Here is a 144,179-nt window from a genome sequence, read left to right as displayed (position 1 = left end):
ATGGTATAAAAAATACTAACTTGTCCTGGTTCGAGAGTTATTTGACTAATAGGAAGCAGTATATAGTTTATGATGAAGGAAAAACTAATTATGAGACAATTACATGTGGTGTTCCTCAAGGATCAATTTTAGGGCCACTTCTATTTCTTGTTTATATAAACAATTTAAATAAATTTTCTAACATTTTAAATACAATTTTATTTGCAGATGATACCAGCTTGTTTTATTCCAATAAAGAGATCAATATATTATTCCAAACATTAAACAAAGAACTAGACAAACTAACCCAATGGTTTAAATCAAACAAGTTATCTTTAAATATTACTAAAACAAAATACACTTTATTCCATCGCCTACATAAAAAATCAGATATCCCCTTAGAACTTCCGGACCTTTTTATTGACAATCAATTAATAAAGAGAGAGCAATCAATAAAGTTTTTAGGCGTGTTTCTAGACGAAAATGTAACCTGGAGGGAACATATAGGTGTAGTTGAAGATAAAATATCAAAAAATTTAGGTATAATGTACAAAGCAAAGCAGTTATTACATCGATCTTGTTTAAAAAACATTTACTTTTCTTTTATTCATTGCTACTTAAGTTATGCGAACATTGCTTGGTGTAGCACTAACACGACGAAAATAAAAAAATTGCTCAGCAAACAAAAACAGGCTATAAGGATAATTTCAAACGTAGATCGCTTCTCACACACACAAACACTATTTAATGAACTCAATATCCTAAATGTATATAAACTAAATCTCTATCAAGTTCTTATTTTCATGTTCAAACTTGATAAAAATATATTACCAATCTTATTTTATTCAATTTTTGAAAAAATAAATCACATACGCCCTACTAGATTTTCAAAATAGAACTACATTCAATCCAAAACTTATTATTCCGCTACTAAATTCTCTATTGTAAACCGAGGACCAAAGTTGTGGAACATAATATTAAATAATGAAATGAAAACTAATTATTCTCTAAACCAATTCAAAACAAAACTTAAGCAATTACTTTTGAAAACTGAAAATGAATTAAATTTTTTCTAATAAAACTTCTTTATATTAGAAATCAAAAATAATAGTTAATTAATTAATTACTTTAGATTATTAATACATAATCAATTGTACATATATTTTTACCATTTTAAATGATAATCTTCTTTTTGAGAAATTTATTTTTTATTTTTGCGTTATTTATTAATCTTTTACTTTTATTTTATACTGTTTATTTGCTTTTACTTAATTGGCAATGAAAAGTATTATAAATATAATTAAATAAGTTAAACTATAAAATGCTCTACCAATAAAATGTTTTTATATAAAATCATATCTTCTTATTTTTCAAACCAATTCTTAAATGTTATTTTTGTCATTTTATATTTTAATAAATTTTGTTTCTTTTATTTTACAAAGCAATTGTTATATCTTATTTTTTGAAAAACTATAAATTTTAACGATTTTTTATGCGATATATTTAAATTTTCTTTTATAATATATATCAGAGATATTTACATTGAAACTATATTTTATTGTCAAACTATATTTTGTCTAGTAATGACGCATTTTTTGGGGCTTAATGATAAGACTAAATTTGTCTTCTTCTAGCCCCGGTCATGTAATTATTTTTTTATAAGTTACGACTGTAAATTTTTTTATCGGCAAAGTGTAAATAAAAAATATAAAAAAAAGTTAAAAATAGATTTGAACATGTATATGTTTTCAGCAAAATTGTTTGAAAAAATCGTTTTTGACTTTAATTTTTTATTTTTTCTAACATTTTAATTATTTAATAATTTTTAAAAATATGTTTGCTAATTTGTTTACTTATAAATACTATAAATAAATATAACCAACGAAGTTGTGATACACATTAGTGTATAATCTAACAAAAGTAGATGCCAGACTACAACAGCTTTTCACAGTTTTGTATATATTTATTGTATATATTTATTGTATATATTTATTGTATATATTTATTGTATATATTTATTGTATATATTTATTGTATATATTTATTGTATATATTTATTGTATATAAGTTTTTTGCTTTCATAACTATTACTTATTAATGGTTTCATTTGACAACAATTCTATTTATGAAAAAATTTTGTTGACCGTTTGATTTTATGGATTATTTTTTATATATAATTTCTTGTTGTCTTTTGTAATAAAATTTTCTATAAATATTGGAACATTATATCAATTTATTACATCCAAGTCTTTAATAACCTTATCTGTATGTAGTCGTATCTCATCACCTCACCGTAATGTTGACACAAAAGTGCTAAATATTAAGTAAATGGTTCATCTAAATCTGGTAAGTTTACACTTAATCAAATAAGTTATTCATATTTCTGCTTTCAGTGTTTAAGTGTTTAAAAAGTTTTTTTTCCCTTATTTTTACTATCACTAATGACTAGATTTCATGCGTTCCACAAAATAGTTTCTGTGTATAAAAATATTTAGATTGAGAGGTATTTAATTTTTTTATTTTTTTAATTTCTTTTAATTAATTTTTATTTATTCAAAATAAGTTTTACTATAAAAGAATAATTAAAATTCATAATATACAAGCAACAAGAATTACAAATTTTGTTAACTCCTAAAATCAGAACTCAGATACTCGCTGAAGATCCTTAGACTTTGTTATCGAGGACCGCCTTAACAGATTTTAAATAAAAAGAAATTGTTTAACAATACATATGCATTTATTCACCCATAAACACATATATAATTTACTCACATATAAACATACAAAAATATAAATATATATAAATACACATACACACACGTATACATAAATTTTCTAAATTTGCACAATTGTATTATTTAACTAAATTTGATGAATTTTTTTTCCAGTGTAGTTTATAATTTTCCTAAAATTTTAATTCCTCAACGTCTTATATCAGACACAGGTAGTAAATTAAATCATTCTCTGTTCTCTTGCTGACAAGTATGGATTGCAGTTAGATAAACAGATTTCATCTGAATATTGCCATTAAGGAAAAACTTTAAATTCCAGTTTCAATTTAAATATTTTAAATGTATGTTAAAAATGTTAAATGTTATATGAGGAGCCCATTTGCAAAACACGCTAAGTCCAAGTAAACTCATTTTGAGAAAACAATGAAAAACTAATCTTAGTTGTGCAACAATAGAAATTGATATTTTCTTTGTCCATTTTTTGAACCTAAATTTTTTTTATTGGTTTAAATGTTTAAGATTTTAATGGTTTAAATCTTTAACTTTAAATTGTAATCATACTGTGACAACATTATAAAGTCATTTATTTATAATAAAATGATAAATTAATTTTTCACAGCGTGTTAGATACTTTATTTAAACTGAATGAGGATTTAGTGCCTTGCACTTTATAAGATCTACCAAAACCTCTTCCTCTATAATAAACCCTTTGTCTTGAATTATATAGACTCTCTCTCGCAGATTTGATGTAATCTTTTTAATTACCACTTGGATAGGAATTTCTTTACCATTCCTTTCTCTAAGAAAAATATGCAACATTTTTCTTTCAACTAGTTGATTCATTATTTGGGCAACAGTCTGATGTAATTTTCGCACCATTTTTTTAACTTGACCCAAAACGTTTTTAAAAGGAAAAGCTTATAGATGATCAAGACTCTCCACAAAGTTAGCACAATCATCAGCTAAATGAATCATGCTATGAACATTGTATGTTACAAAGATCTCCCCATACAAAATTTGTATTCTCTAACAAACCATTTTAACAATTATTTAGCATATGCCACAAACAATTCATTTTTAACCTTTTTATCAAAAAGCAGTATGTGCATAGCAATTGAAAAAGAAATAAACACGTCCCAGTAAACATTGAACGGTTGGTAAGTAGTTGACCCGATCCTAATAACCAACTATTAGCTACAGTTGGACCAACAGTCGGTTATTTAGTTGGTACCGTGAAAAAAACGTAACGCTTTTACCAACACTTAGCCAACTGTTTTATAAACTGTTGGTACCATTAACGGCCTAACATTAATTAAACAGTTGGTGCCATTAACGGCCCAACTATATGACTTTTTTCGCGATTTTTAAAAATTGCATTTGCACTTAAATTGAAAGTGCAAATATTATATATATTTACAACTATCTTTACAACTTGGCGTGATGGTAAATAATAAGTTGCATATTTGAAATCAAAATGAGAAATACTACACAAAAAAAAACTGTTTTCTCGGCACCAGAAAATTTTTTGTTTGTTTGTTGACCTGTGTAATAATACAGTAATAATCATTGTAATAATAAAAGTAGTAATAACAATAACAACTACAATTATAATAGTAACGGTAGAAATTTACAACAGTAACAATAATAAAAAAATAGCAGTAAGCAACCCCTAATACGAGTTATGACTAATTAAGTCATTAATAACAAAAACATATTAATAACTTGATAAATTATCTAAAAAACTAAATACAAATTTATCTATATATAATATTTTAACTTTGACTCCCAATCAGCAATATCATTGCTTATAGTTAACAAGATAAAGACCGCATTAACATCAGTTAAGTTATTTTTAAAATCTGTTGCAACACAGGTAACAGAAAAAGCTAATCTAGTAAAGCCTGCAAATACCTAAAAAAAGAAATGAAAAAAAAATTACAATTTTTAATATCAAAAGTATTATTTGCATTTTATTGTTAGTAGAATTAAGATAATAAAAAAACAGAAAATATAAAGAATAAAAAATATCTATAACAGCCTAGGTCTATCAACACAAAACACAGTAACAATAGCGCATAGCATAAAATATTTGTAAGCACACATTACTGTGTCTCCAGAGTAATTAAAAAAGAAAAGATTATAAAAAGGCTAGACACCTCAATGTAGTAACACTGGCAAATAACACCAGAACCTAATAAGATATTTTATTAACTAAAATACTTGGACTAAAAAGATTTTATTTATTACAATACTTGAACAATCGAGGTAAATAGTTAAACTATTTGAACAATTATACTATAAAATAGCAAGCAACTCGTAAAATATTTCTAATAAATTGTCATTATCAGTTGTGGTATTAAGAAATACGTAAGAGCTCAGTTGTTCCATAAGTTTTACTAATTCTCCCTCTCATCTCAGAGAGAGGGAGAGAAAAAAAGTGTTTCTAAAGCAGCATGTTAAAAAAAGGAAAAAAACACGCAATAAATAGTAACAACTGGTTTTATTGTGTTACCAGTTAACAAAATTATTTTAACCTTGATTTAATCTCCAGCATTTTTTAATTAAGCTCCAGCTTCTCTCTAACTGTTGACTAATGATTAATAGAGTAAATTTCACATAATATTAAATTTACAATATTGAAACCATGTTTCAACAGTAAGCAAACAAATCAAGTTATAAAAAAGGCAACTAAAAAAAAAAGTTATGTTTGAAATTATAAAAAATTTAAAATCATTTAAATTTAAACTGTTATTAATTGTTTCTATAAATAGAAAAATTCATACTTTGCTTTGTTTTAAATTGTCTAATGTAAAATCAAATTAACAGACATTAACACTGCTTGTCACTGAATTCTGGCAAGTTTTCTGCTCACTGAGCATCATTTCTTACATTTCAACAACGATTAATTTCATCTATCTCTTACACTTGACAACAACTATTTTCAAGTTACCTATTAGCATTTACATTAATAACTTCTTTGAGTCTAATATTATCCACTACAATTTAACTGTTATCATTAAACATATTACCAGTAATACTACTATTTTTACAACTGAATAATAAAAAAATGTGAAAGAAATTTAAAAATTGTGATCTTTTCTAATCAAATACTATATTTAAACTTAAGATTTTTTAAAAAAAAGGGTCCTCGTAGTCTCATATTTCTGGACTGCAAACTATAGATCTAATTATGCCTACTTCTGTGTCTGATTTGCTGCCTAATAAATTTCGCTGAGGAGATACACATCTCCTTACCCCTCCCCTTCGGACGCCTCTGCCTAATATTATCATAATCTGGGTTAATATTATCATAGTCTGGCCATACGTATTAAATCCCTAAACACGTATATATTAAATTTAGGCCCAGTTTGAAAAAAATGGACTTTATTTCTAATATTACTAATAATATTTTTGAATGCTTAGTTTTTGATGGCTTCATAAGATAGCTTTATATTTTAGTTTTGAATATATTTGACCACTAACGATATTTATATATTTCTAATATTACTAATAATATTTTTGAATGCTTAGTTTTTGATGGCTTCATAAGATAGCTTTATATTTTAGTTTTGAATATATTTGACCACTAACGATATTTATATTTTTGTCAAGTCAAGAGTTTTTATCTTGTAACTTTATTTTATTGTATTTAACGTTCTAGCGGTTCTCGATGACAAGACCTAGTAGTCTTCTGCGAGTCTCCGCGTTCTTTATATTAAAAAAAATATATATATTTTAGTATTTATATAATATATTTTAAGGACTTATTTTAACATGTAACACGAGTTTTATTCAGATTGTAATAAAAAGAACAAAAAAAAAAAAAAAAAATATCAAAACTCCAAATTTTATATTTTTCAGAATTGAAGCTGTAGAAGAGTGAGCTAAATAAAATTAATGAACGGACAAAATTTCATTTGGACGTCCATAGGACGTCAAATAAGGTCTATTGTGGATCTCTGAACGGACTGTTTTGAACGTCCTCGGGCGTATTTTGGAGGTCCAAATAGCATCCAATTAGATTCCTTTTGACGTGCTAAGTGGTATTTTAGAAGTCCAAATAGAATCGAAATGGATATCTTTGGACGTCTAAAATATTTTGGACTCAAATTTGACTTTGAAAAAATGAAAAAACGACTTGTAAAAAATTGTAATTGTAAACAAAAAAATAATCGGGTAGTGAAAAAGAGTAATAAGTGTTTATCAAAAAACGTATTTAAATGTGTTGTTTCCTCTAAAAAACGTATTTAAATGTGTTGTTTCCTCTAAAAAACGTATTTAAATGTGTTGTTTCCTCTAAAAAACGTATTTAAATGTGTTGTTTCCTCTAAAAAACGTATTTAAATGTGTTGTTTCCTCTAAAAAACGTATTTAAATGTGTTGTTTCCTCTAAAAAACGTATTTAAATGTGTTGTTTCCTCTAAAAAACGTATAAATGTGTTGTTTCCTCTAAAAAACGTATAAATGTGTTGTTTCCTCTAAAAAACGTAGTATATAAATGTGTTGTTTCCTCTAAAATGTACTTAATAAAAAATATGTAGGCCTAACAGAAGGTGAATAGAAAATAACGTTTTGCTAATCATAAGTAATCCTCTAAAATTAAAGTATTGAACAGACACCATGCTGTTAAATGGCATATGGGAGATGAAAGATAAAAATATTGATGATTTTATACTGAAATGGTATATCACTTAAAACAGCACTTGTATATAACAATATTTCTAAAAAATTACTTGGGTGTAGAAAATGTTAAAATTGAAAGAGCACATAGAGCTGGTAAAAAAGGCGTAAAAGAGAACAGAACAATTGTTCTGAAATTATTGGACTTTAAAGATAAGGAGGAAATTTTAAGAAATGCCTCAAAGTTAAATGGAAAAAATATATTTATTAACGAAGATTACTCCATGGAGACGAATAACATAAGAAAGGAATTGTGTGAAAAAATGAAAATTGAAAGAAAATTTGCATATAGCTTGTCGTATGATATTTACATTTTTATTGATAATATATCAATTACGAAGCCCTTTAAAATGAATCCGAAAACGTTTGAATACGAAAACATTTCAGATAAAGTTTTTAAAATAAATGATCAAAACACTTTTGATAAACATGGCCTTGACAAAAACTTTATTGATAACTTTCATTAATGAATATGGAAACACCTTACATGTTTCCAGATGAAATAAATAAGTATTTAAAAGATGTTAAACCTTATGAGAGCCTTACTCTTGTTCATCTTAATATTAGAAGTGCTAAAGCAAATTTTGAAAACTTTAAAATATTCTTAGAGGAAAACAATTTTATTTTTAATATTATTTGTTTAAGCGAAACATGGTTAACTGATGACAATTTTAACGAAAGCACGCTTTTTCAATTAAATAACTATGAAGGAGTGCATTTGCCTAGGAAATCGAAAAAAAGAGGCGGAGGTGTTATAATTTACATCAAAAAAAGTTTGCGGTATAAATTACGAAACGACCAATGCATATCTGATTACGACAGGGAATTTGTTTCTATTGAAATCATTAACAATGACTCTAAAAATACATTAATGTCATGCTGTTATAACCGCCACAAACATCAACAGAAATATTCTAAAATCATCTTCAAAATATTATTTTGAAAAGCTTCCAACAAAAAAAAAGTTTATTTATCCTAGGCGATTTTAATCTTAATGCTCTAAATTATGAAACTAATAAAGAAACACAAAGTTTTTACAATAATTTATTTAGATTTGGTTCAGTTCCTCTTATAAATAAACCAACGCGAAATACAAAAAATTTGGCAACACTAATAGATAATATACTAACAAATTCTTTATTTCAAATCTCCTTAAAGAAAGGAGTAATTAAGACATCTATATCGGATCACTTTCCGATATTTATTTCAATAAGTACCTAAAATTACCCATAATTAAAATAAATAAATAAAAAGAATCACAAGGCGGCATTTTTCTTTGGATAACCAGGTCAACTTTAAAAGTGAGTTAAAAGTGAGAAATGTTACCAATTTAATGTATAATACGTTTATAAATATTTTTTTATTTCTTAATGATAAACACTTCCCCAAAGTAGTAAAAACAATTAAATTTAAAGACATAAACTCACCTTGGTTGAGTAAAGGTCTTAAAAAATCATCTAAGCGGAAACAACGATTATATATAAAGTACTTTAAAAAAAAATGCAATGAAACAAAATCGGAATACAAGATTTATTGAAGTCTCTTTGAGAAAATTAAAAAAACCGATAAAACTAGTTATTTTAATAAACTACTTAAAAAGTTGCAAACAGATTCTAGGAAAATATGGCAATTGTTAAATGAAATTATTGGTAAACCAAAAATTAATAAACCGTGCTTTGCTAAAACTATAAATCAACAACAAAACAATTGATAATGAAAACGTCATTGCAAATGAGTTTAACTTCTTTGTTAATATAGGATCTAAACTTGCATCCCAAATTCCAAGAGTAAATAAATTTTTTGATAAATATTTAGATCGTAATAAAAATGAATTGAATAACGAAAAACTAACCATGTTAGAATTTGACAATGCTTTTAAAAGCCTAAAAAGAAACAAAGCAACCGGAATCGACGACATTTATTATTATTATTTTTTTATTATTATTTATTTATTTTGCCGTTGATAAATATTACAAAAAAGAAATTACAATAAAAGAAAAATCCTGGCCGGAGCAAGAAGAAGACAGGTTGTCTTATCACCGAGCCCTGTCACAAAAATTTACATGCACAATAAATGATAAAAGACAAAAAGACATTATAAATACAAAAATAAAAACAAATCAAATACTTCAGCAATAAAATAATTTGTTGCTAACAATCTTCCAGCAGAATAATTTTAAAAATAAAAAAGTAAAAACGACAGAAAATCATGAAAGTTATAAAAACACAAAAAAAAAATGCGTTGTTTAATTATAAAAAAAAAAAAAAAGCAATGTATGTAAACATAAGTATTTGGGCTGATTATTTAATATCATCAAAAATATGAACGAAAAAGACAATTTTATTTTCGTTATCTTTTATACTAATGGTTAGAAACCATTTTAATAAAAGCTAAAGAAAGTGATAAAGATTTAATTTATTTTCAAGCGATTCAGTCCAAACCTTTAAATTGTTTTCAAAAAAGGTATTTGAAATCTAATATATCGAATTCCATGTTCAGTAAATACCGTTTTGAATCATCCTTAAAACTTTGCAATGTGCAGTTTAAAACGAAGATTTGTTTTTTACTAAAGATTGGAAGAAATTTTTTCCAAACTAAAGGTCCCCGATATTGAATTTGGTACGAACTTAATTTAAGTTAATTTACTGAAAATTTGGTTGGATATTTATGGGAGATTTCATTAAAGTAGGATTGAAATGTTGCTGGAGAAAACCCAAGTTTTGCTTTAAACATAAAAAACATTACTTGATGAATATTAAGCTTATAAATATTTAAAGCTCCAAGCTGACGTAAGAGAGGTTTGCATTGTGTTTTTCTATTTGCCCCAAATACTATCCTGCAAGCATGTTTTTGTTTACTATAAATTTTTTTGAGTTTAGTGTGATTAGTGCTACTCCAGGAAATGTTACAGTATGAAAGATAACTGTGTATAAACGAAAAATATAAATTTTTTAAAGACTCGTTGTTAAGAAAAGGTTTTGTTCGGTATAACATGGCAATATTTACATCAATATCAACATTATAATTAACTGCCAAAACGAGCTTAAAGTTCCTTTATTTAAAATATTTAAACACTCCTTAAAGGAAGGTATTTTTCCTGAAAAACTAAAAACTGCGAAAGTAAAACCTATTTTTAAATCAGGAGATACAAGTGAAATAGGCAATTACAGACCAATGTCAAAATACTTTCTACATTCTCTAAGATACTTAAGAGAATTATGCACAATAGAGTGTATACTTTTTTTAAAGAAAATATTTTTATTTATTCCAAGCAATTCGGTTTTCAAAAAAACACATCAACTGAACACGCAATCTTTCACCTAGTTGATGAAATAAAAAAATTTTTTACAAACGGAGAAGCTACATTAAGTATATTCATAGATCTCTTTAAGGCTTTTGATACAGTCAACGATCTCTATCGGGCATCAAAAAGAATTTCAACACTAATGTTTGCTGATGATAGCAACTTTTTTATCTCCAGAAAAATTATAAACGAACTGTGCGTAGAAATGAATCAAGAATTGGAAAAAGTTTCTGGATGGTTTAGGGCTAATAAACTTTCTATTAACTCTAGTAAAACGAAGCTTTTTTTATTTCATCCTTCTTATAAAAAAGTCGAATCTTCTCTTCCAAAACTGTTTATTGAAAATAGAGAAATAAGTAGGGATAATGTTACTAAATTTTTATAATTTTTTTGTTTTTATTAGCGAAAATCTAAATTGGAATAAGCGTATCGCCTACTTAGGTAGTAAAATATCTAAAAGTATCGGAATAATCAAGCGGCTTTTTCAACAAATGGCGATCACGCCGTTTTTTGAAAGAAGCATGCTATACGAGTAATTAATTTTAAGAATAAAAAAGAATACACAAAGCCTCTTTTTGAACAGATGTCTTTACTAACATTGTTTAAACTAAATATATATATAGTGTTCTAAGTCTTAGGTATAACATGCAAAAAACTCCTTCAATTTTCTATAGTCTTTATAAACAAAAGCCAGAGTATAAATACCTGTTGCGCACAAAAAGTACCTTTTTAGAGCTATCATGCAAAACTAAGCTTGAGCAATTTAAAACTACTTATCATGCACCTCATTTATGGAATAAGTTTTTATTACTTAATCAAAATATTATTGACTTTAAGAACTTAAATGACTTTAAAAAAACTATTAAAAAGAGTATTTTAAAGTATAAAAATTTACTTACTGATTTTTTCTAAATTTGTTCACTGTTAGCTTCTTATATAAACTCTTATTTTTTAATATACTTAAATATATTACTCAAAAATTTATTAACATTACTTTTTCTTAATATTACACACTACCTTTTCTTAATATTACCACGTTTATTGCGTTAGCAATAAACGTGGTAATATTAAGAAAAAGTAACGATATATGTTTGTATAATTGTTATCTTACATTTTAATTCAATTATAATGTAACAATTAAACGTAAAATTTTGTAAATAATTTTATTTATATATATATATATATATATATATATATATATATATATATATATATATATATATATATATATATATATATATATATATATATATATATATATATATATATATACAGTATCGGACAAAACGAGTGCAACCAAATAATGCTAATTTAGTTTCTTTATATAAAAGTGCTGCATTTTTTCAATTTAGAGAAATAACTATGTAACTGTTTAGAGACAAAGTTCTTCAAGTTTTATTAATCACAAAATTCATTATTTGTACACGAAAATTAATAAATTAATCAAAAGTATTACAAAAAGTTGATTTCCTTCTGGACAAAACAAGTGCAACTCGACATAATGTTGACCGAGCTGTATTTCGCTATCAATATTTCGTGGCGAATCCTTTGTTGTCGATCACAGCCTTGCATCTTCGAGGCATAGATTCAATCAGGTGATCAATTAAACTTTGTGGAATCGCTGCCCAGGCCTTTTGGATTTGTTCAAACAGTTGATCATTATTACGAAAACCTTCACGATTAATTCTGCGGTTGACGATCTCCCACAGGTTCTCGATAGGATTGAGATCCGGAGATTGAGGCGCCCAATCCATCACCGATAGGTGGTTGTCTTGAAACCACTGCTTGACTACTTTTGCAGTGTGTTTCGGATCGTTGTCTTGCTGAAAAACCCATTTTATTGACATATTCCATACAACATGAGGTAACATAACATCTTTCAGGATATTTTTATACATAAAACGGTCCATTATTCCATCGTTTTGATGTATTGGACCTAGACCGTTAGCAGAAAAACACCCTCAGACCATTACATTGCCTCCACCATGCTTCACGGTCTTATGGCAGTAAAGTAAATCGAGGCGTTTTCCGGCCGGTCGACGTACACGGCAAATGCCATTGCTCCTAATGATGTTGAACTTCGAATCATCACTTAACAGGACAGTTCGCTATTTCTGCACATTCCAGTCAATATGAGATGTAGCAAACAGGAGTCTTTTCTTCTGGTTTTTTAGTTAAATCAGCGGTTTCTTTGCAGTGCGTCGAGAAAACAATCCGGCTTCAACAGCACGTCGTCTGATTGTTCGGTCCGATACAGGCAGCTCTAATTGCTTTTGTATCTCGACTAATGATATCCAGGGATCCTTCTTGACGGATCTGACGATCATATATCCCTCTCTAGAAGTGGTGGACCGCGGTCTTCCACCTTTTTTATCTGCTGCCAACTTCCCCGAAGAACGATATTTGGAACATAGTCTTGATACGGTCCATTTTTTCACGCGATATTTATCACAAATACTTTTTGTGACATTCCACTTACGTAATCGCCAATAATTTTCTTTCTTAGTTCCAATCCAAGACTGTCGGGAGCCATTTTTGCACTTGAAGTCATAAAAATAATAAAAATAAATAATCACGCTTCTCAAGGCTTACCGTGTTACATTTACCTTGTGATGATACAATAATGCTCTGTGAACACAACGTCTTGGTTGGATGTGGACTGTATTGATGTAATGAAACACTTGTTGTATTTCACTTCTTGTATTGATGTTCTTCGATAAAACACTTTGATAAAACTTACTTCGATAAACTGTCTTGATAATACTGACTGATTGACTTCCATATACTGACTGAATTACATGTCGATTTACATGTCTCTTGTATTGTAAAATGAACCTGTGTGAACTTGTTCTGGAAGATTCTAGATGCTTCTTTTTGATGCTTCTGGAAGCTTCTGGATGCGTCTGGATGCTTCTGAATGCTTCTGGATATTTCTGGATGCTACTGGATGCTTCCAGATGCTTCTTCTGAAAACTTCTGGAAACTTCTGGATACTTCCTTTAATTATTAAAAAATTTCCGTGACGTTGATACGGACCAGACAAGAAAATGAAACAAACCAAAAAAGTTGCACTTGTTTTGTCCGCTGTAAAATGGCACTTGTCAACGAAATTCTGCCTGTGTGCTGTCACCTGTCATCTGATTGCTCATGTCATGGCATGCTATGACTCCAAACTCCTGAACTGTTTGCTGTGGTTGTATAGTTCGTTTCGTTTTTAAGACATGTAAAATTAGGAACACTTTTTAGCATTGTTCGATGTTGATTGCAAATGTTTTGTCCAATACTGTATATATGTATATAAATATATAAATATATATATATATATATATATATATATATATATATATATATATATATATATATATATATATATATATATATATATATATATATATATATATATATATATATATATATATATATATATACATATATATATATATATACATATATATATATGCATATATATATATAAATATATATATATGTATATATATTTATATATATATATATATATGTATATAAATATATATATATACATATACATATATATATATATATATACATATATATATATATATATATATATATATATATATATATATATATATATAAATATATGTATATATATATATATATAATTTGTTATAATTATAGTTATGATAATATAGTTATAATAATTATATAAATACATTCTCTCCTGAAATAAATCAGAAACAGAAAAAAGAAATGTATTTTGACAGTTTTCGTAGCTGTGAAGTGTATTTATAAAGTTTAAAAATGATTCATTAGTAGTTCACTCATTAGTAAATAGACATAAATATTGCCAAATTTTTTTTATAAATATTTAATTCTATAAAACTTTTACCACATATTTACGAAATGATAATGGTAATATTTTTTTTAATTTCAAGTTTGCTTTCAAGACTGGCCTGCACCGAACTACAAAAGTCAACTGAATTTATTTTTGAAAAAATAAATTTTCAAGAAAGGATTTGTTTCAAGTTTGTTTCTTGCATTTCATTTAAGTCATACATCAGATTTGAAGTATAACTTGAATTTTCAAATTTACTTCTAGAATAAGGAAAAGTATTTTGCTTTCTCTAGATAAGCTATTTTAGTATAACTTAGTATAGTTTGAGCTGAAGTTCGCTCTTTGCATTTGGTCAAAATAAATATCAGATTTTAAGAATGACTTCATATTCGCTTCTTGAATTCTACCCTCATAGTTTTTTACTGTATATCTTTTTATGTCAATGACTATGCAACTAAATTTAAAATCAAATGGATTTTCATGCTCCAAAATCATAGACTGTGAATAAGATAGCTGGTATATAATAACTTACCAATGTTTTAAAAACAAATTTTAAATTATTTGTTAGGAAACCTAAAGCAACTTTTTTTAAGTTAACAAATAGAGTAAAATTGAATCAGAGTTAAAGATATATACAAAGGCTTAAATGATATTTTTTAATACTAAAAAAAAAACGCTAGCATTTTTTTTTAACAAATTGGTACGTAAAAGAATCATAAAAAAAAAAAATTAATGACATTTTTTGTTTTGCAAATCCTACAAATTGATTGCCATATAATTTACATTTAGTGTCTGATCATTTCATTTTAAATTTGTTAGACACTGCTTTGTAACAAAGCAGTGTCTAACAAATTTAAAATGAAATGACACTAAATGTAAATTATATGGCAATCAATTTGTAGGATTTGCAAAACAAAAAATGTCATTAATTTTTTTTTTTTATGATTCTTTTACGTACCAATTTGTTAAAAAAAAATGCTAACGTTTTTTTTTTAGTATTAAAAAATATCATTTACATTCTTTTCAAAAACTTCTTCCTAAATACTGTTAATTTTAAATTTTTAACTTTTTAGAGGTTTAAAGCATATAGTCGATTCCTCACAAAGATGTATGCAGATTTTATATAGGAACTTATAGTGGTAACTGAAGGCATTAAAAACATTAACAAATTTTCAAATTTGAAAAGTTAAGTAAAATCTTGGATAGATCTGAAGAAAAATAGATTAACCTGTAGCTAAAAATAAACTTAATTTTTTATTTGTTAAACTTATAACCAAACAAACAATAAATAAATAAAGTGTAACCTTGAATTATACTGCAACTATTATTTTACAAAATTTAAAATTAAATAGCTCTCGTTTTGTTAGCCAGAGTATAACTACCACTTGCACAACTACTTGTACAACTTAAATTCAAATTATCTTAATATTTGAAGAAGTAAAGTTGTGTTTATACCAATGCTTTTAATAACTCGTCGTCTCCGTCTGTTTGTTTTCCTGTGAGCATCAAATCTTGCAATCAGTTATTGAGTCACTTCCAGACGATAGATTTTCTCTAAATTTTACATACAATCTCTTGCTTAATGACAATACAATATTCAGTATTTAGTTTTGAAATTAGTCAATTATTTAGTTAATTTTAATTAGGTTTATGATTTTTCTGGCTTAATGGTAAATTTAAAACGTAATGAAATCAATGATAAAAATTGATAAAAAGTATCATAGTTTTAGTGTTGTAAAAATAAATTTAATACAACTTTTCAGTGAATGGAGCAAGTATTGTTTTGCCTAAGTTTCTATCTACACGCTATCGCTCAATGGTTCGTATTGGAATACAGTGCTTATGATAAATAGTTAAAGTGCGGCACGGATTTAATACAGTGTATTTCATAGAACTTATAAAATGCCAAATTAAAACATTTTCGCTTCCTTCATTTATTGACTTAAATTGTCCTAAATCGTAAAGTATATCGGTACTGAAAACTTTTTTCATATGAAAAGCAAAAGCATCGTGGGAGCCAATATAGGAAGAATTAACGTTGCACGTTCCGTGTTTTGTAGCATCGCAAGATTTATTATTTGAAACCAAGTGGCCAGTTAATGCATACATAATATTAGATTTTTGAAGATGCTGAATAATGTTAACCAGCCTGGTCCGAGATATATGTCCATGTGCATAACAATTATCGTTTTATTAAATAAATATTTTTTAGCATAATCAAAAGACGATCTAACAGTTGGATCCATGCGCGTAAGATGCAAAACAAGTTTGCTTGAATTGCTTAATGGCAAATTTAACAAATATTGTGCTATTTCAACATGATAAATTAAAACGTGCACATTTTTAATCAAGTTGTTATTCAAGTTGTTTTGCAAACAATTGTCAATTTCTTGCTGCTTTTCATCTAATTGAACTTTGGTTGGTTTATTATTTACTTTATAACGTAAATTATTGACGTAAAAGCTGTTTGAGAGCAGCGTAAAATAAGTCACAACGTCAAATCCATCCTCTGTTTTTGTTGTTGACTGAAAGTTACCATACCATTCTTTTGAAAACTGTGCGTCATTTGTTACAAAAAATTTTTCTCTTCCGTAAAATTTTACAGAACAAGAAGTAACATCTGCTTTTGGTTTTAGGTTGTTTAGGTTTTCATGCAACATATTATGGTACCATACATTTATCAAAAAAAAAGGCGAAGACAAGCATGTTAATAACAAAAAACTTTTTTGTCATTTTTATTTACTAAATAAACAAATATATGTTTATATATCTATATATATATATATATATATATATATATATATATATATATATATATATATATATATATATATATATATATATATATATATATATATATATATATACATATATATATATATATATACATATATATATATATATATACATATATATATATATATATATATATATATATATATATATATATGTATATATATATATATATATTTAGATATATATATATATATATATATATATATATATATATATATATATATATATATATATATATATATATATATATATATATATATATATATATATATATATATATATATATATATATACGTCGTTCAGAAAAATTTAACAAAAAAAAAAAAATCGGCAAAAAAGACAACAAAAATGCAAACAAGAAAACAACTAATTTTGAACTTTATTTTTCTGTAGATTATATAAGATTAAAAGCAGTTTAATGATTTTAATGCACAACTGTTGTGTGATAATTAATAAAATAGGCTGGACACAGAGTTTGTACTTCTGGCCACTTCAATCTCTCTAGATGTTTGTCTTTTAGAAATTTCTTTCACTGGAAAATATCCTCTGGCTATACTTTCCACTATAGTTATCATAAAATTTATTTTTGACATTGGCTTATGTTCGTTTGTATTGAGTTAATACAACAAATAGCTATTTAAAGTTGCCCTACCAAATAGAGAAAAAGCAATTTTGGTTGTCCACTTTATTGTTTTACGATCAGACAAGTATACATAGAGCTGTGCATTAAGCCACTACCAAGTTAAAGTCAACACTCGACACACTTAAGGAAATGTACTATTTATATTCAATAAAATTATTTGCAATTTAAAAAATTTCGAAATTTAGTCATTTTTTTGGGAAAAACAAAACAAATTACATTTTCATGGTTTCATTTAAGTATTGCGAAGTAGAACAGAACGTCGCTTAAAATGTTATTTCGCGTCATAAATTACCATAATAACAATAAGTTCGCCATTTTCATATGAATTTCCATTTTTTCTGTTGGGAAAATGATACTTTTGTAATGTTTTATAATATAAAATAATAAATAAATTCTAATACGGATAAAGTGTTTATATAAGCCACATATTTTGCTTCTGTATATGGTATTTTCACATAATATTATCTTATATAAAATGTTTATAAAAATCTTTTTAAGACTGAATTTAAATATTAAAAATGAATGCAAAATGTGGATCTGCAGAACTTACAAGAAAAAGAACGCATAATATTATAACAAGACATGAAATGAAAGGTATACTGAACAACCAAACGAACTACCTGTTAGTGACCTTCAAATATATAAACAGATTATTCAATATGCTTATAAGGTCGAAAATGAAATGTTACAACTAAAAAAATTGATTCTCCTGCCATGGTTTTAAAAGTAAGTGAAGAAGTTTTGAAAATTTGGAAAAAAGTGAATCCAAATCTTCCACTAATGAAGGAGAAACCTCTGAGAAGTAAGTCACAAAGAACATTTCAAAAAGTAATTGCAGCTGAACGATCGAAAGCTTCAAAACATAAAAATAGTATTTGTTGGTTGGAAAATAACCTTTTAAAGTTATTTGATATAACAACATGCAGATGAGAACTTCTTTTTTTAAATTGTGGTGAGAGGTTTGAAGTTATATTTTTAAAAAACCACAAAATTAAATAATATGTTTGTTCAAACAAATTTGTGACTTAACTGCCAACAAATTTTACAGCTGTACAGTTTTTTATTTTCTTAAATTATGGCATTATATTTTATTATACATATTACCCTTTAGAAATGTTCGATGCAAGGGTTGCTCTAACAAGCACTATGTATGTCTCTGTGAAGAAAGCAAACAGGTTACATTTACTTTTTACTTTTTTGTAAAATTATTTTTTTTTATTATTTTAAATACTTCGATAAGCTATAAAATGACGTTTTTTAATTTAAGGTTCCAGTTCTAGAACGAGAGCATTGAAAGGATCAGAAAGTTAAGCAAGGGCTCTTTGGAACCTGGCAGATTGGCCAAATTGATAAGAAAGAGACAGTCAAGATCGCAAGAAAAAGAAGTAAGGAGAAAATTAATTTAACAAGTGATACGACTCTTCATTCAGATAATGATTGTATCAGTGAAACTTTTGATGTGGAAATAGATAACAATGATGGTTATAAAAATCAGAATTATGAATATTTTACAGAACCACTGTGGAAAAAAATTTACACAGATTTAATTAACTAATTGCTAAAGCTGCTATCAGGTTCGAAGTTAGCGACGCTGCAACAACTGCCATAGCAACTGCTACCTTGATAGACTATCAAATAATAACTCAGAATGACAAATCAAAAATTATTACTGAAAAAAAGATATTTGACACTAAAAAGCGTGTTTCAACCATGATTAGTGAAAACACAGTTCAGAAGTTTTTAATTTGAAAGTCATTGGAGTAGATAGTAAAAAAGACAAAAATACATTGGCATATATTAGGATATATCATTATGCAGAACCTATTAATAATAGAACAGTAAAGGATGAACATCACTCAATTTTTACTGCAGAAGATGAACCTTTTTCTAAGAAATATTTAACTCATATTGAAATAAAAAATGGAACAGGAATTACAATGGCAACCGCGACACTAAAAATACTCGGAAAATACAACAGCGTTAGTAGTTCGGACGTCATTGTTCTTGATAATAACTCTGCTAATACTGGTGCAGATAATGGCTTAGTAGTGACATTAGAACGGTTTTTAAACCGACGAATCCATTGAATAGGATGTGGCCTTCACCAAAATGAGTTTCCACTTCGCCATGTCATAGCTAAAGTAGATGGTAAAAGTAATGATCCAAAGAAATATAATGGCCCTATTGGTCAAAAAGTATCTGCAGGTTGTTTGCATGATTTACCAATAGTTGATTTTGTTCAAATTCATTCAGAGATTGATTCCTACGTAAACTCTAATATTTTATCTGATCTTAGTACAGATCAAAGTAAACTTTACGAATACTGTATTGGATTATCTAAAGGCTTTATATCAAAATATTCAATGAAAAAACCAAGACCTGTTTACCATACCAGATGATTAACTCTAGCTTTAAGAACAATGATGGTTTATGCAAGAGTAAAGAACCCTACAGATGAGTTATGTACAACTATAAACTATGTAGTCCAAGTATATTGCCCCATGTGGTTTGCCAATGAAAAGTCTGGTCTTTATAAAGATGCTCCAAGACTTCGTCATAAGACAAATATTGCTGTCTTCAAGAAAACAATTTATATTCTATGTTGCAAGATGATGAAAAAGATATAAGGGCTCAAGCTATTAAACAAGTTTTGCTCATAAGGCGATCAAGAGAAGTAAATCCTGAAGTCAAACCAAAAATCAAAGCGAAATTAGTTATGCCTATTAACTTTAACGCTGATACATGGAGTAGTTTAGTTGATATTTCTTTAATTGAGGTTGAACCTCCAACTTCTATCCTAATTTCATCATTTGAATTAGGGAATGCTTTGCAAACTTCTAAAAAACCTCTTCTTACAGATTTACCCAACAATTCACAGTCAGTGGAAAGGTCCGTGAGGCTTGTGTCAGAGGCATCAAAAATTGTTTATGGTCAAGTAAAGAGACATAATTTTATTCTAACTAAAAATCAAAGCGGAGCAGAAAATATTATATAATAATAATTCATCTAAAACTGATTACTTTACACCTTTTTCTTGAGAAAATGTTTTTTTTTAATTTGGTTCACATACCTAAGTCCTTAACTTGACTACTGTTAAGAATAATTTTTTTTTAAATGGCAAATCTCTCTTAACTCTTAACTTCGAAATCACCCTTGTGCATAAAAACAAGTTGAACGCGGTAATTTCAGAAATAAACCGGGGCTAAGGCAGCCAAAAACAAAAATTGAATGAAAAAATAAAGTTTTAAAAAAGTTGGGGGGAGAAGGGGAACTATTGCACCTCAGCCCCCTGTTCCTATCCGAGTGTTGAAGATTATGTGGTAAATATTCATTCCATAATATTCAAATATTCTAATGGAAAGAATATTTGTATCAAAGTTTGTACTAAAGTTTAATATATATTGAGAATGCCATAAAAATGAATAATTCATTAAAAATAAGAAAATACTTAAAAACTTTAAAACCATTTCCCAAAATTGCCCTTAATCCAATCGGTCTGAAATTTTCAGGATTGTCTTAGAATAATATATACAACAAATTCCAAAGTGATCTGAGAAAAAAAAGTATATTGTTATATGGTTTTATTGTAAAGAGCAATAAAATTTGGTTTCATAACTATACTTCCTCTTCTGTTATGCATTTCAGTAAAACCTGCTTTGGCAACAGTAGATAGTAATATAGGTCTATTTTTACCATCTTGGTATGCCACACACAACAAAGGACCTTTTATGGGCAAACCTCCTCGTTTTTTAATTTTAATTTAATGCAGATTTCTGGTAGGCCTTTCCTGTTCACTTTCACTGTGCCTGTTGCAGTGGTCTGATGAGCATATAAATCTAATAACAGTTGAGGAGAAGTATAATAATTGTCAATACCGAAGTGATGACCTTGATGGAGGAAATCAGTTTGGCGCAAAAGACGATAAACTAAACTACAACTCATACCATAGGCAATAGCTGCTATATCTTGGTCTTTGCCTCCCTTTTAAATGTCGAATTGACATAAATAACCATTAGTATTGTCTGAATCACACCATAGCTTAATCCCAAATCTAGAATGACGTTTGTTTGGCATATATTGACGCAGATGTGGTGGTATTTTAGAAGTCCAATTAGCATGGAATTAGATATCTTTGGACGTCTAAAGAATTTCAGACTAAAATTTGACTTTGAAAAAATAGAGTTACAAAGAAAGTGAGCAAAAGTTGCACAAAAAATATAATAGAATTATAAAAGAACATAATGAGACTTTGTTAAACAAAAATATATATATAGATATATATATATATATATATATATATATATATATATATATATATATATATATATATATATATATATATATATATATATATATATATATATATATATATATATATATATATATATATGTATGTATGTATAAATACATATTTAGATAGTTTTAATGATATAGCTAATAATAACAATAATAACAAGTAAACAAAAACAATAAGAATAAAATTAATAATATTAACAAAAAGAGGATTAATAACAATAGCAATAATATTGATAATATTAGAAAACTAGTTACTAAACCTCCACACCAATAGTTACTAAAATTAAAATTAAAACAAAAAACAAACATGTTAAAACTGCTAAAAAGTAACGTATTCTTGCAAATTAATTTATGAAAGGAAAAAATGCCGAAATAAATATTATTCGAAATACAAAAACAAATAAAAAATACTCAACCTGAAAAGTTCAGACGACACTATATATATAAGCGGGTAAAAAAGAGAAAAAAGAAATTTTTTTTTGTTAGTTTTGTTTTTGTTTACATTTGCTGTCGTAGTAATTAAACTACTTTCACAAACACAAACAAGGTTTCTGAAAGAAGATCGTACTGATCATAAATTCGTATCAGAACCTTTTACAAGACTGTGTATATATACTACATCAAAACATAATCAACAAAATAAATTGTAATTAACAATTAATTTTCTAAAGAAAATTTAAAATTACAATTAAAAAAACCTGACCACATCATCCATAAAGAAAATTAAACTTTTCAGTTTATTTTGAAAATGGGAAAAGTAAAATGCATGTCGAAATTGGACAAAACAATTTTATTCCAAAGATAGGGTGAACGATATGCATACAAAACTGATTAAACTTGGTTCGACAAAAGGTCTCATCTATAAAATTATTGTTTCTAAGTGTATATTTATTTATTGGTTTCAAACAAAAGAGATCTTTGAAAACGGGTAAAGATATGTCATTTTTCCAGATGAATATAAAGCAAAAAATATCAAAAAACATTAGACTCATAAATATTGAGAACTTTCATTTCAATAAAAAGTGTTATAAAATGGGTCTATCGATTTGCAAAATTTATTAAACGGATCGCATGTTTCCGACGGCTTAAAAGGCATTTTAACGCTTCCCCATGCAACATTAGCATAATTTACATATATATTAGCATAATTAGCATATTTAAATAACTATGAATTTAAGAGCAGTAAAGTTGAATTTGACTTTTTTTACATAAATATGTTTTGATTTTATATAAAAGTCCAATATTTATAGAAATTTTTGTACCAATTTAGTCGATATGCGTTTTCCATGTAATGTTTTTATCAAATAAAAACACCTAAGAACTTTGTTACATTATGCCTTTTTATTTCAACATCATCAATAGAAAGTTTAGGCACACTTCGGGGTAAATAAGCTTTTTTAGAGACTGGGTGGAAAAGAACCCAATTTGTTTTTTTAATGTTAAGAGTTAGTTTGTTGCATTTTAACCATTTGGATACACTTTTAAGTTCATCATTCATAGTATAGAAGAGTTTGTAAATGTTATTATTGGAAAAAAATTAAGTTAGTGTCATAAGCAAATATGATACTCATTAAATTTGAGACTTTATGCAGATCGTTTATATAAATCAAGAACAATAGTGGTCCCAAAATGGAATCTTGCGGAATGCCTCATGAAATATTCAGAAATTTATTTGGATGATCATCATTGCTGAAAACAAATTGTTCAGGGTTAGATAGATAACTTTTGAACCATTATATAACTTTGCAATTTATTTTATAATATTTTAGTTTTTGTAGTAAAATGTCATGATTGACGGTATCGAATGCTTTCGAAAGGTCGATGATAACACCTAATGTATATTTAGACTTTTCAAAAGAATTAGAGATTTCACGTATAATGTGGATAACTGAATGTTTTGTGGAATTATTTTTTTCAAATCGTAATTGATAGTTGTATAAAAAATTATTAGAATGAAGATAATTGTATAATCTATTGTACATAATACGTTTTAGTATTTTTGAAAATGTGGAGAGGACTGAGATAGGGCGATAATTACTGATATTTGTTTAATCACCTTCTTTTAAAATTGGAGTAACTTTAGCAATTTTTAGTTGTTCAGGAAAAACTCCTTGGCGTATTGATGCTCCATAGACCTTCAATAGGATATCTTTTAAGAATTCAAAACATTCTATGACTATATTACCGTTTATGTCATCTGCTCCGGCTGGTTTATTTCTTTAAAGAGTTTTGAAAGCTTTTTTAAACTCTTGAAAAGATAGTTCAGAATATATTTCGTCGGAACTTGAGCAATTATCCACTTGTACTAAAAAATTTCTAAATGTAGCATTTATATAAGTAATCTTGTTTGCTAGTTTGGAACTAATGTCAAGAATTTATCAAATTCATGAGCTATAACTCTTGATCGCATATATGTTTGTTATCAACTATAATCGTTTGGTGGACCGCTGTCTGTTCATTAAAAATGGTAGCATTAAATAAAGTACATTTTTTTCTATCTTTTGGTATATTGTTTTTATATATTTGGCATTGAAAATGAGCGACAGTGAAGAAAGTTGTATGGATGACGAGAGTAGTACCAGCGAAGAATTTTAAGTTCCAGCAACGATAGTTTATTTGATAAAGGCACGATAACTTTAATTTAAAAATTGTATATAATATTATTTAATACAAAAACCACCAAGTACGATAATTTGGAGTTTTATATTTTAATTTTTATGAAGACTTCAGTTCTGATCAATCTTTTAGAGATTAAAGCTTTCGTTTGAGTTGTAACTACATGGGTCTCATCAAAAAAGCAAACCTTAAACTGTTCTAGGATAAGTCATCCCCCTGCATTTACTCTCTGTTTTGTTACCCACTTCAAAAGTGACCGGTTTCAACTTTTGCTTATATTTCTTCATTTTACAGACATCCATGTGCTAAATCAACAACCACTCAATAAAATTTTTAAAGTTCAGTTTTTAGTAAAACATTTTCACAACAAATGTCTTTATAATTATCCACAAAGAGACATTTCTATAAATGAGGGTATGGTTGGCTACTAAGCACGTCGAAAGGCATCTAATTGGATGCTATTTGGACCTCTAAAATACGTCCGAGGATGTCTAAAACAGTCCGTTCAGAAATTCACAAAAAGCCTTTTTGACGTCCTACGGACGTCTAAATGAAATTTTGTCCGTTCATTAATTTTATTCAGCTCACTCTCATACAGCTTCAATTCTGAAAACTAAAATAGATGGAGTTTTGATATAATAAATAAAGTCCATTTTTTTCACTCAGGGCCTAAATTTAATATATACGAGTTTAGGAATTCAATTCGCGTTGCAACCCACATTAAGATAATATTTGTTTTAGGAAATCAAAAATAAACAGTTCCACCTAAAAGCAAAGTAAAGAAACTTTGCTATTAAATTTAATTAAATAAAATTTAATTAAATTTAATAGCAAAGTTAAAAAAAATTCACAATAAAAGGTTATATTAAAATAATTGTTATTAATATTTGAAGGTCATACATAAAAAAACTGAATTAAATGAAAAACAAACAATTACAGGGTGGATGCTCGAAATCCCGACAATTTTAAATTTGCCGGCATTTTTTTGTTTTTAAATTCTATGTTGCGAAACTCAAACATTAATCAAAACAAACATTGTACTCTCGGGAAAAAAAATAAAAATTGCAAATTTAGCAGTGGTTGAGTCCCTCCGCGCCGGCACTCTGTCCCAGAGATTATAAAATGGTTTGGCTTCCCAAAAAGCACAGTTTATATTGCAAAGAGGTTTAATGATGTTGCAGAGTCTGTAGAACGAAAAGAAAAAACTGCTCACAAACCAATCAGGAAAAAAAGCCTTCATCAGCAGAGTACAGAAGTCGATCAACAAAAACCGCAGCACCTCCATCAGGAAACTGAGCAAAGATATGAATGTGTCTCATTACACCATAAGAAGAGTGATCTGTGATGACCTTAAGTACAAGTCTTATGTCCTGAAAGTCAGGCAGATGCTGTCTGCTTCAATGAAGGAGAAGAGAGTGGCTAAGTGTTCCGTTCTTTTAGCATCAATAAAACATGAAGCTGCCGGTAAACTTCGTTTTTTCAGCGATGAGAAAATTTTTACTGTGGATGCCAAAGTAAACAGAAGAAATAACAGATGGTTGGCTCAAGACCCAGAAGATGTCCCAGTGAATGGTCAGACAAAATTTCCAGCCTCTGTCCATCTCTTTATGTCTGTTTCCAGCAAAGGCCATGTCATGCCACCACACTTCTTCCTAAAGGGCCAAAATTTCAACAAAGAAGTCTACTTGGACCTTCTGATTAAGGTGGTGAAACCTTGGATGGACAAGTGTTCCAATGGTAGGCCATATGTGTTTTAGCAAGACTCAGCTCCTGCTCATACCTCCAATTTGGTACAGGTTTGGCTTAAAGAGAATCTCCCTATGTTCTGGTTGAAGCACTTTTGGCCTCCAAACTCACCAGATCTCAATTCACTGGACTATTATGTATGGGGCACTTTGGAACGTGAGACAAATAAATCAAGTCACAACACTGTTGAATCTCTGAAGCGAGCAATTAAAACTGCAGCTGCCAACATGTTGGCCAATGAGGTGGAGCACGCCTGCTTCAGGTTCAGGAAGCGTATTGAGCAAGTCATTGAAGCTAAAGGCATCTGGATTGAGTGAAATGAAAGCTCTTATATGTGTACATTACTGTTTAAAATTTCAGAAATACAGCTTTGAAACTAATACTTTTACAGTCAACTCTCGATATCTCGAATACTTGATATCTCGAACTTTTTTAGCGGTCCCATGGACACTAGTACTAGTACTAGTTTGGACAACGTACTAGTTTAGGCTAAAATCCTCTCGATATCTCGAACCTTATTATCTCGAACTTTTTGGTATCTCAAACAATATTTTCGGTCCACAATGCAATTTTCTCTTGTTATCTCGAACTTTTCAACATTTTTTTTTTCAAAAATGTTTTAATAAAATTAAATTTTTTTAAATTCCAATTTTCGAAAAAAAAAAAATTTTAATTCGATTTTTAAATTCGATTTTTTTTAAGAATCGAATTTCTGAAAAGTTTTCCTTTAATATATAATTTATTCTTTTTGTCAAACGCAGCAACATGCCGCTCGTTAAACGAAAACTCACGAACAAATCTATAATAGAAAAATGCAAGGCATTAAAAGACCTAGAGACTGGGATGTCTAACAAAGAGGTTGCCAAAAATTATTGAGTCCCAAAGAACACATTATCAACCTGGATTAAAAATAAAACCAAGTTATTAACCTCACTGGAAAAAAATGGCACAAAATCTAAACGGAAGAAACTTCGTAGTGGTAATTTCAAAAATGTAGACAAGGCCATATACACGTGGTTCGTTGCAAAAAGAAGTCAACAAGTACCAATTGATGGTACCATACTAAAAGAAAAGGCACTAAAATTCGCAGAAGCATTAGGAGAGTTGGATTTTAAAGCATCTGATTGTTGGTTTCATAATTGGAAAAAAAGGTCAGTTAAATTTTGTCAGATCTTGTTCAATTTTAATATAAACAAATAACATGTATCTGTTTATATTTAATTTATTTAGTTTTTTAAACGTGTAATTAAAATTTAATTATTCTGTTCCTATTTTTAGGAACGGCATCAGCTTTAAAATAATCTCAGGCGAAAGTGCCGCCGTGACGAATAATATGACTGCTTCGTGGAATGAAACTACACTTCCAACATTGCTTTTGAATAACAAGCTTAAAAACATTTTCAATGCCGATGAGTTTGGACTATTTTACCAGTGCCTACCAAACAAAACATACCATAGCAGCAGGGAGTGCAACGGGAGAAAAATTACCTATGTTTGTTATTGGAAAATCTAAAAACCCACGGTGTTTTAAGCACATTAAACAACTTCCTTGCACATATAAAAATCAGCTAAAAAGTTGGATGACCGGAGACCTTTTTACAGAATGGGTAATGAAACTTGACTCATTTTTTCGTGCTCAAGACAGGAAAGTAGCACTCCTGGTGGATAACTGTTCTGCCCACCCACACATTGAAAGGCTAAGCAACATCAATCTAATATTTTTCCCCCCTAACAACACATCTGCCCTTCAGCCCATGGATCAAGGCGTAATACGAAGTCTTAAAGCTCATTATCGTCACAAAATTGTGCGTTTGTGTATCAAGGCTGTCGATAATAACGAACCCATGCCAAAAATTTCTATACTTCAAGCAATGAAAGATCTTGTTTCTTCGTGGAATGCTGTGTCGAAGGAGACTGTCATCAACTGCTTTAAAAAAGCTGGTATCAGCAAAACAAACAAGAGTATTGAAGAAGCTGATGATGATCATTCTTTTAAATTTTTGACAGAAGAACTTAACCGTTTGCGAGAGTTAGATCCTCGTGCCGTCCAAGAAGATCTCTCAGCGGAATCTTACATTGGTTTAGATTGCGATGTAGTAACCACCGGTTCACTTGCTACTGATGCTGAAATCATTGCTCAGATTTTAGACCCTAATTTTGAAAACGACGATAATGAAGTTGAAGATAGCGTTGACGAAGCTATTGACGTCGAAGCCCCGCCACGCCCATCTGATATTCAATTAGAAATTGTTTTTGAAACAATTCAAAATGCTTCGCTATACAGCTCAAAATACGGAAATGAAATACAATCCCTAGCACTAAAACTTGAGGGTTTAATGAAGATGGAAAAGATGGATAATTTAAAGCAATATCAGATAACAGATTTTTTCCAAAAGTTGTAGTTTTTGTTGTTAATGATTTTTGTCAGAAAAATAACTTGTTTTAATGAAAGTCGGGCAATTTTATTTATTTTCAACCCTTTTCTTGATATCTCGAACTCTCGATATCTCGAACTTTTTTTCCGGTCCCCTTAGTGTTCGAGATATCGAGAGTCGACTGTATTGTAATTTTTATTTTGTGTCAAAAAAGTTCGGATTTCGAGCATCCACCCTGTAACTGCTGGATCTAACAAACATGATAATTTGGCTGTTTTTTACAATTTCAGACGCTGTTCTAATTTTGAGCTACAAGCTAATTTAAGCTTTTTTATCACAGGTAAATCGTTAGAAAATACCTGGAGGAGTGATGCAACTTTATGCTTGACCAATGGCAAAATAGAGAGAGAGTTAGCCCCACTCACAACTTCTGTCAAGTTTTGAAATGGTTTAAAGAACTTTACAAGTTTGCTTAATAATTTTAGATCAAATTCATCTAGACACAATTCTCTTTTTCCAATTTTTTTTTAAAGTTTTTTTACACCATTATATAACTGTTCAATAGACTCTGTCATAAAAAGTGCACTGTTCCGTCGACTACATACTTGGAGTTTTAAACTTTTATGCTGTTTAGATTTGTATTTTGAGTTCTCTTCAAATAGATATCATTTTTTCATATTCATCCTCACTATCTACAATAACCGGATTGTCATTTGGGTTTAATTGATTCTCATTCGATATTAGTTTAATTGGGAATTGTTCATCAAGATTAACAAGTTCTTTTATTTCAGCAATTTTTCGTAATTTATTATAAACATCCACATCATCATTTGTACACAAAAATTCGTTAATTAGAACAGTAGATTTGAAGCTCAAACATATAACAATATTTCGACATTTCTTAAGCAATTTTAAGACTTCGGGACATTTGTTAAGACCATCAGAAACCAGAAGTAAATTCAGCACATAAGCTAAGCAATGTTGTGGCTCTTCACAACCCAGTAGACTAGAAGTCTTCATCATATTTGCAGCACCATCGTGAACATTATGCAAATGTAACTCTCCATACTGCTTGCTAAACATATCTTTAATAACATTCTTCATAAAATCTGCAATATTTTCTGCTGTGTGGTTTTCCAGTGGTGTACAAGCTAAAGTAAAAATTTTTCTATCCAATTCACTGGTTATTACTGAACACTTTACACCTATATATGACAGTTTTTCGTATTTATCTGCCATCAAAGAGTAAAGAAACAGCAATGAAATATTTTAAAACATCTTTGACACTGCTTTTGACAGCTTTGAACATATCAATTAAAGCCCCGCATGCCAAAGATGAGCGTGATGGAGTGACTATACCTAAATTTTTTTCAAAAAAATTTATAAAACCAGTTCTTTCAACAAGATTAAAAGATAGCAAATCGGTACAAAACCAAAGTGCAATGTCACGAGTAATATCAAATTTTGCTTTCGATGATGAACCGCTAACGCTGCAACAATTTTTTACAATATTTTTTTTTCAGTAGATACTTTATCAATAATAATTTTGTGTACCAAAAACAAAGGATTTTTCATGTTTCCACTTGATGTAGAACGTTTTACTGAATGAATTTTCGACAAATGGGCTGGCTTTTTATCATCTAATTTGACTTTTTCAATTTCCAAACATGGTTTTCAATAATAATTGCTTTCATCGAGATTTTGACCATTTTCAGCTATTAATTCTTCATAATAATTCCAAACAAGTGAAGCACATTTTTTTTAAAGGTGCTGCACAATCTTATCTTCAAATATTTTATTGATGAGTTTTCATTTGGTTCGCGACATGATGTATTATTTATTGATCTTTTCATATTAAATCTCTACCAAAAAGTAAATGTACCTGGAAGAAAAGGAAATTTCTTTTATATGCAGTTTGCTCCTAATGCGACGGCAAATAAGAAATATTTGTTATCAAATTATAAACCGAATCAAACCATGGAAGTAAAAATTATTATATTGCCATGGTCAAACGAAAAATAAGCGCAAAAATGAAGTAAGCACAACAAAATTCATAAAAATCGGAGAAAAAAAAAAGAATTGAGCGTAACATTATAGTTTTAAAAAACAAAAACTGATCAGCTGTATTTTAGCAGCGGCTACATTTTGAATAAAGTAGCGGCTATTAGTGGCTATTAATTAAAAACTGGCGGTAGTTGGATATTAACTAAATTGGCGGCAGCGGATCAATAGAGGCGGCGGCTACTAAGTCTAGTTGCAGTTCAAAAACATAAAAAAAAAGCTAGTAATACAGATATCGAGAGGTCAATAAAGCGATGGTTGATGCAAGCTCCTGTCAGAAAAGCTGGTCGTGCAAAACGTGCCTTTAAAGTGTAAGCTAAAAATGCTTGATGGTTTTTTTAGTTGTTTTAACTTTTCTTTGTTATTTTATATATATTTCTTGAAGAATAATGTTTTTATTGTTACAATGTTTTTATTGTATTAGTCAAGCATTACAGAGTATTGGATTTTATAGTTTCTACTCATTTTTACAGTTTATTTTATTTTTATATTTTATTCCTCCGTTTACTTCAAAAATTTTTATCTATTTTGGTTACAATTTTATACTTATTTTACGAGTTTGTTCTGACAATTATTTTGTGTGACTGGGTTTAAATCATATGTAGATTAAACATTGCCTTTTGTTTTTGGAAATAAGTGTAGAATCATAATTGTTCCCATTTTTAATATTTGTTCAGTTTAAATTAAATATTTTTACATACATAAAAAGTGACTTGATTGAGTTAATTGTTAGAATAAGAAAGAATATGATGTTAGCTTAACAATGTAATCAAGAACAAAAAACAAAAACTTAACAGTGTAATCAAGAACAAAAAATACTAACAATTCAAAAATAAAAAATTAAGATAATACAGTATAGTAAGTGAGTTTTTTAATCTATTGATAAGTTATAATAAATAAATATATTGCTACTTTATAATATAAGTTTATGCTTTAATATCTATTTATTGTTAGAAATTAGGTGCAAAACTGTTTAAGCGCCTTTTAAATCACCTGGCACATTATTAAGAAGAAAAGATTGCAGTAAAATTGGAAGTCGAGTAGTATTAAGCGATAGCATATGAAGATATTAAATAGTAACGATGATCTTTCGTTATAATTTTGCTTTATTCCTTTGCAAAGTAAACGTGTTTAATGTATAGACATCTTTTATTGAAATACAGAATATTTATAATTACATTTGTGCAGCCCATAATGTGTTTATAAATTTAAGATAATTGGAATATATTTTTATACTTTCTATATGTAGTATTTCATTGAGAGTATTTTTTGAAACAACAGGATTATTTAATGTTATGATAGAGTTAATGAGTTTTGATGTATTAGATATAAATAGATATATTTTGATGTATTAGATAAGATATTCTTTTTCTATATTATCCATAGAAATTTCATTGATATATTTCTAAAATTTTTATTTGTAGTATTTCATTGAGGGTATTTTTTTAAACAACACAAATATCTAATGTTATCATGGAGTTGATAAGTTGTGAAATATTGAATAAACAAGGTAAGATTTTTCTTTTATAAGGTAGCCCAAGAAACTTAATATATTTTTAGAATTTTAATATGTAGTATTTCATTAAGAGTATTTTTTAAAAACAATACAATTATCTAATTTAATTATAGAGTCAATGAGCTGTGATTTATTGGATTAACAACGTATGATATTTTTTTTATATTGCATCCTAAGAAATTTCATTGATATATAAATTGATATGAAAAATACACGAAAACAACAAAAAACTCATCAAGTGTATATTATATATATTAGGGTAGGCCAATAACAAATTTTTCCAAAATTTCACCTGTCTTCAAAGAAACACGATCCTTTACACATAAGAATGTAAATTATATAAGAAAAAATTATATAAAAACATCATTAGGTCCTGCCGAATTTGATTTGACTATTTTCATTTTAAACCTAAAATACGTCAAAATTGAAACTTTGTAGAAAAGACTTTCCACTTAGTGGAACAATAATAGTCTTTACTTCTATAAAATTTATTTGTTTAAAAGAATATTTTTTTGATTAAAATTAGTAACTGTCTTCTAATGCAGGATATTTCATCCTATAAAAAACGTATTATAGAAGCAGTTTTTTGTACTGCGCCAAATAAGCAAATAACCGCCTCTTATTTATATTGCCAACAATAATTCTGTGATTATCGATCACGTTAAAAATATCGTTTCATACAGCTTTATTCTTAAGAATAGAAATATTTTAATCATTAAAAACATTATTACAATCTGTTTTAAATGTTTTATTTGTGTTGATTTTTTTTTCTAATTTATTAACTAATTTCTGGTATAACTTTTTAAGTATTAAGAGGTAATCGGAACACAACTTGATTCTACTCTCAGCCGCATCGTTAGTTACCTTTAAGGTTTTGACAAATAGCTTCATCTTTAAATAGTTAGTATTCTCGTCCTATTCCGATAAAGGAGTTTTGAGCCACTTTCTGTCATCTTTCAAGATGTGAAAAATCAGCCAAGACTTTTTTTCCAATATAAGAAAATATTTCAGAACATTTTTTAACTAATAGAAGAGTTGGTTTACCGCAATTGATACTAAGTGGTTTTCCATATCCTAACATTTTCTTGTAATTGTTTTTTTATCATTTAGAGAAAAGTTATTTGGAAATAAATTTAATACAGCCAGATGTTTGATAAGATAACAAGAGCGTTTGTTTAAAACTTGTTGGGCTTATTTAGCGGCCACACAGAAGTTTGGTATACTTTTAAGAGTTTCTAGGTTGTTAAATAACTCTACATCATTAACTGATGCATGACTAGCTTTTAATGCTTCTAACCAAACTATAATGTAAACGGCTAAGCTGAAAGTCAAAAATAAATTTAAGTAGCTTAAATTAGATTTCATTAGTTTATCTTTAAAGATTACACTCTTTGGTGCGTACAGTAAATGCGCCATCCATCTGACATGATGACTAGCACCACATGTTTTCCATTTCTTAGGTTCCTCTCCACCTAATAGAAAAAATTACTAATTCTGCAGCTTCTTTATAATCATCTCGTGCGTTATGCTTAGATTGTTACTTTCTCTAAAAAATTGCAAATTTCGTTTGCTTTTATTTTTAAGAAGGTCCTATTAGAAATTTTTAGAGGAATTGTTTTTAAGTTTAGCCATTCCTTTTTTAAAAATTTTGAACTCTATATTAACATCTCCTTTGTTATAAAACTGTTGTCTCCTTTTGAAATAAAGCTTTCCAAAATGACCCAGGATTTAGTTTTAAATCGTGATGGCGACATGCAAGCCAGAGAAGCGTTTTCTCATAGATTTGGTTTCCGCAAGAAGAGTTGCTGTTCCATTTTTTACTACAGTATTACAAGCCTTTCTATCAAAAACCTGGGCAACAATATTTTTTTTAAGATCCCATTCTTTTAAATCTTTTATATTTCCTCTACAGATAGAAATTCCTGTACCAGACTGAATAGGTTTAATAGACAAAATTTTACCCTTTAGGCAGTTTGGAAAACCACTTACTAAAACTGCTTCATGAGTTTCCTATTCCAGTGAAAAGTTAAATAATCTAATTTAACTTTTGTTTTAAACTCTGAAATTATACTTATTGACATAATTTGCTTTTCTTGCTTACGTGCTCTTCTAATTGCATTTATTGAAATGTTCACTTCTTTAGCTTAAACACCACCTAAAAACAAATTTTAGTGTTTCATATGTATATAAAAAATAAAAGCAATTTAAAAACAAAAAAAACAAAAACCTAAAACCAGAAATATTCATCATTAGAATCAACTCAACTGAGGAATGGTTTGTTGCTGGGTTTAGACGGCTCAGACCCTCTTGACCCAGCAACAAACCATTCTTCAGTTAAGTCACTTTTGTTATCAATCTTAAAATCAGTTTCATTCTTAAATTTTCATTCTTAAATATAAAATGTATGCTTACGTAAACGTAAGCAACGGCTAAACGCCGTTTGGCGTTTAGCCGTTGCTTTGCCATTCCCTTTTGTCAAACGGCTGCCATGCATGGACCATGTCTTAAATGGTGAGCAAGACTTGGATTGGAACATGCTTGTTGATCGATGCACAGTGAATCAGAAAGATGAAAAAACGGCAAAAATTATATAACTATCATATATAATTATGTGATACATCAATATTATCGTATTTTTGGGTCAAAAAATTTAAATTTTCCATTAAAAATAATTTTTACCTATGACGCGTTAGACGCGCGCATACGCGTGTAACTGTCTTTTACGCGCGTAAAATATAACCTAAATAAAAATATCGAGTTTCTTGATCCAAAATACCATATAAAAGAAAACCACATATTTTTTAATCTAAATATTTCTTGTGCCTAAGGCTCGTACTACTTACGCGTATACGCGTTAGAGACTTTTACGCGCACAATGACTGACTTAATTTAAAAAAATTAAATTCCTCAAACCAAAACATTTATTAATTAAAAAAAAAAACTGGTTCGTAAAATATTTTCATATTATATAATATTAAAGTATATTAAAAACAAAATAAATATTTATCTTATCTAATTTTTATTTCAAGAAAACAAAAAAAGAAAACCTAATACTAATAAAAAGGCTTTATTTCATTATTACAGCATTAACAAAGATAAAACTTCAGGGGTAAGTGTTTTTCCATTTTCAACCTTGTATTTTTTAAAACAAGTGTTTGATATTACAGGATCACTTTTAATCAACAAGTATTGGTACTGGTTTTTCATAACATTCTTTCTAGATATCTTGGCTATATGGTTTAATCTAGCTTTGCGAATTTCTTTATTTAGAGCCTCTTGTGACTCTTCAGAGAAGTAACCAATTGGCATTTCTAATGCCTCAGATATCTGCACACCATGTTCCAAGAGTTTATGAACAGTTGGGGGAATCACATACCAGCAATAGTTTTTGAGTATAAGAGCTGTAGTTTCATAGCAATACTGGCCAAAACTTTCAGAGTTTAACTCATAACAGGAGCATACTGCTATTAGGATTGTCCTCAATCTAATAATTACATCTACTGCCACTCTTGTTATATCAGCAAAAGTTTCAGCATTTTCAAATGCTCTTCTGGCAGTGTTTCCATCGTTAGTGTTGCCAAAACTTTGTTTGGGCATATCAACTATAAGACTTAGCTCTTCTCTAAACCTCAGTTGAATGTTCGTTTTTTTACTTTTTACTAATGCTTTTTCAGCAGGAGATTTGGCATAGTATTTTTTAATGTCTAATCTATATCCTAAATGTAAAATATATTCAAAACATCTGAGCCAGCAATGCAGAGTAGAAAGACCCAAAGATAAAGTTTTTTTATTAATTGGTTTAGATCTGATCAATGCTGGGTTATTAAGTTCACTGGGCTTAGCTCCGCAAACATTACATGATTGCGAGGACAGAGTGTTAGTGAGGGCATTAACCACTTTACCATCAAACATGGTTAAATCTAGTTTGAACTTAAATGTGATAGTCGTATCCGGTTTGCCTTCCTCTACTTCTAACTTTACTTCAAACTTGACTAGTCTATTTATTTCTGCTTTTAAAAGTTCATATTCATTTCTTATCAATTCTTCCGTTTCTTTTTGATATTGGAGATGGAGGGGTCTACAGTTATGTGTACAAGAGGGCTTTTTATTTAACCATACATTTTTGTTCATGATGGTTAATTTAAGTGGAACAACAGCTGTCTGGAAAAATATTGGTGAAGCCCAAGTTCATTAACTTGGGCTTCACCAATATTTGTATCAGTGTATTTTTGTTTCTAGACACTTTGACTGGAGGCACCATCAAAACCACCTTTAAAATGAAGTAGATCTTTAAACCTCCCCCCAATTTCAGAAAACATTCTCATTGAGTCTTGGCATTCCGTAAAAGTTAATATCCTTGTCAGAGTATGATTAAACATACCCTGTAGAAAAGTTAAAGCAGATGTTTCTGTCACAATTAAACTCTCAGGATAACATTTGTGTCTCTCATTCTTAATTTCATGAAGTGAAGGATAAATATCTGCATTATGTATTATCTATGAATTTCTGATAATTTGATACTGTTCATCAGAAAGGTCACACTGAATTTTTAAGCTCAAGGCATCTTCGGTTTTCATTTTTATCGGAAAATTTATCTTTTTGATTTTATCTTTTTCAGAGTTTGTAGCACTTTTCACAAGATCAACGAAATCTTTTTTGCTAGGATCTCTAGTGGCTTTTTTTATTGAAGCTAATGCCAATGCTTCAGCAGGATATTCAGCCAATTTGGCAACCTTAAACAAGATAATATTTAATATTTAAGCTTGTAAACTATTTTTTTAACTGGGTTGAATTTAATTTATTTTTTAATACCTTAGATCTTCTGCTTCTATCACCTAAATCTTCCCAGTTCTTTCGCTCGTGTTCTAAAAGTCTAGAGAAGGTTCTTGCATACTTCCGCAACTTTGATCGGAATTTACATTTAAATATTATTAGAGTTTTCTTTAGATTTATCATTTCAGGTTTTTCAATACTTTCATAGTATAGACCCTCCAGTCTACAAAAATCACGTAGAAGAGCCTCGAGTAAGTTATCATGATTAATTCCTAACTCTTGAATTATAGGAACTAAATGTATTCTTTTCATGTTGAATGTAAGCAATGAACTATTTTAAGTTATTTTATACACAAGTTTTAATTTTAAAACGTGCACTATGCCATCAAACGTTGCATATATTGGTTTTTGAGGTTTGATAATTAGCACCGTCTGCATGAGCATGAGTTTTTTTACTAATAGGAACTAAATGTATAATTTGTGTAATGAATGAAAGCAATGAACTAATATTCGCTACTTTATACGGCAAGTTTTAATTAATAACGAAAAAAAACACACAAAAAAACCGAAGTATTTAAAAGGTCTTATTTTAATTGGGGCAAGTTTGGGCAAATGATTTTTATTTTTTCTGCTTTCATATATACCTAGTAATGCGAAAATATTAAAACTACCATGGAATCTAGTGGAATCGTTTAATTTTTAAACTACACTCATAACTTAACTAGTTTAAAAAATCAATTTATGACACATTTTTGAGACCTCAGTAATGAAAAACTAAAAACAAAATTTATTGTCAAAAGTGTTGTTAGTAGTTGCCAAACATCTTAAACATATGACTTCAAATTAAATTTTGAACTGTTTTTACCCATGTCAATCTTAAAAGAGTGACACAAAAGCTAGATTTTTTTGAACGAGTTTTCCGATAAATAAAATAAAATAAATAAGTCTCGAAAAAAGGCGTATAAATTGGTAAAATCTTGAAAATTATTCACAAAAAAGTTAATTATTGACTTTTAGTGGTATTTAGTAACATTATAATTAAATTAATTAATTTCCAGCAATACTTTTTTTATGAGGGGTTTTTGCCGTTTTTTATGGATTTTGACTCGCTGTGCGATAGTGGGCCAGTAATGACGCCGATGGCAAGCCATGCATGGGCCAAGCATGGCGAGTTTGCTGGGTAGTTGTAAAACTCTAAACTTTCTTTTAAGCTTATTCTTTGGTAGTTTTAATATTTTTTAAGTTTTAAATAAAATAAATTCAATAAAAACAATTTAATTTAAATATAAAATTTTAATTTTATTTATGTTCTTAATAAAAACACTCTTTTTAAATTCCCCTTATTGGTTTTGAAAAAGTTAAGGTCGACGCGTGGCAAGTTTAAATCATCAGCTTGCTTTTTTTTAACTTTTTTATTATTTAAATGGCAATAAAAAATAGTTTTATAGTTAATATCATAGTTTGCTGTATTCTAAATATATTTACATATTACGTACCCCTTTTCTTTAAGCACACTAAACTTATTTGTAGAAAACTTGAAAAGTAAAACCGTAAACCTTGAAAAAACTTTACTTTTTCTACATATTAAAATTTACATGAGTTAGATACTTGCATAGACTTTCGTTCAAATTTTTTTATAAAAAAGGGTTGAAAGACTCTTTCTCGTTATTTTCTCGGACTCAATGGCCGCCGCGGGTTTCGTGCAAACATGCACAAATGACCATTAATACTATTAAGTTCAGTAGTAATATATAGTGATTTGAATGTATTTGTTTATTTTTAAATCATGCGGATGACTATATGGTGTAATCAGTAAACTTATTTAGTTAAAAAGTTATAAAAACAATCAAAATTTAATTTTTCAAATCCTTTTTTGTTCAAGGCATTCATAATATATGAATACGTTTGTATCCGTAACCATAATAAAAAACTGTCAAAAAGTTATAAATATTACTAGCATTTAGTTGTTGATTTAATAGCCTCGTCGTAAGTGGCATATTTTGTGCATTTTTTCCGATCGCGTATGATTAGCTTATCGTACAAAATGTATGCAAAGTTCCCGCTTTGGCGTGCAACTTTATTCAACAGAATAAGTATGATTAAAATTTACATTAAAAAAGTATGCTGATGATTTGTTATACACAATCTGGTTTCCTGATGGCAAAATTTTATTTTACGCTCATCTAGAGATAAAAATGTTGTGTAAATCAATATATATATAACTCAAAAGATCAATCAAAAAAATTTACGGGCTAAAATTTGCTTGCAGACTTTGCTTGAAGGATCACGTGAACATTTAGAAACGCGTTTAGAAAAGTCTAGAAACTACTTCAAAACAACGCATGCAACGATGAAAAAAAAAACGTTTGAACATTTTTATATAAGGATACGTCCATAAATTACGTCACGCTTTAGGGAGGCAGGGAAAGTTGGCGATTTTATGACGATTTGTTACGAGTGGAATGGAGGGGTCTCGATTTTGTGGCGCATTTTTTTTTTTTTTTTTTGAATCTATAGCAGACTTTTTTTTATTTAAAAGAATTTCTGACCAAAACAAAAACCTTAGTTGATGTATCTACATTTTGTAAGTAAAATCAACTACGCCAAGATATTACTTAGTGGATGTGAACACTCCGTTAATGGAGTAGTTACAGCCTGTTAACGAACTTTTACGGCTGTAAAAGTCCAAGGGCAGTGGACGTTCTGCATTTTGACTATAAATAGTAACAACTTTATTTTTTTGTGCATAAATGTGTGTAGCAGCAAAGGAATAACCTTTGTGTATTAGTTAAAAAGATAAATAATAATATCTTTGATATCTAGAGGCGAACCTGGAACTTTCGGTTAATTAACCTCCTGCCGGCCACGCTAACGTTGCAAGTTGAAAGAAAGTTATATTCATAAAATTATATTTTTGCATGTATAATATATTTTAATGTATTAAATTGTTATATATATTACATATATATAATATTTTGCATACATTAATTATCGGAAGAATTGATTCTAAAATTTGGTTTCATAATTAGAATAGCGATGTTAATTTATACAATTTTACACGGAACTATTGGAGTGAAAAAAAAAAACATTAAACAGATTGAAAAGTAATAATTAATCAACGCAAAGAAGCTCAGAAAATTATAGACATTATTAAATTTAAATCGTTTTGTATTTTGTAAAATTTGGTACCCATCTCCCCGCCTTATAATTTGTTAATTTTATATTATATAATAATTTGTTATTTAATAAAAATTTTGCACCCCTCCCCATCTCTTAAAACATAAATAAACTTTTGAAGGAGAAGGGTACCAAGTTGTTGCATAATATTAGAGAGAGGGGGGGGGGGTCAATATAGTGGTACGGATGCGTTACGAGGAGGAGAAAGGAGGAAAGGGTCAAAAAGTGTCTAAAACTGCTCGATGTAATTTATGGACGCCCCTAAACAGACAAAAAACTTAAGTATTATTAGTTGCTTCAAGTTAGATCTTCAAATATAATATATAATCGATATAGCTCTCGAATCGATATATATGTTTTTTCCAATACTTTTGTTTTCAATTTTATTATTATCTTAATATTGATACAGTAATTTAATTGTAATGTCGTTTCATTTTTGTTTTTTAAGTAGTTTTAATTAGTTACTAGGCTTTCCTTGAAAAAGCGCGTTCTCAAAATTCACACATTCATTTATCAAGCAAGTTAAAACGTTTTACTTTTTGGAATTTATTTATAATTTATTAGTTAAGAAATATTAGGTAAATTATTATGACATTATTAAGATCGTATTACAAACGAGGTAAGTAGAGAAAACAGTTTAGAAAGTTATAAATTTCATTTTTATTAGTTGAAAAGTAGAAAGGATCACCCCTTATAATTTTTTAAATCGTTTATATTTTGTTTGTTTCAGCTTTTCTTTTAGTTTTATTTAATTTTTTTTTTTAATTAGATTTGTTTTTATTGAGCTTGTATTTTATTTTTTAGAACGAAATTACGGGTATGGGTAAGGCCTAATTATTTTTTATGAACTTTTTTGCACTAAAAGAGTTAATAAAACTATATCATATAATTGCTTATTACTACTTTTAAATTTATTTATTTTGAAAAAAAAGTTTTAAGAAGTCCTATATTAATATAATTCATATATACATCAAATACTATCATTTCATACCTTGCTTATTATATTATGTTGATTATTATTTGATTGACGATGCTGTCATGCTATTACCTTTTTTTATTCTTTTTTAAAAAATTTATAAAAATAAATTAAAATTTGGAGCCAACACTAACATATTTTTTGTAAAGGCTAAATATTGTTATGAGAATCGCTGTTTTTTATTTGTTTTTTTGATGTTTATTAGATGTTATTATATCAATATCGTTCTATATTTTTGATAATTATCTTTAGATCATTTTAAAATCGATTTTATTTTTTATATTTTAGTCATATTTTAGGACTTTAATAAATCTTTTACTTTAAAAATTGTTACCTTTAAAGTTTTTCATAAAATTGGTATAACTGCATATATTAGTTTTTGATCGTAATGGTAAACCAGTTAAATTTCAGAGGTTTACATATTATATAAGTAATTGCATTTGAATATTTTTTAAACTAAATATATTGCTTTACATTTTTTCATAAATATATTGCTTTACATTTTTTCATAATTATATTGCTTTACATTTTTTCATAAATATATTGCTTTACGTTTTTTCATAAATATATTGCTAAATAGTTTTATTGAAATGTTTCATTGATAAAAAACAAAATAAAATTCAAAAATGTGCTTTTTTTATATTATTAAAATTACCATTACCATTTGTTATCAGAATTGTAGGCTTTTGTTATTTTTAATTTTATTTGGATTGATTATTATCGTTTGTTTTTTGTTTGTTTTAATTGTTTTCTAATCTCTTTACCGGTATGTTCTTAGAAATATGTTTTTTTATAATTTTAAAAGAGTATAATTAATTTAATTTAAACTTTTAGTTAATTATTTGATTTAGTTTTTTTTTTTTTTTTACTTTTTAAATAACAGTAATTTATAATAGTAACTTGATTTTTCCTTTTGTTCACTTTAGAGTAGTAATTAGTAACTTTAAAGAAAATATTAAATTCCTAAGTTTCTTTTATATTCATTTGTGACTACAGTAGTAATACTGCTAGTAATATGTTTCAAAAATAGTGAAAACGAAATGGATGATATTATGCTCGCAGAAGTCAATAGTGTAAATGCTAAGAGGCGGCTTGAAAATAATCGTTGTCAAAATGAAAAAAATAGAGCTAGGCGAGATAAAATTAATCGCCAAAATGAAAGAAATGTTGCTCAGTGAGCAGAAATTAATTTGAACCCTAATGAGAATATTATAGGAAATGGTGCAAGACAACGAGGAATGCATTTTATAGTAAGAATGTATTTTATAGTAAGAATTTTATAGTAATGCATTTTATAGTAACTACAGATAATTGTTTTTTAGTAGAAATGAACCTTATCTGTCAACATTGCGGTGCTAAAAAATATTCTAATAAAAGTCATTTTCTATGTTACCATAATTAAAAGATAGTTTTCACTCACCATTTCCATAACTTTCACCATTTCCGCAAATTTTACAAGTCTTATTTACAGGGATTTAAAAAAATCATAATTCCAACATGAATTTTCTAAAATATATTAAAAGTTAAAATGTCTGTCTTTCTTTTGCTTCTATTACAGCTGATGTGGTTCAACCTATGAATTGTGGGCTACCATGTTATAGAATATGTGATCAAAATTTTTATTGTGTAGGTAATCTTAGGCTAGACCAAGATGTTCCCCCAATATATTTTCAGCTGTATATCTATGACCTACTTTCAACAGTAAATTTTAGAATGCAACAACATGGCAATGATCTTTGCTTACGTGATTTTATGTTTTATTTGTAAACTATAGAAATTGAACATAACCCATTTCCTCTTGCATTTAAAAACATGAATGATGTAGAAGATTAAAAGATTTAGCAGCTAAAGCAGCTATAGAATGTTGTTCAGTCTTAATTGTAAAAACGTCTTTACCTAAAGAGCAAGATAGAGGTTGCCGTAATCTCCATAATAAGGTCGCAGTTGTATTTGTTAATAAAAATGGTGCTCCACCTACTTCCAGGCAAGTTTTTATTTACTCCAGAGGTCATCCTCGTAAAACTATATCAAGTATGTCTGCCAACTATGATCCTAGATGGTTTGTCCTCTATTTTGCCCGAGAGGTGATGCTGGTTGGCATTATCAGTTGGTTCACAACCCTGTACATGCTACATTTGTTAGAAATCATGTTATATTTTCTCACCATTACAAATATAGACTTTCAGATTGACAATTTTTTCTTCACTCTTTTATGGCAAAAAACTGTTTCAGCCATATGCTGTTGATGCACATGTCAAAATATAAGTCCAGCATCGTGCTTTCATCAGAAATAAGCATAACAAACTGAGAAGCGAGCAGTATGATGCCTAACATGAACAAATAAACAACTTTGAAAATGATCATAATGTTATACCAAGACATGTTGTAGTTTTTTCAACTTTTAACAGTAAATTTTAGAATGTAACAACAGGGCAATGATTTTTGCTTACGTGATTTAATGTTTTATTTGTAAACTATAGTAATTGAATCTAACCAAAACTTTGAATATGCTATTGCTATAATTAAAAAATATGGAAAGCCTATCGTTTTATTATTCTCACTTGCAACCCAAAATAGCTCAAAATTTATATCTCGGTCAGACACCAAATAATAGACCTGACTTGGTTACTCGAGTATGTAAACTCAATTTAAATAGACTTCTCAATGACAATTTTAAGCACAGTATATTAGGGAAAGTTGTAACGCATGTACATTTTATTGATTTTCAAAAGCATGGTTTGCCACATGTTCATATTTTACTTCACCTTGCAAATGATGACTAGCTTTAAACAGCACAGGATATCAATAATTTATTATCTGCAGAATTTCCAGAGCGGTGGTAACTTTAAAAGGATTTTAAATAGTTTAAAGGGATTTTAAATAGTTTAAAGGATTTTGAATAATTTAAAAAGATTTTAAAGTTCTGGAATGTTTTTTAAAACATTGTCGTTGTCTTTAAAGTAGAACAATAACTTTTTATAATCTTATACAATAAGCCCAAGAACTTAGGTCCTACTTTGAATTATATTGTAAACAATGAAGAGAAGTTTTTTAAAACTCTTAGTAAGACTTAGTAAGAATTTTATCAATTTATATCAAGTAATTTTAATTAAGATATAATTTCTTTAGCTAATCAAGAAAGAACAAATGAAGGTATTAGTTACATTAGTTAGTTAAATGTGACATTTAGTTTGCATTTAGTAGATATTTTAACGTTTATACCTTAAAGTGTTTTTGTTGTTTAGACACAAAAAGAAGAATGAAATAAGTCAGTGTTTTTGCTATTAGATATTTGTCTATAGGAATTTGTTTATTTGTACTGTAGCTGGAATTTTAAAACTTCAAGAACTTAAGTTTTTTATTTTTTCTTCTAGGAGAGTTGGAAAAAAAACTATGTATAAATTATATGATTGGTAATGTTAATTACATGAAGCATTTATATTCAGATTTAATGTTTATTTTAGTTTATAGTTTTAATTTATAGTTTCAGTTTTAGCTTACTTTGTTGTTTTTTTACTTTATGAATAGAATGAGGGAAATAGTTAATATATATGTCTGGTAGAAGCATAATGGGTAAGACTGCATTTTATATTTTATATATTTTGCATGAAGAAATATGTGCAATAGGTGGAAGAGTAATTTAATAAACATGACATGTTTTTTAACTATTAGTGTTATACTTTGTATTTTTATTAAAATAAAATTTTTTTTCATGTTTAATCCTTTTTAATTTATTATTTATTAATTTAGATTTTAAAAAGTTTCAAGTATGTATTTTTATTATATTTTTAGATTTTATTTTATAAAATTATTTTATATTTTAATAATATTCTTCTATTTGTATTTGTATTCTTTCATTCTTGTAATATTAAATTCTTCATTTTGTATTGATCAGTAACATTTGACAGCTATGGGGCTTATCGCTCCCAACACCTGGCACCTCTCTTGAAGAGTTTCTCTAATACGTGGTGTAGCAATGGTGATATGGATGAGCCATTTTTCAATTGGAGGGCTCATCCATACCGGGATGTTGGGAGATACCGAAAAAAAAAACAGCAGCTTAGAGGCTGTAAATGACTTCCACTAGTGAAGATATTTATGACTTTTTTAATGCCGCTTTTTCTTTGGTGTTTTTTTTTTAATTTGTTGTTTTTTGTTTAGTTTTTTAACTTTTTATTTTTTTTATTTTTGATATATATTTAATAAAATACATATTATGCTGTATATTTGATTTGTTTTAGTCTTTTTTAATTAAAATTTCAACTATTTATTCACCAATTGACCTAAACTTCAAAATATATTTAAATTGATTTATTATCCAATTATCATAATATTATGATGATGCATTCAATTGGTAAAATAACTAATTGGTAGTTTCATTTATTGAACTCACTGCTATAAAAATTTACTAAAAGCGAAGACAATATATATAATATAGACAATATATAGCCATATAAATATTTGATTCTCTCACTTTGATTCTTTATCTTAAATGCTTATGGTTTTGCTCCTTGAAGCATTTTATATTTTGCCATTAAATTAATAATATTTTAAATCCATTGTTATTAAATTGCTATTAAATTAATAATGTTTTAAATCCATTAAAGTTAACTAAAGTTTACTAAAAGCCAATGTGAAATAACGTCATTGAACAATACCGACAAGAACTGCTGCATCACAACAGCAATTGTAGTATCACAACAGGTTACCAAAAGTAGTTAAATTGTATTCCAGTCATATTTTTTTTCTTGTCTTGTATATTTACTTTTTTGTTACAATTTTTATATTAAATTTGCCATATGACGTATTCGAGCAATATAAAAGATCAAAGTTTACATATTTTTCTTAATTAGTAATACACATGTTTGATTGTATATTAAAATTTTTTGTTGAAAACATATTAGTCATTAAATTCTTAGTTATTTATAATAAACATAGTTATTTTTAATAATCTTATTTAGTTGTGTGCATTTAACGCTTTTAAAATATCAATTTTAGTTTTTAAAAAAAAATTAATCATGGGGAACACCAAAAAATTAATCATGCTATATAGGAGTAACTCAAGTTATCTTTATATTAATTTTAATAATTAATTAAAGTTTATGTTTTTATAAAAAATATTACAAGTTAGTTGATATTTTCGTCAATTTAAAACTAAATGAAGCGTATTATTTTTTGTCAGTAACTAAAAACATATTGTGTTGACCTTTGGGAATGTCAAGGTAAATGGTTCTACCAAAACTGATATGACCTAGGTCAGTTTTAAATGATTTAAATAATTTTAGGTATTAACTGGTAACTTATTTTATAACATCTTCATACTTTCAATGTTGATTTTACAGAGGCTTTAATACCTTCAACTCAAAGACATATTTCTAAATGGGAATAAGTTAGGGTGTCGTAACTTTAATGTGAACTGTAGAAAACAGCTTGCTTACATTTGTCTCACGCATTAATGAAAGTTTCACTGGGACTCCTAACCAATTTAGATTTAATAAAAACCATAGCACTTTTATGCCAATTCTTATTTAAAAAAAAATTTTGAATTTTTACCTATCACATGGCTCAAATATGCATATGGCATTTATTGACATTAGCCTTTGATACAGTTCGCTTTAATACACTATTTACGAAACTGTCTAAAATTTTGAAGGGGTAAACAGATTCTATCTGTTGACAAACCTCGCACCCCTTCTTCATCTATTAGACTGGCGCAGATGTATTTTTAATACATTGTTTCCAGTTTAGGATGTTGAATACTGGATCTTTTTGACTCAATACATGGGTTTTGCTTGTGTCTCTGTTATTATGACTAGGCAACTCATTCTATTATCTCCTATTGAGTGTACAGCTCTAAAACTCAGTTTTATGGTTCTGAGGCCGGCTAGTAGTCAGGTTTCTTGAACTCTGGGGTAGCTCTTAGAGAGGCTGATTCCATCAACAGCAGAAAAATATCAAATTATTAACAGTCCCATGCTACACATGGATGGTGTCCCTGTTTGTACTTTTAGTGTGCATTGCCAAGACCACATATGGAGCCCTTTTTTACAGCTTAGGGTTTGTTAATAGGAATGAAGCAACTATGTCTTGAGTGAAGTTCTTTAACAAATTTAAAAATGAATAAAGTACCAAAAACTAAAAAACACAAAAAACCATCATAACCATCAAGTTCTCTAAACCTATCATTCACTAATATTCGTGGTATTCGATGTAACTTTTCTTCTGTTGAGTCTTATTTGCTGCAAAGTTCACCAGACCTACTTGCTCTTTGTGAGACTAATTTGAGTTCAGCTGTCTCATCTTGCAATCTTAGTGTTGATGGTTATCTTCCTTTAATTCGTAAAGACTCCAATAGTCACATGCTTTGCCTGGGCATTTACATTCGTAAAAATTCGACCATTTGTTGTGAAACTTGGTTTGAATCCACAGACTATTATTTCATGTGCTTTCGTTTAGCACCACTTTACTCTGTTGCCTTTCTCTTTGATCTATATCGCTCTCCTTCATCTCAAGACTGAACTCTTTTTGATGTTATTACTGATTATATTGACCAAGCCCTCTCTCTTTTTCCATCAGCTAATATAGTTGTTGTCGGTGACCTTAATGCTCACCACTCTGAATGGCTTGGCTCTAGTGTCAGTGATTCTGCAGACATTAAAGCCCACAAATTTTGCCTTTCTCAATCCCTAACTCAAATAGTTAACTTTCCAAACTTTCCAGACAACCCGAATCATTTACCTTTTATACTCGACTTATGTCTTGTTTCTGATCCCAGTCAGTGCTCAGTTTCTCAAGATTCACCCTTAGATGCTCCTGATCACAGTTTGATCTCTCTAAAACTAATATTTTATTCTTCTGAAATCATCACCTGAATTCACCTATCATTTTACCTCTTACAATTACCTTAATGTTGACTGAGACTCTTTCCCTGATTTCTTCGTGATGGCCCTTGGGTAAAAATCTTTTGTCTTCCTGTCGACAAATGTGCTTTTTAAATAACTTTGTTGATTCAGGCTGGCATGGAATCTTTTGTTCCCTCTTCACAATTCCAGGTCAAGCCTCACTCTCCTCCATGGTTTTCTTCACACTGTGCTGCTGCGATTGCCAATCGAAACCGTTACTTCCATATTCATCAGCAAAATAATTCTCCAGAAAACAGACGTCTGTTTATTACTGCAAGAAACCATTGTAAAAAGGTTTTGTCTAACGCCAAAGCCCGCTATTCTCAGGTCATAAAATCTTGTATCACATATCAAAAATTAAACTCTCGTGACCTCTGAAGAATCTTTAACAGTATTAATAATAAGGGCAAATCTTTAATTCCACCTCTCTTGTACGGTTCAGAATTTGTCACCTCACCTAAAGACAAAGCTGAATTGTTTGCTAAAAACTTTTCATCAGTATCATCTCTTGATTCCACTAGTTGCGTTCTACATGATATTGCCAATAAACAGGTTGATCCATTGCTTGACATTCGTATCACTCCATCTTCTGTATCTAAATTGATTTCCTGCCTAGATTCTTCTACAGCTTGTGGCCCGGACAACGTACCTGTTATTGTCTTGCCGAAGTGTTCTCCGGAGCTATCGTCTATACTCTCAAAACTATTCAACAAGTGCTTATCAAAGTCTTGTTTTCCAGCCTGCTGGAAAGCGGCATCTGTTATCCCTATCTTCAAAAATTCTGGAAAGCGATCTGATTTGTCTAACTACCGTCCCATTAGTCTTCTTTCTATCATAAGCAAGGTTTTTGAATCTTTAATTAACAAACACCTAATTTCTCATCTTGAATCTAATAACTTACTTTCTGACCATCAATATGGATTTCGATCTTCTCGTTCTACAGCTGATTTGCTAACAGTAATAACTGACAGGTTTTATCGTGCATTAGATAAAGGTGGAGAGGTTAAGGCCATCGCTCTTGACATTTCAAAAGCTTTTGATAAAGTTTGGCATGCTGGTCTTCTCCATAAGCTTTCTTCTTATGGTGTATCTTGAAACACATTAAAGATTATTGAATCCTTCTTTTCCAATCGTAGTATAAAAATTGTCCTCGATGGACAGCACTCTTCTTCTTATTCTTTAACTTCATGGGTTAATTAAAGATTATTGAATGAATAAATAAAGATTATTGAATCCTTCCTTTCCAATCGTAGTATAAAAATTGTCCTCGATGGACAGCACTCTTCTACTTATTTTTTAACTTCAGGGGTTCCTTAAGGTTCTATCCTTGGCCCTATACTCTTTTTAATTTACATTAACGATCTTTCAGATATTCTCATATCTAAGATGGCATTGTTTGCTGATGATACTACCATTTATTCTTGTCGAGATAAGAAACCAGCACTCTCTGTTTACTTAGAGGGGGCATTTGAGCTTGAAAAGGATCTCACTTATGCTACAGCATGGGGCTCACAATGGCTGGTGAACATAAATACAGATAAAACTCTTTTTTTTTCAGCCAATCGTTTTCGCCATAATTTAGATATTCCTATATTTATGAACGGTGATGTACTTGATTAGTCATCTACTCTTCATCATCTCGGATTAACTCTTACTTTCAATTTTTCTTGGAAACCGTATATTAAATCAGTTGCAAAATCAGCATCTGCTAAGGTTGCATTTCTTTATCGAGCACGACACTTTCTTATTTTCTGTCCTTGTATAAAATACTGTTGCCATATCTGGGGCGGATCTTCTAATGGTGCGCTTTCTCTTTTAGACAAGATGCAAAAACGCATTGAAAACATAGTTGGACTGGCTCTTGCTGCCAATCTCCAACCATTATCATATCATCGTAATGTTGCTCCTCTTTCTCTTTTCTACAAATACTATAATGGGCACTGCTCTAAATAGCTAGCGTCTCTTGTTCCATCTACTAAAATTCATTATCGTGTAACTCGTTATTTAATTAAGTCTCATCCTTTTTTTGTGACTGCTCCAAAAACGCTTATTCGTCTAATTTTTTTCCTCGGACATCAGCTCTTTGGAATTCGCTTCCTTCATCTTGCTTTCCTAATTCATATAATTTGCTATCCTTTAAGTCGTCTGTAAATCGTTATCTTGCTCTACAATCTTCATCTTTTCTCTTCCAGTAATTTCTAACTTTAATTAGTGGTTGCTTGCAGCCTTGTTGGAAGGGAAGATGTTTAAAAAAAAAATATCTATGTATATATATATATTAGGGTGTTTCATATTTTATCAATTTTTGAAATTAAACTCGCGAATCGATTTATAAATTGACCATTTCTATGAAAATAAGTTTGAACAAAAAAAAGTATGTTTGTACAATTTTTAGGGTCCCCGCCAGTTCGATTTTGGGCAAAAATGTTGGGTGTTTTAAACGTCTGGCGGGGACCTTAAAATTTATCCTATAAAATTTTTTATTCTTTTAAATAATATATGTTGGATTGGATATTAATTACATAAAAGGAGCATGTTAAAAAAATTAAGATACGCCTCCGAGTTATTAATATTTACAAAAACCTATTTTATAACTCGGTGGCGTATTTTATAACTCCGAGGCGTATTTTATAACTCGGAGGCGTATCTTAATTTTTTCAACATGCTCCTTTTATGTAATTAATATCCAATCCAACATATATTATTTAAAAGAATAAAAAATTTTATAGGATAAATTTTAAGGTCCCCGCCAGGCGTTTAAAACACCCAACATTTTTGCCCAAAATCGAACTGGCGGGGACCCTAAAAATTGTACAAACATACTTTTTTTTGTTCAAACTTATTTTCATAGAAATGGTCAATTTATAAATCGATTCGCGAGTTTAATTTCAAAAATTGATAAAATATGAAACACCCTAATATATATATATATATATATGAGGGGGCCAATGGGGAAATCGCCCCGGGCGCAAAGGTTTAATAGGGCGCAAAACTATCAAATTATGTTTACTTTTTCTGTTTAAAAAACAAAATAATATATGGTTTGAAGTTTTTAACAGAAAAAAAAAGAATTATGTCATAAATTTAAAAAATATTATGTTCATATGTAAGTAGGGTCGTTTCCACACTTACCGTGAGTTTTACAAAAGTTATTGTAACATATTAGATTACTTAAAAAGTAGAAATGCATTGGAAATGAATTTTTGCAGCCGTCAATGTAATACGATAAGGGTTAGTTTAAAATTATTCTCACTCTGAAATTTAAATCAATAATGTACTTACTTTGAACAATCTTTTAAAGCGCAGTTTTCCATACTTATCGTAAGTGTTTCACACTTATCGTATATATTGTCGACACTTATCGTATATCTTAAAATCTACTTTAGTGTCTGGTTTAAAACGCATTCGCGGTTTCAAATGAAAATTTAATGCATTGGTAACATTTTATAGAACGTTTTTAGGTATAAAATTAAAAAATAAGACTATTAAATAAATTTAATGTTTATTATCAAATAAACACTAATTATATAGTAATAAAAACATTATTATAAATAAAAGTACAGATTTTAAAGCATTTCCATTACTTTAGTATACTTATCCTTTAAGTTCTTAAACTGGAACGGATAGAGTTTCATCATAACTATCTAAGTCTTATTTTATAATTATTATCAACATTTAAATGGAACTCGTTCTCTGACTCTTTTGCAACTTTTTTATTTTTAATTTTCATGTTTTCTCTTTCTTTTTTAGTTTTTTCATTTAATAACTTTTTCTCCATAGCCAATTATTTCTTTCTTAATCTTTCTTCCACTACTTTTCACTTTTTATCTGCAGCTAATTGTTTCTTTTTTAATTTTTCATCCTTAATTTTTGACTTTTCTTGCAATTTTGTCTTCTGAATTAGCTGCCACGCTTCAGATGTTACAACCGATGGTAAACGTTCTACTTTGCGCTTGGACTGGTTGTTTTGGCCATATTAAAACACTGTCGATTGGATTTATTATTTCTGCTGCTATTTTTAAACTGAAACAAGCTGGTTTTGGTTCTATAACAGCTGCATTATTGCAATCACGCGTTTCCATATCAGCTATACCTTTCTCATTTTCTAAATTATCAGTTGTTGATAGATTTTTATTACCCTGTTGTATTTCATCAGGTAAAATTATGGTCTTATATGTTTCAGATAAGGCTCTTTTCCAAAAATGATACAACTGGAGGTATTCGAGATCAACTTTCCAACCTAAATGTTTGTCAGCCAATTTAAACTGCTCTAAAATACTAAAATCAATGCACTTTTCATTAAAGGTTATGGGAGAGTAAGCTGATAAAGTCACACTTGAATGGTTTTCTTCTAAATAAGAAGCCGGAGCAACAGTTGACTAATTTTTGAACAACTTTTTTGTAGTGAACACTATCAGCATCAAACGGTTTTTTTAAAAGTGGTTTTAAAAATTCCGGTATTTTTAAAACCACTTTTAAAATTATTTGCCATAGAAGGATCGATTATAAAAGAATTTAATGCTTCTGGTACATTTTCATTGTTTATTTCTTATCCTTCATGGTCGAAGCACCAATGTTGGCAAAACGATTTCCACTTTGCTTTCATTGGGCCAAAAACTGCCACATCGAGCGGCTGCAAAATAAGTGTTGCATTTGGGAACAAAGCAACAAGAATTATTCCAATTTTAGAGCAAAACTCACTAAGTTTGATAGAAAAATGTGACACATGACCATCAAAAAAAATTATAACTGGTAAAGGAATTTCTTCTTTTATCAAAAATGGATGAAAAACGTTTGTTATATACTCAAAAAAACATTCTGCGGTCATCCAACCATTTTCACTTTTTCCAATACCCCATCCTGATGGAGCAGCATTTATAATTCTATTTGGAAGACGAACATATAGATAGACAAAATTGTTAATGATGGAAAAAAAGTTCCGCTGGCATTTACTGCAAATAAAGTAGTGATGCTTTTTTTATTACTTCGAGCTTTTTCTTCATATGTATTTTTTCCTCGTTCACCAATTAATAAATTAGTTTTTGGTGACAACTGAAAACCACTCTCATCCATATTGAAAACGCGCATCGAATCATTTAAATATTGAGTGTTTTCTCCTAAAAGCTTCGGAATTTCAGTAAACCAGTTTCTTATGGCTTTTTCAGTTACTCCTCCTCTAGCTCGGTTCAAGTATTCACCTCGTTTTTGAGATAGCTGTTTGTGGCGGCGAAGAAATGCATAAAACCAACCTTTTGCAGGACGATTGTTAGTAAATTTTTTTTTATATTGTTGGAATTCAAATATTTTTGCACAGTATCTAATAGCTGTACTACAGACATGGCAAATCCCATTCTGGTGCATGTTAGTAACCACTCGACTAACTTGTTTTCAATTTGTTCATCTAGAAGTGATTCATACCCGCAGAGTTATATTTTCAAAGAAGTTCTTCCGGATATTTTATCACGAAGCGTCTGATAAGGAATTCCAAACGTCTTGCTCGCTTTGTACATAACCATACCTTTTTAACAGCATTAATAGCATCACATAATCGACTATCTGTATATTGAAGCCTTCGTTTTGAACTACAAAGTTTTGTCTTATATTTTTTTCGTGCCATTGTAAAATAATCTAAGTAAAATATTATTTATTTTTATAGTAAAAAAGAAACAAATTGATTACTTATTGGACATACGATATGTATGGAATGACATTTTTTTTAGTTCATACTTATCGTACATTCAAAAATACTACATTGATACTATAATGATGAGTTGTTTTAATAATAGTAATAATAATTCATGTTTTATTTACCTGGTTAAGTCAATTTAGAAATAAAATTTTATGTTATCTTCATAAATTTCCTTGTTTTATTTGAAACGCTTCTAACAGCTGGTACTTAAAAAAAAGGTATTTTCATATGCTGACGTAATAAACCCACTGAGTTCATTTAAGTAACTATGTATTGCGGTTTCTATGTATTGTAATAGAAGTGCATGACAATGTTGTTGATACACAAAATATATAAATAAAAAAATAATTACTACTTTTTGCAAAATTTATGTTAGTATTTAAAACCTACGATAAGTGTCGACTCACGGTAGGTGTGGAAACGACCCTATATAAAACAATAATTGTTGTTCGAATTTTAAAAACATTTTTAGATATACTTTTTTTTCTCTACAAAAGGACGAAACTGCAACCATAGTCATAAGAATACAAAGTCTAAAAGCGCGGACCACTTCAATTGTTTTATGGTTTTAACGACCCAATAATACGCGAAATAATACGCTATTATTTTGATGGCACTCCCAATATATCCCACATTTACCAGTTGTCTCATGTTATCAGATATGTACATATTGAGATTAGAGTCTTTTATTGATTTCATTGAGTTAAGTTGGAAAAAAGCAGAAGCGATTACAACTCAAATTTTCAATACGTTAGTAGCAATTACACTAGAAATAGGAAACTGTTGTGTTCAAAGCTATGAAACTGCAGCTCAATTGCTGGACATTTAAGTGGGGTCCAAAAACAAATTCTGGAAATCAATGCTAAAGCTCATTTTATAGTATGCAATAACCATTCACTAAATCTTGCTGGTGTGCATTCAGTAGGTAGTAGTGGTACACAGTTGATAACTTTCTTCGGCACAGTGGAAAAAATTTACACCTTTTTAGCTTCAACTCATAAATGGAATATTTTGAAGAGTCATGTGCCAAATAATGTAAAACGCTCTTGCGAGACCAGGCGGAGTTCCAGACATGACGTGGTTCATGCTCTTGGATCACATCTAGATGATATAATAGCAAAAGTTTCTACAAATAAAAGAACTTTCTGTAGATCAATGTACCGTAAAAATGGAAACGTTAGCGATGTTTCTAGGCAAAGAACGAGATACAGTTGTGAAGGAAGCAAGTATTTATGCTTTGAAGATATGCCAAATATACAATATCACAACAGAAAAAAGAGTTTACTGACAAAAGAAAATGTCGGATGAACAAACCAGAGATGCTGGCTTAAATCTTGTTGAAGAAGTTAGGCGAGAACAGTACGAAGCTGTGGATAGGCTACGAACAGAAATCGTGAACCGCTCAACTAAGTTGCAAAAACTAAAGAAAAATTTTTCTTTATTAAAAGCTGCAATAGGGCTGAGTGGGGACAAAACAATGAATTCATCAAACGCTAGATTGAGCATATGGGCAAAATTTTCAATGAGATGAATCCATCGGAAATGTTAATTGAAGTGAATCGTATTCGACGTTATATGACAATGTTCCATATAAACACCAAGATAGATCCGCAAGACCTATCAACGCTCAATAACGAGAAAAGAATGCTAATCTAGTTTGGCCATTTTATCTAGAGTACATAAAATGTCTTCAAAAGTTAACTTTGATAAAATTATTGATAATTTTGCATTATTAAAAGCTAGAGAAGGGAAAATGCGTTAACTCTTAGTCACTTTAGCTGTGCCCCACAACCTTAATAGGCGTACGTCTTAACATAATTTTTTCATTACGCAGGTCAATGACTATCTTGCAAGCATGATTGGTTAGTATAATCATTTGTTAAATTGTCTAGTAGGTAACTCAACATTTGAAAGTACCGCATAATTCTCAGTATTACCCGACACATAAAAGGGCATTTGCCCCACTACTTCCTACAAGTGTCACAAATTTGTTACCCTACGAAATTAAAGAACAAACTCATGTTTGAACGATTTAAAAATTAATATTAGAAGCGGTGAACGCACGCTACTTTGTGCATAAAGTTTGATTGAGCGTCTGCCTTTTTCTGCAAACATTTTATATATAAAAAGGATCGCTTAAAACGAGCAATCAACCACAAAAACACTATGTGATTGGTCAGCGCACACGCACACTTTAGAAATTGCTTAAAACAAAGGAAAAACTTATTTTCCGCTCACAAATTTAACACAATAATACTCAGTTGTATACGGTACCATTATTTTAACCAAAACTATTTTTAGAAAAAAGTATAACTTAATACCTTTAATTAGTAAGCTCATTTCGATTACTATTAAAATCTGACTAAATTTACTCAATTTAAACTCATAATACACTAATTTTAAAACGAGTCATTATAACTAGCTGTCATGACCCGTACGATACGAGTCGTGGTGTGTCTGTTCCACAACCGACTATTTCTAAGGGATCGTTCATAATTTGCGTAACGCAAAGTTTCACAATAAACAAAGCAGAAAAAGATCAAAAGTTTTTCCTCGTCTTAATTTAAATAAAAAATCAAAATACTCATTTTTTAATGGGAATCGCCGCGCAAGACTTTATATATCATACTTCTGTTTTCAAAATATATTTTTCATTGCGTAATTTAAGGACGATCCCTAAACTTGTTCTTAATTTGGTCTCTACACTTCAATTTATTATAGTAAACGGCAAAATAAATTGATTAAAAGTTCTTGCCTTTTGATTAATAATTAATATACTATTCTTTAGAAATGTACTTATTTACTTCAATATTTTTTATATAATAGTAGTTTTATATAATAGTATCTTTAACATATAAGACAGTTGTGCGTGACATTTCTTCATGTGGCTTCGGAAACTTAGGCTATAATAATATTTTACCCTCTCATTAAGATTTATTTAAAAAGCAAATTTGGACATTGAATAACGAGCCAAAGAGACCTTCTTATTTTAAATAAGTAAGCTTTATCTATTTGATATTTTTTATAAAAGTTTTCTGTAAAAAAAACTCTTAACAAATTCATTCAACTAAGCTGTTTTACTGCCGAGTTAGACAAATAAATTATTAAACCTGTTGTTTGTGCCAAAAATCGATACTTAATGCAAATGGAAACTTCGAGTACAAAAGGTGATAAAAGTATATATGGTTTCTATTCACATATAAAAAATAACGAACATTTAAAAAACAAAGCGAAAATGGCCGATATATCAATTCAAAACAATAATTCCAAAGATAAAATATATAGAAATTTACTTGGGAAATAAAAAAGACATTTTTCTTGAGATAAAATAAAAATAAACTTTGATAAAAATTACAAAAAAATATTCAACATAAAAAAGTATCAAAAATACTTATAAAAACAATTAAAATTGAAACATTGTTTCATTATTATATAGCTTTTAGTAAATGGTATGAAGATTATCAAACTTCGCTTTAGCTTTTTGAGTACAAATCAACGTTCAGAACATTTCTTAAATTTTGCTATGTAGGAACATTCGAAAATCAGTCATAAGAGAAGGAATTCGACATAAAAATGGAACAAAATTATTAATTGAATACACTTTGATTTGTTATGTACTATTTATTTGAAAACCTAAAAACGTGACTAATCATATAACAAATAAGAAACTTACTTTGTGAGGCTGTTTTCCTTTTGAGAAAATTTAAGGATTTATTATTGCAAGTTTGGATTAACAACTCTTTTTAAAAAAGAAAGGCTAAAAACAAATGAAAAATAAAAATTTGCATTAACTCATTTATACAACCATCATTACCAGATTGCTCCATTCTGAATGACACTGCTGAATTAGGATCATATATATTAAACTGACAACATGTGGGTAGAAAACCTTCTTAAAGCCTTAAATTTCCAACACGATGCAAAATTTGCCTATATACCTTTAAACATAAAGGGCTGTTTTTTGAGGGAGGACCTATTTGAAAAGGAAGCAAAAAATATATATATAATATATATATATATATTATATATATATATATATATATATATATATATATATATATATATATATATATATATATATATATATATATATATATATATATGTATATATATATATATATATATATATATATATATATATATATATATATATTAGGTAACCAAAAAAGTTCGTGCGGTTTTTGGTAATTGAATTGTTTTTAGCATTTTTCACAATACCCACATCGCACAAGGCAAGTAGCTTTGTTGCGTAATAGAACGCGTGTGTCACGCGCAGTTGCTGCATATATAGTGTAGGCTTGTAACGAGCTTACAGGAAAGGTTTTGTGTAAAGAAAGGATGGCAACCCAACCAACGATTATTCGATCTTGCTTACTTTACGAGTTCAAACTTGGAAGGAATGCAACACAAGCGGCCAAAAACATCTGCACAGCATTTGGAGAAGGTACAGTAAGTGAACGCACAGCACAGAAGTGGTTTCAGCGATTCTCTTCGGGAGATGAGTCCATCGAAGACCTGCCGCGTTCTGGACGCCCATTGTTGGTTGATGAGGATGAACTGAAGGACGCTGTCGAGTCTGACTCCAGCCAAACTTGCCAAGAACTTGCAGTGAGGTTTGCTGTGAGTGTTGAAACCATCCGCCTGCATCTGCATGCGATTGGGAAAGCGTGGAAGCTGAGTCGGTGGGTTCCGCACAAATTGTCGATCGACAACAAGAAGCAACGGCTTACGATCTGCACATCACTCTTATCATGCCACAATGTTGAGCCTTTTCTTGATTGTTTATTGACATGCGACGAAAAATGGATTGTGTACAACAATACCAAGCGTTGCTACCATTGGTTGTCCCCCGATGACCCCATCCCAAAGACACCCAAGCCCAATCTCCACGAGCGGAAGGTTTTGCTCTGCATTTGGTGGACTACAGCTGGTGTGGTGCATTACGAGCTGCTCCCAACAGGCCAAACCATTACTGGACTGGTCTACTCAGCACAGCTGCAACGAGTTCACGACCTGTTGCTTGTAAAGCAGCCTGCACTGGTGCACAGGAGAGGAGTTCTGCTTCTCCACGACAACGCGAGACCGCACACCGCTCGCGTGACTCAGGACAAGCTCCAAAGCCTTGGTTGGGAGAGTTTGCCTCATCCACCATACTCGCCAGACCTCTCCCCTACTGATTTCCATTTTTTCCTTTCCCTGGGAAATCATTTAAAAGGACAGCAGTTCCGAGACCAGGACGAGGTTGAAATGGAGTTGAAAGCTTTTATAGACTCAAAGGACCGAGAATTTTTTAGAAGTGGAATAAATAAGCTTGTTTTACGTTGGGAAAAGGTTTTAGATGCTAATGGTGACTATTTTGATGAATAAATGTACTTACTTTTGTCGTTTTGTGTGTTTTTATTATATACGGAAAAACCACACGAACTTTTTTGGTTACCTGATATATATATATATAATATATATATATATATATATATATATATATATATATATATATATATATATATATATATATATATATATATATATATATATATATAAATTCCTCAAAATTTAATGAGAGTTAAAAAAATCTTTTGTTATAACACTTTGTTTACATACCTTTATAATAAAAACAATAAATTTAAGTTAAACATATTTAGTGAAGGAAAATAGAAGCTTTTAAATGTTTAAATGAAGAGAAGCTGTTATTAAAATGCAAGCCCGTTTTTTAACAAAATTTATTTATTAACGAAAGCATAAATTGTTAACAAAAAAAAAAAGAGTATATATCTTTGAAACAATTTTTTTTTTTAATTAACAAAAAGTGTTATGTTTTGTCAACAAAAAAGAACAGGGTATATATATTTTCAACAAAATTTACTTAAAAAATAACTGTATATAAATATTTAATGAAGCATATATCTTTTCAATAAGGTTTACCAAAAATTATAAATATTAAAAAAATGGCAATTGATCACTTCTTCTTACAGCGAGAAGATTTATAATCTAAATTTAAGAACAAAAAATCAAAATGCTATTTTAAGAATTACTTTATATTTTTACAAAAATATATTTTTTAGGTATCTTCTTTTAATTTGGCGCCCATTGGATATCTGCCGCCCAGAACACAATGTCCATTTTGCCCCTCCCCCTTCTTCTCAGCGACCCTGCATACAAGAAAACATAAATAATTAAACCAGGAGTTTTAAATTTTACTCAAGTGCTGTTAGACTCTTTTTCAGTCAAACTGTTGAATTTGGGACCAAATTTTGCACCTTCCTAAAAGAAAGTAACTTTTATGAAATATTCAACCCCGATTGAGTCGTTTGCTTTGTATTTGGAAAAACAGAATAAAAATGCTGACACAGAAAATAAAAGTCAAAATATAAGTAACATTCTTTTTATTTAGAGTTGGTTGAATGAAATTCAAGTCTCCTTTGATTTGATAGCTTTGTACCCCAATTAATTCTTAATTGACAGAGCAATTCCTGTGATTATTGACAGACTTAACAATAATATAGATGATCTTACAAAGAAAAACTAGAATAACTATTACTGTTATTCACCAAGTAATTGAACTCTGCCTAAGCCAATGCTACTTTTTGTATAAAAATGTTATTAGAATTATACCGATTTCTGGCCCTATTGGACTATGAGTAGCATAAGTGAGATCTTTTTCAAGCTCAAATGCCCCCTCTAAGCAATCAGAGAATGTTGGTTTCTTATCTTGACAAGAATAAATGGTAGTATCATCAGCAAACAATGCCATCTTGAATCATCAGATTCAAGATGGCATTGTTTGCTGATGGCATCATTGATGCCATCAGAAAACAATGCCATCTGGAAGATCGTTAATGTAAATTAAAAAGAGTATAGGGCTAAGGATAGAACCTTAAGGAACCCCTGAAGTTAAAGAATAAGAAGAAGAGTGCTGTCCATCGAGGACAATTTTTATACTACGATTGGAAAAGAAGGATTCAATAATCTTTAATGTGTTTCAAGATACACCATAAGAAGAAAGCTTATGGAGAAGACCAGCATGCCAAACTTTATCAAAAGCTTTTGAAATGTCAAGAGCGATGGCCTTAACCTCTCCACCTTTATCTAATGCACGATAAAACCTGTCAGTTATTACTGTTAGCAAATCAGCTGTAGAACGAGAAGATCGAAATCCATATTGATGGTCAGAAAGTAAGTTATTAGATTCAAGATGAGAAATTAGGTGTTTGTTAATTAAAGATTCAAAAACCTTGCTTATGATAGAAAGAAGACTAATGGGACGGTAGTTAGACAAATCAGATCGCTTTCCAGAATTTTTGAAGATAGGGATAACAGATGCCGCTTTCCAGCAGGCTGGAAAACAAGACTCTGATAAGCACTTGTTGAATAGTTTTGAGAGTATAGACGATAGCTCCGGAGAACACTTCGGCAAGACAATAACAGGTACGTTGTCCGGGCCACAAGCTGTAGAAGAATCTAGGCAGGAAATCACTTTAGATACAGAAGATGGAGTGATACGAATGTCAAGCAATGGATCAACCTGTTTATTGGCAATATCATGTAGAACGCAACTAGTGGAATCAAGAGATGATACTGATGAAAAGTTTTTAGCAAAAAATTCAGCTTTGTCTTTAGGTGAGGTGACAAATTCTGAACCGTACAAGAGAGGTGGAATTAAAGATTTGCCCTTATTATTAATACTGTTAAAGATTCTTCAGAGGTCACGAGAGTTTAATTTTTGATATGTGATACAAGATTTTATGACCTGAGAATAGCGGGCTTTGGCGTTAGACAAAACCTTTTTACAATGGTTTCTTGCAGTAATAAACAGACGTCTGTTTTCTGGAGAATTATTTTGCTGATGAATATGGAAGTAACGGTTTCGATTGGCAATCGCAGCAGCACAGTGTGAGGAAAACCATGGAGGAGAGTGAGGCTTGACCTGGAATTGTGAAGAGGGAACAAAAGATTCCATGCCAGCCTGAATCAACAAAGTTATTTAAAAAGCACATTTGTCGACAGGAAGACAAAAGATTTTTACCCAAGGGCCATCACGAAGAAATCAGGGAAAGAGTCTCAGTCAACATTAAGGTAATTGTAAGAGGTAAAATGATAGGTGAATTCAGGTGATGATTTCAGAAGAATAAAATATTAGTTTTAGAAAGATCAAACTGTGATCAGGAGCATCTAAGGGTGAATCTTGAGAAACTGAGCACTGACTGGGATCAGAAACAAGACATAAGTCGAGTATAAAAGGTAAATGATTCGGGTTGTCTGGAAAGCGAATTGGAAGGAACTATGTGACTTCATATGTGGTCTTGGCAATGCACACTAAAAGTACAAACAGGGACACCATCTATTAGAGCTGTACACTCATTAGGAAATAATATAATGAGTTGCCTAGTCATAAAAACAGAGACACAAGCAAAACCCATGCATTGAGTCAAAAAGATCCAGCATTCAACATCCTAAACTGGAAACAATGTATTAAAAATACATCTGCGCCAGTCTAATAGATGAAAAAGGGGTGCGAGGCTGGTCAACAGATAGAATCTGTTTACCGTTTGAGTCTTTGCCTAAGAGGCCTTCTACAAGACCGTAGTCGAATGCATTTAACATCTGCCCCAGATGAGTATTTTTATCCAAACACCATCTCTAGCCTTTACTCAACAAAGAGCCCCAAGACAAGGGGTGTTTTAGTTCGGAGTTGGCATCTCCTAGCCTTTGCCTAAAAAGGCGTATCCTACAAGGCAGCAGGACATGAAGCAGATTGTACTGGGTTACATGATACCAGTAGCAGGATAACCTAACCTGACCTGACCTGAGATATAGTCCAGTTACGTTTGTAAACGCATTTATACGCGTAAACTGCGTATGAGTTACGTTCGTAAACGCGTAAGTTGTGTATTAAATGCGTGCGTAAAGCAGTTATTTGCATATATAGCATTTACGTTTACGCAAGTAAACGCAATAAATTGCGTCAAACGCGTTTGAATTATTGTGTGAATTTTCACTTTGGAACGCAAACGTAAAAAGCAGGTTTTTTGCGTTCCTATGTATGATGCACCCAATCTTTATTTTCAAGAGACATGTTTGTACAAACCTGTAATAATAAAAAGATAATATTTTTTCTTGATAATCACTATTACAATGCTTTTATTACTATTCTATCAAAATCTATAGAAGAATATAGACAGCTATATTTTATAATATAATTAAAAACAACAAGAAGAAATAAGGAAAAGTAAGAAAAAAACTATTTTATTTTTGCCAACAAAATCACATTCAACTTAATTTTTAAAAGAAAAAAAAAATTATTGTCTAATTCTACAATTGATTTAATTATATGAAAAGAAAACAAACACTTGCCCTACAAATATTGTACAAACTTTCAAAACCTCTAGGTTCTTTTAACACCTACTGCATAATGTCTCATAAAATATACAGTAGTGGCCAAAAAATTCAGGCAGGCTACGTTTTTTAATTTTTTTTAACTTATTGTTTATTTATGGCGTTATTACCTTGGATACAAATAATATTTTTATTGTATTTTGATTTTTGAAGAAATTTCGATTTATTTTACATCGTCAGGTTGTCATAGTTGTGATATTGTGGGTAGAAAGCGTGATATTAATTAACTTTGTTAAAGGTAAAATAAATGCACTATTTTCGGAGGGCTATTCTCAAAGTAGTATGGCAAAACACTTAAAAATATCAAGATGTGCCATGCAAAATGCTTTACCTGTGCAAGACTATTCGAACCGCAAAAGTTGTGGTTGAAAACGTGTGAGTACATCACGAGAAAACCGTTTTTTAAAAAATGTTGTTAAAAGTGAGCCCCACACAACATCTGCAAAGTTTTCACATCATCTATGGAAAGGGGTTATTAGTTCGAGAACAATTAGAAGAAGGTTGTGTTATGACTTTGGTCTAGTTGCAAGAAGACCAGATAAAAAACCTTTATTAACTCCATCTCAATTACAAGCTATGATTAAATTTTGTAAGAGTTTAAAAGACAAGACACCGGAATAGTGGGAACGCGTAATGTTTACAGACGAAAGTATGTTTCAACAAATTAGAAGCACGGGCTATAATTATGTTAGAAAACCTGTGGCAGAACGCCTGAATCCAAAGTATACCATAAAAACAGTAAAACATCCTCCTTCAGTCATGGTATGGGGAGCAATCACAGCGCAAGGCTGATTCGGGTTGCACATCTTTAAAAAAGGTGAAAAAGTCAATGCACAAAAGTATCTAAGTGTTAATAACTTCCATATGAAACTGCATATGGAAATTACTAAAACCAGCATTTTCCAGCAAGATTCAGCACCTTGTCATACAGCTAAAACAGTTAAAGAGTGGTTTACTAATAATAAAATTGAATTATTGTCTAAGTGGCCTTTAAGTTCACCCAATCTTAATGTTATCGAGAACTGCTGGAATATAATGAAGCAGAAAGTTGCAGCACATCAGCCAAATTGGCTACTACTGTATTTACGAAAATCTACTTTCATCTAAAGGATCTTTAAGATTTTTTTTTAAAAATAAGAAAATTAGGAGCTATGTAATTAGTGATGTACAGGAATTCCAGCCGGTACATCACTAATTATATGGTAATTAGTGATAGGTAAACCTAGGTAAAAAATAGAAACCTATACTGCAGAGCAATGAAGAACTATATTACCTATAGTTCTTCATTGCTCTGCAGGATAATGATTTTTTGATTTATTTACACAACCTGTGTCACATGTAATAAAATTTAAAAAAAAATATTTTAATTCCAACCAGAAGCAAATTGATCTAAACGACACGAATTCCGGACAGAATTCCGGTACATCTCTACAAGTAATGTTCCATTTTTAAATAGCTGCTGACAAAGTAATAGCAATGCAAACACTATATGTAAATAAAATCTTTATTAAAATTAAAAAAACATATAAGTAGTAAACAATTGTAGTACAGAATGAATAAAATATATTAAGCAAAATAAGAAATAATTTCAAAAATCAACAATTAAATAAATGTACTGAAATAAAAAAAAACTGTGATACACAAAGTTGTTATACATAATAGTATACATAAGTGCCACAGTTATAACTATCTGTCAACAGTTATAACTATCTGTCAACAATTATAACTATCTTTCTGTAAACAATGACTTGAGGCTGAAATCAGTTTTGGATTTAAAATATTAAATTTTTGTTTAAAAAGGTCATTAGCAACTAAAATGCATTTATTGTGTGATAAATTGTTAGGCATATTATTTCAATAGAATAGATCAAGTACAGTTACCTCTTCTGTTTTTACTTTTAAAAAATAAAAAAATAAGCAATATATGTTTTTCTTCTTGTATCTTGTTTATTACAAATTAAATAAATATGTTGCTGAGACAGTTTCAAAGCTTTTTCCTCTTTTTTGGTTTTGCACAGGATATTGATACGTTTTGCTTCTTTTTTTTCTTTTTCTTTTTTCTTGTTTTCATTTTTGCAAAATCTTTTTCTTATGTTCCCAGAAAGAATGATCATAACTTGTCGGTGGTGGGTTTTAGGGAGTAGGTGGGGGGGGGGGGGGGGTGTGTCAGAAATATTCTTTGGTAAATTGACTATTATACGGGATTAGACTATAATGCTGACGAATGAAATTGACAAATATACGTAATTATACGTATGTGAACTAATGAAGTTAGGAGATTTATATTCATACGGTTACATAAAACCGTTCATTGTTGTTAAAAAAACTTGAGGATTTCTTTCATCAATAATTGTCTCCAAGATCTTATAAACTTCTTCTTGTAAATGAGCTGGACCAGTTTGGCATAGTAAACCTGTTGAGTTTACACGCACGTTTTATATGCCATTTATATAGTAAGTGACGCACATCTCCAAAAGCATTCTAGCCTGACAAATCATTATCTGTCATTAACTTTCACAAAGAAAATTTTTATTTTTCTACTAAAAATGGTGTTATGGTTTTTTCGTTGGCATGATTAAAAATAAAATAGCCCCTCTTAAAATCATATGGAACAAGAAAAGTTACAAGGGGAAATGCGTAATGATTGTTGCATTGTGTTCAGTCTATACAAACAATTTGTGAGGCATGCTTTTAAACATTGACAGTTGATCTTTTTTTGTATATCAATAACAAAGAAATCCTTATTAAAATCAATGTTGTCACACACTTTAGGACCAATAATAGTTTGCTATCCTTGTGGCTTAAAAGTCAGAACGCTATTAAACTCTTCAGATTTCAACTATTGAACAAGTAAAAAAGTTAAAGTGCTATTGTCAGGATAAAGTCGGCATTCTTTTTTTTACTGTCCTGTTTATATCGGAAATATTCTTTTTGGTAAGAAGATGAGACTTAGTGAGAAAATCATCTCCTTTATTTCTATTTTGTTTGTCTCCAAAAACTTCCCTAAGATTTTGATATTTACAGACACACCAATTGATAATTTTGCAGAAATATCTTTCTTAACATTGCCTGAAATAAACTGGTACATGGTATTTTAATACCAATAGTATTAGTATGAGTTTTGATATAATGCACATATAATGCTTACCTGGTAGAACAAATAGCACCCGATGTAACACTACCTCTGTAGTACCTGTTTTGGTTTTTCGTGATGGTTTACTAGCAGAGCGATGTGATTTTGAATGACCATCAATTTGAAAAATAAAATAACTTGTTTTTACTTCTTTATCACTGTTATTTCCAGTAAAAAAAAATGCCTATTTGTTTACTGAAAGCATAATTACTAACTTCCTCTTTTTCCTTCCATGCTGTGAATTCACATTGTGATGAAAAATTAAGAAATTCTTTGTAAATTATACCTTTATGACAATCCTCTGTGTTTGATTAGTTTAATTTTTTGAAAAGAAAAATTGAGCGCAGCTTTGATAACAACATGGAGTTCTTTTATCCTTGGATTGTTTATTTCTAAAAAAAAGTTTTATGTACCAGTAAATTATGTCTTTTCATGTTACCTTTTCTTGTAAATGACAAGTAGAACACGTAGAACTAAGAAAAAAATTTTAATTAGGTCTTTATATTTTAAAAGTTTTTCACTTTAAAATGTATTTGTATAAATAAAGTATTTTACCCAGGTAGTTTCATGTGCAGGACTAAATTTCACTTAAATAAGTTGGAGAATTGAATGACGAAAATGCTTACAATTAATAAAATTTAAATTAATATTATCTTTAAAAAAACCCTTGATAACCACAACTTTAAAAAAATTAGGAGAACCATTGAGTTAATACATGCATTTTATATAAATTTTCTATCCAACTCTTGTTTATAACTACTTTAAGATGCTAGGGGAGGTGAAGGAGGAAATATAAAGGAAAAAACTACTCTTGCAAAACTTTCAAGTTAAACAATAAACTTAACAAAAGTTTATTTTTCTGTTCTAAAAAATAAACTTTAAAAATAAAATTAAAAAAAATTAAATAAATAAAGAGGTTTAGGCAATCAAATAAAACTTGACAAAAGAAAGACTTACTTTCATAACAAACACTTTGTAAAGGGGAGAATAACTCTAACCAAAACATCTTCAAAAAAAGGATCACTTTATTGGTAAAATGACTTTTTTACCTATTTATCTTTAAAAGAAAGAGACTTTGTATCATTTGAAAAACTTTTTAATAGTTTGTTTTTTAAAAGGAAAGACTTGCTCCCATCATTAATATTGCATTAGGATTGAAAAACTAAAAGGAGAAAAAAATATTAAAAGGAGAACTACTCTGACCAAAAACATCTTTAAAAAACGGGTTTACTTTAGAATGACTCTTAATACTTATCATTAAAAAGAGGAGACTTCCTCTTATTTGAAAAAACTGTTTTCTTTTGTTTTTTGTAGAAAAAAGGGATTTACTCCTTCAAATAAAACTTGACAAAAGATAGACTTACTCCCACAACGAACATTTTTCAAAAAAGGAAACGCTACTCTACTCTAGGGTAAGTTCTACTCTAACCAAAGGGGAAACTCTACTCTAACCAAAAATGTTTCCAAAAAAAGATTCATTTTACTAATAAAACAACTCTTCTTAATAATTTATCTTTAAATGAGGGAGACTTACTCTCATCTGAAAAAACTTTTTTTTCAGACAAAAGCAAGTGAAAAAAAAAAGAAAAAAAGAAAAGAGATTTAGTCATTTCAACAAAACTTGACAAAAAAAAGGCCAACTCTCACAACAAACACTATGTAAAGGGAAAGAAGCCAAAAGCATCTTCAATAAAAGGATAACATTTTTGGTAAAATGACTCTTATTAATATTTTTCTTCAAAAGGAGGAGACTTCTTCTCATGTGAATAACTATTTTTAACAAAAAAAAAAGATTTACTCCTGCAATAAAACTTGACAAAAGCAAGACTAACTCTCAAAGCAAACACTTTGCAAAAAAGAAGAATTAGTCTAACCAAAAAACTTTTAAAAAAGGGTCTTTTTATCGATAAAATGACTCTTATTAATTATTTATTTTTAAAAACGGAAGACTTCCTATAATCTGAAAAAAACTTTTAGATAATTTGTTTTAAAAAGGGAGACTTACTCCCGTTATTATTACTGTGATATGAATAAAAGACTAAAAACCTACCTCCAAAAATAAATTTTCTGTTCTGCGGCAAAAACAGATAATAATTTAACAATGAGTCTTGTGATAATGACTGTAATAACTACACTATAAAAAAATTGCTCGATATTAATGCTCCTTCTAGAAAAATAACTAAAATGGATATAAAATTCAAAACAAAACCATGGCTCTCTGATGATCTAAAACTCTCTATTAAATACAAAAACAAGCTTTTTAAAAAATAAGTGCAATCAAAGGATTCTGATAATAAAATTGTATTTTATAATGATTACAAAAAGTTCCGTAACACACTTCAATTAAGAATTAAAGAAAGTAAAAAAAGTTACTTTAACAACAATTTAAAAAAATATATACTTAATATGAAAGCAACATGGAAAGCTATTGCTAATATTATCAATCTTAAGTCTACTTCACAAGTTTTATTAACCATAACTCTCCAAAACAACAAAACCCTAACTAATCCATTGACATCTGTAATGCTTTTAACAAGCATTTTTCCACCTTTGGCTGAGACATTCAATCAAACTTTTATCTATTTTCCTTTATCTGAGAATCACTTTCTGATTACCTCTCAAACCCTTCACCGAATTCCTTTTTTATTAAACCTACAGATAGTAGTAAAATAATAAAGGTTATTGAATCTCTAGATACACGTAAGTCATCTGTTTCTAATAGTATTCCAATAAATATCTTTAAACTACTTAGAAATGAAATTTCAATTATTTTGTCAAATATTTTCAATATTTCTTTCTCTAAGGGAGTCTTTCCTGATATTTTAAAGACTGCTAAAATTGTTCCTATTTTTAAAAAATATTTAAAGTTATTCGTATCTACCTATAGATCACTATCACTGCTCTCAAATATTGATAAAATTTTAAAAAGGTTTATGCCTAATTGAGTGTACAATATCCTTAACAACTCTAACATTCTGTGTGATTTACAATTTGGTTTCAGAACAAATTATTCTACATCATTTGCCTTATTAAGTATGAATGAAAATATTAGAAGTGCTTCAGATAAAGGATTGTTTGTTTGTGATATCTTTATAGACCTTCAAGAAGCTTTGGTGGATAAAATTTTTGTGGATATTAAGATTTTATTAAAAAAACTAGCTAACTATGGTATAAGAGGAGTTTCAAATTCCTATTCGAATCTCTCCTTACAAATAGAAAACAGTTTGTGTCTATCAACAGATTGAACTCTAATTTTTGTGATGTCACTGTTGGTGCGCCTCAAGGTTTCTTGATGGGTCCATTTTTTTTTTAATCTATATATATGGTTTACCCAAAGCCATAAAACTTTGTAGAGTTCAACGCTTTGCTGATGACACAAATTTTCTCTATCTTAAGTCAATCAATAAAATTAAAAAATATGTCAACTATGATCTAAAAAAGCTCATCAACTGGTCAAATGCCAAAAAAAACTTCTTTAAATACAAGTAAAAATGTGTTGATTATTTTCAAACCAAGGTTAAAAATTCCTCATCAATAATTTAAAATAAAACTGAGCGCTAAAAAACTTTTCTGTCTAAAATGTGCTAACTACCTCGGAATAAAGATTGATGAAAGTTTAACCTGGAATGATCATATTAGTTATTTAACAGTAAAACTAAATAGATCCAAAGCAATTCTGTCTAAACTTAGACATCTTGTTGAAAAAAAAAAATTAAAATACCTTTTCCCCTATTTAGTTTATACCTCACTTATGATTATTTATTTTGGGGACAAAGCTCTTCTATCAAAAAACGTCTTTCTGTTCAGAAAAAAGTTATACGAATAATAAATTTTTACCACACAATAAGTTCATTCAAGAAACTCCAATTAATAAATTTTTCTAACTACTCATAAAAACTGTCTTTTTATTCATAGTTGTATTAATAATAAGATGCCCTCTCTCTTTACAGAATGGTTTACTCCATTAATACATGCTCATACCCATTCCACTAGGATGTCTCAAAGAGGCGGATTGAGTGTTCAAGCTTTTGATACAAAATTTTATGGTAGACTTTCTTTAAAAACGCCGCAATTAGTGACTGGAATTTCTCACAAAGTAAGCTAAATACTCTTCCTTTCTGTGAACTAAATGAAAAAAGTGTAAATGAGAAACCTAAACTGTTCTTCTTAATCTCACTTAATTAAAGACAATAGTTTTCCATTAATGTTATAGCGATATATTCATATATATATATATATATATACATTCTATTCTATTTTTTATTTGGGATTGTTTTTCATTTATTCTTTTTTATTTTATTTTTATTTATTTTTTGAAACTTGTTTATTTTCTTGTCCTTGTTCTTTATGAATTAAAATGATCCATAAGTGGTGCGATGGTAAAAAAAGCATACTTGATTTGTTGATTAATTTATCAATTTATACTACAAATTCTAATTTACGATTTCCAATTTCGCAAAACGGTCAATCACGTTTTCAACATTTACTGGAATTTCTGTGTGCACTTAAAGTCCAAGTAAGGCCAATCCGAATAGTCTGTTTTCTGTCACTCGTGTTCTCAGCCAATTTTTAATTTTTTGCAAGGTTGAGAAGCTACGTTCAGCACTGGTGAAACTTACAGGACATGAATTGATAATTTGAAACAACTTGTGAGTGATTGGATATTGCACCTAGTCACACAAATCAAAAATAACAGAAAGATCAGTTTGTAGTAATGTGATTTCTCTCTCATCTTTCATCCTTATACATTTGCAATGCCAGAGTTCAACTTCCGATATAAATTCAGGTGCAGGTAATTTTAATTACTCCAAGTCCAAGAAAGATGCCATAGACATTACTGATTGCAGAAAGATTTTCAGCACTGTCTTTATGATTCAGTGTAATAATATTTTTTGGCATCAAAGCATAGTTTTGAAGACTTGGTAAATTTTCATTATAAAAACGTGTATTTATGTCCAATATCAACGCATTAAGTAGAGGGATGTAAGTTGATTGCATGTAGTATTCCTCCATTGTATCTCATGGTATATTTCACGACATGTCTATCGTTGTACTATTCTTTGTAGGTAAAACTATCATCTTTTTCAACTATTGTTTTTTCTGCGGCTCTAAAAATTTATTAAACATTGCAGTTTTCTCTTTTATGTTTTAAAACAATTAACTGGTCTTTAATGCAATTTTTTGCTAAATCTAAACTTTTTTTTGACACAACTGACTGAGCCCATTTGTTAAGGAAAACACATGTACTACACAGCCTAAAAACACAACAAAATCACTTTCTCTAATTGATAATAATAAAATTCTTGCTTTTGAAGAAGATTTTCTGTCATTCTATATATTTTATTTTTTATTTAAATTAGACTCTGCGATTGAAAGTTTTTGATCTTTTTTGTTTTGTTTATTGTGAAATTTTGCGTTACGTAACTTATGGACGATCCCTTTGCAGAAGCATTGAAAAAAGCAACAATTACTAACCCCTAAAAAATTTCTTATTGCTTGTACGTTTGAACTCTTGAATAAAGTTAAATTTATAGCATGATTATAACATAGTCACCAAACAGCATATGACGCAATTTGTTGAATTTCAACTACCGCCCCTATTCGCAATAACAACTTAACACAACAACTATCTGTTGCCACATCTATTTATTTTTCTAAAGAAAGGTTTAACTTTTTCTTCAACAGGTTTATAACCAATTGACCAATAACTTGGCCGTTAAGAATAGATTTATTTTAAATGGATGTATTGGTTTTAGTTTGATGATTTTGATCATGCAAATCAACAAATCCAAAAAAACTTTTCGAACTGATCCATCAGGTTTCAAATAACGTAAAAATTTTATCATTTGTGACTAATGTGATGTATCCGTTGTTTCGTCAAATATAATAGCATAATAATTTGAATCTCTTACACGACGCACAATTTGTTTACTTACTTCTTCTCCACAGCATTCAATTAAAGCATTTTGTGTACTTTTGATAATGTATGTTGCAAAAGCTCTAGCTATTTTCAAATGATTTTCTAAATTTAAATTGCCACATTTTACTCTAAATTTTAGTCATTATCTATGTCTAATAAGCTGCCATCATCTCTGTGGCCTCTACAATGAATATTTTGCCTTCCTTAAAATATAATTTTTTAACAATAGGTGTCAATCGTTGACGATTTTCTAAAACCTGTTGAAGTCGTTGAGTGTTTACTTTGTTTGCAATATTCATTACTATTTTATTATAGCTTTTTAAAAAACCCCTTTCTGCTTCAACAACTTCCTTGTGATATGTTGCTTTTACGTAACTTGTTAGATCTCCGTCCTTACCAAACAATTCAGCAATGGTTACTGGTTAATGGTTAATGGTTTACACCTGCAATGGTTAACTAGCTTCTGAAGTGAATCCTGCAGTCCGGTGGATGAAAGTAATTCACAATATTTTGAGTATAGTCCCTTTTTCCTATCTAAATATACTAACCACTTGTATTTTTCCAGATGAGAATGATTGAGATATAGCTTTTCTCGATTATTTTTCTTATTGAGAACTGAATGCGGCATTTTGTAGTCAGTTAATGGTTTCCAATTTTATCAGGTTTTTATAGCCATATCATCGATAGTTGTACTGACAAAGTTTCCAATGTCATTAATAAACCTAGCATTTGATATCCGCCTTAAAGATGTTGGCCTAATTTTAGTGGTTGCAAGTTCTGGTTGAGGCTCACTTAAAATCTGTTCATTTCTAAAACAGGCATAACTGTGTCAAGTGAGATATCATTCCTTTAATGCCTTTCTCCGTTTATGTCTTTGTCGTGTAGTTTTGACTTCTCCTGTTTAACATATTGAATAGTATGTAAAACAGGAGTAAAATACATCCTACTACTGTCTTTTAGAATTCCTCCTAGGCAAAGACTTAAGGGGTAAACAGATTCTATTTGTTTACCAGCCTCGCACCCAAGTTCTTTAAAAAATTTAAAAATGAATAAAGTACCAAAAACTCTAAAACACAAAAAACCATTGTCATCACCAAGTTCTCTAAACCTATCATTCACTAATATTTGTGGTCATTGAACAAACTTTTCTTCTGTTGAGTCTTATCTCTTGCAAAGTTCACTAGACCTATTTGCTCTTTGTGATACTAATTTGAGTTCAGCTGTCTCATCTTAAAATCACAGTGCTGGTTTCTATCTTCATTTAATTCTTAAAGACTCCAACGAATAACGATGCCCAGACCAATCATGTGACATGCTTGGCCTGGGCATCTGCATTCGTAAGAATTCACCTATTTGTCTAAAAACTAGGTTTGAGTGCAACGACTATTCTCTTATGTGCTTTCGTTTAGCACCACTTCAATATGTCTCTTTTCTCTTTGTTCTATATCGCTCTACTTCATCTCAAGACTGCACTCTTTTTGGTGTAATTTCTGAACATATTGACCAAGCCTTCTCTCCTTATCCATCAGCCAATATAATTATTGTTTATGACTTTAATGGCTCGGTTCTAGTGTCAGTGACTCTGCAGGCATTAAAGCCCACAAATTTTGCCTTTCTTAATCCTTACCTTAAATAGTAAACTTTCCAACTCGCTTTCCAGACAACCCGAATCATTTACCTTTTCTACTCAACTTATATCTTGTTTCTGATCCTAGTCAGTGCTCAGTTTCTCCACATTCACCTTTAGGTGATTCTGATCATGGTTTGATTTCTCTAAAACTGTTATCTGATTCTTTTTCTTAATCAGAATCCCTCTATAATTGTAACTCTTATAACTACCTAAAAGCGGAGTGGGACTCTTTCCGTGATTTTCTTTGTGATGGCCCTTGGGTTCGAAATCTTTCGTCATCCTGCTAACAAATGTGCTTCTTACTTAACTTCTTGGATTCATGCTGGCATAGAATCTTTTATTCCCTCTCGACAATTCCAGATCAAGCCTTACTCTTCTCTATGGTTTTCCTCACATTGTGCTGCTACAATTTCTAATCGAAACCGTTACTTCCATATCTATCAGCAAAAAAATTCTCCTGCTATTCTCAGGTCATGAAATCTTGTATTTCATCATATAAATTAGACTCTAGTGACTTCTAGAGAATCTTAAATAGTATCCATAATAAGGGCAAACCTGTTATTCCATCTCTTTTGTATGGTTCAGAGTTTGTCACCTCACCAAAAGACAAAGCTTGTTCGCTAAGAACTTTTCATCAATATCATTTCTTGATTCCACTAGTTGCGTTCTAACTGATATAGCTGTCAAACAGGTTGATCCATTGCTTGACATTCGTATCACTCCAGCTTCTGTATCAAAAGTGATTTCCTGCTTAGACTCTTCTACAGCTTGGGGTTTGGATAACATACCTGTTGTAGTCTTGCAGAAGTGCTCTCCGGAGCTGTCATTTATACTTTCAAAACTATTTAAATGTTGCTTATCAGAGTCTTGTTTTCCAACATGCTGGAAAGCGGCATCTGTTATCCCTATTTCCAAAAATTTTGGAGGGCAATCTGATTCGTCTAACTACCGTCCCATTAGTCTTTTTCCTATCATACGCAAGATTTTTGAATCTTTAATTAACAGACTTAATCTCTCATCTTGAATCTAATAAGTTCAACAGCTGATATGCTAACGGTGATAAGCGATATGTTTATCGTGCATTAGATAAAGGGGGAGAGGTTAAGGCCATCGCTCTTGACATTTCTAAAGCTTTTGGGATACTTTTGTTTGGGATACCGGTCTTCTCCATAAGCTTTCTTCGTACGGTGTACCTGGTAACACCTTAAAGATTATTGAATCCTTCCTTTTTTATTGTAGTATGAATGTTGTCCTCAATGGATAGCAATCTTTTTTCATATTGTGTAACTACAGAGGTTTCTCAAGGTTCAATCCTAAGCCTTATACTCTTTTTAATCTACATTAACGATCTTTTAGATATTCTCACATCTAAGATGGCATTGCTCGCTGATGATACACCATTTATTCTTGTCATGATAAGAAGGCAACACTCTCTAATTGCTTTGAGGGGGTATTTGAGCTTGAAAATGATCTTACTTCTGATTCAGCATGGGACTCACAGTGGCTGGTGAACATTAATTCAGATAAAACTCATTTTTTTTCAGCCAGTCGTTATCGCAATAATTTAGATCTTTCTATATTTACGAACGGTAATGTACTCGATGAGTCATCTACCTTTTATCTTTTAGGATTAACTTTTTCTTCTGATCTTTACTGGAGACCAAATCAGTTGCAAAATTAGCATTTGCTAAGGTTGCATCTCTTTATCGAGTTCAACACTTTTTTACTCCGGATTTTAATCTTTATCTCTATTAATCTCAAATTCGGTCTTGTATGGAATACTGTTGCCATATCTGGGGCGGATCTTCTAATGAAGCCCTTTCTCTTTTAGACAAGATGCAAAAACGCTTTGTAAACATAGTTGGACCTGCTCTTGCAGCCAACCTCCAACCATTATTACATCGTTGTAATGTTGCTTCTCTTTTTCTTTTCTACAAATACTATAATGGGCACTGCCCAAAAAACCTAGCGTCTCCTGCGCCATCTTCTAAAATTTATTCTCGTGTTACTCGTCATTCAATAAAGTCTCATCCTTTTTCTGTCACTGTTCCTAAATGATCCAAAAACTCTTATTCTCTAGCTTTTTTCCTCGAACATCAGTTCTTTAGAATTTGCTTCCTTCATCTTGTTTTCCTGGTTTATATACTTTGCAATCTTTTAAGTCGTCTGTCAATCGTTATCTTGCTCTACAATCTTCTTCTTTTCTCTTTCAGTAATTTCCAACTCTTATAGTTTTGCTTGCAGCCTTGTTGGAGGCAAAAATGTTTAAAAAATTTTTTTTCGGGTGGTGGTGTTGATGCTGTTTTGAGTTCATTCGTTCTTTTAGTATCCCTAATAGTAGCAGTATAACTAGTTGAAGGTATTTCAACAAAGTTTTCTTTCTTCGATGCTATAGAGAATGAATTTAAACTATTCTGCAACCGAAAAGGATTGGTTTTTTTCATTGCGTCTTGAAAAAATATTTATTATCGCAACAACCTATAATTTTTTTTATTATAAACAGATGTTAAACTAATATTACAAAATTGTTTAAAACTGCTGATTTTGAAAGTAATTTTTTTTACTATTTAGTTTAAGTGTTGTTTAAGTCAATAAGATTTGATCAAAAATTTACTTAATCATTCAATATACTCAAATTAATTGCTGTTACCTGTCAATAAGATTTGATCAAAAATTTACTTAATCATTCAATATACTCAAATTAATTGCTGTTACCTGTTGAATAAAAAACACTGGTTTCTATTAAAACAACTATTACATTTATTTAACAGGTTTGTATTAGGGTTATTATTCTTTAAAAATTATAAAAATTAATAAGATTAATTGAGATAAATGTAGGGATAATTATTTAAAATAATTTTAGAGAACAAGGCAGAAAAAAGCTGAAAAACATTAAAAAAATAGTATTTTGCGAAACCAAAAACCTTGATGAATGTTTCTACATTTCGGCTATTTCTAACGTTCAGTTTATTATGTTACTTTGAATATATTTGAAGCAAGCATTACTAATATCAAATTAATAATAAAATATTAAATTGCGTTACCTTGTTTAAAGTAGTTTGTTTAGAATTAAAATAAACTACTTTAAACAATGTAAGTAAAGTAATATTTAAACAAAAATTATATAAAAAAGATTTCATGGGGTTGTTGAAAAGTTGCCCTCCTTTATTTGATGGTCTGGATCCGCCCCTGTACCAAGCTTGTTACAGATTTCTACTTTAATTTTTTAAACTTGATACCTCAATTATTAATTCACATATACGGACGTATGGTGACAAGTTTCATGCGGGTAAAAATAATGTTTACGTCGGGAGTTTACGGCTAATGTTTATGTCAGGTAATGTTTACATCGGCTAATGTTTACGTCGGGAGTTCTCCCCTACGGAAAATTCAACTTAACCTAATATCAATAAACAGAAAATTGAAATGAAACTGCATTCAGTTAGTAAATTATTTTTTTAAAAAAGCTATAATTCTAATAGAAAGCACCAGTCAAATGGAATAATTTTAGGCCAGTTACAACTTTTATGGTTTAGGTTATAAATATTTTATAGAACAGTAATGGATGATATATTACTGGAAGACGAATTTCAAATACATTTAAAATGCAATAGCATATACTCTGTTCAGTTAATGCGGCAAAACATTAATTTTTACAAAAAAGACTCTAAGCAGTCTTTCAAAGAATTTAGATCAATTTTGTTGAAGAATGTTATTGGCTGTATTGTTTTTGAAAGTTGTGATAAAAATCCAATCCCTTGTCTAAAAATTACTTCCATGGTAAAAAACAAGAAAAGAGTGCGTATAAAGCAAAGTGTAGCTTTTTGTGTTGGCGATAATGATAAGGGAGACAAGAAAATATTTGATGTATGGATGCGCACAATACTTTGGTTACTTGAGGATCCTAGTATAGATAGTGAACATTTGAAGGGTAACTCATTTGTTTTTTATTTTATTAATGATTTTCAACAAAATCAAATCAATCATTTATATTTTGTAAAAGTCATTTTAAGGGTGTTTACAAAGTAGTGATGCTACTAATCTTAAGTAAACACTTAAAAAATAGATATTTTTACATATAATTAATAATAACAATAATAATAATAATAACAATAACAACAACAATAATAATAATGATAATAATAACAACAACAACAACAACAACAATAGTATATATATATATATATATATATATATATATATATATATATATATATATATATATATATATATATATATATATATATATATATATGTATATATATATATATATATATATATATATATATATATATATATATATATATATATATATATATATATATATATATATATATTGTAATTGAGTTTCATCTTTTGTTTTAATTTTTGTGTAATCTGAAACAAGTTTCACCCTTCTTTGGCTGTGTTATTTCATGTGCTACCTGATGTTTGGTTATTACTGTGCTCCATATGCCTGAGCATTGTCCTTCATACATTTCCAATTTATTCTTAGCACTTCAAATAAGAATCCTTTGTTTTCCAAAAATCAAAAGTTGTAGAAGATTCATCTCTTCATTTTCTGTTACATAAAATTGATATCGAAGTAGATTTTAATAGAGTACAGTGCTTTTGCTATCTATCATACTTTGTGCAGAATACTAGAAGTACGAAGAGTTATTCCACTTTGACCTGGAGGAGTTTTTCCAAAAACTATTATCGACAGTTGCAAAAATTCTATGAAATCATTGCATGATTGTTTATAGCAAATCCTACTGTTGATGGTACAAGCGAACCATATACTTTGAGATCTGCATCAGTAAAGACCCATGAATTGAAGTTAAGTTTACTCCACTGATCAAGAAATCGTTAAAGTTCTTCTAGACTAATAGACAGCTCAAAAAAAGTTTTGTAAACATGGGATAAAATCACTTCATAAACACAGTGTCAAAAGGCGGTTTATAATAAAGACTTCCCAATAAATTTTTCCAGAAAGGTACCAGCACCTGAATGTACATCTGTGTTGCTTGAAGTATCATCAAAATAGAATACCACAATTTTATTATATTAAACATTCCAATATTTTAAAGCTTGTTCAGTTGCATAACTTATTAGTTTGCCAGTGCCTTTATCTAAGGCAGGCACAAAGAAGGAAGAGGGGTCACCCCCCAATCACCCCCCACCCTCCCCCCACCTCCAAATCAATGATTTTTTTGTTCATTTTGTCGGCAAATGTAGATCCTTTAGATAAGTAATGTTATAAAATGTTGACTAGGTAGTGGTTGGGACTGACAACAGTTTTTTGACATCATAACCAGCCACTAATATGTCCATTTGATCCACTTCATCTCTGTTATTCAAATCAGGTAACAGTTTTCTAATTGTACAGTTAATCGAACCTGTGTGCAGTGGTGCAAAACCTCAAAACATTGTCCATAATTCAAAATTTTTCAAAACATAAAATTAATTTTTTTATTTGTCCCAAGACTTGCGCTTTCTTTTGGTATTATTTTTATAAAAAAAAAATTGGTAAGACTCGTCTTCTAGATGGCAATTTGTGCCCTGTATTCACAACTGTAGCTTAACCAATACTTCATTTTGATTAAAATGAAGTATGGTGTCTTATTATTAAAAACGTGTTTTCATTCAAGAGAATGATTTCATTTGTAATTTCAGAATGAAGCAATTATTTCAGCAGTAGTGTAATACTGATGCAATAACTTAACTGGATGGTAAAATATTGCACTGGGTGTTCTAAATGCCAGTTATATTTTAAACTTTTTTTTTATTTAAGCCAACCAATTATATTTTAAACTTATTAATTTTTAAATAAAAATAAAAATGTGTATCATGCATTGTGGCTCATAAAATTAACAAATAACAAATTATTGATAACATTCTGAAATTAATTAGTAAAATAGAAGATATAAATGATAAAAGACGCACACACTCACACACACTCACACACACACACACACACACACACACACACACACACACACACACACACACACACACACACACACGCACACACATATATATATATATATATATATATATATATATATATATATATATATATATATATATATATATATATATATATATATATATATATATATATTAGGGTGGTTCTTAAAACAATATTTTTTTTAAATGTCTGATGGCACCCCCTAAATGTGTTCTATGTAATAAATTAATACTACATTTAAAAAATTTTTGAATAAAAAAATTTTTAGGCTTTTTTCAATACCCATAAACATTAGACGGGTCCTTAATATTTTGAAAAAGAAAGTTCTTTAAAAGCATATCATGTTGGGTCTCAAAAGCAGGAAATTTTTGTAAAACATCCAATATATACATATATATATATATATATATATATATATATATATATATATATATATATATATATATATATATATATATATATATATATATATATATATATATATATATATATACAGGGGTGAATCTAGGGTACAGCATATTAGGTGAAAGAGAGAAATATTATATTACAATTAAAATGTATTTTACTTTACATTTCTTCAATCATTCTGCATAAAAAATTGTGCACATGATTAGGAAGGAACCTTAACGTGGTTCATGTGCTTTAAACAAATGCTTTCTAGACAGACTCTTTCCATCTTTATGCTGTGGAGGTGGAGCATTAGCTTATGTTCTGAACTTAGTTATACTCAATGAATAGAAATTTCCAAATTTATTCCTGAAACCCTTATTCGCTGTACTATTTGTGCTCAGAGAGTAGTAATATTCAGGTTATAAGAATCATTTTAAAATTAATTTTGAATATTAAGATTGTTTTGTTTACTTTTAGTAGTGTACACTGTGGATTTTAGGAATGACATATATATATAATTTCAATTTAAATTTATGGATATTTTTTGTATAAAAGATAGTGACCCAAATTTAGAAAAAATTCTTAACAAACAAAAAAAAAATTTGACTTATTCATAAAACTCTAGTGTCAAAATAAACAGGCAGGATATAATGAGTCATAATAAAAGAACATATAACAAGTTCCTAAAATTATCGAAAAAAATGTGCTTCAAAAGTGTATAATAGTGGGTCTCAAATGAAGCATAATCATATGAAAATTTCAAAAGTGATAATTATATTATAAAAAACTCCTTTGTAAAAAAAACTTATTAAGATCTACTTTTCTTTTTTTAGTTAATAAACTTCATATTTTATGCTGTTAAGTCTAATATTTGTTATTATATAAATTTTTTTTTTTTTTTCTATAATTTTAGGAACTTGTTATATGTTCAAAGGTCTTGGGGGACTGCTAAAAATATAATTATTGTTTTATTATTTTATAGAACACATTAAGGGGGTGACAGCATATATTTTTTAAATATGTTGTTTTTTGAGACACCCATATATATATACATATATATATATACATATATATATATATATATATATATATATATATATATATATATATATATATATATATATATATATATATATATATATATATATATATATATATATATATATACACACATATTCAGAAAATTGAGGATCTTTTTTCTTTTATGGCAAATATCGTGTTTTTTTTTCATGGAGAAATGCCTACATACGGCAAATTTCCTTACAAAAAAGTGCCAACGCGGGGTTACCGCTGCCCAAATTATTTTCCAAGAATTGCCCTTTTTTATATTGCTTCATATAGTGTATTTTGAAAAGTTTTTGAGATTATCAAATTGATTTAAGTCAAACTCGAACTCAACACTCTTCTTCGTTTGCAGTAATTTCTGGATACCTCAAGATTCTATTGTCAGCTCAAGGTTCTATTGTCGCCTGTTTTGTTTCTTATCAACTAGTGATGTACCGATTAATCGGCATCGGCTTAATTGGCTACTTTTTGCACAATCGATATCGGCATCGGCCTCATACTGCATTATGATAATAATTAAATAATATATAAACAAAACTTTATGCATTACTTAGAATTTTTTTGATAAATTTTTATTTTGACTTTGTTTACAGACAATATTATCTATTCTTAAGATGATGTTTATAAGCTTTAATTTAGCTGCTGAATGTACTTATATTTTTACTACCATTTGTGTTATTTTTAGAATAATTTTATTTTGTGTTGTTCTATTGTTATACTTAAAAGTAACCTATTTAAGCATTGTTATCTATATGTATTCAAGTGTAGCCTACTATATTTCTATATTTTTATTTGTTATTTTTGTATTATTTTAATTTACATCCCCAAGGCCACTGCAATCAAGGAGGCTACTTTAGATATGGTTACAACACTCTCTCAACTTTATACTTCCAAAACACAAACCTTGACAAACAAGGCCGCTGCGCCGAGAAACAAGTTTAGCGCGGTACTACCAGGGACATCGTGGGGATCGAACATCACAAAATAAAATAATTATAAAAACAACTTATCTAAAAATAGTTTAGATACCTAAACAACATATGATTATTGTTTAAATATCTAAATTACTAATAAACTAATAAAAAGTTCTAAGCAAACTATTTATGATAGTACCATTTTTTTTTTTAATTGAAATAAAAAGCGTTCCTCAAATCGTATTTATTTTTTGAAAGTTTTCTTTTCATAGTAAAAAAAACTGAAAAATGTTTATTTTTATAACTGAGTTTTTCTAATATCTTTTAAAATAATGGTTCAACTCTAATTTGAGTATAAGTATTTGTTTACCAGTACTGATTCCATGAAAAAGATTACACGATTTAAAGTTGTATGGTTTTACATTTTCAAAATTTTAATAATTAGTTAATTTATTGGTATCGGCATCGGTATCCGCCTTTTTCCATCCATCGGCATCAGCCAAAAAAGTGCAATCGGTACATCACTATTATCTACATTAATGATCTTCCTGACAACCTTACATCTAAAGTAGCTCTTTTTGCTGATGAATTTTATACTTCTGTTTTGACAAAAAGTCTTCTCTTTTCCATTGCTGGAAAAGAGAAGACTTTTTGTCAAAAGTCTTCTTTTTGTCAATATATATACATATATATATATATATATATATATATATATATATATATATATATATATATATATATATATATATATATATATATATATATATATATATACATATATATATATTTATATATATGTATATATATGTGTATATATATATACACATATATATACATATATATAAATATTTATATGTATATATACACATATTCTTTTTTTCTAGTAACTCTTAACTTAATAGTGGTTGCTTGCAGCCTTATTGGGAGTGAATCAGAGTATATATATATATATATATATATATATATATATATATATATATATATATATATATATATATATATATATATATATATATATATATATATATTCATATATTCATATATACATATATATATATATATATATTTGAAAGATGACATCTTGTATGAGGGTATATTATATATTATTTTAAAACATCAAGAAATACAGTTTCTCTCAATACAAATAATATTATTATTTAAGAAATTTTGGCTGGGTTATGGATACCAGCATCATCAGCTTGTAAAATATTACAATAATTTTTAATTGTTATAATTTATATAAAATTGTTACTATTGACGTCAGCGGTTGAATGGCTTCTTTTGATTTTTAAATTTTAAAAATGGCGTCCAAAACATAATTTTGACATATTGGCCTTCATCAAGGTTAATTCCGCCATTTCGCAAAGAGCACATGTTGTTTTGTATTTCTAGTGCCTCTCTAATTTTTTTTTCAATCTTTTTATTTTCTACCTTTAACGTTCTTGTTTTTTCCCAAATAATATTTTCTTTGCAAAAGGTTTTATGAAATGCTAATGCAGATTGATTAGGTTTGTTTTCATTAATGCTCTTCTGATGTTGATGCATCCGCGTACTTACCTGCATTTTTGTTTCACCAATGTAAACTTTGGAGCAGTTTCATTTTATTATATAGGTTCTAGGTTGGCTGTTACATGGTAGTTTTGTTTTGTTTTTTGAAGTTAATAAAGATCTTAAATTTGGATTTGATTTAAACCGTTTTGCTTGTTTGTTTGATGTTCCTAACATCAAACAAGCAAAACAGTTCCAAGATATTTTAAATCAACAACATCCTGCAATACAATACACAATTGAAGTTGAAAACGAAACGCCATTTTTAAAATTTAAAAATCAAAAGAAGCCATTTAACCGCTGACGTCAATAGTAACAATTTTATATAAACTATAACGATTTAAAATTATTGTAATATTTTACAAGCTGATGATGCTGGTATCCATAACCCAGCGAAAATTTCTTATATAATAATATTATTTGTATTGAGAGAAACTGTTTAAAATAATATATATATATATATATATATATATATATATATATATATATATATATATATATATATATATATATATATATAACTCTTATATGTTGTAAAAATTAAAATTAAAAGTAAAAATTAAAATGCAAGACTGGAATTTATTTTTTATTAATTGATAGACTGTCTGCCCGAACCAAACCCTCAGTCCATGTAACAGCACTCTGTTGCAAGTCAGGCTATTTGTCAGTAATATATATATATATCAGGCTTGGTCGGGAAAGGCGTGCGATCGCACTCTGATCTTGACCACGCATACAATATTTAGTTGCGACAACTTGCCCACGGCTTCATAGATGTTTTGAGAACATTTCAAAAAATAATCAAGCGCAAAAAAGTTCAACTGGACCGATGAGAGACAATTACAAAAATTAAAAGCTGCCTGATTAAATTGTTATAAAATAAGTTTAGAATAATTAATAAACTTCGTCTTTTATAATTAAGCGACACTCTTTTATATAAAGTAAAAACTTACTATTAATAATTGTTTAATAAAGAAACAATTGTTATTCAATTTATCAAAGAGTTTAGTATAATTTCTTTTATTTGAGTACTTCTGATTTATTTCAACAAGATTCTAATAAACAAACGTTTGTTGATTTATTTAATAAATAAAAAAGTCAATCTTTTTTTAACCATTTCGCGCTTTACGTAGTTCGCCTGAGTTTTGTTTTTACAAATTACATACGATTCTTTGTAGTACGACGAACAAAAGAAACAATTAAATCATTCAGTTACTATGACAATGTTAGAACGTTGTTTTTAGCAGTATCTTTAAAAATGTTAAAAACAATTCCGCAATGTGCTAGACCCCTGAATTAGCGGTCTATAATGATCAGTATCCAAAAAAATTACATTCCAAATGAATTATTTTATTTTTTTTTATTTTACTAACCAAAACCAAATTTTAAATACGTCAAACTATCTGAAAGCATTTTTTTATGATTAAACTCAAAAGGTAAAAATAAATTACGAGGAGGAAGCGGAACTGCTTTACCACTGATTATGAATAGTGAGTGGGCTTTTTTTTTATTTTTCATTTTAATAAGTATTTAAAACAGAAATAAGTAAATTTAAGTTTAAGTATAACAAATTTGTAAGAATGACATCTGAAGCAAAAAAAATTCAAGATAGTAAACCAATATCTAAGAACTTAAAAACTTTTCTTTCGTGGGGGAAAGAATCAGTTATTGGATACACGGAAGAAAATGGCTTAGTTGTCAAAATATGGTGTAAGATTTGTGCTAGGAACAAAACTGAAATTTTAACGGATGCTTTAGTTAAAGGAGTATCAAATCATTCTTTGAAAGCGTTTACGGAGGGAACTTGTGTGGTGACAAAGTATCAGGTAAAATTAAAATAATTAGCTTGTTCTTAATTTGTGACTCCAGGAATTAATTTAAACATAATTTTTCTACCATTATATAACTTATAACTGTAGTTATTTTATAATTTACTATATTACTAAGTGAATAAATTTTTTAGAAAATTGCTTTATTTGAACCGTGATTTTTTCTTTGATAATAATAAAGGTTGATCGCCATCTTAGAGGGCAAAGCCATAGATTAGCGGTGCTGATTGATAATGGTAACTCAGAAGATCCTGGAAGTAGTTGTATTGCTAACCTCGATATGGAAAACTTGTTAACTATTACACAAGACAACCGCGAAGCGTTATTAAAGATGATTAGAACAGCCTATGAAATGGCTCTAAAAGCAAGCATGCCACATAGCCATTTCAAGACACTGATCAAATGCCAAAGACTTAATGGTGCACTCCTTTTACAAGGAAAAGACAACAATAAAGCAGGTTATTGATTTTTAGGTTCAGTTTCTTTTTCGTAATTTAATAAAATAATTCAAATGAAAAAATCAAATTAAAGTTACGTTACTATTATAATGAAAGTTTAATTTATTTTTTTTTTTAAGATTTTACATTCGAATGGTCTTATCCTTTTGATTTATCCATTTTATTTTTTAATTTGAAAAATATTAGTTTTATTATTATTTTTTTATTTTATTGTTTTTAATTTCTTTTTTAGCACGTGAATATATCTCATGCATTGCCAGTGCCATTAAAGAAAAAGTTGCTAAAATTGTCAATGAAACAAACTTTTTCTCCATTCTTTCCGATGGTTCTCAGGCTAGAAAAACAAAGGATGAAAAAGAGTTGATTCTTGTGCGCGTTGAACGCGAAGGGACCCCTGCCTGTTTTGTAGTTTCTTTACTTGATATGAACAGTTTGGGTGGTATGAATGCCAATACCATTAAAAAGGCTATTGATAGCATTTTTATTGAAACCGGTAGTGTTCCTTTAACTGCGTCAGCTTACAAATACAAACTTGTAAGCGCTACGGCCGACGGAGCTTGCGTTAATTTTGGAATTTATAATGGCGTGTTAACACAATTAAAAAAAGATAGAATGTGGCTGATAAAAATTCACTGCGTAAACCATCGTTTAGAATTAGCAATAAAAGATGCTGTGAAAGATATTTCCCAGTATAAAGAGTGTGAACGTTTTTACATTTCCATATTTAATTTATTTCGCAATTCTGGAAAGCTAAAATGCGCAGTTAAAAAAGCTGCTGAGGCTTTGAACATTACATATTACACGTTGCCTAAAATATTTGGAACGCGCTTTATAAGTCACAGGAGACGCGGCTTTACAAAACTTTTACATAATTGGCCTTCGCTTATTGTGGGTTTCGATAATACTCTTGCTGATCGCGACACTAAAGCAGATATGCGTGCTAAACTTTCTGGATTGTCCAAACGGTTGCATGACTACAGACTATTATGTATGGTTTGTAGTTATTTGGACATCTTAGAAAAGTTATCACCATTATCATTGGTTTTTGAAAAACAAATGTTAATGGTGAATGAGTTAAAACCAGCGGTGGATATAACAAAGGCTAGCTTAGCGGAATTAAGCCATGAAGATATTGATAATATTATTGATTCATATTTACTCAAGTTTAAAATCAATGAAAAAGATGGTTCAACCAATCTTCTTTCTTCGTATTTCAAAGAAGGTAACGAATTGAAAAAATCAAACCCTGAGTTTGTTGAGATTGAACTCAACAATATGGCTAATCTTAACTTTGAATGTATTCATTCTGCCATTAAAGTAAGAAAATTAGCAATTGAAATCATTCTGCCATTAATAAACGATAGATTTAGTTCGCTGTTAAATCCCATATTCGAATCAATGGATTGGTTAGATCCGCAAGTATGGACAGCAGACAGCATGTATGGTGATGCCAGCATATCTTTATTGCTAAACGAATTTTTTTACCCTCTAGAAAAATTAGGAATGGATTTTAAAATGGTTCTTTCGGAATGGAGAGCTGCAAAACTATTAATAAATGCGCAGTACACCACTGCACTCACACCATTGCAAATATGGCAGAATATTTTTCTTTATTATAAAATTAAGTTTCCAAACTTGAGTCTTTTAGTTGAACTTCTGATGTGTATTGCTGGTTCTAATTCAGCTGTCGAACGCGTTTTCAGTATTTTGACTGTGATTTTGACTGATAGGCGTTTAAAGATGAACCACTCAACAATGGAAGACTCAATAATCATAGCAGGGAATGACACGAACTTCACTCAACAAGAACGCGATGATATTTTAAGTCGTGCTGTGGATATTTTCTTAGATAAGCGAAGAGTTTTTTTCCTTGATTCAGCTAATGCTAGTATTGCCACTGATTATAGTAGCGAAGAAAGCTGCACCAGTGAAGATATAAGTTCTATATCTGAATCGGACGGATAAAAAATTTGTAATATAAATTTTATCCCACATAATTTTATATTTATGTACATTACTTAAGAGTCCTGAAGGACGAAAATATATTTAGCATTATATATATGATATCTTTGATTGTCATATTCTTGTTATACGATTGCATAAATAAGTTGAATTTAATAAAAAGGCAGCGTATAAGCTAATATATGTATATATTATATGCTGTATATATAAAACTTTTTAATAATATAGATCAAAATATGTTATTAAAAAGTTTATACTCTGCCATTTTATTAAATCTTTTAAACATCTGTGTGTGTGTGGCTCCAACAATAAGTCAACGTATTAAAACAAAACAAATTTATATTAGCGAATCTTTTTAAAGCATTCCTCAATATAAAATCATTTAATTAGTAAAGATTAAAGTTATGAATTTAATTTTTTTGCGTGTATTTTTAAAACTTATTGTTATGCGGACAAACATGGAAACATACTTGAATGTTCTCAAAACATCTATGAAGATGTCATAGTAACTGAATGATTTAATTGTTTCTTTTGTTCGTCGTACTACAAAGAATCGTATGTAATTTGTAAAAACAAAACTCAGGCGAACTACGTAAAGCGCGAAATGGTTAAAAAAAGATTGACTTTTTTATTTATTAAATAAATCAACAAACGTTTGTTTATTAGAATCTTGTTGAAATAAATCAGAAGTACTCAAATAAAAGAAATTATACTAAACTCTTTGATAAATTGAATAACAATTGTTTCTTTATTAAACAATTATTAATAGTAAGTTTTTACTTTATATAAAAGAGTGTCGCTTAATTATAAAAGACGAAGTTTATTAATTATTCTAAACTTATTTTATAACAATTTAATCAGGCAGCTTTTAATTTTTGTAATTGTCTCTCATCGGTCCAGTTGAACTTTTTTGCGCTTGATTATTTTTTGAAATGTTCTCAAAACATCTATGAAGCCGTGGGCAAGTTGTCGCAACTAAATATTGTATGCGTGGTCAAGATCAGAGTGCGATCGCACGCCTTTCCCGACCAAGCCTGATATATATATATATATATATATATATATATATATATATATATATATATATATATATATATATATATATATATATATATATATATACATATATATATATATATTGTTAAATACCAGATAAAGTCGGCAGTCCTTAAATTGCTTCTTAAAGCCGACACTTTTTTGTTTTGTTTTTATAATTTATTTGTATGATTTGTACAAGTTATATCACACAATAGATTTTTACAAGTCTATATTATAAAATTAATCAAGCGTAACTTGTTTATTTTAACTTTGAATGAAAACTGTCAACTTTAATTTTATAGCATCAAACTTTAAATCATTAAAAACCTAAGTTAAGTTGACTTCCGCATAAATTATATCAACGTTAAGTATAGAAAAGTGTTTATGTTATTAAACGTTGATATAAATAAAATAATACATAACATTTAAATCTTTTAAGATTAAATAAGTAAATATTGTTTTGTTTAAGATAAAAAAACTAAAATATACACATAAAAACTCGCTAAAAATGCAAAATAAGAGTCCTCATAACCATTATATATTCTAACTTGATAAATATATATGCTTTTAAAAATATATGCTTTTAGACTTTAATTCTTTAGTTTGTGAGAAGTATTTATTAGTTTAATATAATCCAACCTATTTTATAACTCCTAACTGGTGGTTAGAAAGTTTTTCCGTATTTTGATGACACAAAAAAAAAATTAAAATGCAAGACTGGAATTTTTTTTTTTATGTACCACGTCCCTGGTAGTACCGCGCTCAACTCGTTTCTCCGCGCAGCAGCCTTGTTCGTCAAGATTCGTGTTTCGGAGTTACAGAGTTGAGAGAGGGTTATACATAAAATAAGTAACTTCCTCATCTGTAGTGGCCTTCTTGGCCTGAGAAGGTGAGCAAAATATAAATATATATATATATATATATATATATATATATATATATATATATATATATATATATATATATATATATATATATATATATATATATATATATATATATATATATGTATATATATCTTTATATACATATATATATATATATATATATTTGTATATATATATATATATATATTTGTATATATATATATATATATATATATATATATATATATATATATATATATATATATATATATACAAATATATATATATATATATACATACATATATTATTTATGTTTAGAAATTTTTTTTAGCAAAAACAGAATGTCCATTAAAAAAAAAATATCTAATTGTCATTAACCCCAAAAGTGGGCAAGGAAAAAGTGAAAAAATATTCATTCAACAAGTTGAACCAATTCTCAAAGATGCACATGTTGTATATGAAACATTGATTACAGGTTAAACTTTATGCTAAATCTATTTATGTATATGCTTTTTTGAATTCATTTTTTATTGAATTATAAAATAACTAAAATATAGAATTATAGTTAAATATGTATCATGACTAAATATTTACTTTATATTTTTAATGTGCAAATTTAATTTATTCATTTTCTTAATAAAATAATTTAATAGAAAAGCTTTACTTATTTTAATAACTTTTTATAATATTAATTCATTAATAATATAAAAATTGATTTTTTTTTGTCTACTCACATTTATTGACTGAATTCTTAATAAATTTACAAAATATGTCAAAGAAATTTTGCGTTCGTTTGACAGACAAAATAGACAGTTGTGAAAATCTTAACCATCTTTTATTCCATCTATTATTCTTGGTAATCTTATTCTAGACTTCTAGCAAATTTAAAAAAAAAAATACTTGTCTTTAAGTATGAACTATCAAGTTTTCTTATTAAATCAATGTCTGGGTGATCTAACCTGGAGATCTAATCTGGAGTCTATTAAAATTAACCATGTATGCTATTGTTTTTTATTTCATATTCACTAAAGGTTGCTGAAGTTTGATATATCTCTCTACTGGGGCTCTTTGTTTTTTCTCTTATTCAAGTCACCAAAAATTAGCAGATAGGTACTTCCTACATATTTCCCATAGAAAAGTTGAAAAATACAGAAAACAAATTTAGGAATAGTAATAACTTTAAGAGTGTACTCTGCTATTGTTTACTATTGGTTGCTATTGGTTGCTATTGGTTGCTATTGGTTGCTATTGGTCTGCTATTGGTTGTTTCGTGACAAGCAGCAAATATTTGATCTACCTTGGTAATGTATCCTTGCAGATTCAGAATTACTTCATCTGATATACTATTTTTGAAGCTTGCTGACTGAACAACAGTATATCATTAATATCATCCAAATCAGATGTGTATAGCTGAATGCTATACTTTCTACAGAAACAGTTATTTTAAAATCTTCATCAATCTGTTTCTATCAATCAAAATTAAAAACAACCCTTCAGAATATTCATAATTGCTTGACTGAAGTTTTTTGCCTGAAAATATTTTAGTGTTTCATAATAACTTGAGGCACTTAGAGAATGAGGAAAAATATAGACATTTTAATATTTATTTTTAAATTAATATTTTCAGGTTCCCCAAAAAAAAGTATATTTTTTGCTAAAACCTTGTTCTAATTGCTCTCATTTTCTTTTCAACTTCAAATTTCAAATGTTCAAGAACAAAGGAATGCAAATGTGAAAAATTGCTACATAAGGTGCAATTTTGTTGACATCTTCTGTTTTTCATTGTTCAACTTTCTCCTTTATGGAAACATCAATAAGCAGCATAATGAGTTTTGAGTTCAAATATCGCTCAAACCCTATAAGCATTGTCAGTTAGTTTGCAAATGGGGAACCGACTCATTAAATGCTAATCCCCATGTGCTTATCTTATATATAATGAGAGAATTGAAATCTGTATTAATAGTCAGAAAGTAAATAGAGTCAATATACAATAGTGTTAAAGTAAGTTACTCAGTTATTCAGACTCAATAGTTTAAGAAGTTTTTTATATGTAAATTAAAAGACTTTATAATTGCAAGATTGATTGGACTATATTTAAAAAGTCAGAATGATCTCCACAGTTTAATTAGTAAAGAATGCTGCTGGCAGAAAAACAAGATTTAGTTTAGCACTTGCCTGAGTATTTTTTTAGAAAAATATAAAGAACATTAAAGACAAAAATGTTTTTATTGGTTTATAAGACTGTGACAAAAAAGTTTTTATTGATTTATAAGATTTATGAAAAAGTTGTCAGAACTACAAGCTTGAAAGGAGTTAAAGTGAGAAATTTAGTAACAAAGGCTAATCGGCTAATTGAGGCCAGAATCATTAAGAAATCTAACAATGGCTTAACCTGTTTATTTGTGATGCCGAGAAAAATGTGATCATTAGATTTAAGCACGTTTCAGAAAGAACAAAAAGAAAATTAGCCCAAGGTAGAGAAACAAATGACATCAGCCCTAAGAATGTTACTAAGATTGAAAGAAATCCTAATCCGCCTTAGGTTAGTTATAAGAAATCAAATGTTGAGGATGAATGAAATAAAGATTTAAGAAGCATTAGTGAGGTTGTAACACCTGTAACACCACTAACTGTCTTAAGTATTAGAAACTTCATAAAAATATCAGGAACTATATAAAATATAAAGAAATATATAAAATATCAAGAACCTATTCACAGGGAGATTGGAAATAAAAGAATTAAGGAGATGCTTTGACCTATATTGAAAGTTGCACTAAGTAAATACTTTAGAAAATTTTTATTAACAAACCTTGTTCACCCCCCCCCCCTCTCCTCCTCTTTCCTTGCAAAGGATGTATTATTGAGTTCTAAATTTAAAAGAGTGAAATATTTAAAGATAAAATATATATTTATCTTGTTTCAGTGTAGATATTTTTTTGAAAGATTTACATGTCCTCTAGTTTTGAATTATAATTGATAAAATTGTTGATCACTGGAATGTGACCAGTCTATACTTTAAAATTACTGTAAATAAGTTGCAGCACTGCTAAAATAAGAACATTAGGATTTTTTTAATTAAGTTTATTTCAAACTTGTATATACAACAATAATAAATGCACTTTAGTAAACTTTATGAAGATCTTCTAGAGCACAAATGAAGTTTAGTTCTTGTTGTTATCCAGTGTTTTCTCTCTAAAGTCTGGGATAATTACAACTTAAATTCTTTATTATCTTTAGAGCTAGTAGCTGGAGCTCCAAATAACTTTAGTAACTGTCAGATCCGTAACTAAATAACATACAAGAAATAAAATTACAATTAAATGTTTACTAGTGTACAAAAAAATACAACAATTATTAAATTCCTTTAGAGATATCATGCTTGGTCCTATTATTTTAACTGATAATATCTGTGTAAAAAGATATTTTTAAAAATGACATTAATGGTAACTTTAAAAAACCTGAAATTATATTATAAAATTCATAGCAATACCTGAAATTATTTTTGATAACTGTTGAGAGAAAGAAATCTTGTTAATTAGTTTATTTATTTATTTTTAACAGCTGCACACATCCTGTAAATAACATAACCATTACTAATAACAACCACATAGCACTTATTTTGTTGTTAACCAAATAAGTGAACCGACAACAACTTGTTTGACTTCAAATAAGTTGATTTTTAAAATTAAAACTCAGTTTTGTTGTATAAGTAATAAAAATTATTACCTGTAAAACAAAAAAAAGTAATAAAAGTTGTAAGTGCACAAAGTCCATTCAGAATATTGTCCTGACAGAATATCACTATATCTTGTTCAACTATATCGATATATTGAACAGATCATTATTTCTCAAAAACCTTATCAATCATAGAAACAAGACATTTCATACTAACTCCAGTTAACTTCAGATCTTTAAGAATCTGGCAAGTTACTCCAGTTACAGTTAATTCCAGTTCCTTAAGAATCTGGAAAAAAAGTTGCTGTTGTACACTATAACTTAAAAAGACTTCTTTGAAATTTTTTCAGATAATTAAAAAAAAGTGTCACTTATTTTTTTCTAAGTTTTCTTCATAGAAACATCTTGATCTTCAGCATAACACCTGTACTATCATTACTTGTGGCGTTTAGATACATTAATAGAATTGGCACAGCATCATGCAAAACTGACCTTAGCTGAGGAACAGTCTGGGAGCATTATAGTTCTTCTTTAAGAATACCATTATGTTGGTCAGACAGAAATAAAATTGAACACATAATTCATTGGTTCACGTCATGCCATGGGCATGACGTGAACCAATTCAAAAAGCAATTTTTTTCTGAGTATTCGTTTTATTAGCCCAGAAAAACATGTTTGCATGCAGTAAATTTAAGGGGCTTAACTTTTGCCCTTGTGACCAAGTTTGATATAAAAATAAATTTTCTATTCAGCTTTGGAACTCTTGGCTCAATTTTTTGAAACTTTCCACTGTAAAAGCAATGGGTTTTTTCATTAATTTAGTTTTTTGATTTGTAGACTACTAAACAATCTTCATTTATGTCAGTGACAAAATATAAGTTGGAAAAAAAAAAATTTTTTGGTTGATTGAAAGTTTGGAAAATATGTTTTTTTTTTAATTTTTGTTGTTATTAGTTTTTAATGCTTAAAATAATTTAAATAATTTTATAGAATATGCAGGTCATTGCAGAAATTTTGCTTCCACATATGATTATACAAAGTATGATGCAATAGTCATTTGTTCAGGTGATGGATTGCTACATGAGGTATGAAATAAAAAAATTTAGTATAGCTGTATAATTAATATATATTTGTCAAATTCGCTATATTATTTATTATCTTATATATATAGCATTTTTTTTCATTTGTTTCAATTTATATATACATATATATATATATATATATATATATATATATATATATATATATATATATATATATATATATATATATATATATATATACATATATATATATATATATATATATGTATATATACATATATATATATATATATATATATATATATATATATATATATATATATATATATATATATATATATATATATATATATATCACCACCACTTATTTGGCCCCTGTAAAGTGTTATAAAAACTAAAATAACTCAAACTTTCAATTGTTTTAAATTTATGAAATTCATGAGTTAAAATCAATTTCAACTAATTAACAATATTAAAACAAGTCATGTGACTAATATATAATTTTTATCATATTGAACACATAAAAACAGGAATATTTAAAATGGATATTTCGGATCACTTTCCAATTTTTATTATTTCAAATAAATTCAATAAATCTTATTCTCACAAAAGGAAAGTAACAAAACGACTAATAAACAATACTTCAATTCATAAGACACTTTTATATATATAAGGTAATAAGATTTCTTGGAGAGGTAATAAGACACTTTTATAAGACAGTGACAGCGATGTTGTTGGGACTATATTAAAAGTAATCAGATTTAAGCAATGAGTTAGAAGAAAAGATCTTTGCTAATAAGTTTTTTATTATTTCTTGGAAAGGTAATAAGATCAGACCAATTTATGACAGATAAAATATTAGACTTGTCTTTTTTAATAACACTGTTAAAGATTTCCCTAAAGTGGAAATGACCTAACTTCTAAGAATAAGGAGAATTAGTGAGTTTATTTGTGAAGATGAATTTATGAGTTTATTTGTGAGGAATTAAATAGTTATGATGAGAAATAGTAAATATGAATAATAAAAAAAATTAAAATATAAAACTTGAATTCTTTTCATGATATTATATCATTTGAAAAATGGGACAAAACTCCATTAAATTTAAATGCTGATGAAGCCTATGATATCTTCTTAGCTAAGTTTCTTAAATATTATAATAAAGCATTTCCCAAAGTTGCAAAATTATTCAAAGAAAAATGCCTTTTAAGCCCTTGGATAACAAAGTGAATTGTTGAATCTTAAAATAAAACAGCAATTATATTGCAAATATCTTAAAAAAAGAAAATGAAACTAACTATAAAAATTATAAACGCTTATTTGAGTTAGTTTTGAGACGTTCAAAAACTAATTACTATTCAGACCAAATAATAAAAAATAATGGCGCAAAACACATGGCGCATTATTAAGGAAGTAATTGGCAAGAAAAATTTAGACAGAAATGCTCTGCCAAAAAATCTCAAATTCAATAATAAATTAGTTGTTGATAAATCTATGGTAGCAGAAACACTTAATAACTTTTTTGTTAATGTTGGTAAAAGTTTAGCCGCTAAAATTGAACCATCTAAAATAAGCTTTAAATCATACTTGACATCGAATAATGCTATTATGCCTAATCATGAACTTATGAAGGAAGAATTATTGAATTCAGTATCCATGTTAAAACCAAACAAAAGTTCAGGTTTAGATGATGTCAACGGTAATGTCGTTATTAATTCACTAAAATATATAACAATACCACTTTTACATATTTTTAATTTATCTTTAAAACATGGAGTTTTTCCTGAAAAACTGAAAAGTGCACCAATATTTAAAACAGGTGATCCTTCTGATGTTTCCAACAACAAACCGATCTCAATTCTTAATTGTTTTTCCAAGATTTTGGAGCATGTAATGTATAATAGACTTTATTCCTTCTTAAATGTAAATAATATTCTTTACAATAAACAATTTGGTTTTAAATCCGGTCATTCAACCGATTGTGCAATAATTAATCTTGTACGAGAAATAATTAAAGCTTTTGATGAACAAAAATTTACTTTAGGTGTCTTTATTGATCTAAGCAAAGCATTTGATACCGTAGATCATAATATTCTTTTATATAAACTTAAAAATTATGGTATCATAAGTTCTAACTTATATTGGTTTAAGAGTTATTTGAAGAATAGAAATCAATGCATTTTATATGATGGCGAAAAAACAGATTTAATGAAAATTAATTTTAGAGTCCCCCAAGGATCAATTCTATGACCGCTTTCATTTCTCATTTACATAAATGACTTGAGTAAATTTTCCAATATCTTAAACTCAATTTTATTTGCTGACGATACTAATGTATTTTGTTCTAATAAAGATATTAATATTTTATTTGCAAAAATGAACAAAGAGCTTGCGAAACTAAGCGAATGGTTTATATTGAATAAATTGTCCATAAATATTAAAAAAACAAAATATACTTTCTCCCATCGTCTTCATGATAAAGACAATGTTCCCTTAAAACTTCCTAAGTTTTTTATTAATAACTCTTATGTCAAAAGAGAGCGTTTTTTGTTGTTTCTAGGTGCAGTTTTTGATGAAAATGTAATGTGGAAAGGGCACATAGGTATAATTCATAATAAAATCTCAAAAAATATAGGCCTCTTATATAAAGCCAAACAGTTGTTAAACCAAACTTGTTTGAAATTTATTTATTTTTCTTTTATTCATTGCTAACTAAATTACGCTAACGTTGCTCGGTGCAGCACTAATATATCTAAAAATAAAAAGCTTTTAATTAAACAAAAACACTTCTCGCACACTAAATTTCTTTTTAATAAATTTAAAATACTCAACATATTTCAACTTAATTTATATCATATTCTTATATTTATGTTCAAAGTAGATAATAAAATGGCACCCATTTTATTTAATTCATTTTTTGAAAAAATAAATCATACCCAACAAGATTTTCAAATAACAGTTATATTCAACCAAAAGCATATTATTCTGCTACTAAGTTCTTGATTGCAATCAGAGGACCAAATTTATGGAACACATTATTGAATAATAAGTTAAAAAAGTTCCTTTCCTGGATCAATTTAAAAATAAAATAAAAAATAAACTTTTGATAATTGACAACGAACTAGACTTCTTTTGGAACTTTTAAATAGGAGTAATCACTCGTTTTATTTACTTGTTATTTACTTTTTTTTTAATCTTATTTATTTTTGATTTTAATCTGAATTTACCTTTCTTTGATTTTCATGTTTTATCTTATTTTTAATTATTTTTAAGTTCGAAATCTTAATAAATAAAAGTTTGAAAAAAAATAAAATTATATATATATAAAAAGTATTTTTTATATTTGCATTTATATATGTATTTTATGCATATATTACATTGTGATAATGGTAATAATTTTTTTTTTTTGTTATTTTTATTCTTGTTTTGAAGGGGCTTGGCGATAAGACTGAATTTGTCTTCTTCTTGCCCCAGTCATGTATATACATTTTGTAAAAGTCTAATTTTGTAAAAAAAAATTCTTAATGGCAAAATACATACAAACACATTTTAGAGCACTAATGTAACGGGGCTCGGTGATAAGAGCAAATTGCATGAAATTTGAAATTTGTTGATGAATATAAATTTAGATAAAAATAGTAAAGAAAATATTTTATAAACTTGTTGCTCCCACGTTAAGGGCTAGCTGAGTCTAAAAGTTTTTCTAAAGGGTTTTTTTGTTCCCATGCTCCAATCATCATAATTCAATGCAAAACATTCTCATTTGTAATACATTATTTCCAGTTTAGAATGTTGAATGCTGGATCTTTCTGACTCAATGTATGGGTTTTGCTTGAGTCTCTGTTTTTATGACTAGGCAACTCATTTTATTATCTCCTAATGAGAGTACAGCTCTAAAACTCAGTTTTATGGTTCTGAGGCTGGCCAGTCAGGTTTCTCGAACTCTGTGGTAGCTCTCAGAAAGGCTGATTCCATCACCAGCTGTAAAATATCTGAGTACTAACAATGCCATGTTGTGCATGGATGGTGTCCCTGTTTGTACTTTTAGTGTGCCTTGTAAAGGCCACATTTGGAGCCCTTTGTTATGGCTTAAGGTTTATTAAAAGTAATGAGACTATTAAATACTGTACTGAGTACTATCTGTGCTTTGAGTAAAATCAATAACAAATTTAAAAATGACTAAATTACCAAAACTATAAAACACAAAAAACCGTCGCCATCACCAAGTTCTCTAAATCTATCATTCGCTAATATTCGTGGTCTTTTAAGTAACTTTTCTTCTGTTGAGTCTTTATTTCTTATTTCTGATCAAGTTGAACAAGTACTCTTTCTTTATCCTTTAGTCAATATTGTTGTTGTTATAACTTTGATGCTCATCACACTAAATGGCTTATCTCTAGTGTCAGTCACTCTGCAGGCGTTTAAGGCCCACAACTTTTGCATATCTCAATCTTTAACACAAATAGTCAACTTTTCAACTTGTTTTCCAGACAATCCGAATCATTTATTCAATTTTTCCAGCTATTTGTTATTGCAATAATTTAGATCTTCCTATATTTATGAATGGTAATGTACTTATTGAGTCATCTACCCTTTATCTTCTAAGATTCACTCTTACTTCTGATCTTTCTTGGAAATCATATATCAAAATGATTGTAAAATCACTTTGATATATGATTGCCCGGTAGGACAACCAGACAGTTTGTTACTTATTAAAGTGTGTTTATTAATAAAACTATATTTTGATTTTTAAAGGCTTTATTCCTTGCAATTATTTAAAAGAAAACTTTAAAAAGCATTTAAAGTACTATGCACTTTGTTTTACAATGGGTACACTACAGTGCGTTATATAAGTTTACCAATAGTAATAAAAAGAAGCCTACACTCAATTTTTAAATTGCATGTTGAAATATTAAAGTTTTTCGTAAGTGCGACTGTACTGTTTCTTTAATCATTGTTGTTGCATTTTGAAGCATGCTTCTTCTCAATTTAAAATGATTTTTAAATTTACATTTTCTTTCATTTCCAAATACTATTGTATTATTTTTTAAACCTTACAGTTGCATTTTAAATCATGTGAATGGGCAGTTAAATCATTGATAACACTGGATCTCTTTTGTTTTTCATTAGTAAAACAATTTTTTTTTAACTTTGTCAAACAAAATTAACAAAATAAAAAACATTATTAAGGCGCACATGAAAAATCATTATTAGAACGCAATTAATAATGCAAGTGGAAATTCTTATTTTCTAAAAAAAGAAAAGTCTTATTATAACTAAAAATGTTAAAAAAATTAAAAACATAATGTTTATAACATTCAACTAAATTAAGTTTGATTTAAAATTTAGAGAGAAATAATAATAGAAAATTTTTCTATACATAAAACATTTTTTTGCAGTTTTTGATTTCGTTATTTTTGTTTCACATAATGAAACCTTTGTTAAGATTATTAAAAACAAACAATACCATACAGGTATTGACTATGACAAAAAGTACAACACATCTTTAATTCAGTAAATAAATAAATAAATTTACTTTTAAATAAAAAAAATTTTCTTCATTAGTTTCACTCGAAAAAAGAAAAACAAAACTTTTACACTGGACTACTGATTATCATAGTGGACAACTCAAATGAGAAATAAAAACTGTTTCAGTCGCCCGCAGGGCAACTAAGAAAAAACCAAAGGGTACACCACTGGGTTGTTTGCAGCCTTGTGGGAAGTGAAGATGTTAAAGAAAATTTAACTTAAGCATAAACATACAAAAGTTTGCACAAAAAAATGTAAGTGTTAAACTCAAACATCTAAAAATCAAGTGTTCACCTCTGATACATTTATATATATATATATATATATATATGTATATATATATATATATATATATATATATATATATATATATATATATATATATATATTAGGGTGGTTCTAAAAACAACAATTTTTAAGAATGTCTTTTGGCACCCCTAAATGTGTTCTATGTAATAAATTAATACTACTTTTAAAAAATGTTTGAATAAAAAAAATTTTTAGGGGTTGCTCAAGACCCTTAAACATCAGATGGGTTCCTAATATTTTGAAAAAAAAAAGTTCTTCAAAAGCATATCATGTTGGGTCTCAAAAGGAGTGAAATTTTATAGAAATTGCAAAAGTAATAGAAAAAAATTAATGAAAACACAAATTAAAAAAGTTTATTTTAAAAAAATATTAAGATGTGTAGTCTTTTATTTTTTGTTAAAAAATAATAGTTTTTAAGCCATAAAATATAAACTAGTAATCCTTATATAAAATGATTGTTGTTTTTGGATGTTTTATAAAATTTCACTTCTTTTGAGACCCAACATGATATACTTTTAAAGAACTTTTTTTTCCAAAATTTTAGGGACCCATCTGATGTTTAAGGTCTTAAGCGACCCCTCAAAAAAAATTTTATTCAAAAGTTTTTTTAATGTAGTATTAATTTATTACATAGAACACATTTACGGGGTGCCATCAGACATTTTCAAAAAATGTTGTTTTTAGAACCACCCTAATATATATATATATATATATATATATATATATATATATATATATATATATATATATATATATATATATATATATATATATATATATATATATATATATATATATATATATTTATATATATATATTCATATATATATATATTTGTATATATATATATATTCATATATATATATATACAATATATTTGTATATATATATATATATATATATATATATATATATATATGTATATATATATTTATATATGTATGTATATGTATATATAATGTATGCATTAGGTATAGTAATTTTCAACTAGAATTGCAATTGCAATTTGAGAACAAATACAGGGATAAATAAAAATGGTTACTTGTTATTATTAACCAAATAAATAAGAGAATAAAGATAAAAAAAAAGTTAAAAATTAAAAAGTTAAAAAGTTTGATGTTGAATGTTGGATTAATTTGTTTTTTTTTGTTTTTTAATAGTTGTTAATATAAAAAAAAAATTTTAACAGTTAAATGTTTGTTTAAAAAATTACCCTTCTACAATATTAATATAAAAACACTATGAAGTATGTTATGCTCAGTAGTAGGTACTGCCTTGCTCTGCACCTGAAAAGTTACAATTAAGATTCGATTATAAAATAAATAATTGTTACAAAAAAGTTATATTAATATGTAAAAATAAAACTTTTAAATTTTAACTCATTTTTAATAACAATTTAGTGTTAAAAATATTTAGGAAAAAACTTTTAACAACTTCTTTACAATAGCTACATATTTTTAAACAAAGTGAAATGTATAAAATTAAGAAACGTATAAAATTATTAAGTTTACTTGAGAGCATAGATAATTCTGTTTAGCAAGCAAAAGGTAAAAATACTGAGTCTCATACTGAAAAAATGGGCAAATTTGGCATTGCTATCAACAAATGTTCAATCTATTTTTAAACCAACTCTTCTGAAAAAAGTTTTTATTGTTTTTAAAGCAGCAATTATTGCTTCTTTCACATAATTTGACTCTAAAGTACAAAGTATTTTTGACGAAGAAAGAAGAAAGTATTTTTGACGAAGGAAGAAGAAAGTATTTTTTAAAATAAGTCTTATCAAATCTTTACTCAAATCTCAGATCAAATCAAATCTTCTTAATTCAATATCTCAGATGTCTTCTTAATTCAATATCTGCTACCTATTTGTCAATAGTGTTTTACATATATGGTAAAAATGATTGAAGTTATAATGAAGATTTTGCAGTTTATCTGCTGTAACTTTTAATTTTCTTTTAATTTTTTTTTTTTTCTTATAAAGTAGACCTTAAGGCAGTGCACTTTTTTTATTATCCACCTAAGATGGTGAATATTCTATATTGCCTAATACAAGGGGAAGGCGCTGGAAAATAAAGTTAAGGGTGGGAATTTTAGTCCAGTACTAATAAACAGTGGGGGGGGGGGGGGGATTAAAAACCGGTTGGTTGGGAATTTTAGTACACAAACAAAAAATTTAATTCTTGTGTGGCTTTGCGGTCAAATGTGCATTTTTTTAACAGCTGTTTCAATATAATTCAATAGTATTTAATATGCTTACATAAGTTTCATTGTATGGTGAGAAATAAATGAAAATGTAAATTTTGACAAATCGAAATTTACAAAATTTTTTAAAGTTAAAAATTTTTAAAGCCTAATAACACTTTAATTCTTATCAGTGAATGATATATATTTTTGATTGTTTTTTTTAGTTTTGAGATGTTATTTTTTCGTTAATAACAAGTAAAGATTAATAAACAGGATGGTCTTAATAAGCATGTGGTGGGTGGGAAAAATTTCCGAAAATTAATTAACATCTCCTGTGTTTTAAGCATCTGAGAGTAGCTTCTTCTGATTGGCTAAATAATTTATTTGAATAATAAATAATAATTTTTATCATCATTTTTACCTATTTTAATTGAAGACCTTGGATTGAAAATCAAAAGTTCTCTTAAATGCAAAACTTTTTAATGTTATTTTCATTTGTCTATCTTTGGAAGTCTATGGAATATATAATACTTGCTAAAAGTTCTTAAAAAATTCTATGTCCTTCAAATTGACTGTCAAAAAAATGGTTTTTGTTTAAAACAGCAATAGTCTTAGTTGTTTTTCTTTGTTTAAAAAATGAAATAAAATGTCCATTAAGTTGCATTTGTTTGAACCACTGCACTAACCACTTATTGTTTAACATTGTTGTTCCTTGTGTTGTTCTCTGTTTATTTATAAGTGTATTTGCAGTGTTTAAAATGGAAAGTTCCAACATACAAGTGCCTAAAAAACCAAAGCAAACAGAAATTAATTAAAATTCGAAAAGCTGTAAAGTTGACATTTTAAAAATTAAAGTCTTTTTGACTTTAAATTATTATATCAATATAAACATTTTTATTTATTGTTTTTAAAATAATTAAAATTTTTTATTAGTTCTCATAATTAGTTAATAAATAATTAGTTTTTATTTTATTTTATTTAAAATTAGGAATTTCTTTATACTCATTTTTAAATAGTACTTTAATGGATTGTTTGAAAGATGTGATTGGAATGAAGTACTGAAAGTTCCTGTCTCTATTTTGCCGACTGGTTCAGGAAATGCTCTGGCAGCAACTCTTATGTATTCTGCTAAGTAAGCAATTTTTAATTTTTTACAGAGTAAACATTTTTTTTCTACCAAGTAAATGTTTTTTAATTAACAGCAAAAAGTTTTATTTTTTTATTATTTTTAAAAAGAATTTTATTAAAAGTTTAAATTTCATTTTAATTATGCTTTTTTTAAAAAAACTCCACACAAAAAATGAACTTTAATGAAAAATGCTGCACAAAGTGTTGCTAAGATACAAAGTGTTGCTATTGGCGTTCAAATGATCATCATCAAATGTGATCAAATTTGATTTAAATAAAGTTTAACTTCGTAGTACACTAAAAAAAGAGTTTTTTTTTCGAAATTTCATTATTTAACAAGTAAAATGAATTTCTGGTTGGTTTTACACAACAAAGTTTGTTTAGAATGTATGAGATGTGTTTTATTTTTTCTCTTAGTAACAGTTTGTTTATTCTGTTCTTTTGTGAGTTAGCAATGAATTATACCACAAAAAGTCATAAAAAACATAGAAAATTTTTTTATTGAAAATTCTGTACATTCTGAGAATTTCAAGAAAAAGAAGAAATTCAAGACTTTAAAATTTAAAGACAGATTTTAACTTTGTTATGAACTTTAATTTGTTGGAAAATGTAATCTTACTGACTGTTTTAATTAGATGTTTGATTCCTTAAAAAAAAAGTGAAATTTAAGCAATGAATTGAAAATATGTTGTTACAGTTACAATTAGAAAACTGATTTATTTATATAAATTTAGTTGAACAACAATAGTTTGGACAAACATATTTTAGGAATTTAAAAACAGAATTTATTGCTCATACTCAAAAACAAGCTAGCACATATCATCATTAGCACATATCATAGTATCTCACCTCTCTCCCATCCTTGTGAGGTTGCATTTAAAAAAAAACTTTTTTTCTTAAAAAAAAAATTATTACAATTAGAAATAGCAGCTGCACAAAAACCATGGAAAAGAATTTGACTTGAAAAAGAATGACCATGGAAAAGAATTTGACTTAAAAAAGAATGAGCATGGAAAAGAATTTGACTTAAAATCAACAAGAATAAAAGCTTCCATATCTGCCTTGGTCCAGGAGGTTACGTAGAAGGCACATTTATCAGCAGAGAGACAAAAGACATCAGCCTAGACAGAGATCCTTACATGGTCGGAACCATCTAAAAGAGAGAATAAGTCACAAATCAAGGAGTGAAGGTAAGTGATTAAAGTAAGTTATTAGGGTTGTCTGGAAAACAAATTCAAAGTTAACTATCTGAGTAAGAAATTGAGAAACGCAGAAGTTATGAGCTTTAATGTTAGCAGGGTCAGTGGTATTAGAGCTAAGCCATTCAGTGTGATAAACATTAAAGTCACCAATAAGTTATTAAGTTACTATTACAAGTTACGACCATTAAAATAAGTTAATGTCCGTTAATGGAAAATTACCATAAATAAGTTTTAATGTAACGGATTTTAACAGAGATTTTATTAATTTTTTTTAACGCAATGGAAATTAATCATTTTTAACGGACCGCCAAACGCCCATGCTTACCAATAACAATACTAATGTCTAGAGAGATAAAGAGAAAGGGCTAGGTTAATTTTATCAGAAATTTTATCTAAAAAAGGGCAGTCTTGAGAAGGAGAACGATAAAGAATGAAGAGAAAATGATTGAGTATTTAGGTGTTAAGCAGAAGCACATAAAAGAATGGTTGAAAGATTCAAATCTAGTTTTTTGACAAATAAGTTGATTGATGCATAAGTTTACCCCGAATCCAGCCATGTGACTGTTGAAGACTTTGCAAATCAAAAGATAATAGCCATCAATACTGAAATACAAATAAGAAAACCTTAGTAAGCTTAAATTAGTCTCACAAAGAGCAAGCAAATCTGATGAATTTTGTAAGAGGTAATAAGAGATAACTCAACTGATAGAGATTTTGCAGACCACCAGTGTTTGTGTAAGTTATATTGAAATCGTTAGGTGGTATTGCTAGTTTTTTATGTTTAATATTTTTGGTTACTTTGGGCATGGTTTAAGTTGAAGAAGACTTGACTCATCCATAGATAAAGCATTGCATCCCAAACAATTTGCTATGCAGTTGCTTCAGTCATGCTAATTAACCCTAAGTTGTAACTTAGGGCTCTTTATGTGGCCACTACAATGTACACCAAAAGCTTTAACAGAGACACCATCCATGTGCCAAAACTTTTAATACTGTGATATTTTACAATAAAATAAATTATTAAAATATTAAATTATTACTAAAATAATATTACTACTATAAATTACTAAAATAATAATTACTAAATTATAGTAAAACTCACTAAATACAGCAAACCCCAAGCAACCACTAAGGAGAGATTTTCTTCAAATTTGGCCACTTGTTTAAAACTATTAAAATGTGATAATTTACAATCAAAACTGGAATATATTGTTTCATCATCAGCAAATTAGGCAAATATGGGTTCTTCAATGGAATCTTTTGGTACCTCTGAGGTATAGGAATTGAGGAAGAATGTTGTCCATCAAAGATAATTTTAATGCTACGATTGAAAAAATAATTTTGAAAACTTTATTTGACTCAAATTTCACTCAATTTTTTTGATTCCTGATATATATATATATATATATATATATATATATATATATATATATATATATATATATATATATATATATATATATATATATATATACATATATATATATTTATATATAAACTACCGAAATATTTAATAAAGCCGTTTCCTTTGCAAAACAAAACACCACAATAACAGACAACTAACTTAGAATTATAATACATAGCCGAAAATCCCTCCTCTACTACAACAATAACACGTGGATAGAAAAATTGAATCATGAAAGTTTTGATGTAACAATGGGCAGCTGCGATGGCGCTGAAATTTGCGAACTTGTAGGGATCTACATACTCAATGAATTATCTAATATAATTATAAAAACCGACATAGGGCTTTATCGTGATGATGGCTTGTTGATAATACGAAATTTTAACGGCCTAGAAATGAAGTGAATGCGAAAAAACATAATCCAAAAGTTTAAAGATGTTGAATTTCAAATAGACATAAAAACAAATCTTAAATCAATTAACTTCCTTGATGTCACTTTTAATTTAGCTCAAAACACCCATAAGCCTTTCAAAAAACCCAACAATAATCTTCAATACATCCACATATCTTCTAATCACCCACCACAAATTATTAAACACTTACCTACTTCAATATCAAACAGACTATCACAAAATTCTTCCAGCGAAGTTATATTTAATCAATCTAAAAACGAATATGAACAAGCACTAAAAAATAGCGGATACAAAAACTGCTCCCTTAAATACCAGATCAAACAAAAAATACCCAAAAAAAATTGTAAATGCAATATCATATGGTTCAACTCCCCATTTAATAAAAATGCCTCCACAAATGTTGCAAAAATGTTCTTGTATTTAGTAGAAAAAAACTTCCCTAAGACACAAACTTCACAAAATCTTAAACAGAAACACTGTAAAGGTAAGCTACAGTTGCACTGAAAAGATAGGAAAAATTTTAAAATCCACAATAAAAAAATAATCTTCCCAAGAATTGAAAATAATGACCCAAAATGCAATTGTCAAAACAAAGCAGAATGCCCCCTGAATAGTAAGTGCAAATCCACAAATATTAAATATAAATGCATCATTGCAGCAATAAACCAACCCAACAAAGTTTATATCGGATTAATGGAAGGTGAGTGGAAAACCAGATATAACAACCACAAATTATCATTCAGTAATATTAAATACAAAAAGTCTACTGCCCTATCAACCTATATCTGGGATTTAAAAAACAATTTTAACAGAACCCCTATGCTAACATAGTCTATTCTCAAGTCTGTACCTCTCTACTCAAATATTTCTAAAAGATGCCCACTATGTCTGTATGAGAAATCTGCTATTATATTGTATCCAAAACCTGACACGGTTAGCCTTAACTAAATTTAGGTTTTCTGAATTGTGTCCGAATTATTTTCAACGTTTTCTGAAAGAGTATATTTTACTGATCACTATGTATATAGTCCATCAAATCAGAAAACTCCTATTAAGTAATTATGGCATTTTTAAGATTTTTTCGCGCCTTTTTTTTGCATCTTTTTTGTCTTTTACGACCACCTTTAATCCGCCATTTTTTCTGCCACAAATTTAATTGCAAAAGACAATCATAAAACAAATTTTGTTTAAAAAAATGTTAAGAATTGGTAAAACACATCCTCAGACTATTTTAGATCATCAAAAAAACAGAGAAAATGTCTTTTTTGTGGTCCCAAATGTCATATGAAAATAAACAGCCAAAGCCATATTTCTAAATTTCAGAGCTGTTTTTCAGATTATAACATTGCTGATGATCGATACCCTACTGGATTGTGTCCAAGGTTGGTATACTTAATGATTTTTAAATAAATAAATATATATAAAAAGTATATATCTCATAAACGTAAAACCATTCACATAACTAAAAAATTGGATACCTTGTTGAACTCAAAGAAATAAGATTGGATAAATGAATCAAATCTTATTTTGCTTGGTACTAGCATATCTTTATCTTTTTAGGTGTAGGGGTATAGTTGAAAGAACACATGTTGTTGGTCTCAAGCAGAAAATTAATTTTGACATATACTGGTCAAAGATGACTAAGCTGGCTAAAACACGAAATGAGTTAAACGTTATTTTATTTGTATAGAAATATAAAATTTATCTGTTGTAAAGAAATATAAAATTATAATCTTTTATATAATTTCAAAAAACTAAAAATTTGCAACTGTGAAATATGCAAGATCGCAAGAACACAGGGAAGGATACCCAAGAAAAAATCTGGCATAAAGAGTTTTAAAACGGTAGCTATTACTCCGCGGTGTAGTTCTTGTCTGACTAAAGTTAAAAGAGGATTGCATCATAAATGCAATGCAACAACACTCAGGTAGAAAACGTTTTTATAACTTTGATTATTTGATTGTGAAAGGTTGTATACTATGTTCTATAGAAAACAAGTTCGTAAATGTAATTTTTTTTTTTCAGAAATAACATATCAGCTTCATCCGGATATCAAGGTATTAGAAAAACCGTATTAATTTGCGTTACTAATAGAGAGATAAGTAAAAGAAATGTTAAGAATAATAAATCAAAAATGATAATTTTAATTTAAAAAAACCTTTGTAAGCTTTTGAACCTATAACATTTTAAAAAATGTTATGTTGTCGAAACCTTTTTTATTCAGTCTCCATAGTTTTGTAACTAATTTAGATGTCAAGGAACAAATGGCTTCTCACGTTATTAAAGAAAAGCTATGTAGTGAAAGCGGTAATACCATTTCATTGAAGACAGGAGGTGGTAAACTGAAACTATCTATCAGATCTGAGAATACTCCAAAAACAATCAATTTTACTCACAAAAATCTTCTTTATATTCAGAATTCTCTTTCCTTAAGTAACCATCAAATGATAAAGCTTGCTAATATGATAAGGTAAAATCACAATACTAATACAAATTTAATTCTGCACAATAAAATGATGCAATATTTGGAGTAAAACTTATTATATAAAAAAATTAATATTTATGGAGTTGTTTAAAAAAGAAGAAATGCTGTAGAACCTGGACCAAAAGATTATGTCTCTGATTTGGACAGTTATCTTCTCCCATTATTTACCGAAGAAAATATTTTATTTGAATTTAAAAACAAAGATAAAACTTTGGAATATAAAAATATTACAGTAGCTTACTGCAATGATGTTACTCTTTTTGTTAAACTACTCCTGGATCTTGTTGCTAATAATTGCTGTTGATGGGGATAGTGGTTTTATCAAACTTTGTTTAAATATAGGTAAACTCAATGAAATTTTTGAAAATTACGGCAAAGTTGAAATAGATTACCTTAAAACAAAACCGGTAACAGCTTGCAGGTCTTTATATAAAGATGGTCTAAAAAAAATATTTAAAAATTCGTCAGTAAATGCTTCATTTCTTTTTCTGGTAGCTCCAGAAATCCCAGAAAGATATTTAAACATTAAATTAATATTTGAAAAATTAAATCTTGAAAAAGTTGAGCACATTGGGGTATGCGGCATAAAATTTAGTCAAATTCTGACAGGTATATCTCCAAGTAGCAGTTCAATTCATCCCTGTTATGTATGTGAGTGGGATAGAAGAGAAACTTGGACAAATGCATACAGAACTTTCGAGAGCTGTCAAAACAACTATACAAAATTCAAAGAATCTGGTTGAAAACCTAAGTGTGCACAACATTTTAAGAATTGTATAAACCCTGTATTAGTACATGGAAACCCCTCTGAATTTCTTGTAGATTGTAATGGAGGGAACTGTCAACTATGTAATGGATAACATGGAGCGGAATTGGTCAGAAATGAATATAAAGAAGATTTACTAACAGTTGCAAATTATTAGGACTGGTCAGCATAGTGGAAAATTTAATGGAAAAATTCATAAAAAGTGGGAAGTCTTTAATGATAAGCTGCCAATTAAACTAAAGTGGAGAATGCTTAAGGTTGTTAAATTTAGTTGTTGAATCTTGCTTTGGATCCCGACTTGATGAAAACATTCAAACCAATATCAAAAATTTAAAAGTCTGCTGTAAAAATTTGATGTTGGATCACGGTATTACATTAACACCAAAATTTCATATCCTGTTCAATCATGTATCTGAATTCTGCAAAACAAAAAAAATGGGTCTTGGAGTTTATTCGGAGCAATCAGAAGAAAGTGTTCACAACCTCTTTAAAACTGCCTCGTGTAACTGGTACAAGGTGTCCGCAAATAATTCTAATTATGGACATAATTTAGTAAGGGCATTAAGTTCTTATAATGGAAAACATCTTGATTCTCTTGGACATGTTGATCTAAATGTTGATATTTTTTAGTGATTCAATTCAAGAAGAAATAGTTTTTAATTTTATATTTGTAAATATTTTGATGATTTAAAACATTCCGATTATGTAATTATTTACTCTTAAACTATGTAATATAACACAATACCATCTGTATTATTCATTTCCAATAAATTGTCTGTAACTTTTACAATAAAATTTTAAATGAAAACATGGCGGACCAAAAACACTTGCAAAAAAAGGTGCAAAATAAAAGGTGCAAAAAAATCTTTAAAATGCCATAATTACTTTATAGGAATTTTCTGATTTAATGGACTATATACATAGTGATCAGTAAACTATACTTTTTCAGAAAACGTTGAAATTAATTTGGACACATTTCAGAAAACCTAAATTTAGTTAAAGTTAACTGTGTACGTTTATGACATATATACTTCTTATATATATTTATTTATTTAAAAATCATTAAGTATACCAACCTTGGACACAATCCAGTAGGGTATCGATCATCAGCAATGTTATAATCCGAAAAATAGCTCTGAAATTTAGAAATTATATGGTTTGGCTGTTTATTTTCATATGACATTTGCGACCACAAAAAATACTTTTTTTCTGTTCTTTTGATGATCTAAAATAGTCTGAGGATGTGATTTACCAATTCTTAACTTTTTTTTAAACAATATTTGTTCTATGATTGTCTTTTGCAATTAAATTTGTGGCAGAAAAAATGGCGGATTAAAGGTGGTCATAAAAGACAAAAAAGATGCAAAAAAAAGGCGCAAAAAAATCTTTAAAATGCCATAATTACTTAGTAGGAGTTTTCTGATTTGGTGGACTATATACATAGTGATCAGTAAAATATACTCTTTCAGAAAACGTTGAAATTAATTCGGACACAATTCAGAAAACCTAAATTTAGTTAAGGCTAACCGTGCTGAGGAACTGCTAAATAAAAGAACCAAAATTATATCAAAGTGTCGCCACGAAAATAAATTCTTATTAAAAAATTACAAAGCTTGCTACAAACCTGACTAACAACCAAAAATAACTACATTATTCTACTCCATATATCTTTAGGCTAACTAATAAATTACTCACATACAGAGCTTTTGTAATATATTTCATATTATATATATTTTTATATCAGTTTTAATTTTAATTTTTTTAATATATAAATAATGCACATTATCACATAAACAAATATTTTATACAACATTAAACATATAACTATTTCACTTATATTAGCTAACTAAAATCAAATTAATAATATTATTAACTTAACTACTAATCAATTTCCGTCCTGTAACGATCCAAAATACAAATATAAACCTTAAGGTCCACTAAACAAATCGTAGCAAAATTAAACTTTTACTACTTGCCTGATGATTGTGGTAACACATGAAACTTAGAGTTGTAATATTAAATTATATTATAAACATTAAACTAATTCCTAGTACTGCAGGTACTAGGAATTAGTTTAATATATATATATTATATATATATATATATATATATATATATATATATATATATATATATATATATATATATATATATATATATATATATATATATATATATATATAATTTATTTATTTGTATTTGAAAAATGTACAAAATACAAAATGGTGAGACAAGGAATTACTAAATGACTCTTATGTAACACCAAAAAAAAAAAAAATTCAATGTGAGTAAAGGTGCTAAAACCAAGTTATTAGATTGCGTGACAATTTAAATCAAATTCAAATCGAATTTAAACTTTTTTTAAATTCGATTTGAATGCTAAAAGTGAGGGCGAGTTCACTAAAAAAAATCTAGTATCATTAATGTATTTATTTCGTGGAGTAAACTTTTGTGAATGTTTATTTTGTCTATTAAAATATTTCGAATTGGAAAAAGTAAAAAAATCTGAAAATGGTAAATCAACGAGATTATGTACAATTTTAAGTCGTATAAAGATCAAATTTAACTCTGCGATACTCAAGAAATTCTAGTTGGAAAACAGTAAGTCTTCATAAGTAGTCCGTGTATTCTATAGACAATTCTGGTAGAATATTTTTGAACTTTTTCTATGTAAATTTTATCTTTTAAATGATGAGGGCTCCAAACTGGGGTGCAAAATTCGGCCACAACATTGTAAGCTTTTAACAAAAGTTGAAAGTTGTCAGAGATGAAGGATTTTAAAAGTAAGTAAATGCGAGAGTATGCTATGCTTGAAGTATGAGAGCAGTGATAAGAGAACTTTGTATCAAAGGTCATGAAAGCATTTGTTGGTTGCTATTTTTAGTTGCCAATCATTGGACAATGCCAAGATTTTTTTTAAAGTGTTTACAAGATCAATGTTGTTGTTATCATTTCTTGATTGATTCAACTTAATATCATCTGCAAACAGCTTAATGCCACAATCTTCATCAGTGCAATAAACAAATAATGTTGTTAATATTAAAAACTATACAGTTCCTTGTAAAAAAAAGTACAGTTCCTTGCGGTATTCCACTCTTAACTGGAGTGTTTTCAGAATATGAGGTACCAACACACACACATTGAAAGCGATTAGTTACAAAAATTTTAATCCAATTAAATAGTTTGTATTTAATTCTATAGTGTTGCAATTTTAACATTAGTTTAGGATGACTTACCGAGTCAAGAACTGTTTCAAAATCAATATGGATGATTATTTTTTGTTATTTTCGGCAGTGGTCCATTCGTTTAAAGTTGCCAGCATTTGTGAACATGTGGATCTGCAATTTATAAAACCGAATTGATGTTGCGAAAAAAAGTTATTTTCTAACAGATAGTTTTTTGTGGTTTTAGCAATAATTGATTCCATAATTTTGCAAATGATACAGGTCATTGAAATAGGTCTGTAGTTGGTTGGTAGAGAAGGATTGCTTTTCTTAAATATTGGATAAATTAATACTGATTTCCAATTTTAGGTATAGTATTAGTGGTCATTGACATTTTGAACAAAATAGAAAGAGGAATGGCAATGGAAGTTGCAATTGATTTTAAAAATATTGGAGGGTAACCATCCAGAGGTTTGGAAAACTTTGCTGGGAGTTTTTGTAGTAATGAAACGACAGAATCATATGGAAAAAATACGTTGCTCAAAGAGTTTTGATGGGATGGAAAATCTAATGGAGGACTAACACCGTTGTCAGTGATGAAGACAAAGGCAAAAAAGTCATTCAACTTACACGTTCTTTTACAATCGTCTAAACAAAAGAAATCATCAGAACTTGCGAGTGGTGCAACAGAATGGTGACGCTTGGATTTTGAATTGATAAAGGAGTTAAATTTGTTGATATTTTCTTTATTGATAATATCTTTCTCCTTATTAATAGCGTTTTTTATTATTTCGGCATTGTATAGATGTGAGCAATTCTTGTATTTGATAAAAGTTTAAATCAAAATTTCTTCTGTATTTTTAGTATAAAATACGTTTTTTAGATGCCAAATTTCGAAGTGCACAAGGTTGAATACTGTATCTTTTTTTATGGAGTGCTGGTACGTGCAACAAAATCCTTGAGTTCAAAATGTCACATATAGTGTGCCAGAATGATTCAACATTATGATGTTGCTCTGCTAATTTGTACCAGTTTACATTAATTAAATCATTGTTGATATTATTATAGTTGGCCTTATGAAAATTATGTGAAATTGGAAGTGATGGTTTTTTACTGCTAATTACAGTTCCCAAATTGCAATTAAAGAGAATGGTACAATGGTTGCAGGTACTGGTGAAAGGGGCTGTAGTTACTACGTTGTATACATTGATTTTATCATTGTTTAATATAAAATCCAAAATGTTGTTTAATCGGGTACTGCTTGATACCACCTGGGTTAGGGCGTTCACCTTACAAGTTTCTATGAACAAGTCGTGACAAGAATTGCCTAGGCTAGGTATTGACCAATCAATGAGTGGTAGATTAAAATTGCCTGATACTATACAAGTATGATTACAAGTTGATGAATATACACAGCATCTTATATAAGGCTTTGGTTTTCAAAAAACATAAGGCTGCACATGGGGGGTGGTAAATGCATGAAATGCGTAACGTTTTGAGACTAGAGAAAACACATACGTCTACACAAGTAATTTCAGTATCTACAAGTTCTTCAGGAACATCAAAATTAATTTACACAGAATGGATGTTACTTCACACTAGTATGAGTGAGCCACCACCATTGCCATTACAATCACGTTGAAATATTTGGAAACCATTTCCATTTAACAGTAGCAAGTCTAGAGTTTTGTTGTTAAGCCAGGTTCCTGTGATGAGATAACGTCCAGATAGCCGTTTCGAAGAAGATTATGTAAATGATGAAGTTTATTGTTAAGTGATATTGCATTGAAGTATGCACAATTAATGATTTTATTTGTTGTTCGTTTACATTTTCTTCCTTAGAATTATGTTTCAAAGTTTTAATAATGATTTGTATAGGTGGGATGGAACGTTTTATTGGAACATTCTGGATTTATAAATGTGCTGTTGGAGGTGTTGCTAGTTGGTTTTTGATTGACATTGGTGGCTAATGGTGTCTAGTTATTTCTTTTATTGTGTTACCTCCAATAACATTGATTGTTGTAGCGGTTGGACTAAGAGTGGTATTACATTTTTTGCATTTGGTTCTGAGGAGGTAAGTCTGATTTTGTTCATTTAATATCATATCAGGGTTGATGAATAGGGAACTGTGATCTACCCTGTTGCTGGTTACGCAAAAAAAGGTGGAGGTTTGTTTAAGTACTCTGTTTCTAGCTGATTCATCTGTAAGGATTATTACTATTGGACTGGGTAGTTCAGGGGCCCTTACATTGAGTTTGAGGCGGAAATGATTTACAATTAAAGACTTGTCTGTCCCCAATAATGAAAACATTTTTTCTACTTTATTTCTGACCTGAGATTTTGCAATTGATGGATCGGTACTGGAAGATTTCGGGGCACCACCTATAATTATATTCTTAGCTCTGTTTTCTCATTTTTTTGATTTGAGGGCTGTTGTGTTGATAATATTAATTTGTTCTTGGTCTTTTAGTGTTGCTTTTAACCCCTTGGCAACTACAATATTCCAAGCAGTGGTGTTTCCAGTTGCAGTAAGTGTTGGAGTTTTGAGAGTGTGAAGTTCTTTATTCAGTTTAGTAATCCATTCAGGTTTTTTATTTAGTATTTATTTAGTATTTATTTTATTAGTATTTTATTAGTATTTATTTAGTAATCTTTATTCAGTTTAGTAATCCATTCAATCCATCTTCAGCAATGTTAGGTCTATCCATAAGTGTGTCTATAATCGCATCGTACTTAGTAGACAATTCTATACGGAGATTTTCAGTTGCTTTGGTCATTTCAAAATTTTATATGGGAAAAAATTGAATTTTATAGGATAATTACTGTTTAGGTTGTTGTTGATTTAGGAAATGATTTCTTTATAGTTCCTTTTTAGTATAATATGTTTTTTAATGTTTTTAAGTAAAATATTTTATTTTTATAACGAATAACAATCATTAGTGAAATAAGTCGCTTAATTTTTATTTCTATTTGGATTGTTTTTGTAGCAATTTGTTTTTAGGTTTTAATTAATCTCTTGAAATAAGTGTTTATCAGAAAATACGGTCTGTTGAACATTAATTATAGTTCAAGAGTTTGTAAATAAAAAATAAAAAATAACATAAGCAATAAAAACGACTTTAACTGGTTTAATAACAGTGTAATTAAATAAATAGAGAAAAAAAATGTTGATAATACTACCATTAATGGTTATCACTGTTAAATCAGTTCAATATAACTCGAAAATAACGTGAAAGGCTGGTTTATTTATGTTACAACAATTTAAAGAAGTGTTTACAAACGTGTCTTATCTTGTCAATGAACGGAAGTCCAAAAAAAACAGGTGGTATGGGTGGTACAAGATTTACTGTTAGATTTATAGATTGATTTTGTTCATTGAGACAATATAGGAGAAAATTTGAATATTGTATAGTTATATATATATATTTAAAATGTATTCTACAAAATAGAGTGCTCAATGTTCTTATAGGAACAGACTAATTATAAATTAGTAGAAATTCACTTAACCCAATTTTTTTTTATTTAACACTGTGCTTCATCAATAAAGACTCATGAGAAATAAATGATCAAATTAATAAAACTTCAGTTTATACCAAAAATTAAATTACAGGAAGTTGCAAGTGTCTTAACTACTGTAAATTTTCACACATTTATGGAATTTGCTGATACTATTATGAAAAGAATTTTTTAGAAATGATTACTTATGCTTTTTTAAAAAAAAAATATTTTTCAAATGGGGGATTTAATGTAAATATTATTTGAGCTCATTTTATTTTTGAAGTTTTTTAGGAGAAACTTATTTTCGTGCCTACATTTAGAAATTAATTCTGATTTTTTGTTTAATAAGCACTCTTGGTTTGTGTGAGTAATTTTTTCAAATTTATCTTGTAGGCATAATATGCATTTTTTGAAAATATTGTTATATGCAGGCGCTGTTTTAAAGATGGACCAATTCAGTATAAAATCATCAATGTTTTTACGTTTTAATTCCCATATATATTTTGACAGCATGGCGCCTTTTGAATACTTTTTATTTTTAAAAGATTGCTTATGATTGGCAAAACGTTTTTTCCATTCACCCTCTGTTATGCCAATATATTGTTTATCAGGTACATTCTTAGAGGAAACAACACATTTATATACCACATTTTTTGATAAACAACTTCCATTCATCGGACAATTTTTTTTTTGTTTACAATTACAACTTTCTGTAGTTTTTTTATTTAGGATTTCTTTTTTGTTTAACAAAGCATTACTGTGACCTTTTATAGCTCTTTCCATATTTTTTGTGCAACGGTTGCTTACTTTAATTGTATTTCGATTAAAAATTATATGCAATTTATTAGAGGGCGGGAAATGCTTATCGACCAATTTTAAAAACACTTTTCCTATGTTAGTGGAGACATTTTTGCTATATGGGGGGTTGAACCAAATTACATTTCTAGTTCTATTTCGCTTTTTTTTATTCTTTTTTTCAGGGTCATTTTAGTTTAAAATTTTCAAAACCACTTTTGTTCAGGGCATCTTCAAATATTCTTTTAGATGAATTGAATACATTTTCATTAGAGTAGTTTTGGTTTAGCCTGTTGTTAATTGAAATCGGGATTTGTTTTAGAATTTGAGGTGGATGATTTGAGTTAATATTAATATACAATAATTCATCGTTTGGTTTTTTGAATTTTCAGAAAGGTGAAATGTGACATTTTTAAAATTCACAATTTTTAAATTAATGTTTATTTCGATTTGAAAACCAATATTTTTAAAATATCTTTTCTAATTTTATCAAGCTGTGGGCCAGATTTTTTACACATTATTATTAAACCATCATCGCTATAAAGGCCTAAATCTTTTATATTGATAATTTTACTTAATAAATCTAAAATATATAGTCCAACAAATTCACAAATTTCTACTCCATCATAACTGCCAATTGTTATATCAAAGCAGTCATCTATGTTTTTCTTTTTCCAAGTTTCCTTATTAAAATAAAGTAAGATTTTTCTACAATGTTTTATTATACTGATTGTTTCATCAGGAATAACTGTGTGAATAAAAGTAACTTTTTGTAAATTCGATTGTTTTATTTAAAATATCTGCAGTTATTTAGGGGTAAAAATCATTAATGTCAAATTGAATAAATGTACAGTCATTTTTGTTTTCGATTATGGAGAACCAATTTATAACATCAGTGGTATTTTTCCACTGTTGCAAATTTAATTTAATAAAATTAAACATATACATGCATACATATGTATGTATATAATAGCATATATACATACATATATATGTATGTATATTAGGGTGATTCATATTTGACAAATTTTTGTGGCAAAAAAACCGGTTTTTTATCATAAAATGACACATTACTATGTATAACTGACGCTGGTTTATTCTTCATATTTAGGCCAAATTTTGAAAATTAATATTAGAACTAAGCATTAATAATGTTTATATAGAAGGGGCATGTCAATAGCTACCCGCCCCCCTCACCCTATTATTGGAGATTTATACCCCCTCTACCCCTTCTTCGATGAAATGGGGGGGGGGATGTATAGTATGATTTTTTAAATAATATGATTTTATAAATCATAATTTAAAATTGCTTTATTTTCTATAGAAAAAAAGACAATATAAACATTAAATTATGATAACATTTTGATTCTTGAATATTTTGGAATAGTTATTCGTTTCCGCGGTTTTATAAACTAACATATTGTCATATTTGCGGAAGACATATTGTTGTAGTTTTACATTCAGTGTGTGTATGTGGCGTATCCATAACAATCTACAAAAGGTATACTATCTGCGGTTATATACAAAATTATTATTGTAAAATACATGTGACTTAAACAAAGAATGAATATCAATTGTTTTCTTTAATCAAATTACTGTTTAGAAACCAAGATGCCAAGATCGACAATACTTAAAACAAGGGCATATCTTTTTGAATAAGAGGATCTTAAAGAAAATCTTCCAGAAATAATGTTTTCAACAAATCCAGACATTATTCTCTACTTTCAGTTTAGACGATCTGGAGACAAAATAACTCCAACAAAAAAGCTGATTGCTTGTACCATTGGTCGTCAAACAGCAAAGTGTTCTGGTCTTGGTAGCTGTCCTGAAAACTGCATTATGTTTGCAGTTAAGAAACCATGGATAGACGGAGGATACAAGGATGGGATACTCACTGACCCATTTATAAGGTAGGCCAAACAAAATTTAATTCATATTAAAGGGACAGGTTACCATAAACACACCGCAAAATTTGGATAATATAATATTTTCTAAACCTGTTATATATATTATTAAAGGAAGCATATCACTGATCTGATCAGCAGCTGGGAGAATTTAAAGAAAAGTAAGTGTAAGATCTCAAAAGAAGCAAGAAAAGCTAGACAAGATTTCAAAAAAAAAGGAAAGAAGGTTTTCTGGATTGCTAAACCAAATATCGAAGATAAAAAGAAGACTTGTCTTCATAAGGAATCGTATTGTACCGATATGAAATTTTTGAGAGATCAAAAGACCCGTCGTAAAATGACTCCGGGTAAAAAAAGACAAACTTTATAACCGGAGAATTAAGAAGAGAGAACAGAGAAGATTGAAACATCCACAGTTAGTTCACAATGTTGAACAGTTTTCTCAGAGAGATGATTTTACTACAGAGCTTCAGTTTTCCTCAGAAACCAGTGATATAAATACCAGCATAGACTCAGATTGTTCGTTTGATTTCAATCAGCCAGGTCCAAGTAATGACACGCCACAGTTAGCCAAGGATTTTGTAAAAGATATTGTCATGACTTGAGTTTCCAAAAATATTTCCTCTAGAGATTTGCTGCATGTGTGTACAGATTTGGTTGTTAGTTCAGGTGGAAATGTTGAAGACTTTTTACTGTCTCAATCTACTATTTGGCGGGCACAAAAGAAAACCATCCAGCAAAATGCTGCAAAGCTCAAAATAAGGTTTTAAAAAGCTGCTGAGAAAACACTTTTCCCGATAATAGCTCACTTTGATGGAAAAATTATGGAGGATATTACTAATGAGAAAAAAGAAAAAAGAGACAGGTTTGCTGTTTCAGCTAATATTGATGGAGACATTAAGCTTCTTGGAATTCCAGCAATGGAGCATGGGACTGGAGCTGCTCAGTATGAAGCTTTGTATAATGTACTGGAAGATTATGGAATACGTGACGATGGGAAGGGACTATGTTTTGACACAACTGCCTAAAATACTGGAAGACATTCAGGAACCAATATTAGGTTCAGTCAAAGACATGAATCTATTTTATTAGAGCTTGCCTGCAGGAGGCTTGTATACGAACTTCATCTCAAACATTTCTGGGAGCAAATTACCTCAGGCAAAACAGCAGCTCCAGAAAATTTAATGTTCAAACGGTTTAAGACAAACTGGAATGACATCAAGGAAACTGTTGATTCTTCCAATTTAATAAGGTTTGATACCAATTCCAATAGCAATACTTTCTTGGCAACCCAGATTAAGGAAACTATCCAGTTTTAATAGATGCATTAAACACTGACATATTTCCAAGAGGGGATTTAGGGAGTTATTGGAACTTACCCTGATATATCTGTATCCTAAATTATTTTTCAAAGTTCGAGCTCCAATTTAAATAACTTCGCCCAACGAATTTAAATAACTTCCAACGAAGAAGGGATAGAGGGGGTATAAATTTTCAATAATAGGGTAAGGGGGGCGGGTAACTATTGACATGCCCCTTCTATATAAACATTATTAATGCTTAGTTCTAATATTAATTTTCAAAATTTGGCCTAAATATGAAGAATAAACCAGCGTCAGTTATACATAGTAATGCGTCATTTTATGTAAAAAAAACCGGTTTTTTCGCCACTTTCTCCACATCATGTGGAATAAATACCACCGTATTTCTTTTTGGTTCTACCCTATTATAAATAAGTAGTCCAAAATATACCATATAGAAGAAAAGTTGGCTTGAAATTTGCTATGTTTTTATACACAAATTTGACTGGCGAGGACCTCTAAAGTCACGTGATATTAAAATTTTTGAGCTTAAAATTATTTTTATATTGGTGGTCAACCATTCCAGGTAGGACCAACTTGATTTTCAAAAATTCGTCAAATATGAATCACCCTAATGTATATTTATACATGCATATATATGTATGTATATACATACATATATATGTATGAATATATATATATATATATATATATATATATATATATATATATATATATATATATATATATATATATATATATATATATATATATAATGATCATGATCAACATAATCATTATCATTATTATATGTATGTATATATATATACATACATATATATGTATATATATACATACATATATATGTATATATACATACATATATATCTATGTATATATGTATATACATACATATATATCTATGTATATATATATATATATATAATGATCATGATCAACATAATCATTATCATCATGATCATAATGATGATTATTATAATAATGATGATTGTAATCATCATTATGATCATGTTTATGATCATGATCATAATGATGATCATAATCATCATTATGATCCTGTTTATGATCATGAACATGATCATAATAATGATTCATTGATGTTCTTGATTTTTAGAGAAGCTTTTGAAATCTCAAGTTCAGTTTTTATATTACTCAAAGGAAAATCTCACCCTTTGGATTTATTTTTAATACAAACAGAAAAAGAAAAGCGATACGGATTTCTTAGTGTTACTTGGGGAATGGCATCAGACATAGATATCGAATCTGAAAAATACAGGTTTCTGGGTGGTACAAGATTTACTGTTGGATTTATAGAGAGAGTTTGTTCATTGAGACAGTATAGCGGAAAATTTGAATATTTAGAATTTGACGAAAATATTTGTGAGCAAGGCGTCATAGCTACTGAATCGGAAACTGAAACATGTGACATTGAAAGATGTGTTATAAATGAGACAAATGATATAACATGCATAAACAAATCTGGTTCTTACGGCCCTTCAAGTTCTCTTTCATCTCTGAATTCACAAGTTCCTGGTAACTGGAAAGTAATTGAAGGCGATTTTATTATGCTAAATATTAATTTAACTTCGCATTTAGGGTTAAACCTTCATAGTTCTCCTGGGTCATTAATTAATGATGGTCGCATGTGCGCTCAATTTGTTATGAGTGGGATAAGTAAATGTAATATTGTAAAAATGTTTCTTAAAATAGAAGATGGAAACCATCTTAGTATGCCAGAACTTCAAACAAAAAATATAACAGCATTTCGAATAACGCCATCTCCTGACAGAATTGGTCATATTGCAGTAGACGGAGAAGAAGTAAATTATGGATTAATCCAAGGAGAGATTTTTCCTTCCCTTGGAAATGTTATTTCAATTCATTACTAAATTATTTATTAATAAAATTGAAATTAGATAAGTATTTTTTTATTAGCATTTTTGATTTATATAAATCTTTCAGTAATTGTTTTTAAATAATAATAATAATACTTTTATTTTATAAAGTTTATTACTTTTATTATTTTGCATAGGTACTCTCAAGTGCCAAATAAACGGGATATGGGCTCTTAAATGAAGGGGGATTGGAAAAAATAATACAAAAGGAGATTTTAAAAAGCTAAAAAATTAATAAGGGGTGGAGGTTCCAAAAAGATCTAAGAAGTGGAAAATTTGGAACCTAAGAGTATTACTTTTGATAATACATGCAAAAATTATGTGATGTTTTTATTTGACTTCATTTTCTTTGTATACAATATATTTTTCGTATATAATATATTTTGTTGGTGTGTGCGTATCATCGTCACTACACGATTTTTTTTAAGCTAAAGGTATACTTTTTTTAGTTTATGTATTTACAATTTTTCAAAAATATTTTTATCAACTAGCCCCTTTACGAATTTTATTAGTCGGCAAATTGGACACTGGAGTCAGCAAAATTGGATCTATAGTTGGCAGTCGGCAAATGTTGGCCGACTTTATTGAATTGGCTGAATTAAATACGGTTTTTTAAGAAAGAGTTGTTTAAAACAAATCATTTTTAAAAAAAAATCAACTGTTTGTATACAACTTCGCCAACTTCCCAATTTTGTCTAACTTAAGCCAATTAATCACAAATTGTATTACTACAAAATGAAATGTTTTTTTTATTTCTTAAAAGTCATAAGAAAATCATTTCTAAAATTGAATAAATCAAAAACTTTGCCAATAACACCCAAGTAATTATGATATTCAAACAAAAATTATCTAGAAAGTTATATCATTTAGGGGATTGCGGAAAAAATTTAAAAATTGCCTCCTTACTTGATCCGGATAAAGTATTTATAGATTAAATATTTTTTTATTGAGGTTCGCTTATCCCCCCTGTGTCTGTGTTTAAACATTTAGTTAGTGTACATATTTAAGGTTTCTATTTCTCTCAAAAGTGGTTTTGAATTTAAAAAGCGATTTGCAAAATAAATTAAGCGAGCTTCGCGCTTCTGATGCTGATAAAGAGTAGTGTTTCCACTGAGTGATTTGTAAGATTTTTCGACCTCTTTTTGAGATTTTTGATTTCATCTAAGATTTTATGATTTTTGGATATAAAGTTACCTGAAATAAAAGTATTTACACAAATTTCTGAATTTACTGTATAAGCCGATTTAATACTACTGTGAAATTTGTAAATTTACATTATATGTGCTAGTTGTCACGACGATAAACGTGTTAGTTACACCAAGGACGTAAAATAAGATCTTATTTTACGTCCTTGGTTACACGTAGTAATTTATGTGTGTATGTGTTTTAATGACTATTGTAATTATTAAGAATTATCAACTTAGTAAATATTGTGTTTTGTGAACTTTTTAATAATGATTGTCAATAATAAGTCATAAAGTAAATAAACTCAAAATCTCAAGCATAAGTTAAAACAAAATTTACACAATAACGCAACATCTATGTGACAACGTTGACTATGACGCCGTCTAATTCTGATTTAGATATTGCCATATGCGATAACTTTGATGAGACGGCATCAAAAAAAGAAAAAAGGGAAATATAAAATTATCGGTGTTTATTTCAATTTTTGTAAACATTTTTTTAAGACAAATAGCTGAACGAAGAAAAATTAAAAACAGCTTACAGTTCTTCCAAAGCCTACTTGAAGCTCCCAAAGAAGCCAGAAGATTTAGTATGTGGGTTGTACAATTACTTTGTACAATTTACATACTAGATTACCCACAACACTAGTAGTAGGGCTGAATTCAAGGATTACGGAGAATTTCCAGAACGTTTCATTCTAAAACCATGGCAAAGAAGTTGGCATGCTATGCACAATGCAGTCCGCAGAATTCGGGAGCAGTTAAAAGCTCTTATATTATATTTCGAAAAGGAATGTAAAACAAATCCAAAATCAACGAATGGTTAGATTTTTCTTCTATTATCCGATCCACTGACAAAGCCGTAGTTAAAATTTATGGAATACATTCTAAATATGCTGACGGACTTCAACATAGTATTTCAATCTTTCTCACTCTAAATAACTTTTTTCTAAAATAAGAATACTTAATATTTACAAACTTAATTTATGCAAAAATAATCCTTCTCCTACCGTTTTTAACGATCTAACTATCTTGAAACCTAATAAATACTCTCTAAAAAATACCAACCTTCTATATGAGCCTTTTTGTCGAACAAATTTTAACTAATTTTGCATTGATTTTCGTACACCCCATTTTTAGAATAAAATTTTTTGCCTAATTTTATTTTTAATCTACCTACTTTTTTACATCTTTTTTAAATTGAGCTGAAAAATCTTTTACTCTCCCATATTATCAAAATTTGACAATAATATTTATATTATGCAAATTATTAAACTTTATTACCTATACTACAAAGTGATATGTGTATATTATATTATATTTAATTATGTTGTACATATAGTTACTTAATAACCTAATTGGTTACACCAGTATAAGGTTCTAACGATGTGATCTTTCTGCTCTTCTTTCAGAGACCTAGTTATTCAAATGTTAGTAGTATTTGCTTACTTTATAAGTTTTGTTATTTTTTATCTGCTCTCATTGTATTGTAAAAACGATGCATCGTTTTTACAATACAATGAGATGCATCTTCATGGATAATTTTTTATTTTTCTATTTCAGGTGCCCCAAGTGTCTTTTACGGTCTTATCACAGAGCACCGCGGAAGAGCATTTGAAAAGAAGTTCGATTTTATAAAACTTGCTTAGAGGAGGTGTTGAACCACGGATCTCTAGCTTCTGAGGCAAGCGCGCTAATCACTGCGCTACGGCTGCTCTAATGGTGATTATCTCCAAAACCAAAAAATGACACAACAATCAATTTTTGTTTTAAGTATTTAATTGCATTGTAGCTGGTTCGTCTGCGCCTGTTCCTGTATTCTCTCAATATAAACATTTAAATAAATATTTCGAAAATTGTTAGGAATTTATAATTGCCGTCATCGAGGACTCGAAGAAAAAAGATTCTCCTTGGAGGATCATTTTTACCACATTTTCAAAATACTTGATCCCATCTACGTTTGGGCAAAACGCAGTTTTCTTAAAACTTTTTGCTCTTCTAAGACGCTTTCCAAATTAAAAAATGCAGTTCACTTTGACCCAGTCACAGTCCAAGTGGGAAGGGTGGGGAATCTAAGTTTGTTAGCATTTCAAGCATTTCAATAACTTAAAAAGGAAGTTTGCCACTTTTAGTTCTATCAATGCGAGTAACTTTTTGTTGTTGAATGTGATGCATCAGAAGTAGCTGTATCAGCAATTTTGAATCAAAACAGTAGCTTAGTTGATATCATGTCTCATATGGTCTCAAAAAATTCAATAATAGCTGTGGCTTTTATTAAATTTGTTCAGAAATAGCAATATTTATTGCTATGAAATCAATTCCAGTTAATCAATTATTAGCGTTCTGTAACCTTTATGTTTCATAACGAAAATAAAAAAAGATTAAAAATAGTAACATTCAGCATGGACTTAGCACAGTTTAGTTATACTAGAGTACATTATACTTGAAATGATAATACAGTTTTTGTTATACTATATATGTATAATAACCGTTTATATTATCCTGGAAAACATAAACAGTTATTATACATAACTGTTTATGTTATCCAGGAGTCACTTTTCATTTGTTAAATATAAGCATTAAAAACAAAGTTTGTTCTCACTGCAATAATTGTTAAGAATTAAAACCAAAGATCTGTAAATGTCAGCGAGTTAATCACATCAATACGTCTAAATAATAAATGCTTATTTACAGAAATTGATGAGTATTCTTGGTATCCATTTACAATCCTATGTTCAAATATCGTTATCCATTCATTATTCATTTGGTATCCAGATATCATTGCAATAACTGTTGTGAAATATTTTGTTTTTATATTCTTTTTTTTTTGGTTTTCCGACTTACATTCATACTAACAAAGTCTCATCATTCTTATTTAATGAATTAAAAACTCGCTTTACTCAGAAAAGAATTTAAAAAAGTAATTCTACTCCAAATCATCCTTTTAGTATTGGACAAGTTGAGAGTTATAATGGTTTGATCTGAACAGGCCCGTCTTTAGGTTTTATTGGCCCCTCAGTGAAATAACTGTTGTGGCCTCTCCAACCTACCACTCAGCCCCCTCCCCCCCCCCCCCTTATCATTTACCCAGAAAAAAAAAATTCATACTTCAACACGATATTTTTATATAACTTACCTTATAAATAAAAGAAAATGCAGTAGTGTTTAGTTGTTAACTAAATACTACTGCATTAGACCAAAAACGTTTTTTATATTATAATAAATTAATGCGAAAGAAAAAGCAAGGGACAATCAGATCATTGTATTTTACATGTATTTAAAACAATTTATTAGGGTAGAACGAAACATAGATATCTTTAAATATTATACTGTTTTCATCTAGGTGTCATTATTACATTATTAAGTAGATGAATTTATCTTTAAATTTTATGGCAGCTTTTTTAATCAACGAAATGATCAGTCGATTCAACTATTATTTCTTTTAGGAAAACATTTTCGATTTGTAGTACAGGCGTTTCTGTCCACAACTAGACTTATAACTTTTTTTAAAGTAATAAAAAAATTTCTCTGGTTTGATTTTGAAAAGCAGTATCCAGAAGCATCCTTAATATAAAATTGACATAAGGAAATGTAAGTTCAAGTTTTTTTTCATTAATTAACCAAAAGCAAATCCAGATGATTTGGTTTTCTGGTTTCACCAGTATCAACTTTAATCGAAGCGGGAACGATGAAGTTTATATGCAGACATTTTGAAATAAAACCCAGACATTTGGAAAAGCAAATATTTGGATGTGAAATGCAGACATTTGGAAAATAAATGCTCGTATTAGCTTAGGTAGATTTATAAAAGTGTAATGTTATTGCGCGTAATGTTATTGCAACAAAATCCATAATTGGAAGACGGACAAGGAATTTAAAACGAAAGAAAAGTAGAAGTTAAACTTGCATTTGCATTTCAAGTTTAGCTAAAAATTCTCTCCCAGTGAAGTCTAATACCTCAATAAACGCAAAATTGACTTGTTGGCGTTTATGTGCTCTTTTTTTTTACTTCTAGTCAACAAATTTTATTTTATATATACAAATATGTTATATACACTATTGAATATACACAAATAACACTATTTAAAACTAAGAACTTAAAAAACATATAACTTAAACAATACGCAGACGAACTTCATTTCTTCAACAAACATACAAAAAATTTTATTGTTACGTTTTTGTATATTGTTTTGTTATTCTAAATAGATTCAAGATGTAAAAATAGAATATAGGATAGAGTGGGGATAATTAAGCACAGGGGCAAGTTGGGCAATGAAAATATCTTAATAACTATGCATCATACGAAAACATATATAATGGATGAAAGTTAAGGAATTAGAATGTTAACACAATGCGCAGCAAGAGATTGCTAGAAAGCAGTAGAGTAAGATTAACGGGCACTTTTCTAATTTTGGACCAAAAAAGTATAAAAAAAAAATTTCAATTATTTCTCTTAAATGTTTATAAATTTATTTATCTGTCATCACTTAAGTGTTCATATTTTACCAATTTATAGGACTTTCGATTAAAATTAGCCGTTTTTTCCTAAGTCTTACTGTTCTCTTTAAAACCTAACAAATGTGTCACCTTGTCTAGTAGGGGTAAGTTGAACAGCTTTAAAAAATAAATAAAACGGAACTATTGAGCATAAATAAACAAACATAAAGAAAAAACTTTGATAAGAAATAATTTAGCGTACGTTATTTATATATTTTTTTAAAATAAGAAACTTTTATATTGGGCTTAAAAGTTAAATATGTTTTATAAAGTAATGTTTTAATATTTATGACACTTCTTAATATAGAAATTTTTTTCTTCTCTCACTTACGTCATTAAGGAGTATAAAATTTAAAGTTTATAAACTAAACAAACGCCAAATGTTAGTAAAAGTTTTATTGATGACTCACCCAAGTTTCATGCCATGCATATTCATTTGTTGATTGGCTCAACTTACCCCACACTATTACTCACTTACCCTGCTAGGGCAGGTTGAGCAGCTCCGCAAACTTTAGGCAACATCTTCTCAAAAAAATCAAAAATAAATATTTTTTTCTCAACGAATTTTTAGCAGGTTAAATTACCTTTCAAATAATGAAAAAATTATGTAAATCTGAAGCACCGTTCATGAGATCTGTTAGATTTAGTAAAAGTTGCTTAATTTGCCCTGCTCTTGTTGTCTTGTCAGCCAATATTATATAATTTTTATAATTTATTTAAAAAAATTGTTTTTAATTAACTCAAAAAAAATAATTTCTTGCTGGCTGGCCTCTTCAAAAACCGGAAGGTTAAATAAGCGCAAATCTCATAACTGAGAACTGGCATAAGTGCAAAGCCTTGCAAAAACTGGCACAAGTGCGAACTGACGTAAATGCGCTAAACAAATTTGCAAATATTGGCTTGAGTGCGAAGCAATTGCAAAAGCTGGCACAAATGCAAACTGGCATAAGTGCGAATTCGTATAAATGCGCTGAATAAAAATGAAAATAATAATATAAGTGCAAATTGGCATTTCGAACTTATACCAGTTTGCACTTATGCCAATGTTTGCAAATTCTTTCAGCGCATTTATGCCAGTTAGCATTTATGCCAATTTGTACTTATGTCAGTTTTTACAACTGCTTCGCAATTATGCCAGTTCGTACTTATGCCAATGTTTGCAAGTTCTTTTGGCGCACTTATGAAATTTGTACTTTTGTCAGTTCACACTTAATCCAGTTTTTTGATTTGCACTTATGACAGTTCGCACTTATGACAATTTTTGAAACTGCTTTGTACTTATGCAAGTTTGCACTTATGAAATTCGCGCTTATTCAGTTGTCCACCATAAATCTTGGCCCCGCAGCGGCTGTTTATGCTGGACATGAGTAAAGACGGGCCTGGATCTGGAGAACAAATATTCTTTGGTTATTAATAAATGAAATTGCCATTGTTATGTATGGGTAATGTTTTGGTTTCAATCTTGAAATTTAATTTGAGATTTTGTTAATTTGAATTATAGATTTTGATCAACAATTATAAAATATTTGTCAAACTTTGACAAATATTTTATAATTGTAAACGTTTACTGTAAACATAGGGCTTTAACCATTTCAAGGTCACAAAAATTGCGGTAATCGACTATAACTCAGTTTACGAGTTAAATTTTCAGCCTAAACCCTTAATTTATCATAAGAATGTTTTTGTTTTTAGGTAAGATACTAGGTAAAGATATATGATAATTATAAAAAATTATGGAATACATGCGATTTTAGGTAAAAATAAAGATCAAAAATAACAAAAAAGTTAATTTTTGCGTATTTTTGAAGGATGATAATTAGACAGGCAAAAATGTTTGCTTTATCTATTTTATTATTTTTAGTATATACTGAAATATAGTTTTCGCAAAATAAATACTAACTAAAAACCTGCAATGTATACATGTTGCTATAGCGATAGGTAGCTTTAGTAGCTATAGAACTGTTATTACGTAGTAGCTGGCTACAAAGCTACAATATCAGCAGTTGATATATTGTAATAACATTGATTTCTTAAAAGTTAAGTTAGTAGCCATCGACTAGCTTTAAACTGATTGTTATGTTGTAGTTAGCTACATATTTACGATCTGTAGCTATCAATATACCGTAATAATATCGCTTGCTACAAAGCTGCAATACGTAGCCACCGAATACCTACAGGTTTGTAGTTGTAGCTAGCTACAATGCTACGATATCTAGCAATATATATATATATATATATATATATATATATATATATATATATATATATATATATATATATATATTTAACAATATGTCGTAGTAATATCGATAGCTACAAAGTTGCAATACCTAGATAAAGTATGTCGTAAAAGAATCGCTATGATACAAGTTCAGTTATTGTCATGTATAAATATTAGACCTAATACCAATAAAAAAATTTTTTAAGACATAAAAGACAAAATGAAACAGTAATGTGAGAAAAAAAATTGCTCAAAAATTACTATAAAGATGGCTATTCACTAGTTCAAAAATTACTTTAAAGAAAGCCATTCACTAGTTCATTTCCCACGGGGCAGCTTACTCAGTTGCCCAAACGTTATTCCACAAGAGGTAAATTAATGTATATTTCAACGATGGGCATAACTATATGCCACCACAGAAAATTATCAAGAAATGTTTTTTCTTTTTTAGAGGTTCAAAAGGTTCAAAGTATCAGTGGTTGAAATTGACAAGTTTAAATTAGTCATTGATAGCAAGATAACGAGTATTAGTTCAAATTATTCAACTTCATACAACGATAATGACGTTTTGACGGATTGACGTTCATACAACGATAATGATGTTTTGACGGATTGACGTTCATACAACGATAATGGATTGACGTTATGGTAAAAATTTAACTGTGGTAAAGGAAAAAACGTTTAGTTTTCAGGATTAGAACTTGTTTCTATTTTAACAGAGTATAATATTTTGAAGGTGGGGAAATTTTAAAAGCCAATAGTGATCAAATCACCAAATCACCCTGTGGGATTAATATTAAAACGATAGTTTTAATATCAAACCATGTTACAGAATAGCCCTGTACGTACGCATACAAGTTTTGAGACTTAGCAGAAAGTTTTTTTTTATAAAGAGTTCATAGTTGGAAAAGGACTCAAAACAACATCAGAAAAGGTTCTTTTCAAAACAAGAACCAAAGATAAAAAAAATTAAGTTTTAATCCTATTAAATACTTTAATCAACAGCAAATTATTTTTTCATTTTGCAGAATGTTTTCACAAATATCGTCAAGATTTGCCTGAAAAATTTGAATAAGCTGAAGCTATCGAGGACTTAACAAAATATCATATATAATAACAGTTATAATAGTCAAAAAAATCATCAGGTATAATTATCGAAATATCGAACAATATATATTAAAATAAAAACAATCACATTTTTTTTCAAAAAAATTTTATACGCAGCTGTATTTATTGAACTTTACATACACTTTATCGTATACATACACGTATATATACATACATATTTTTTATTTTTTTTTATGTAGGTGCCCCAAGAAGGTCGTACGGTTTTATCACAGAGCACCGTGGATGAGCATTTAATAAAAAGTTAACACCTCCTTCCTAACCGATGTCACAAAAATTGCCCAGATGTGAGGTTTGAACCACGGATCTTTCGTTTCTGAGTCAAGTGCGCCACGGCTGCATATATTATATATATATATATATATATATATATATATATATATATATATATATATATATATATATATATATATATATATATATATATATATATATTTATATATATATATATTTATATATATAATTATATATATATTTATATATATATATATATATATATATTTATATATATATATATATATATATATATATATATATATATATATATATATATATATATATATATATATACACATAATATAAATATATACACATAATATAAAATATACACATAATACAAATATATACACATAATATAAATATATACACATAACATAAATATACACACAAAGTATTATACATGTATAATATACAAAAAGTCGTCGAGATAGGGTATTAAAGTCCAGAGGGGTGCTGAGTCTAAAATAGGGTTAAAGGCCACTGAGTTAATTATAGGCTTAGCAAACACCGTAGCATTTTTTTTTTAATTGATTTTAACAAAGAAACTTTATCTTATTTTAAGTTTAAAAGAAGATAAGATTTCTTTGTTACAAATTCATAACTAATCTTCCCATATCCAGAATATCCAATTCTTCATCGTGACAATTGATAATGGATAAGTGATTTAATTTCTTCTGGGTCATTGTATTTCCTTAATATGTCTTCATTCTTCTTAGCATAAAAAATGATTGCTCTGTAGTACATGTTGTTATTGGGACTGTCATAATTTAGTGCACAAATGTTTTTAGCTCTGTTAGATGAATCATGCTATTTTCATGATATTGCAAAACATTTAAAACGTCCATGAAACATGCTACTTTTAAATGTCTAGCTTCAATTATGTCATTAAACATGTACCTGTGCAATTTAAGTAGATTTATATTTAAATCATCTTTATAAAATTCACAAATTATTTTTGGAGAGATTTCTAAATTAATTATAAAAGACTCTGCATTCAATAACAATAATTGGGAGCCAGAGGTAAAACTTGATGCTAGGCCGTCTAGAATAAAATTAATAGCTTCTTTGTAGACTTTATTGTAACAATCTTTTACAGTGAAAATGTGTGGCTCTGTCAATCCACAGTCAAATCTAATTGGTAGCTTTCTTTTCCTTGGTTCTTTAGGTTCATATAAACGAAGAAGCTTCCATTCCTCTTTTAAATCTTCCCTCATGACAGAATTAAATGTTTTTCTCATATTGTAAATGGTATCTTTCAATGTATCAAAAATATCAGTGCATGTTTTTAAATGTAAGCTTTTACTCTGGATAAAGGTATTAGCTCCATCCATATGTTTTAGGATGCTACTAGTAATTTTCAACATAATAAATGTATCTGCCTCATCCAGTTGCTTAATGGATCCGTTTGCTTATGCTCCCGCCTCATTTTTTTCAGCATTAAACAGGCCTGAAAAGAAGTTTCGTAACTCCTTATAATTATTTAGTATTGATGCAAGCGATGTGTATACTAACGTCCATCGTGTAGTAGAAAATGGTCTTAAGTAAAAATTGTCACTTTTTTTGCTGAAATGTCTTGAACCAAGCAAGTCTCTTTGGTGATTCGCGAATGAACGTAATTATCTCCCTGGTAAGCTGAAAATATTCTATTACCTCAATAACATTCTTCATAAAGTCTTGGGTTACGAGATTTAGCGAATGCGCTTGACAATGTACAAATAATGCTTTAGATTCGGTGGCTCTTATTTTTTCTTGTAAGCCGATATAAACTCCCAAAACAATTCTCGCACAATCAAAGAATTGCCCTGTTAAATCATTTATGGGTAAATCTAAATTTCAATTTGAGATGTGTCACGGTCGATCGATTGAACACACGATGAAACCTTTTCTATTACAAATATGTCTGAAGTCTTGTCAAGCATTATTAAAAAATATTTAATTTTCTTAGTTTTGACAGTAACAACGCTGATTATTTCGGATGCTATCATTTCAAGCAATTCGTTTATTATTTCATGCGAAATCCATTTATATTTCGTTCTCTGTAACAAAGAACTCTATTGCAAAACATCTGTCGCTCTAATTTTTAAAAACTTACTCAAATTTGAAGCTTCATCTGTATGACCTTGAATGACCAGTCCTTGTCTTGCAAGTAAGGCAACAGTGGAAACAATTTTATGGAGAGCCTTGTTCGTTTCTTTGACACATTAAACAGAACTTATTTTTTTTTGTCTTTGTCATAATTAAGCCATTAGTACGTGCAAAGCCAGGAATTGAGAAGTTTACGGGTTAATTTTTTAGTAGCCTACTTGGCAGGTGCATTACAAGAAGATTCAATCGAATCAGACCGTTCTGAAGCTTGTTCGATGGATGCTAAAGCCGTTGGTGACACTGGCTGCTTGATAGATGGAAATACAGCTATTGCAGAGTCTAATTGTATATCTTGAACTGGGAACAGTAGATTTATTGCTGGTTCTACTTAAGTATTTTAACATAGTCATACTAATGATCCTGATTTTAAAACTTGTGATAAACCTAAAAAAAATTGAATTGTTGTAAATAATTAATTAGGCATAAAAACGATTTAGTAATAAAAGATCGTTATACAGAATTAAAATATAGATATTTTACAATGTTCCTTCTGAATGAGCACAAAAGTCGGGGATAAAGTAACAAAAAATGAAGAGAGTAGGATTTTGAAAGCAGCGCATGCTAAAATGAATGACTGGAAGGCAAGAAATCATATAACAGATCAAAGGACATCCCATAGTTTTTTATAGCAATAAAAAAAAAGACTAAAAACAAGTTTTTTAAAACATACATTTTATATTAATAAAATGCACTAAAAGATAGTAAAGAATTTTTCTGCCATTCAAGCGCGGGTTAATATTGTTTCTGTTTGCTGCTTTGTTTCTTGCTGGTTTTTTTTCAATAAACATTTTCCGAAAAGCAATGCAATGGTTTTCATAGTGGTTCGGCTTTGGCTGGCACTTAATGCTATAGCAAAATGTACGATAGACAAAAAGACAACTTTTTTGTTTGTATTTGTTTGCTCACTTGACACGAAGAAATTTAAAAATAACCGATTTTATTTAATGAATGCGGAAAGCTCAGCATACACGCACGAAATACGTTGCTAAAAGACGGAAAAAATTTTTTTTCATCTAAATGCTAATTGCATCAATTTTCATCTAAATGCTAATTGCATCAAGCTAAATTTTAAAAAATGCTGAAAAAAAAACGAACTTACATCAAATACTTATTTCAAACAATAGACAAAAAGTTAACATTACAGTCACATAAAATTATTTATATATAAAAACAGCTTCAGCCGCAACGAAAAATATGCTTAAAAAAAACCAAAACTTACGACAAATACCTATTTCCAACAATAGACAAGGAGTTAACATTAATAACAAAAAATACTCTTCATACATAAAAAACTTGAGTCGTCTCGATTAACGTCATTGAGAGTTAAATAAATGTCATTTAATGGCTTGAAACTCGAGTATTCTTTTATAATCAAATTTTTGAATAGTTTTAATATCAGGGGTGTCCTTAAATTACGAAACGCTAAATTTAAGCAATAAACAAAGCAAAAAAGTTTTTTGCCGTCAACGCAAAATCATTGAAGGAATTCAAAAACTTTTATGACAGGTTTTATAAAAATTTGCATTGATACTTAAAAAGGCTGTCGAAGTGTGCAATTCACACCAGCTGGTGCTTTACCAGCTAATGCATTACATATTATCGCGGATTATCACGGGGGCGAATACTTTTCTCGCCCCCGTGCATAAATTTTCGGGGGGGGGGGGGAGGGGGACTAAGACTAAAATATTTTCATTTAACACTAATTTTTTTTGAAAATATTTTGAAATATATCATTTAACGTTGTATTTTAGGATTATTACTTTTAGTTGAAAACAGCTTTTATATTATACTTACAACTAATATATTTGTTAAATATTTTAATTTTACTTTTGTTTAATATTAAAGGATAATACTTCAAAATTAATACTTGTGTTTAGTAGTATATTTCAAAATTATTCTTAACCGAAGCGGTTTGTTTCAGAGATAACTGATAAAACCTTGTTTTATAAATTTTGGTGTTGCAAATTTTCAAGGAAAACTTTTAAACTAAACGGTAAAAAATTGTTCTTAAAATTTCATATTTTTTAAGCATCTATGTTATAATAAAACGAATTTTCTTTATCTGAAAGTAAATATTTTTATTTTCATCAGTTTATTGTACTTCCTTTAAACTTAATTGTAGAGACCGATTTTTTTTTTGGGGGGCTCATTTTTAATTTATCTTACATAATGCTATATTTAGATATTTTATAAACATGGACCATTTCACCAAGTTAAGTCTCATTTGCAGAATATGTGGAGAATATATAATGAAAGACTCATTTGATGTGTGTAAATATTCTGAAAGAATCAAAAATTCATTTTATATAAACATCAACATTGATAATAAAAATGTTCATCCACAAAAAATGTGTAGGAAGTGCTATATCATTATGAGGAACATTGAAAAAGGTTCTAGCACCAGTGTTAAAGTAGTTGAATGGCCATTACCATGTGCAGACAAGTGTTCCTGTTTCTCTAAAGATTCTGGTAAGAAAGTTTAAAAATGTAAACCTGGTCGGCCATGTATAATAGAACAAAATCAGAAAAGATGGACTAGGCCAATCATTAATAGCTTAATTGCTAGTATACCAGAACAAACTTTGCGTTTAAATGCAATTGATATTGATCCTGTATCAAATCCCCATTTAGACTTATGTATATGCAATTTGTGCAACAACATTATGTATAAGCCACTAATACTAAAAGAGTGTCATCATTCTTTTTGCTCAGTGTGTATATTTAAGAAGATTGAAGGAAAGCTGGAAACAGAAACAAAATGCTTTATTTGTAATCAACACATTCCATTATTTACAATTGTAAATTCTGTTAATGTAACACAGTTGATAGAGCGCATTATTTTAGGTTGCAATAAGCAATGTAAATTAAAATTTGCGGGTAAAGACAATGAACTTGAAAAATTGCACAAAGAAATTTGTATTGGTGATCAATTATTACTGACTCCGATTAGCAAAAAAAATCATGTTGGACTTGATAGAACTCTATCTGATGAATTTTTATTAAAAGACAATGATAATATACCACGGATTGTTGAAGATGCTGCATTACATGTAATAAAGCAAAAGCTAGTTACCTCTGAATCAAACTTTATTGCATTTCCTGAAATACAAAGAGGACTCAGATGTTAGTAAAAGGACAATTAAAAAAAGACATCAAGCTGTTTTAAATTCCTTAAATGTGACCTCTGGTATGCCCAGCACATCACAACTTCAGCAAACCTCTGCTATTTTGAATTCATTCAAAGTAAAAGATCAAGTTAAAATATTGAAGATGTCAGACATACCTTTATCAGTTTTAAGTGCTGAAGAAATGATAAGTATAAAAGCTCATATGGGAATTACATAGTCAAACATGAAGATACTTGCAAGATAAATCAACTTCATATATATATATATATATATATATATATATATATATATATATATATATATATATATATATATATATATATATATATATATATATATATATACATATATATATATATACATATATATATATATATATATATTATTTTTATATATACAAACTTTAAATTTGACCAAATCAAACTAAAATGAAAGTGTGAATAAATAAAATAAAAAAATGTTTAAAATTTAATTATAGGTGGCTTGAAACCAAAGATATAAAATGTGCATCAAACAAAAAGCAACGAAAAGTAGCTAAATCCTGGTCTGGAGTGGATTTGGTAGTTTGTAATGCTCCGTTTAACTTTCTTTTAAAAGACTCCAGTGATTCATTTGAAGTTAAAAATGCTCCTTGGGGATACATTAAAGATCTTCCATCACATATAATAAACAAACTCAATCTTCTAAAAAAGTAAAGATAGTATTTTACATAAATGTGTGTCTGTATAAAAATGTTGTCATTTTATATGCTTTTTTATTAAAAGTTTATTTTCTTTCTAAAATTATTTTAAATTCAATTACAAATTAAATAGAAAAAATTTGCTACAGCATTCCAATATAAAAAATGGCGAAATTCACATTAAAATTGGTAATGATTATGGTGGTGGATCCTTTAATATGTGTTATCAAATTGTGAATGTTGATAGGCCGAATGCCAGAAGAAACACAGATGTATTTAGTATTTTTGAAGCAAAAGAATACAAACCCAACCTTATTGTGGTTCTCTCAATGTTTACACAACAAATTAATCAATTGCAGTCACTGTGTTGGAAGTAGGTTTTACCTTATCATATTGTTTTTAATGTATTTAGATAAATAGATTTTAATCTACTTTAAAAAAAATTATTTTTAGTGAGAAAAAAATAAGAGTATTTATCTTTGGTGATTACAAGTTTTTATGTTCGGCATATGGAGTTACTGGTGCAAATGGTATAAATTCAAATAATAAAATTGTGCAACAAACAAATCATATTTAGTGGCTTTTTAAACGCTATGTATAAAATTAAATTATCATATTAGGTCGACATGCTTGCTTGTTTTGTCATATAACTCGTGCAGAGATGAAAAAGCCAGATGCTCAACAAATAAGTAATTGTTCCAGCCGCACGCTGGAAACGCTTAATGCAGATTTGCAAAAATTCATTCAAAAAGGTCAAATACCAAGGTTTGCAAAGTATTGTAACAATGTCATTGATTCACCACTTTTCAATATTCCGTTAACACAAGTATTTTTATAATATATTACATTTTTATAGTATATTATATTTTTACTTATTTATATCATTTTAATATTGTTTTTATTGATTTAATGAATCTAGGTTGGCATTCCATCGTTGCATATCTCATTAGGAATTTATCTTAAATTTTTTAATATGCTGGAAGATGGCTGTCATCTCATAGATATAAAAATTGCAGCTAAAATGTGTTTAAAAAATAAAACTGTAAACAACAAAAGTTTTGATGAGTATATTGCACTTCAGTTAAAATATATGAACAAGAAAAAATTATTTCTGAATATTGTGAAAAAATAACGCTAATTCATGAAGCAATGGCAACACAAGTTCTACGTTCTCCTGAAAATAAAGAATATCTCAATGAAATTTTTCAGCCCAGAGTAGTTCATTTTATGGAGAAGAAAAATGCTAAGGTATAATAAGTTAATATTTGAAATAATGAAATAAAATATTTTATAGTTTTATGTGAATGAAACATTTATCAATGTAATAGCAAATGCTTCTGTGTGTGTATTTATGTAGTGCTGTTTTTTATACAGCTTATTGAATTAGAAGAGTTAAAAACTAAAACATTTGAAAAATCGCATGGACCACTTGTGAAAAAGCTTGATGAAGTTTTATGTGGTCTTAATCTTCAAAGACAAGCTTACTACAGAAAATGCTTTATCGGGAATCATGTTCATAAAATGTTAAAGGTTTTTCCATACATATTTTTGCATACTTGTAAATATAAATTGTATAAATATTTTTGTAAATATATAATGTATAGAAGTACTAATTCTGTAAATTATAAAATTTATTTTTCATCTATTAGTTAAACAGTGTCCTACATCTTTTCAATTCGATACCTAAGATAGTAACAGATCTTGGATTTATTAATACAGATGTACATAACGAGGCAAAGATCTTAAATGAGAAATTTGTTAATTCGTTCTCCAAATACGGTACATGCTACAACTTTATGAATTCAAGTGAAATAATAATAATCCATTATTAGAATTAGGTAAAAATACATATTTATAAACTGTTTGTATTATGTTTCTTGTATTAAATTTCCTCTTGCTTGCATAATTATTCTTACTTTGTTTTTCACGTTTTTTTGATTTTTTTTTTTGGAATCAGAAAGAGCCATTGGAGAATTAATGAGTTACTTTCGTAAAACATGGCCCAATGAGTCCATTACGCCAAAAATGCATTTATTAGAAAACCATTGTGTTGATTTCATTAGAAATTGGGGTTTAGGTCTTGATATTTATGGAGAGCAAGGCTTAGAAAGCATGCATGCTGAGTTCAACAGTATGAACAGCACCTTTTGCCATATGAAAGGAAAACAAAGACTACAAAGTATTCTGTCCAATCATTACATCAAAAACTCCCCAGAAGCTTTGGAAATTCGTCCAACTATTCAAGAAAGAAAATCTTATAAAAGAAAAGCCTTGTGATGTTTCATAGATAATTGTATATACGATAGTAATTGCATAACGACTTAATTTTAATGTTTATTGTTAAAAATATGTATATATATATATATATATATATATATATATATATATATATATATATATATATATATATATATATATATATATATATATATATATATATATATATATATATATATATATATATATTTCCGAATATAATAAATATTTAGTATAATAAATAGTTGATATTTTGTATACTAGACAACAAAGAATATTTCATTTTATATTTATTAGATTGTTATTCCTTAAGTTTTCGCGGACATCTTAGAAAGTTTCTATAGTTACTTTCGGAAGTTTTAGGGGGAAAACGTATATTTTTATTTTACGAAAAAAGTATATAAAAAAAAAAAATCGGTTCTTCAAAATTTGACAGAATTTCCAAATACCTTAACTCCTTCTCTTAAACATTTCAGCTTTTCTCAAAAAATTCATTTAAGTACTTATTTATCTAAAGATAATAACTAGTTTTAATAAACTAGTTCTCAAGTTGAAATAATATCTCTCAAAAATCAAAAATTTGGAGAATAGAAGAATTCTGGAAAAATGTATATAAGCTTGCTAAAATTGAGAATAATGATTTAAAAGAGATTTACAGTTTCATTAGATGTTCATTCTCAAGTCAAAATTACCCAAATATCAACTGTGGCAGCTGCTGCAATCTGATGTGATCAATTACTGACTTCCCTAAAATTTTTAACTAAAAAAACTGAAAAGTTCTAGATCCTTTAAAATAGGGATAAATGCTTTTTATATATATTTTTTTATTGAAAACTAGTATAACCTAATATTTAATAAAATAGAAAAATTTAATAAACTATTTTTATTATTAATATTTAAAATTTAGTTGTTAAAAAAGTGATTTTTATGTTGTTTTTTTTGCGTTCCGCATCTTTATTGAATAATTAACCAAATAAATTTTTGTCAATGCGCATGCCCAGAATAAAGTTCCATTACGAAACTGCCGTGCAATGCAATCATCATTATCATAATACGATAATTCTATTGTTTGTTCTGATTTATTTAACTCGACCGACTTGAAAAATGATTAATTATTATTTGTAAATTGCATCGAAAATATATTGTAAAATATTACTGAACAGTAGACCTCAAAAAACTAATGTGTGTCTTTACTCTTTAAATTTTTAGTTTATTTTGTATTTAAAAGGTTCTCGATGAAAAGACTTTTCTTAGTCTTCTGCGAGTTTCCATACAACTAAATAGTACTACTAATATATGTACTATAAATAACATATATTTTCAACGACAACGACAAGCAAGTTCCTAGTAGCCCTATGGTGCGACGGACTTGCGTATATTCTTTAAATGCATGGGTTAATAGCTAGCACTTTATATTATAAACCACAAACTTATTATTTTAACTCGCATGAGTTAAAATGTCAAACGCGCATGCGTAAAACAGCATTGTTAACGCTCTTTAGATATTGTAAATATTTGTGGTGGACATTTATATAAACTGGAGACATGTAAATATTATTTGTTTTTGAAATATATAATAATGATTGTTGTAAAAAAAAAAAAAATATATATATATATATATGTATATATATATACAGTATTGGACAAAATATTAGCAACCAACATCGAACAATGCTAAAAAGTGTTCCTAATTTTACATGTCTTAAAAACGAAACGAACTATACTACCACAGCAAACAGTTCAGGAGTCTGGAGTCATAGCATGCAATGACATGAGCAATTAGCTGACAGGTGACAGCACACAGGCAGAATTTCGTTGACAAGTGCCATTTTGCAGTGGACAAAACAAGTGCAACTTTTTTGGTTTGTTTTATTTTCTTAAGTCTGGTCCTTGTCAACGTCACGGAAGTTTTTTAATAATTAAAGGAAGTTTCCAGAAATTTCCAGAAGCATGCAGAAGTTTCCAGAAAAAGCATCTGGAAGCATCCAATAGCATCCAGAAGTATCCAGAAACATTCAGAAACATCCAGACGCATCCAGAAGCTTCCAGAAGCATCGAAAAGAAGCATCTAGAATCTTCCAGAACAGGTTCACACAGGTTCATTTTACTAATTATTACTATTATATAAGAGATATTACTATTATATAAGATATTATATATAGATCTATTATATATAGATATATATATATATCTATTATATATTATTATATATATAGATATATATATATCTATATCTATTATTATTTTATATATATTATATCTATATTATTATTTTAAATATATTATATCTATATCTATATATATATATATCTATTATATATATAGATATATATATATATCTATTATATATAGATATATATATATATCTATTATTTATATATATCTATTATATATAGATATTACTATTATATATATATATATAATTACTATTATATAAGAGATATGTAAATCAACATGTAATTAAGTCAGTATATGGAAGTCAATCAGTCATTATTATCAAGACCGTTTATGGAAGTGAGTTTTATCAAAGTGTTTTATCGAAGAACATCAATACAAGAAGTGAAATACAACAATTGTTTCATTACATCAATACAGTCCACATCCAACCAAGACGTTGTGTTCCACAGAGCATTATTGTATCATCACAAGGTGAATGTAACACGGTAAACCTTGAGAGGCGTGATTATTTATTTCTATTATTTTTATGACTTCAAGTGCAAAAATGGCTCCCGACAGTCTTGGATTGGAACTAAGAAAGAAAATTATTGGCGATTACGTAAGTGGAATGTCACAAAAAAGTATGTGATAAATATCACGTGAAAAAATGGACCGTATCGAGACTATGTTCCAAATATCGTTCTACGGGGAAGTTGGCAGCAGATAACAAAGGTGGAAGACCGCGTTCCACCACTTCTAGAGAGGATTCTATGATCGTCAGATCCGTCAAGAAGGATCCTTGGATATCATCAGTTGAGATACAAAAGCAATTAGAGCTGCCTGTATCGGACCGAACAATCAGACAACGTGCTGTTGAAGCCAGATTGTTTTCTCGACGCCATGCAAAGAAACTGCCGATTTTACTAAAAAACCAGAAGAAAAGACTCCTGTTTGCTACATCTCATATTGACTGGAATGTGCAGAAATGGCGGACTGACCTGTTCAGTGACGAATCGAAGTTCAACATCATAGGGAGCGATGGCATTTGCCGTGTGTGTTGACCGGCTGGGAAACGCCTCGATTTACGTTACTGTCATAAGACCGTGAAGCATGGTGGAGGCAATGTAATGGTCTGGGGGTGTTTTTCTGCTAACGGTCTAGGTCCAATACATCGAAACGATTGAATAATGGACCGTTTCATGTATAAAAATATCCTGAAAGATGTTATGTTACCTCATGCTGAATGGAATATGCCAATAAAATGGGTTTTTCAGCAAGACAACGATCCGAAGCACACTGCAAAAGTAGTCAAGCAGTAGTTTCAAGACAACCACCTATCGGTGATGGATTGGGCGCCTCAATCTCCGGATCTCAACCCTATCGAGAACCTGTGGGAGATCGTCAACCGCAGAATCAATCGTGAAGGTGTTCGTAATAAGGATCAACTGTTTGAACAAATCCAAAAGGCCTGGGCAGCGATTCCACAAAGTTTCATTGATCACCTGATTGAATCTATGCCTCGAAGATGCAAGGCTGTAATTGACAACTAAGGATTCGCCACGAAATACTGATAGCGAAATACAGCTTGGTCAACATTTTGTCGAGTTGCACTTGTTTTGT

At 28.7% G+C, this 144,179-nt stretch overlaps 6 protein-coding genes across 6 annotated transcripts; all 6 read left to right on the top strand.

The window, feature by feature from the left end:
• Positions 1-28,010: 28,010 nt before the first annotated feature.
• LOC136082934 (tigger transposable element-derived protein 4-like) lies at positions 28,011-29,009 on the top strand. Its single transcript, XM_065802348.1, has one exon. It carries the CDS (start codon positions 28,011-28,013, stop codon positions 29,007-29,009), a length of 999 nt encoding a protein of 332 aa, XP_065658420.1.
• A 29,405-nt stretch (positions 29,010-58,414) lies between these two features.
• On the top strand, positions 58,415-59,443 carry LOC136082933 (histone-lysine N-methyltransferase SETMAR-like). Its single transcript, XM_065802347.1, has one exon. The coding sequence runs from the start codon at positions 58,415-58,417 to the stop codon at positions 59,441-59,443; it is 1,029 nt and encodes a 342-aa protein (XP_065658419.1).
• Positions 59,444-77,518: 18,075 nt separating this feature from the next.
• LOC100197951 (sphingosine kinase 2) lies at positions 77,519-122,926 on the top strand. The gene is made up of 5 exons (XM_065802298.1): positions 77,519-78,083; positions 90,505-90,648; positions 94,839-94,933; positions 103,928-104,043; positions 122,108-122,926. The coding sequence occupies exons 1-5, from the start codon at positions 77,714-77,716 to the stop codon at positions 122,880-122,882; spliced, it is 1,500 nt and encodes a 499-aa protein (XP_065658370.1). The 5' UTR covers positions 77,519-77,713; the 3' UTR covers positions 122,883-122,926.
• Positions 85,384-88,271, top strand: LOC136084118 (zinc finger protein 862-like). The gene is made up of 3 exons (XM_065804264.1): positions 85,384-85,845; positions 86,030-86,306; positions 86,539-88,271. Exons 1-3 carry the CDS (start codon positions 85,600-85,602, stop codon positions 88,269-88,271), a joined length of 2,256 nt encoding a protein of 751 aa, XP_065660336.1. The 5' UTR covers positions 85,384-85,599.
• A 13,785-nt stretch (positions 122,927-136,711) lies between the features above and the next one.
• On the top strand, positions 136,712-137,467 carry LOC136082932 (uncharacterized). Its single transcript, XM_065802346.1, has 2 exons — positions 136,712-136,808; positions 136,914-137,467. Exons 1-2 carry the CDS (start codon positions 136,712-136,714, stop codon positions 137,465-137,467), a joined length of 651 nt encoding a protein of 216 aa, XP_065658418.1.
• A 61-nt stretch (positions 137,468-137,528) lies between these two features.
• LOC136082931 (uncharacterized) lies at positions 137,529-140,172 on the top strand. The gene is made up of 9 exons (XM_065802345.1): positions 137,529-137,611; positions 137,946-138,158; positions 138,280-138,519; positions 138,600-138,676; positions 138,767-138,972; positions 139,066-139,394; positions 139,521-139,676; positions 139,796-139,984; positions 140,104-140,172. Exons 1-6 carry the CDS (start codon positions 137,529-137,531, stop codon positions 139,276-139,278), a joined length of 1,032 nt encoding a protein of 343 aa, XP_065658417.1. The 3' UTR covers positions 139,279-139,394; positions 139,521-139,676; positions 139,796-139,984; positions 140,104-140,172.
• Positions 140,173-144,179: the final 4,007 nt, after the last annotated feature.

Source organism: Hydra vulgaris, chromosome 08 (genome assembly GCF_038396675.1).
Source record: "Hydra vulgaris chromosome 08, alternate assembly HydraT2T_AEP".
NCBI classification, from domain to species: Eukaryota; Metazoa; Cnidaria; class Hydrozoa; order Anthoathecata; family Hydridae; genus Hydra; species Hydra vulgaris.
This window is presented reverse-complemented; position numbering and strand designations above follow the sequence as displayed.

Coding starts and splice junctions, on each gene's coding strand:
- LOC136082934 (XM_065802348.1), top strand. CDS start 28,011: ATGCCGATGAGTTTGGACTATTTTACCAGTGCCTACCAAACAAAACAT.
- LOC136082933 (XM_065802347.1), top strand. CDS start 58,415: ATGGCAACCCAACCAACGATTATTCGATCTTGCTTACTTTACGAGTTC.
- LOC136082931 (XM_065802345.1), top strand. CDS start 137,529: ATGCCCAGCACATCACAACTTCAGCAAACCTCTGCTATTTTGAATTCA. Junction 138,520..138,599: donor TTGCAGTCACTGTGTTGGAA/GTAGGTTTTACC, acceptor AATTATTTTTAG/TGAGAAAAAAATAAGAGTAT. Junction 138,677..138,766: donor TGGAGTTACTGGTGCAAATG/GTATAAATTCAA, acceptor TTATCATATTAG/GTCGACATGCTTGCTTGTTT.
- LOC136084118 (XM_065804264.1), top strand. CDS start 85,600: ATGACATCTGAAGCAAAAAAAATTCAAGATAGTAAACCAATATCTAAG. Junction 85,846..86,029: donor GTGTGGTGACAAAGTATCAG/GTAAAATTAAAA, acceptor ATAATAATAAAG/GTTGATCGCCATCTTAGAGG. Junction 86,307..86,538: donor AAAAGACAACAATAAAGCAG/GTTATTGATTTT, acceptor TTTCTTTTTTAG/CACGTGAATATATCTCATGC.
- LOC136082932 (XM_065802346.1), top strand. CDS start 136,712: ATGAGGAACATTGAAAAAGGTTCTAGCACCAGTGTTAAAGTAGTTGAA. Junction 136,809..136,913: donor CTGTTTCTCTAAAGATTCTG/GTAAGAAAGTTT, acceptor CTAGTATACCAG/AACAAACTTTGCGTTTAAAT.
- LOC100197951 (XM_065802298.1), top strand. CDS start 77,714: ATGGATGATATATTACTGGAAGACGAATTTCAAATACATTTAAAATGC. Junction 78,084..90,504: donor AGATAGTGAACATTTGAAGG/GTAACTCATTTG, acceptor AATTTTTTTTAG/CAAAAACAGAATGTCCATTA. Junction 90,649..94,838: donor ATATGAAACATTGATTACAG/GTTAAACTTTAT, acceptor ATAATTTTATAG/AATATGCAGGTCATTGCAGA.